Source organism: Doryrhamphus excisus, chromosome 6 (assembly GCF_030265055.1).
Source record: "Doryrhamphus excisus isolate RoL2022-K1 chromosome 6, RoL_Dexc_1.0, whole genome shotgun sequence".
Lineage (NCBI taxonomy): Eukaryota > Metazoa > Chordata > Actinopteri > Syngnathiformes > Syngnathidae > Doryrhamphus > Doryrhamphus excisus.
This window is the reverse complement of record NC_080471.1, coordinates 22,194,450-22,301,087: the sequence shown is the minus strand read 5'-3', so window position 1 is coordinate 22,301,087 and position 106,638 is coordinate 22,194,450. Positions and strand designations below refer to the sequence as shown.

At 39.5% G+C, this 106,638-nt stretch overlaps 2 protein-coding genes across 3 annotated transcripts; both read right to left on the bottom strand.

Moving 5' to 3' along the window:
• Positions 1-22,956: 22,956 nt before the first annotated feature.
• On the bottom strand, positions 22,957-69,657 carry trim44 (tripartite motif containing 44). 2 transcript variants are annotated; one of them, XM_058076014.1, is made up of 6 exons: positions 69,471-69,657; positions 67,885-68,509; positions 66,506-66,583; positions 56,719-57,015; positions 50,713-50,735; positions 22,957-23,089 (listed from the first exon to the last, which is right to left on the bottom strand). In XM_058076014.1, the coding sequence occupies exons 2-6, from the start codon at positions 68,485-68,487 to the stop codon at positions 23,005-23,007; spliced, it is 1,086 nt and encodes a 361-aa protein (XP_057931997.1). In that variant the 5' UTR covers positions 68,488-68,509; positions 69,471-69,657; the 3' UTR covers positions 22,957-23,004. The 2 variants fall into 2 exon arrangements, with proteins under 2 accessions (XP_057931997.1, XP_057931996.1); XM_058076013.1 differs by lacking the exon at positions 22,957-23,089 and adding an exon at positions 24,537-30,845.
• Positions 69,658-99,038: 29,381 nt separating this feature from the next.
• On the bottom strand, positions 99,039-102,837 carry fjx1 (four-jointed box kinase 1). Its single transcript, XM_058076015.1, has one exon. It carries the CDS (start codon positions 102,659-102,661, stop codon positions 101,426-101,428), a length of 1,236 nt encoding a protein of 411 aa, XP_057931998.1. The 5' UTR covers positions 102,662-102,837; the 3' UTR covers positions 99,039-101,425.
• Between the last annotated feature and the right edge of the window lie 3,801 nt (positions 102,838-106,638).

Sequence of the window (106,638 nt, the reverse complement as noted above, 5' to 3'; positions counted from 1 at the left end):
TTATGTTCATTTATTATTATTATTTATATATATATATTATTTTTAACTTATTTGCCCTCTTTGCATCACCATTTATTCTTTTATTTATTCGTTTTTATTCATTTATAAATTATAATAAAATTATATTAAAATGTATACATTTTATTTATTTATTTTCATTTATTATTTATATATATATTATTTTTATTTTTAACTTATTTGCCCTCTTTGCATCACCATATTTTTATCCAAAGGGGAAAGAAAATGAATAGTGGTAATTATTAATTCACATTGTGAAATAACTGATGCAAAAATACTAATTTGCTGTTTTGAAAATTTTGAAATCTTTGGGACTCCAGCAAACCACAGCGAGAGCCATTATCCACAAGTGGCAAATACATGGAATTTTTTCTTTAGGGTAGCTAAGGTCTGACCATGACTTTCATACATAAATGTCTAGATGACCAAGGGTGGCTAGAAAGCATCCTGATGATGCCCAAGACCTTTGGGAAAATACTCTGTGGTCTGAAGAGACAAAAGTTGAACTTTTTGGAAGGTGTATGTCCCATTACATCTGCAAAAGTAAAAAAAAATCATATTAACAGTAAAATATGGTGGTGGTAGTGTGATGTATGGGGCTGTTTTGCTGCTTTAAGACCTGTAAGACTTGGGAAGAGAAGAAGCAGGGTTTCGTAACCCCGTCCGTTAAATGTATATTAATGCACTTGCAGCTCAAATGAATCATGAAGCTACCTTTGAAGGACAATTGTTCTGAAAAAGAAGAAGAATTTTTAGCCCATGTTGAGCTCTAATATGCTGTCACAACAATTCCCAATTTCAGTGTAATGCAAATAAAACTCTGCTTTGTTTCTCAGGTGAAAACTGCAGAGTCAGCGCTGGCAGCTGACAGATTACTATGTATACATGGTATCCCTGTGTCCCCCTTGGTGCGACACCAATGATGCAGTGCAGTTCTACAACGCTGGTTAGATGTTGCCTCATGTTGTGGTTGGTGTGTGGCCCCGTGGCAGCTCAAGTTGCGGCGACCCACAGAGAAACTGGAGGTGCGCCGGGAAGACAGGGGTCTCGCGTTATTAAAGCTTTCCTCTTTATCACTGAGCCACAGCTGTGAGCGAGCCTGCAGCCTGGCTTCAAACAAACGGCTCCATTTGATAACATGCTCACCTGGAGGCATAGACCCAATATCAGACTCCTCCAGCTCACTTTATTCCTTTAGCACTGCTTTATCACGCCAGGTTCATGCGGTCTCAAAGTCCCTGGGACAGCCATGGCGGGTCACTCGGATCTTTTTCATCTATGTCAAAAAACAACCAAAACACTTGATTGCTTCTGTGTGTTAACCTTGCAATGCAGATGGACACACGAGGATACAGGTGATCTGTAAGGTTTTTAATACGTGAAACAATCCATCTGGCGTGAAAGGTTATCTGCGGGGCGTTCTATCCTTCTATCGCCGATATTGTTGCCCGAAGGGCCTCATGAATTTCAGTAGATTATGATGAGTACTGATAGCTGTGAAAGTGTGGTCTGTAACCACTCTTCAAAAGTCTGCAGTTGGCAGATATGAATATTTTAATGACTGCCGCAGCTAACGACGGGAGAGACGAGGCTCGTCAGCACAAATCCTCAAATAAAATCAACTCGGTACAACTGTCAAGTAAAAATAAGGAAGGGAAGGTTGTGGGAAAAAAAATGGACCGATTTCAAATGTGGAACAGGGGTCACAAATACAGTACAGCAAAACCTCGGTTTTCGTTATTAATCTGTTCCAAACGTTAAAAAATCAAATCCTGACACACCCAAATGTTAACACAAAACACATTTTTCAGAAAATAAATATAGTTTCACGTGAAAACAAAGTGAAATGGGTTTAGGTTTCACTTTACATTGAGGTACACAAAAATACAGTAGTTACTGAAGAACTAAGGCACATACATTTAGAGTAGTTACTAAGGAACTATTGGCAATTAATTATTGGAACTATTGGCAGTTAATTCTGTGTACCTTATGAAATGCATAAGTGAACATTAACATCACCTTTATTGTCGACAGTTTGGCGAAATATAGTGATCCACACGGACGGCGTTGCAAACTCAACTTTAAAGTGCTCACGGCACCAAAAAAAATAAAAATAATGATAACTGCGAGTGTTGTGCAAGTTCATAGTGGTTCAGTTTCATTGTAAACAAAAGCCACAACAAATGTTCTTCCATGCTATGAAATCAATTAGCAAATGCGAAGCTACGTATCCGGAAGTCCTCAGGAGCGCTTAGGGGTGTGACCAATCACAGCAGAGTGCACGTACCTCAAGGAGGGCTAGGGATGGAGTAAATTAAACAGACCGTTTGGGTCGGCAGAAAGTCCATGGCGATATTACAGAAAGAGGTGCAGAATCTAGAAGCTCTAGAAAGCCTTCTGTGTGGGTTATCGTTTGCAGCTGCTCCATGTTGAAGCGATAGCCAACAAATTGACTCATTAGATGTCCATTAAAGTCTAATATGAAGTTATTATAGAAATTATCACAGAAGAAACTCGACGAAAGACCACATTTAGGAAATGGCTCTGAGGTAGTAGCACGATCTCATCAACAAAGTAGGTAGACCACGACAACCTGACATGACTTTGCCTTGAGTCACGCATGGCATTGAGCGAGACGCTGAGCGAAGTATCAAGTCATACTATTAAAAGAGAAAGAGCACAAAGTGAACCTTTGTGGCGGTTGTGCTAAAATAAACACTCACCAAGCAGCTAGGCAGAAGAATATCTGACGATGCCAGAGGCCAAGCCACTGAATACGGAGGAAGATAATGAATAAGAAAGTGTTGGAAAGGAAGTAGAATCGTGCAGAAGACATCAACACATTTTCTTGTTTTTTTAACAATAGGCTGGTTCAAGAATCGGTTCTCGTCATAATGGTACCACTGTGTTAGAATAAAATGTAGATAGAATGAATATAATGTTAGTTATCACCCTTATATACATTTGCTTAGACAATAGGAAGTGTTTGAATGTGCTGAAGACCCTGATCAGAGACCCCCAGCGACCCCCAGGTCCTGGAGGTGCCTGGATGCGCCAACAGCGACCCTGCAGATCTTCATGTTAATACTGCAAGAATGTGTCAAGATAAGAACTCAAAAAACAATAAAAGTAATTACTCTCACATATACACACACACACACATAGACAAATACAGATTGTGCAACCGCCTCCCCCCCCTCTTAGAGTTGCACGACCATGTAGTAGGGACCCCCGAAAGAGAGGAGTGTGGGGCGACATGTCATTGGGTATGTTGTTTCACTCTCCTCGCTGCGAGTAACTTTGAATATTGTTATCTGTCTCTTTTGTATTTCTGTATTTAAGTGTTTTTTTAAAGTGTGACAGGAGTTTGAACCTGACACACTGGTGTATTCATTTTCCTCTACAAACCAGGAAACGTTATTTTATTTGACAACAAATAAGGTTACATGTACAAGCTATTGCTATTGCTAAAAGTAAATATTCTATAACCTTGCCAACAATTGAAAGCGCTTGAGCTGAGAGCGATGCTCGTATCAATTTATCTAATGAGAGGATGAAATGATGCGGGGGATGGCGGTAATGCAAGTCATGGAGGGCTGGGGGGTGTCATGTCCTTGTCACGTCAAGACTGCACGGAGGTAGCCGTGAAATGCCAAGGCCCCCGGAGGACTAGCAATGCCAGTTTCGCTCACTCGTGCAAGAGTCCTGACATTCATCTTACATTTAATAACCAGCATTGTGTGCTAAAGGACATCTTTGTTTAGGTGCAAGTCGGAGAGCAATGGGGAGTGAAAAACAGGAAGGATACAAGACGGCCTCTCACTTCCAATGCTTGGAATAACGACACAACGACATAACGACAAATGTGAGTGTTAATGACTACCTACCTTAAATATGAGCATTTTATACTTTTTTTTGCAAATACAAAATATAGATTTAGGCCACCGTGTTAGGTTCGATTCTCCACTTGAGAATCTCTATGTGGAGTTTGCATGTTCTCCCCGTGCATGCGTGGGTTTTCTCCACGTACTCCGGTTTCAAACTCCCACATCCCAAAAAAAAGCCTGTTAGTTTCACTTGCGACTCCATACTAGGTGAGTGTGTGAGTGATTGTTTGTTGTCTATATGAGGGCAGCGATAGCGATACCCTGACTCTCGCCCAAAGACAGCTGGGATAGGCTCCAGCATCTGCAATTAGTCCTTGTATTTTGGAAAACCTGAAATAATAGGCAAAGATACCACTGTGCATTGTTTTATGTATTGAGTATTTATGTACTGAGAAAGTGAATTACTGGAACTGGTATTAAAATAGCGGCACGGCGGTCCAGTGGTTAGCGCGCCGACCTCACAGCTAGGAGACCAGGGTTCAATTCCACCCTCGGCCATCTCTGTGTGGAGTTTGCATGTTCTCCCCGTGCATGCGTGGGTTTTCTCCGGGTACTCCGGTTTCCTCCCACATTCCAAAAACATGCTAGGTTAATTGGCGACTCCAAATTGTCCATAGGTATGAATGTGAGTGTGAATGGTTGTTTGTCTATATGTGCCCTGTGATTGGCTGGCGACCAGTCCAGGGTGTACCCCGCCTCTCGCCCAAAGACAGCTGGGATAGGCTCCAGCACCCACCGCGACCCTCGTGAGGAAAAAGCGGCAGAAAATGAATGAATGAATATTAAAATTAAAATAGTACCTACACCATCATGTTATCATAATACCTAATATCGATATGATATGAAGTAATGTTTTTTTATCTTATACCCAATGAAATGTTGATTTCAGTTGGAAATATCCTGAGCTGAACACACAAAAAATATGCGACGGAAACAAGATTGTCTGCAATTCAAATGCACACCCACATAGCGTTGGGCGATATGAACCTTAGCATGTATCACAATATGAATATATAATTAAATTCATATCAAGTCTTATATGAAACGCTACACACCCAAAACCCATATCATTACAAATAATTAAAGTCAAAGTAAACTTACCTATGGCACATATAGACAAACAACCATTCACACTCACATTCATACCTATGGACAATTTGGATGTTAGCATGTTTTTGGAATGTGGGAGGAAACCGGAGTACCCGGAAAAAAACCCACACATGCACGGGGAGAACATGCAAACTCCACACAGAGATGGCCGTGGGTGGAATTGCTGTGAACTGTGAAATTGTGTGAACTCCTAGCTGTGAGGCCTGCGCGCTAACCACTCATTCACCGTGCAGCCTGGTATATGTCATTTTCTTATTAAATATATATATAAAAAAGTATCGCCCAACCCGACATGCAAACATTGAACAATTATAACTTGAAGTTTTTCCGTAGTATGATCACCGTCTACTGTCTTTGGCGTTCATTAACAAAGCTGATGAAACTAGTAGCGTCGGAACAGCTACAGTAATACAATTCTCAGGAGATGGAAAAACATAGGCCAGTGTGTGTGTGTGTGTGTGTGTGTGTGTGTGTGTGCATCATACAAGTAAGGGACTGATATTGATTTGGGATTTCAGAGGCTCGGCCAAACACAATTTGACAGCGAGATGCTTAAAGCATCAACAATTATTATCTTCATGGGTCTGGACAAAATGATATACAGAACTGGGAAAGGTTGCATCATAAACTCTTCACAATTTTTTTTCTAACAAAGTGCTTTATAAAATAAGATAAATAGATACAACAGATTAGATTAATTCCACTGGACAGGCAGAGGTGAAAGTATATAGAGAGAACCTATTGAATGGTCTGGAGAACATGTCATACAAGACCATCCTTATGAGTTTGGCCCATTTTATAGCATCCAATGTGGCCTGGTCCACTGCTAGCACCTTCGGGCTGACTTGTTTAGTAGACCAGCATCTATAGTAAAGCAGGTATTTTATATGGGCCGAAATGGGACTCATTCCTGCCTGCCATGCCCTGGCCTCGTTCTGCATTTTTCATTTGAGTTCTCAGTGCTCCAGACAGTGAGATAAAAGACCGGCAGCGTAACATTGAGACTAACCTTGAAACTTTCACAGCAGTAGTATATATCTACAGGATGGTTGTCCGGGGTGGGAAAGTGAGTGACAGGTTGGAACTGTTGAGATGTGATTTGAATTAGAAGAAGAAACACTTGAGGATATAAAAACCTGGAATAAAGAAAAGACTCAAAATTGGAATTCAGTAGTGGACTGGCAGGGTGTACCCCACCTCTCACCCGAAGACAGCTGGGATAGGCTCCAGCACCCCCGCGACCCTAGTGAGGATATGCAGTAGAAAATGAATGAATGAATGAATAAACACTTGAGGATATAAATACCTGGAATAAAGAAAAGACTCAACATTAGAATTCAGTAGTGGACTCGCAACCAGTCCAGGGTGTACCCCACCTCTCACCTGAAGACAGCTGGGATAGGCTCCAGCACCCCCGCGACCCTAGTGAGGATATGCGGTAGAAAATGAATGAATGAATGAATGAAAACCTGGAATAAAGAAAAGACTCAACATTAGAATTCAGTAGTGGAGTCGCAACCAGTCCAGGGTGTACCCCGCCTCTCATCCGAAGACAGCTGGGATAGGCTCCAGCACCCACACGACCCTAGTGAAGATATGCGGTAGAAAATGAATGAATGAATGAATGAAGAAACATTTGAGGATACAAAAACCTGGAATAAATAAAATACTCAAAATTAGAATTCAGTAGTGGACTCACAACCAGTCCAGGGTGTACCCCACCTCTCACCCGAAGACAGCTGGGATAGGCTCCAGCATAGAAAATGAATGGAATTCAGCAGTCATATGTGTGTGTAGAGATAACAAGTAAGAAAAACTGACCAGAATTTGACGGATTTAGCAATTTCATCAGCGGCACGGTAGAAATGGATTATGGTTGAGGTTACAAAGAGTTCATGAGAGTAAAAAGCACAGGGGAGGACGACATGAAGGGAAATATTCTAAAACACCGCTAGGAGATAGAGATTGACTTCAGTGGGAGGAAATAAGGCTCTGAAGGGCGAAGAGTCAGCCCAGTAGGGTTCTACAGCTCAGTCGGAACCAGTATGATCTGCGAGACTCCGGGATAATCGGCAGCAATGCCACTACTGCTCTGGGCTGCGACTAAAGCAGCCAGGCGAGGGAACCGTGGGTGGTGGAAGGAGAGGGGCTTTGATCATGGGTTAGTGCCCATTGCTGCTGGGTCTCAGTCATGGTAGCACCACATGATAAGTTGACATTCAAACATCAAACATTTTCTTAAGATTTACTGTACTTGTGGTTTATTTCTTGCCCTGTTCAGCACTGTGCAAAGGGCCGCCATCACTCGAATGTCACTTCAGACCTCCATCAAAATAGCAAACAAAAAAGTGATTAGTGGAGTGTATTTGTGTTTGTTAACAGGCTACTTCCTGGTTCAATATGGACGACAAACAGATCCTTTTGATACTGTGCTTAAGTATTTTGTGTGGACAAATCAATCAACCGTATTTTCCGGACTATAAGTCGCATTTTTTTTCATAGGTTGGCTGTTCCTGTGACTTATAAATGAAAAAACTGTTTATGTTATATAAACACTGGACAACTTTTCTGTTCGTGTTTATTTTTTGTGTTAGCATATCTTACACGTATTCAGCCTGTTCTCCAGTATTTTATTGTTACAACTTGCTTTCCAAGAGGACATATTGTTGTTTTGGTCAAGTCGTTTGTACTAAAAAAATTAATAAAACATTTTTAAAAATTAAAAAATTTAATTGTTTTTTTAAATTATGAAAAATGCGACTGCAAAATACTCCAGCCTGTTCTCTAGTATTTTATTGTTACAACTTGCTTTCCAAAAGGACTTAATGTCTGTTTTGGTCAAGTAGTTTGTACTAAAAAAATTAATTGAAAATTTGTAAAAATTAAAAAATTAAATATTTTTTTTAAATTACTAAAAAATTTGATTGCAAAATACTTCAGTGCGACTTATGTATGTATGCATGTATGTATGTATGTACGTATGTTTCTTTCGACCTAACTATGCATTTATGGCCTTTTGTGACTTATACTCCAGAGCGATTTATAGTCCAGAAAATACAGTATTATCTCTGTCTTAATTTATTTCAGACATGCATACTATGTTACATTATTGTTTCTCACATATACACTTACAATATCTATTTATATATATATACATACATACACACACCTCATTACGACACATGTCTGAAAAGGAGCAGGAAGAAGCAAAGCTTATTAAATCCTACCCCTTCTCCACACCAGAGCAGTTACCAATTCAATAAGTGATTTTTTTTTTCCACACATATAATCAGAGAATTTTACATAAGACAAAACAACAAAAGAAGAGTGGGAACATCGGACACCCCAACAAAACCCCAGGACATTGCCGAAGCACACCACCAACCCCGCCAGCCAACCCACCTAGTGCCCGGCACCCCAGCAGTCCCCGCACACCCCGGTGCCCTCCAATAAGAAGCCATTTTGGTATTATTGTCCAAGACATCCAGTCTACAATTTGCCAAATGTGGTATAGAATGTGTTTGTATCATTTGAGTGCAGCTACACTATGTTAGCTGTAAGTGAACACAACGCCGAGGCATCAGAACAGCAGCTGCCAAAAGTGTAGCAGCAAAGAAATATGGGCCATCTTTGAATTTCCGAGGGTTCTCGTCTAAACCTGTCCCAGAATAACACAGTCAGATTGTGATATTCCAATTATGAATGTGGGATTCACCTGCAAAATTACCTCTCTGTTTGGATGTGGGCCACAATGTACGCGGTAATGAAAATGAAATAGCAAGTTTCAGCACAGTATTTTCTGTCTGCCACTGATGGGGGGTTTCCAGCCTGCTATGGAGAGGGGGGAAATATGAGAATGGAATGAGCATGGCTTTGTGGTTTCTAATCCTCATAGGAGCGGAGGGGGGGTGGTTCTTTGCACGCTGCCAGGGTCAAAGCCAGCATTCCGGGCAAATACACCAGCATTGCTTACTGCATAATAGTCCGTTCCTTTATTCTGATATGTTCACGTTTGTGTACTTTATGTTAAGAAAAACAGCTGAAATCAGCCCGTTCTTGACATTTGATGAACCGCTTTTCATTGCCGCGATGCCTTCAGGAAACACACCCAGCGTGTTCTTTAATGTCAGATGGGGAGTAACAAGAACTTAGCTTCCCTGTGGACAATTTAATCGAGGAAATCTCATTAAATGGTATTGCTGGAAGCGCATGAGCCCAAGCACATGCTGAACCCGACCTTTCATTATAGAGACAATCAACAGTAGTGAACACTCCTTTAATAAGACGGCCATTTTGTTGTTATTAATATTTCATGTATCGGGCTTTCATCCAATTTCCACTCCACTCACCATTTCACCTTGAGCTTGTATTGTAGTACTTACTAATCTTACTATGTCACTATTGTTCATTGAACTTGTGGACTTTTTCATAAAATCGAACATTTTTGTGAAAGTGGTTATAATGAAATATATATATATATATATATATATATATTACATGAAATAAATATTAAGATTATTTTATTGAACTGTATAATAAGTCGTTTCAAACATTTGTTTCAGTAAAAAATTACTGAAAAATAAAAAAAATTGCTCTGTTACAGTAGCAGTAGCTTAAATGAAATGCAGTGAAATATGAATACAATTTAATCAAATAAACGAATATCAGAAACAAAATTAGCATATGTACAAATAGTGTGTAAAAATGTAGGTAAATAAAAGTTAATGAATGAATGAATGACGTCTTGTAGCGTTCATTGTGGGAACAGAACTGGGGGAGTCTGTTGTACAATGAACTCGGTTGGAGCCTTTATGATGCGTTTAATGTAAGCGTGACATCATTATTTTTGCTAAAATACACATAAATCATACAAAGAGGAGCGTAGTTCCCCTTCCTCTGGCAAAAAGGGTGTGGGGGGGGGGGGGGGGGGGGGTACGTGAGCTGCGAGCTTTCTACAGTGAGGCATAGCTGCTTTGGCTCGGAAGTGCAAAACTGTGTCTGTATGTCTAAATTTGGGGTCTGCAGGTGGGGTGTCTTCCTGCTGGGGGGGATTCACACGCTCAGAGTCATCACATGTTTGTTACCTGCACAACTCTGAACAACCGTACCAACTCATGCTATTACACACTGTACCTCTCTGTGCTAACTGGGGGTCCAGCACTGGACAGCTCCACACCAAAAACCTAACAATAAATATTCATTCATTCATTTTTTACCGCTTTTTCTCACGAGGGTCGCGGGGGTGCTGGAGCCTATCCCAGCTGTCATCGGGCGAGAGGCGGGGTACACCCTGCCTGGACTGGTGGCCGGCCAATCACAGGGCACATATAGACAAACAACCATTCACACTCACATTCATACCTATGGACTATTTGGAGTCGCCAGTTAACCCACGCATGCACGGGGAGAACATGCAAACTCCACACAGAGATAGCCGAGGGTGGAATTGAACCCTGGTCTCCTAGCTGTGAGGTCTGCGCGCTAACCTAACAATAAATATATTAACTCTTATAAATACTATACAAGTATAGTTTTGGACCTAGACTAGACTTGCAATAAGGTACAGAAAACTACATTAGTTACTGAATAAGGCACATAAATCCTAAAACCCACGGCCCGCAGACCTTTTGTGGCCCACCACTTGACATGGAAGAATAGTGTAAATACAGGCCGCGATGTCCGAGATAGTTATAGCATAGTTATAATTACAAGTGTGGACTTCCTTTGACTTTTATAGCAAGGCTACGTCAGGTCTTTGCAGTACAGATGAAGTGTCTGACCTAAATACGACACACGGGTGCCACAACAGATATACTTAATTTTAATATCCGATTTTTATAGTATGTCCCGAAAAGTGTCTTGAAAGACTTAAAAAACATGCAACTGGTCAAGTACTGAATGAGAATCCAGAACTTTCACTCATTATTCCAGTCACTGCTAAACAAAGCTTTCATGAAGAAACGATTGTGTGCAGCCCGACCGTGAGATGCAGAATAGTCGAATAAAGAGATGCTCACTCACGAATAGAGGCAGATCGTTTGTTAGGAACGTACCCACGCACGCCCATTTATCTGCCATGCACGTCCACGGTAATGGAGATAGAATGGTCACCTTTGAGATGATTATACGGATTTTAAGAGCTTGACCTTTACGGGTGCGTATATGCATCATAGCGGAAGGACAAGGGAGGAGGAGAGAGCTGTCTATTGCAACTGTTTCTCTGAAATTGCACAAGCTCGTGAAGTGTTTGGTATTCCACCCACAGGTAAACATCACAAGGCCACTCTAAAACCGTCCACGCTACCTTGGTACGGCTCCAACTTGCACTTCACTTCACTGTCCTTCTGTATATCGAGAGACCCTGCAGGGCACTCAAGCGGCGGGCTAAAATTGGAACATATTCATCTCCATCCACTGGCTGCCAGGACTAATGGATGCTCCTCTGTTTGGAGAAGATATTCAAATCCACAAAATCCTCAGTTCTTTTGGTGGACCCGAGTGTAAACATATTTAATCCATTTTCTGACTGTTTGCAGATCAAATATTTTTATTTAATGAATGGAATCATCACAGTGCTTTCTATGTTAGTCCCAATTTGTTTGTTATTTTACTTCATTTATTCTATGCAGGATTAAACAAAAATACAAACGCAATTTCCTCAAAATATTTGCCAGAAATCTCATTTTGTCACTCACTATAGCAATAGTCGCTATATGTTTACATGGACGCTTCATAAACTAATTTGACATATTGCATGAATGAATTAATTAAATCATGTCCAACTGTCAATCAGATGAACATATTTGGTGATTGGAAAACTGGATCCCACCTGCATGTACAGTATACATGTAGATTGATCAATCATTGACCAAGCTTTCTACACATGCACCAATCTCTGTGGAGGATGACTCATCAATTAAATTAAATTCTTAAATTAAATTAAAAAAATTAAAAATAAAATTTTTAAGGCTTTGGGACTCTAGCAAACCACAGTGAGCGCCAGTATCCATTAACGGCGAAAACATGGAATAGTGATGAATCTTCCGAGAAGTGGCTGGCCAAACAAAATTACCGCAAGAACACGGTGATGACTCATCCAGGAGGTCACAAAAGACCCCACAACATTGGAACTGCAGGTCTCACTAAATGTCACTGGCCCTTAACTGGATGATCCCCCGCCCAAATGAAGGTTGTTATTGGTGCCGAGTGTAATCCAGTAACCATAATAATTATAATAGAATTTATTTTATATAGCACTTTTCAAGGCAGTCAAAGTGCTAAAAAATGAAGCCATTATGTTGTTATTATATTTTATTTATTATTATTAAATTATTTATTTATTATTTTATTTTATTTTTATACCTGACTGCTATGCCCCACTTATTATTATTATTATTATTATTATTATTATTATTATTATTATTATTCATTGACTCGTCAGTCACACACTGGTGGTGGGAAAGTGGGTGAAGTGTCTTCATCAATGCCAGAAAATTGCCCGTTTGCAATTTGCAGCACAGCACCAAATATGGGACATTGAGAGGTGGAAACATAACCTTGATAGCTTCCAACGTTATTATCATGACAAGAGGATCCCACCTGAGATGTTTTCCACACGGCACACGGGAAAGGGTGCCATCATGATCTGGGGTGCTTTTTCCTTCAATGGAACAGTGGAGCTTCAAGTTGTGCAGGGGCGTCAAATGGTAGATGTTGCAGGGGGCATCCCTTGTTTGTGCGGTATTGATACTGTACCGTAGTTCACAATGCCCACCTGACAAAGGAAAACTGAGAACATTTTGTGATGGACAGCAAAGGAAATTTACAAAAATGGACATCAGTTCCAGACAGTTGATGCCCTCAGTGGAGCCAATACATTTTTTCATCAAAAAATTTTTTTGAAGCACGACTTTGAACTTTGAATGTAGATTTTTGCAACTGGTCCTTACAGCATTGTGAAAACAACCTTTAGCAGCCTAAGACATTTGCATAGTACGGTAAAGCTGTTCATTAGATCCTATTTGTTTTAAGCAACACCTAGAAGTTACAGTACATCATTAATGCTGTTATATCTTTAATGCTGCTGGAGGATGGAAACCTTATACTTTTTCTCTCCTTATTAGAAACCATTATGCATCTGCCAGACGTTTAAGTGTTGATGCAAATAAGGTTGAAGCACCGAGGGGATGACAACAAGAAAGCAGAAGATGCAGCTCTGATATGCAGAGGAGGTAGAACACCTTCTAAGGTGGGATTGGTTCAATTCCTCATGACTTCATTGTTTGTCACTTTTTTCTGGTAGTGTTTTCCAATTTGAGCTTTTTTTAGATAGCATGGTTCTTATTTATATGATATTTTCCAAGCCAAGAGATGCAAGGATCCCTCATCCTGTGTCTAGACTGTTAATTGATTTGCAGTGAAACTTAACACCAGGATGGAACATACAGTGTGCAATGTGTCATCTTTCAAGCTTTAAAAACCAACCTTACCTTTTTGTCTAAGTTTCTGCTTTGTACAGAGATTGTCCTTATAACTCAAAAAGTGAATCTCTCATGGTGGGGCCACTAAAACCACCAGTTTCCTGCGATTTGACACCGCATTTATAAAGTCAGTGCCTTGAAATGTACCTGGGATTTAGTGTCTATTAAAAGGGCTTTAGCGGTGCCCGTTGGGGGGTGAACTTACAGAAATAAGTATGTATGCGCTCCTTTTACTGAAAATACCTTTTTCACGTGATTATAGGCAAATTAAAACAAAAAGTTTGTAACATTTGATGACCAAATTAACTTGACTTTGGCCCTTTAAGGGAAGTAAATGAGGGAATAACACTTGGAAAACATAAAATTTGACTAGAATATGTTGGTTGACTATCTGCACGGTGGAGTAGTGGTTAGCGCACAGGCCTCGCAGCTAGGAGAGCCAAGTTCAATTCCACCCTCAGACATCTCTGTGTGGATTTTGCACGTTCTCCCCGTGCATGCATGCATTTTACACTCATATTGGTGTATGTTTGTATATTTATTAGGCTTACATGTACCATTTGAGTGTTAAGTTGCTGTGTGATGAGTTTTGTGTAAGCCATAGTAATGACCTCTTGCAATTTCCAATGGATTGGCAAGCTCGTTGTGTTTTTTTTTTTCATAGCTCTTGATTGGCTCCTGTCAAATAAAGAGCCAGCAAGCTCCTATAACAACAATGGTGTTATAACTGAATATGCAGGTTTTTACAGGGGGAATAGTTGAATCGCATTCATCTATATGTCGCTTATCCTTAGTAGGGTCACACGTATGCTGGAGCCTATCCCAGCTGTACACCCTAGACTGGTCGCCAGCTAATCGCGGGACACAAGTAGACTAATAATCATTCACACTCACATTCATACCTATGGAAGGAAACCCACGCACCCCAGAGATTCAAACCCAGGTCTTCCCGAACTTCTGGCCTACATGCTAACCACTCGACCATCATGCGGTCCTCTGCATTGGCAGTGAAAACTATCTAGAAGGCACCAAAAAGGGAAAGACGTATGTTCTTGTCTCACATAGAGATTGTGATGGGCAAAATGTTAAATAATAGTAATATAGTATAGTATAGTAATAGTATGATAATAATAATTTCTAGCAGGTTTGCCAATTACTTCCATTAAATCCAACCTTTCTAATCTGCAAGTGTGGCTTCAATGATCGGTTGGATGCCCCCGAGAATGCGTGGTTTCTGTTCACAATTTGTAATACTTAATTTCTCGCTTGACTGTCACAGATATTGCCAAACATGACGGCAGTATGATGCAACTCCAGGACAATATGCATGATTTACAGTGACAAAGTATTATTTTAATAGTAGAGCGGCTGTGCTTTTCATTAAATACATGAACAATTGATTTACCCTCAAAATGGACTCTTTGATTTATTTAAGATAATTTCCTCGGTAGCAAGTGTCGACTTTTGTAAGACAACATGATGAATGGCCGCCGCACTTTGATAGAGCGCTCGCTATTTGTGACGCTGCAAGCATTTTATATTTCCACTCCGATGCACGTAGATCCACAAATTATGCAAAGTGAGGCCATTTTATTCCCTTGTCTGGGAATATAGGGAGCAAATAGAACAATTAAGAAAGTGGCCCTGCTGTCATGTAAAGGTCAATGCGGCGCTAGCAGCTCACTCTGCAGAGCATGCATCACAGAGCACCTCCATCATATTAATGGAGTTCAGTTCGACAACGCCAGCGATGCGAGCTTGATGCTAGACTCTTTCCCTGATAAAACCGGACCGATGAACCCTTTTATCACACACGGAATCCATGCTATGTCCGAGACTCGGATGCACCTTTTCTTCTCCTGAGGCCAGGTCAGAGAACACAAGCACTGCTTCACACAATTAGCAAGCTCAGGAGGAGACAGCGCTGTGTACACAGTGTGAATGATAACAGGAATCATGAGCAAAGGGGGGGAAACGCTGAGTGGATCTGGCAAGGTTGCCAGGTTTCAATAGACAGCTAATGCGGGTTGATGTAAAGATTGTCACTTATTTCCCCCGGACACATCGGAAAAAAAGATCCAACATTCCATTTTCATATCAGTATGCACACAAAGCTTGTGTTTGCTTCCATGTCGCTTTGGGCAAAAGATATTGGGAAGGGAGCCTGAGAATACTTTACTTTTCTTCCCACCTCTCTCTATATTGAACATTTCTCCTGGTTGTGAAGACAATTCATCACAGATGTGACAGAGAGAGAGTATTATGTGCAACAGCTCCCAGAAGCAACAGCAGAAGGTGTTATCTAGACGGCATGTTCATTAGGATTCAGAGGCACGTTCCACTATCAGCTAGAGGAAACAAACTATTGCGGCTTCTTCTTCACTGCAGCCACGCCATCATGATCCTCATCTCTATTACCTTGCATGGGACCAGCTTACCACGATCATTATACACTGTGAGCTCCGTTCGTTGTGACATTTGTTTGGTTACACAATACACACTTGTCCGTTTGGGATACTCAGACAAGGAAAATACCGAACAAAGGTCAGAGACCGCGGCACCGAAGAGTCTTACCTCACCTGGGATGAAGAAGTGATGAGGCTGTCGGGAGGATAAATGGATTCCCTGCCAGTACGGGCCCCACCCAGTCATTGTTCACGAGCCAGACTGCTGTCTGTACCTGCCACCTCTGACTGATGCCAGCTGTCACTCGGGTCCCGGATGCTCCACACGGGCTCCATCACGAACGCTCCATGCACAAGGACTGCATGATTGGGAGACAGATGACTGACAGTTTCCCGTCACCTTCCCGCTCACTGAATATAGACAAAAAGGAGGGGAAAGGTCCTTTTCCATAAAGTTGATGGCTTACAGTCACGGTATTATGTCTGCCGAGCAGGAAGGTGACGGAAATTGTTTTGATTGTTTGCAGGATTGGGCAGAAACTACTTGTGTCTTACCTCTGGATACTGCAGTATTATACTTGTTTTTCTTGCTGCGTTCAGGCTCTTCTGGAATCTTACACAGTCAAGAGATCTGCTAATGTATATACAAACAAAAAACAACAACCGAAAGCCTAAGCCTGGGCTGGGTTGCCCGGGTACTCCGCCCTCCGAGCGAGACGTATACATACACAAAATGATATACTACAAACCACACTGTAAACCCGAATGTTCAAAGTACTTTTTTTTTTCATGTTCAAAGTACTTAAATAAATTAAGTAAATAATTTAAATAAATAAAAATTAAAAATAAATAAATTAATTAAATTAAATAAATTCAACAAATTAAATAAATTAAATAAATTAAATAAATTAAGTTATGCATACTCAAAGTTACCGGCTGCATGGCGGACGAGTGGTTAGCACGCAGACCTCACAGCTAGGACACCAGGGTTCCCAATTCCACCCTCGGCCATCTCTGTGTGGAGTTTGCATGTTCTCCCCGTGCATGCGTGGGTTTTCTCCGGGTACTCCGGTTTCCTCCGACATTCCAAAAACATGCTAGGTTAATTAGCGACTCCAAATTGTCCATAAGTATGAATGTGAGTGTGAATGGTTGTTTGTCTATATGTGTCCTGTGATTGGCTGGCCACCAGTCCGGGGTGTACCCCGCCTCTCGTCCGAAGACAGCTGGGATAGGCTCCAGCACCCCCTGCGACCCTCGTGAGGAAAAGCGGTAGTGAATGAAAGAATGAATGAATACTCAAAGTTCTTAAAAAAAGTTCTAATAACTTAATTATGTCAAGTTCATTTAACATGTTGTTCCATTTTGAGTACTTTTAACTAATATATTTTGATTAAATTGAACTATGGCTATATTAAATAAGATTAATTTACTAACAACTTAAGACACTGTAAATCCCAATGCTCAAAATAATTAATTGGTATAAGTATAGTTAGCTTAACATTTTCTTAAAACTTCTAAATGTTGATTGCCAGTTGCATTATCTGTCTTTTCAGTTTATTTAACTTGTAATTTTTGATTAATATGAACTTTTTGCAGATTTGTGTAACCTACTTAAAATAATTAACTCGTAGTTAATTAAAAAGTTAAAAAAAAGTATCTATTAAACGTCAATAAATCAAACCAAGAATCAATTAAGAATAATCCATTGCATCAGATAGATTTGTACTGTGTAGGTTACACATGCACACCTATTATTACACACATTATTACTACATATTTAAGCACTGATGTACTCAAATGTTTGAGTTTATGAACTAAAAAAAAATGCGGAAACTGATTGCCTTATTTTTTTTGAGTTCTGCTAACTTATTCGGGTATACAGTGCAACCAATCACAGTATAACGGTCCACATTGCTCTGTTAGCTGCTCACATAATACTCAGTGACTTTTCCAGAAATTTTTGTTGTCCAACTTCAGAGGCCACTGAGGCAACGTCTCGCCACGAGTGATTTGCTTTTAAGGTACGCTTGTCCTCACAACATGACATCAGGGACTGTAACCGCCATGTTTGGTTCCAGTTGGTCGTTAAATCCAAAATAAACAGTAGGAAATGTGAAAATCCGTGCGAGGCTCCCTTGAGTGATGGCTATTTTTCCTTGTTTGTATGTGTCGGAGCCCAAGGGAGGGGGGTTGGATGAATAAGAAAGTGCATTTACTGTGAGACAAGCAATTCAATCTCTTGAATGGAACAAGAACATGCAATCTGAGCAAGGACGGAGGTGTGGGCCTCTGTAAATATATGTCATTTTTCACAGGCTAATGCACATCCACACAAATAGCAAAAAAAAAAAAAAAACGTACACATGCACAGACACACGAGCGCACATATTCGAGTCCTGCGGCGTTGTGTTAGTTGAGAAAAATCCCCCATTTCTGCCAGCCAGTAACAAACACCATCATTAATGCATGTCACATTGGGCCGGTGGGTGGCTGCTCCATCAATGCAAACTCATAAAGTCCAAATGTGTTTTTAAAAGACAGCCATCAACGCCGTGTCATTACTAGTAAGCTTGTCACGTAGCTAATTCAATCCCACAACCTATCAACCAATTAATTTGTGTCAATAGAAAAAAAATGCCCAACGGGAAGCGAGGGCTCTCCGATTGAATTTATTTGTGTGTGTGTGTTCCTGTGAGGACATGCTCGGTGAATTGAACCTGGAAGAGCAGGTGTAATTGGGTGTGGAAAAAAGGGAACCCTGTGGTCTCCCAGGTTAAACACCATCAGACATCTTCTCGCCCTCATTTCCTCCCGAGGCAGAATGTTGTCCCCTCTTTTCCCCGCCACACAGTTTTGTTATTATTTATTTGATTTTTCATGGAGTCAGGAATGCAATTTTTGGGGATGGCACACAGGAAATGGTTGCTTAGGAAATGGCAACACGTAACAGTAAATTAACATAAACAAACTCTGACTACTATATGAGTATTAAAAATACTATGAACTAACAAAACTTAAAAGTCTAACTGAATTTACAAGGCGCCTGCAGAGCATGCTGGGTAGTCCAGCAGCAACTCACATGATACTACAATATAGTCAGCCCACAATTACATGCAGCCGCGGAAAAAAACCCATAAAATAATCTGAAATTATGAAAAAAAAAAGGTAAATTCATGCAATTTTTTCACAATAGTATGACTTCTTTTCCTCGGAAATGTACAAATTTATTACTGGAATATTCCGATTTTTTTCTCATAGATTTACAACTTTGTTCAAGTGAACTTATTACTTTTTTTCATAAATGTACATCATTATTCTAGTAAATTTACGACTTTATTTTTAAAATCTTATATATAATATATATATATTATATCTTATATATTTAAAATCATATATGCATATATAGTGCACGTCAACACCCATACATCAATAACCTAACCTGTTGTACATTTCTTATTACACAAACCAAAATGCTCTATTTTACTCATCCACGCACAAATACTGAGCTGGAGTTTTCGTACTCTCCACTCTGGCAGGAGTTTTCCAAAAGCAGAACATATGCTTGCATGTGGAAGAGACACGAAACGCATAGAAAAATCTGCATTTTTAACATATTCATATTCACGCACCGGTGCAACAGACGTCAAGACCAATTATGCAAAATCGTCTCATTTAAAATGCAATGTACGTAACTACCGCTAGTCAAATGACAGTAACGCTTAATAAATACGCAACATTTTGGGAGCAACTGACCTAATAGTGAGTGGGACAGATGATTAGATCCCACTATTTGTGTAAAGAGAGCTAAAAAGAAAATTCAAACCCAGAGTCGGTTCAAGTGACCACTGGATTAATGAGTTTTTTCGGGTCAGTACCTCAATGCAGAGAGCGCCAGACATGCTGAGAAAGCACTTTTCTCAGTGGACCATTTCAGGTACAGAGAGGGTATGACAGAAAATGAGAGGTGGTTCAGGGGTCTTCTCTTTGTGAATTTGAGTTGATAAAAAGGGGGGTTTGGCCCGTTTGAGTGGAACCAGAAGACACCTCGGAATTGAGGCAGATAATCTTAGAAGCTCCCTGACTCCATTACCATCCTTTGTTTCCTATCCTCCAATTCCCATTTCTATCTGGAGGCTTTGCTGCTTTGAATCTTGATGAAGTCAAACAAGAACGAGCAGCAGCAACATACAGTATTTGCTTTTTCTGTCCCCGACGACTAAAACTTTATCGGCTTGCAGGGACGCGTAACGAACCTCATTATCCAACACTCAAGGTGAGTAAATGTGGTAACACATGCAGGTTGTTACTACAGTAAACCTCGGATATATCGGATTCAATTGTTCCCACTGGTTTTGTCCGATATAAGCGAAATCTGTTATATGCGTATACCGGAAAATGTCCGTTTTACGCATATATCGGATTTATATCCGGTATATGCGTAAATCGGATTTGATCCGTTATAAAAAGGCACTTCCTTGACTATGTTTCCAATGTACCTGGACGCGCAGGCAACGCTGCAAACGCTGCAAATGACGTCGTATAGCGGCCTGTCACGATTCGGCGAATCGGAGCGCCACGATGCGGCCATCCGATATATGCGAGGGAAATTTAATGGAAATGCATTGGAACGGGACTGGAGATTTTGTCCGAAATAGGCGAAATCCGTTATAAAAAATCCGATATATGCAATGAATTTTTATTGGAAATGCATTACAGAAAAATCGGTTCTTTTTTATCTGTCCGTTGTGAGCGAATTTCCGATATATCCGAGTCCGATATATCCGAGGTTTACTGTAGTAATGGGAAACTTGAGTCCTTTTACTGACTCGAGCTTTACCCGATTCATTGACTGTTGCATTAGCTGCATTAGCAAGGTCTCTCACAGCGTGTCGTAGCTGCTGAGGTACGATTTCGTAAAAATTTCAAACTTCTTTAAGATCCTGATGGTTACGAAACAAATAAGTTGTGCTAGAACTAAACCAATTTCACCGGATCTGAGCCAAAAATCCAACGGCATACCCCCACGGCATAGAAAATTGAGTTTCCGGTTGTGCAGGGGCGTCAAACGGCACATGGAGAAGATGCAGGGTTCATCCCTCATGATTGAATGCCCTCATCTGTGTGATAATGGTCGGCTTTTTCAACAAGACAACGCTGCAATTTGCAATGCCTGCCTGAAAGGACTCTTTGAGGGACTCTGAGAAACTGCTTCTTCCCAAGAGCCATCACCACCCTGAAAACATACAACGTACCCGGTCATTAGCATAATGCAAATGTGCAATATTTCCATCACTGCCTCTGTTACTAACTCAATCATATTTATTTATTTAACAATCCATTACAATACACTCATATGTGACTTTACTCATCTGTATACACCAGTCATTATTTGCACTATGACCCATTTATCATTGCACTAAAATTAATATATCTGCAATATGTCTGCTCCTGCATCGGATATATCGGAAATTCGCTCACAACGGACAGATAAAAAAGAACCGATTTTTCTGTAATGCATTTCCAATAAAAATTCATTGCATATATCGGATTTTTTATAACGGATTTCGCCTATTTCGGACAAAATCTCCAGTCCCGTTCCAATGCATTTCCATTAAATTTCCCTCGCATATATCGGATGGCCGCATCGTGGCGCTCCGATTCGCCGAATCGTGACGGGCCGCTATACGACGTCATTTGCAGCGTTGCCTGCGCGTCCAGGTACATTGGAAACATAGTCAAGGAAGTGCCTTTTTATAACGGATAAAATCCCATTTACGCATATACCGGATATAAATCCGATATATGCGTAAAACGGACATTTTCCGGTATACGCATATAACAGATTTCGCTTATATCGGACAAAACCAGTGGGAACAATTGAATCCGATATATGCGAGGTTTACTGTATGTGTATATTCTGGATATCTTGTATATATCTTGTATATATCTTGTTAAATTGTCTTTTTTACTCTACTTTTATACACTTTTTTTTTTAACTTGACTACTGCACTGAAAGGAGAAGCTCTCCAATTTCGTTGTACATCTTGTATAACGACAATAAAGGCCATTCCATTTCATTGTATGTAAACGTTACCCAACCCTATTGATAATAGTGACATTATGTTGCTTTTTCAGTAATAAAGACATTGTTCTTAAAGTGTAAATATAGACGTCATTTTTGACGTTAAATGGGTATTTATTCATAGGTTAAAAAGAAAAATAGACAAATATCAACACGGGAATCCGTCTTATTTTTTAAAATGATGTTACTGCACGGACTTAGTGTCACGTTGTCATGCACGGCTCACACAACACAGATTTTTTTTGCACTTTAGAATTTATGACGCAAGACAAACAATCACATTAAAAAGCATCTGCTGATACAGACAGAGTTGTCACGGCGCATCGTGAATGAAAGCCGCGCTTGAACGGGTCAAGGTGGAAAGTGTGTAAATTTGTCACGGCGAGAGTGATGAGTGGTTATATGAGCGGTACACACAGAGTCTGATAGTGCGGCTGAGGTCTTTTTACAAAACTTAAATTACGGTTTGATTTTCGCCCAACACAGACTCATAAACCTCTCTAAATCAATAGGTGTCAAAATGCTCTCATTGTAGGTCCCGGAAAGCATTTGCATACAAATGCAAGTGCAGTAAGAATCCGGGGAAGAAGACACAGATGGGGAGTATGGAAATAAACATTAAGGCAGCAGGATGACGGGAAGCAGAAGAGACAAGAGTATAAAAAGTTAGATCTGCTTTTTTCACAATAAAAAAAAAAAGCTTTGAACACTGCTGTCCTAAAAAAAAAAAAAAAAAAAAAAAAAACTCCTAATGCTGAACCTAATAGACTCGGCAACGTAACCCATCTTCCTTACTGAGTCCGCCAGGATCACCTGGATCCAGCTGGCAGCAGAATTTGGACCAGATTGCAATCGATGGCAGAGAACGTCAGTACTTCCCATTAAGCAAAATTAATAAGGCGAGAGAAATTTCGATGTTTGAGAGTGGAAAAGTTGTTTCGACCCCACTCTTGAGATCTCACAAGTTAAGGTAATTTAACTGCCACTGCAGAAAAGACACAAACCCGACAAGACCACTATCAGGGAGACTGGTCCGTGGAAGCTCCAGAATCACTGTCTTCAAAATCCTGTGGGTCCACCGGGCGAGCCCTCGGCTCTGGTAACCTGGAAAGCAACAAAAATTTATTTTTTTTTTCCTCCACACACCCTCCATCACATATGACACACATATTATGGAGTATAATAAAGCTTCGTGAGATGTAATCAACATCAATCAATCAACACTTGGAGCAGAAAATCAGTCATTGCTTTTCTATTAGCAGCACAGCAGTGATGGAGACAAAGTGAAAGCTAAATTGCTGAGACCTGTAGCAATCAGACGCTGACTGATAGATTCATGCACCCTGCACACCGTCCCCTCCCACAATCATATGCTCTAATTGCACTATATTGAAATAAGCATATTTATTTTCACCTAAAACGACACGGACACACAATACATTTGCATGGTGTAAGACAGTGGTGTCCAAAATGTGGCCCAGGGACCTTTCTTTTTTTTAATTTTTAATTGGCCCGCAAAGGATTCAACAATACATTTAAGCAAGAATACAGCTGTAAAAACAGCAATCATTTTATGAAATGAAAGTTGAAAGATTGGGAGAATAAGTCATAATATTAGGGGAAATGTGTCATTTTTATTCATTCATGTTTATCCTCACAAGGGTTGCAAGGGTGCTGGAGCCTATCCCAGCCGCCTTCAGGCGAGACCCGACCCTGGACGGGTCACCAGCCAATCACCCGACATGCAAACTCCACACAGAGATGGCCGAGGGTGGAATTGAACCTGGGTCTCCCGGCTGTGAGGCCAGCGTGCTAACCACTACCCCACCGTGCAGCCCCACCGTGCCATTTTTGGAAGCATAAAAAAATATTAAAAAATTTAAAAATTAAAGAAAAAGATGTTATTTTCTCACGAGGGTCGCGGGGGTGCTGGAGCCTATCCCAGCCGCCTTCAGGCAAGACCCGACCCTGGACGGGTCGCCAGCCAATCACAGGGCACGTATAGACAAACAACCATTCATACTCACATTCATACCTATGGACAATTTGGAGTCGCCAATTAACCTAGCATGAACCTAGCAAACTCCACACAGAGATGGCAGATGGTGGAATTGAACTCGGGTCTCCTAGCTGTGAGGCCTGCATGCTAACCACTCATTCACCGTGCAGCCTGGTATATGTCATTTTCCTCTTAAATATATATAAAACGTATCGCCCAACCCGACATGCAAACTCAGAGATGGTCGATGGTGGAATTGAACTCGGGTCTCCTAGCTGTGAGGCCTGCATGCTAACCACTCATTCACCGTGCAGCCTGGTATATGTCATTTTCCTCTTACGTTTTATATATATATATATAAACGTATCGCCCAACCCGACATGCAAACTCCACACAGAGATGGCCGATGGTGGAATTGAACTCGGGTCTCCTAGCTGTGAGGCCTGCATGCTAACCACTTGTCCACCGTGCAGCATTAAATTAAAAATTGAAGGAAAAGATGTTATTTTCTAAAGTACTAACAGACTCCAACCCCCTCCAACACACACTCACTGCACTAAGGAGGTCTCATTCCTAGTTATGCATATTACATGACTCAGGCAACTCGCCACCGCAAATAGATTACAGTCCTGTGGGAAACACTGCAGTGTATGCCCAGCTTTGTGTAGTTTCTCTCGTCATGATTTGATTCTAAAGTAAACTGTGATAAGTAGAAGACCAGGATGATGATGGCAAATAGGACGGATCCCATTGGCCTTCCTTCACCGCACTTAACACAATGCATACGATAATAGTCACTTGTAATATAAATGAAGCATACATGACATTATAAATGTAGAACATTGCAATCTGGGGTAAATCACTGTTTGTTATGCTGGAAGTTTGCCATTAGCTGTCTTGTTTACATATTCTGGAGGACCAGTGAATAGAATAGAACAAGAAAGAATACCATTTTAAATGCTTTAGTCATTCTACCAATAGTTATCACATCGTCGTAAATGCACTGCCCGGTAGAAATGAAGATTATTATCATGTAAAATACACCACTACAAAGCCAATACAAATTGTATTTATCACCAATATACCTGTGAAATATGCTGACTGAAATAAACTTCACTAAATAGTAATAATGAAACTTAGCAGAAACACTCTCAAGCCCGCATTCTTGCTTTGAGCTAAATTCTCCCTCCCCCTTGCGTGTTAACATGACATCATTTGAGAACTTATAAAAAATGGATGAAATTGTGGTCATAATTCATCAAATGTAAATGGAATGAAAAGAGCTTCTCCACCTTAACAGTGCTCAAGTTACATCATACATCTATTCATATTCACACACGCACACAACACAACAATAACACTGATGACACGAGAAAGCTCATCGGAAGCAATTAGGAGCTCATTGTCATACTTAAGGTCTTTCACAGCCACAGAGGGAAATAGGAATATTTACTGAGCTGCCACTCGACGGTGCCTTTTGAGCTGTGTGACCTAAAATGATACCATAAATATAATATACGCATTCACTCTTTATATAAGTAAGCGGCCTCAGTCAAATATGTGATATTGTTCTAAACCAGTGATTCTCAACTGTGGGATCGCAACCCAAAAGTGGGTCACGGTGTCTTTGACAACAAAAGTAGTGTACTGACCCAATGGCCATGAACGGATGTCACCATGAGGTCCGTGCCATGTTTACAGGCGACTTGGTCAAGCTTGGTTGAAGGACAATGAAGACAAGCAGGGGCAGTATGACGGTACTGTTTAATACCCGTTTTTTGTACTTTAATGTCTTCTCAAGAAAGGGACTGTTTGCAACTGGCTCAGAATGGCACCGCCAGCACTTAGCAAGCGCTCCTCCACATGTGTGTGTTACCTCGGGTGCAGCATGTATGCCCGGGGAAAAGGGTATCTTGGTCAACTGGTTCCAGACCCGACCACAATAAGTGATTTTCCACTAATTTCCATTAAGTAATGGTAATGGTAATGGTTCTATTTCATTTGAACATGCATCAGATTACAATTGAATGCATCACATAATCAGTTCACAGTTCCACATGTCCAAAAGGAGTAGGAAGAAGCAAAGCTTATTAAATCCTACCCCTCCATCTGGTACCTTTACAATCAGTAACTGTTACATTTGTTCACTTCCTGCTTTCCTAATATAGTTTACGTTTTTTTTTATTTATTTTTTTATTACATTTGTTCACTTCCTGCTTTCCTAATATAGTTTAAGGTTGTTTTTTATTTTTTTTTATTTTTTTTTTATTTTTTTGTGACGTACCGAAGTACGAGGTGATGTGACCATACAATGACATAATGGGTACCATAGTGACTGTCAAGTATTGATAAACTAAATATTTTCGTAGTTAGAGCATAGAAAACCTGTTTATGACGTTCTAGAGGTTTTTTTTTGTTTTTTTAACCATTGGTAGAGCCAAAAAAATAGTTAGCCTCCAATTAATTCTACAGGGTTTTAAACGGAGTGGGGAAGAAGGACAAGTCAGAATCCAAATATATACCACTTCCACACAAAGTGGGAGAACTTTTTTCACTCCATGTCTCATTAGTGTAACATTACTGACGCCATAGTGACCAGAATACTACATGATTACTGTTTCAATATTTTGGAATAATAATAGGCCCAACCCATTTTTTAATGGGTGATGGTGCGGCCCGCAGCCAAACCAGTTGAGAACCAGTAATAAAAATTAGCCTCAGTTCCCTGGAACCGATGAACCTCCCACATAGGTTGACTATGACCTACGTAATGACTCCTACTTGATATTTGGATGCACTTAAAATGAGGGCCCTCTGCTAACAAAATTGTGATTTATTTTTGCAGTGTGTGTGGCGGAAAATGTTTTCAACTGGCAGACAGGAATGCTATGAATGCCAACAATTTGTGCATGACCATGTCTTTAATTTTGTAAGCCACTGTGCAAAAAAATTAATGTTTTTGAGCAATGGTTTCCTTTCAAGCAACACAATGATTAATATCTATGCCAATCTGGTGGTTTTCTATTATGTGCTTCCATATGATTGCTATCTGGCCTTGTTCTTATCTCCTATCTCTCAACCAAGGACACATTTCCATCATTCACAGCTTCTGTCATCATGAAGCAGCTCTACACGGTTCCACCTCCACGGCATCATTTTTTCCAAGCCATGCTGTGAGCAGCAAGAGCTTTGAGGAAAGGGGAAAAACACCACTAATATAAGCCAACCATCATTTTGAGCACTGCTCCCTGGATAGTAGTGTCTATGGAAACAGAGAGTTGCTTCCTTTCAAATATCGCACCTCCTTGAAGAGCCGCTGCTCAAAACTCACGTCGGGGTATCCCATAACTGACCTAAATATATTTGCTGTCAATCTCTTAGATTTTAAAAGCACTGCGGCATGCAGTGACCATACAAAGATGCCTTTTTGGCACTGCCAATTAGCTGTCCAAAAGAAATGATGACATCGTGTGTACACCCACATACTGCGACAGTCGCTACAATGTTTCTCCCTGCTCTCTTTTCTGTACATTCAATGGATTAATTATTCAATAGCGCTGCTCCCATTCAAAATTCTTGGCAATGGTATCGTGCATACTTTCATCGACCGCACTAATTTTACTGAGTATTCAAATTGGCTCCAGCGCCACTGTTTGTTGTCAGCACCACACGAAAGCGTGCAACGCGGTTCCCTAATGGCATCTATGGTACATTTTTATTTGTTTGAGGCAATTTAACCAACAGGAAACCCAAGACTTTTACATGTAAATATACATACGGTGGTGAAAAAAGCATGGCCTCTACTATGGAAGCAAATTGAGTTTTTATATCAAGCCTGTCTTTGGTAAGACTGAGCGCACATAGATGCAATAACTTATTCATTCCACCCCCAGGAAAAAAGGCCTTGAGAAAAATGGCGTGGTGACAGAAAAAGGACAGAGAGGAGCCTTGACATGCAACAAAATGTCAGGAGGCGCTTGATACATTCTCTGCTGCAAAGTTAAAGCCCTTGCTTTGCTCTATTTCTCTCTACGTTCATTCATCTTCCATGCCCTATAATAAAAGATCATTTGGCTGTGCAGCTGTGTGTGCGTGCAAATGGGTGTGTCATTCCTGTCACCTGGGTTCTCTGCTTGCATGACTTATTCATAAGCATTAATGCAGTCGATGTATTATTGATCAGGACCGATCATTGCCTCTTCCCCTTGGCATGACCGCAGCCTGAGGACAGGGTGAGATTAGACCGGTAGATCTGACACACGGCTGTGCTTTTTGGTGATGGATGGACGGGATTATACCAGGCATGTGTGGGATATTAAGGTATGTTAGACCTAGTAAAAACTGGACACTTCCTTTGTGTGCAGAAAACGTCGTCAAAACAGTATCCATTCACATGGTTTGCTAAAACAGCTGAAATATGGATGCCAAGTCAGTAGCTTGCACCACATCTATGCACTGATTGACTTCCCCAGTCTTATCCAAATCCCATATTGGTAATTATTTCATTTGAACATGCATCAGATTACAATTGAATGCATCACATAATCAGTTCACAGTTCCACATGTCCAAAAAGGAGTAGGAAGAAGCAAAGCTTATTAAATCCTACCCCTCCATCTGGTACTTTTACAATCAGTAACTGTTACATTTGTTCACTTCCTGCTTTCTATAAAACAGTTAATTTCTTTTTTTTTAATAATGTACCTCGTACCGAAGTTCAAGGTGATATGAGCATCCAATGCCACAATGGGTACCATAGTAAGTGTCAATATAGTGATATATATAGCACATCATGACTGGTTCAAGACTCTTCATCCTTGTATTTAGCAAACATCAACTGCTTGTATTGTTTCTTGAATTGGCTCATCGTTGTGCATTGTTTGAGGTCCTTACTCAATCCATTCCATAGTTTGATTCCACATACTGAAATGCTATGGCTTTTTAACGTAGTCCTAACATATAACTGTTTCAAATGTACTTCTTCCCTGAGATCATATTTCTCCTCTCTTGTAGAGAAGTATTGGATGACATTTTTAGCTAATTGGTTATTTTTAGCCTTATGCATTATTTTAGCTGTTTGAAGATGAACTATATCAGCAAGTTGAAGTATTTGTGATTTTAGAAATAAGGAGTTAGTATGTTCTCTGTAGGCAGCATTATGAATTATCCTTACTGGCCTTTTTTGCAGTACATTTAGCGAGTGAAGATTTCAATGTCCTTTGTTGGTATGCATCTGAAAGCTAAAGTTGATTGAAAAAAATAAAAGTAGTGTTGTAAATGTACATTTTCTGAGACAAATCTTATCAAATTTTATTCATTCATTCATTCATTTTCTACCACTTATTCGCACGAGGGTCGTGTGTGCTGGAGCCTATCCCAGCTGTCTTCGAGCATAAGGCGGCATACACCCTGGACTGATCGCCAGCCAATCACAGGGCACATATAGACAAACAATTACACCACTTTGTAGGGGGATGTAAAATTACAATTGCACCACAATCAGACAGGAAGCTGTAAGATTTGGTGTTGTGGCGGGCGTTAATGGAAGTCATTGGCATCATGTTTGGCTTGTTTTGTGGCACACACTTGAGCTGCTTGATGAGATTTTGTTGCACATGTGGTCTGTCATTGGAGTTGTTAAATGGTACTTACCAGACGGAAAGAACAGATGTACGACAGGAGTCCATCAAATATTTAACAGGGGTACGATGCCCTTCCAGGTGGTCTAATTGTAATTTGTTGTGCTTTTTGTTTGCACTGCGTTTTGCACAAATTAGCCAACTCTCCAAAGCTGATTGGTCCAAATATTATCACTTCCTATTTGAAAATAAATATATGTCTGATGCCGATCAAGTCTGAAACCATGTGATCGAGCATGATTTCCGATCGGTACGTGTCTACTTCCTACCTGGGATTTGGTACATTCATCTATTATCAACTCCTATACCGACAAAATTGTAAAGTGGGATTTGGTAGTTGTCCGAAAGGGAGTGTGACCAATCACAATGGAGTGGGCGTACAAATTCTGGAAGATCTACAAAGCTTTCTGTGGGGGTTATCATGTGTAGCTGCTCTATAAAACTCAATACAAAAGGCTGAAATATGAGCATAATAGGTCCCATTTAAGAAAAGGTTTTCGAATGGAGTGGGAAAGAAAGACAAAGAAGCCAAATATGTACCACTTCCACACACAATGAGAGGATAACTTGGACATGCCATGGCTGACTCTCTGCAGTGTTCAGGTAATGTAATGTAACGACCAGAATACCACATATAACTTGTCTTTCAACATGTTTTGACTAATGAGAGGCCATAAACAACCACGAAACAGCGATCAATTATAAATATTTTTTTGGAAAACCATGAGAGAGAGAGGCTGCTATCCACCACAATGTAGCGAGGGACGACTGGGGTACAAAAGGCAGCTCAGTCTCATTTGTGACACTGAAAACATGACAAAAAGAATAAAAGTTAATTTCTAATAGTCAATAAATTACTTTTGTTTTTAATCTTTTTACTCACTTTTTTGCCTTGTCCACAATGTTATCCTCTTAATGCTCATACTACTCCACCCCAAATCATTCATATTATGGCTTTGTTGTAGTAGTTTTTACAGTTCTATGTGAAGGAAAAGTGTTTTCACGACGTAACATGAACTGGGCATGAACTGATGAAGCCTGCTCGAATGAGAGGCGAAACGTCTTTGCAGACAACCTGAACAGTCCCGTTGCGACCGATTTAATTCAATTCCCTGACAATACAATGACCTGGATGAATGACAATATTCACAGACATGGACAATCAAAGAGGAAGTATTCCAGTTTTTACTAGTTTGTTGTCCTGCTTTGTGCCCCAGGAAATCCCTGCGGAAAAGAAAAGAAAGGAGCATGGAAAATGTTGTTAGTGCTATGACTTCTGTGTCTGCTATTCTGTTCCTAATTTGGCCTCAATCCCCTTGGGGGGGGGTCTGAGAGATAGAAGAGGGAGGAGTCCTCCCTCTGATTAAGTTTAAATTTCCTGCTCCTGTCATGGACACTGCTAAGATCCTAAGTCATCATCTAGAAACACTCACATCTCTGTGGCAGTCTTGCAAGCTCGATCCAGCCTCTCTGCCAATGAATCATACGGCAATAGCTTAGATATGATTGATTGGGTGTGTACGTGTGTGGGTATTACAGGGAGGAGCTGAAGACCGAGACTGGGAACATGGTCCTTTGAGGATGATTAAACAAATGAGTTGAAAGAGGTTGTGTATATATATCGCAGCACTGGTGGAAATCACCCACAGGGAAAAATAAATAAATATTGCAATCTGCAATTCCAAACAGTAGTGATACTGTCTCTGCATATTCCATCACATAAGATGGAAGGGCATATTTCTAAAGTCCCTGGTGCCTATGAGGTTTGGTCTAATGAGAGACGATCCTTAATGGTTATTGACAGAGCCCATGAGGGCAGAGTAATATTTATTGGATGAAACAGCGCCACAATATAATGAAGTAAAATCCATTGCTTTACAGTAACAATTTTGTTCAAATTAAAGAAAATATACCTTCAATTTTGTTGTTGAACATATCAATAAAAAATAGTACTTTAGCCAATTAGGTATTTGCTGCTGTAGACTATTGGTTCTAGGCTGCACGGTGGACGAGTGGTTAGGAAACCCGAGTTCAATTCCACCCTCGGCCATCTCTGTGGGGAGTTTACATGTTCTCCCTGTGCATGCGTGGGTTTTCCCCCGGGTACTCCAATTTCCTTCCACATTCCAAAAACATGCTAGGTTATGAATGTGAGTGTGAATGGTTGTTTGACTATTTGCGCCCTGTGATTGGCTGGCGACCAGTCCAGTCCCGCCTCTTGCCGAAGACAGCTGGGATAGGCTCCAGCACCCACGCGACCCTTGTGAGGATAAGCGGTCGAAAATTAAAGAATAATACGGTGGTTGAGTGGCTAGCGCGCACACCTTAGAGCTAAAAGACCTGAGTTCAAATGTGGTTTCCAAAACCACATTCCAAAAACATGCTAGGTTAATTAGCGACTCCAAATTGTCCATAGGTATGAATTTGAGTGTGAATGGTTGTTTGTCTATATGTGCCCTGTGATTGGCTGGCGACCGGTCCAGGACCGTGTCCAGGGTCCCTCGCCCGAAGACAGCTAGGCTCCAGCACCCCCCTCCCAACCCTCGTGAGGATAAACGGTAGAAAATGAATGAATGAATGAATGACTATTGGTTCTAATTCTAAAAGCCTAGATTCCTCTGTTTTGCTCCATCTTGTTAGTCAACTTCCTCTGGTCTCTATGGATTTATGGTCTTTTCTTTCATCTGACAAGTGTGACTGAGGATGCATCATTTTGCGAGAGGCCCCGCACACACCTTTCATCCGAGCACCTCTCTGATCTTGCCAGCACCTCGCTGCAATGAACCTGCCAGCTAGATTTTGAGATATAGATCTATCCTAATGACAAGGAATGTGAAGGAGGGGAAACAAGAGAGCCAAAGTGATGCACAGAAATGGAGGGAGATTTAAAGCATGAGAGAACGTGGGATGGAAATGGGATACATTATCAGATTGGGGACAGCATCGCTTACTGTAAGAAAAAAAAACTCAGTTGATGCTGAATCGGAGATATGAGAGGATCCTATGTGCAATGTTTTTTTTAGGTCCATAGTTCTATTACACAAAAGTAACTGTTCACAAGCAGCCATCCATTTTATACCACTCATGCTGTTCAAGGTCACACAAGGAGCTGGAGCCTGTGTTCGAAACATTTAATGCAAAGATTTCAAGAATTGCAGTGCAGCAGATAGCATAAGGTTTATGCACCTGCCATCAAACACACTGCGGTCTGACATTACACAATGTATTGTTTAGAACTAATGCACATCCTCGAATGGCGGCCGAATGCCTTCCCAGTGAAATACATAAACAGACAAAATGTTCCCAAACAGGAAGCCTTAACAAGGGATTGTCTACCACAACACTGTATTTGTTTACAGAGTAGACACCCAATGATAAGGCGCAATTACTATCCCTCATTTTTAATGTGCACCGTGTAGAAAATCACTTCCATACCAAACTGAACATTTGGTACAGATCATTCATCTGCGTTAATTGCGTGTGAAAAATATTTAAATATAATATGATGCAAGGGAGCCAGACCTCAGATGAACTGTTTCCATGCTAATAATCCTTAATTGAGTGCAATCACAGGGGACTGTTCTTGGCCCCAATCATCCCTCTATTCCTTATACGGCATTACATCATTACGGTCATTATCTCTGACGCTTCTTCCCCAGTCTAATGTCATGGCTTGCGTCTTCATTTCAATTGTGTCTGAACATGAATAATGCATGTGATCTAAAGCATGTTGAAGTCAGCGGGTCATTGTGATTTGTATAAAAACGACACGCAAAAAGTCCTGGAAGCATATTAAAAATAAGCTCAAACATCAAATCGGGAGAGTTATGGACGATTTTGTCTCGCACAGAGTTAACATGATTAAAAGAATGAGGAAGCGTACATTGTGATCACTAATCCCTCAGATGCCATCATTCATTTATAGCTGATATAACCATATGGGAACTCTAATATCCTTTAATACCAGCTAAAACTATTCTTCTAAAAGGAAACTGGATTCTCTTGGCTTTTAACAAAGCCCGGCTCACTGTGACATCACAGGGAGTGTGTGTTGGAAGAAACTCACTGAAACCGAGTGTTCAGAGCCATAGTTCAACACCATAATACAACATTCTAACAACATTTATAGGTCAGAAAAGTGTTAAAAAAGGCCCCCTTTATGGTTAGAATATCACATGATCAATTATATTTGGTAATGGTAATGGTTTTATTTCATTTGAACAATTGAATGCATCACATAATCAGTTCCCAGTTCCACATGTCCAAAAGGAGTAGGAAGAAGCAAAGCTTATTAAATCCTACCCCTCCATGTGGTACTTTTACAATCAGTAACTGTTACATTTGTTCACTTCCTGCTTTCCATAATACAGATTAAGGTTTTTTTTTTTTTTCATTTTTTTCATTTTTTGTCCCGTACCGAAGTACAAGGTGACAAAGCCCTAGCGGCTGTTTAATATGACCGACCCTTTGTGTGCACTGCAGCTTTCTCATCACAGAAACATGCAACTAGGAAGAAAAAAATAAATCTCATCATCCTCCAAATGTATTGCCTCAAGTAGACCCCGTGCAGTCAACTTAATGCTCATACACCGACATTGTGTGGTATAGAAGAGCGGTGAACAACATTCCGACAAAGGATGTTTGCGTGCTGCTTCATGATGCATGTGTTATCCGATGATACCTGCAATCAGTCTGAGCAGCTTGGCGGAAAGGTCAGCGTTGCTGATGGTCTGCCAATATGAAGGATCAAACAGGTTTCCGTGATGCGGGCAGGTGGGAGGAATAATTATGTCCGTGCAAAAAAAAAAAAAAAAAAGCTAATTTCCAACCCATGTAAACAAATAACTAACAAATAACTACTGTTAACGATACAGGGGGAGGGATGTGACCTCAATCTTACACTGCCTCGTGAGTCGACATTTTTTGTGGCCGCAGGGGACACTAGGAAGATTAATAGAAAGAAACTGCAGCAACTTCTAAGATGTAGCCGACTATATAATATACTGTGGTCATAACATGTGTATTGCCCACTTTGAATTTTGTGAAATGTCTTTCAGCATATTTTACTTTGTGCTTCCGGCATAATGCAGCTGCATACTTCAACACTTCTTCTTAAGTTTCTGTTCAAATTGGTAGGCTTCTCTCTCTCTTAAGCAGTCCCTTCAGTGCTGCAAAGCGCAAAGTCAGTCCACATAGAAGTTAAACTTGGGAATTCTGATCAGTTAAACCATGAAATTCAAAAGTTATCCTCTGAAGATAAGTTGATGATGTACGATTCGTTCATTCGTTTTCTACCGCTTATCCTCACGAGTGTTGTGGGGGTGCTGGAGCCTATCCCAGCTGTCTTCGGGCCAGGTACACCCTGGACTGGTCGCCAGCCAATCACAGGGCACATATAGACAAACAACCATTCACACTCACATTCATACCTATGGACAATTTGGAGTCGCCAATTAACCTAGCATGTTTTTGGAATGTGGGAGGAAACCGGAGTACCCTGAAAAAACCCAGGCATGCACGGGGAGAACATGCAAACCCCACACAGAGATGTCCGAGGGTGGAATTGAACTCGGGTCTCCTAGCTGTGAGGTCTGCGCGCTAACCATTCGACCGCCGTGCAGCCCTCCTATAAAAATGTGTTTTGTGTTAACATTTTTATGAAACATATTCTACGGATTTACATTATTGCTCATGGCAAAAATTGATTTGGTTTCTGTCCTTGTTACTTAGAGTCAGCATGTTTTTTGGAATGTGGGAGGAAACCACATTTGAACTCAGGTCTTTTAGCTGTGAGGTGTGCGCGCTAACCACTCAACCACCGTATTATTCTTTAATTTTCTACCGCTTATCCTCACGAGGGTCGCGGGGGTGCCGGAGCCTATCCCAGCTGTCTTCGGCGAGAGGCGGGACTGGACTGGTCGCCAGCCAATCACAGGGCACATATAGTCAAACAACCATTCACACTCACATTCATAACCAATGTTTTTGGAATGTGGAAGGAAATTGGAGTACCCGGAGAAAACCCAGGCATGCACGGGGAGAACATGCAAACCCCACACAGAGATGGCCGAGGGTGGAATTGAACTCGGGTCTCCTAGCTGTGAAGTCTGCGCGCTAACCATTCGACCGCCGTGCTATAAAAATGTGTTTTGTGTTAACATTTTTATGAAACATATTCTATGGATTTACATTATTGCTCATGGGAAAAAATGATTTGTAAGGACAGATTTGTTTCTGTCCTTTTTACTTAGAGTCAGACTTTTCTGGAAGGAATTAATGATACTAACCAATGTTCCACTGTAATTACATTTTGCTGCGTAAAGACGATTCTTGCTTGAGTATTACACCAGTACAGCGTGTGACTGAGTATGGACAACATTGACTTTTTACACTTTAATATGTCTCCCAAGTGGCAGTGCGCCAAAGAAAAGGAAAGCCATCACCACGGAAGTGAAAATGACCATCATAAAAATCTACGAGAGAGGAGAAACGCCCAAAATTATTGGCAGCTCTTTTCCTTTTCTCTCGTTTCGACCCCTCGATTGTCACAACCATTATTGAGGATAAAGATTATTGATGGCGAATGAATGCTGGAGGAGTGTGCCGTTACAGCTTAATTCACAAGATCTATTAAGTGTCACTTACTTGCTGAACTGAGCTCTTGTAAGATAAGCGGTGATCTGGCATCATTTGCTAAGGTTTTGCGTGATGTCATTCAAGATGGCAGCGCTCAGGGAAAACATAACTCACACAGAGTTCATCTATTATTGCTTTCTCGAGCAAGATTTGCTAAATTCATGAATAAACAACATGCAACAATAACTAATGAGCTATTAGCATCAATTCATGCCAGGCTATGTCCACACAAATACAGATATTTTCAAAAATGCCTGTTCTACATCCACACGGCGGCAGTTTAAAACTTTCGCTGTCTACCAGGCATGCACAATCATGCTGTTAAGTGTAGTTAATTTTATTGATCAAGCCAGAACTCTAATGCTTTCCATCTGCTGTGACGCTGAAATAATCCTGTGTGTATCGCTAATTGCTCTTGTTGAATTGGCTCCATCAGAAGTAGTTATGTGGTACAAAACAGGCGTACTATATAACAGGGCTCAGTCAAACACAATTAAAATGTCCTTTCCAATGCAAACGCCAATCTTGCGAAAATAACAACTTGTTGTCCCACCAGCTTGAGGTGGCAGACCTCACAGCTAGGAGACCAGGGTTCAATTCCACCCTCGGCCATCTCTGTGTGGAGTTTGCATGTTCTCCCCGTGCATGCGTGGGTTTTCTCCGGGTACTCCGGTTTCCTCCCACATTCCAAAAACATGCTAGGTTAATTGGCCACTCCAAATTGTCCATAGGTATGAATGTGAGTGTGAATGGTTGTTTGTCTATATGTGCACTGTGATTGGCTGGCGACCAGTCCAGGGTGTACCCCGCCTCTCGCTCGAAGACAGCTGGGATAGGCTCCAGCACCCCTGCGACCTTTGTGAGGATAAGCGGTAGAAGATTAAAGAATAATACGGTGGTTGAGTGGTTAGCGCGCACACCTCACAGCTAAAAGACCTGAGTTCAAATGTGGTTTCCTCCGTACGGTGGACGAGTGGTTAACATATTGGCATCTTCTCGTGGGTTTTCCCTGGGTACTCCGGTTTCCTCCCACATTCCAAAAACATGCTAGGTTAATTGGTGATTCTAAATTGTCCATAGGTAAGAATCCATATATATCTATAGTATATATGCACTGCGATTGGATAGGCAAGTTTGAGACTCCTGGGATAGGGTAAAGGGTACCGGGTTGCTGGAGCCTATCCCAGCTGTCTAGCTGTACTCCGGTTTCCTCCCACATTCCAAAAACATGCTAGGTTAATTGGCGACTCCAAATTGTCCATAGGTATGAATGTGAGTGTGAATGGTTGTTTGTCTATATGTGCCCTGTGATTGGCTGGCGACCAGTCCAGGGTGTACCCCGCCTCTCGCCCGAAGACAGCTGGGATAGGCTCCAGCACCCCCCGCAACCCTTGTGAGGAAAAGCGGTAGAAAATGAATGAATGAATGAATAATGTGGAAATGATGGCACATACGGTAATTGTTCCCGTCAACAAGCCAATAACCGTCCACATACTATATACGCTGAAACCGAAGTTTTCAAAAATCTTTTGCCCAAAAAAGGGCAAAAACCTACATTTGTGTGTGGACGAAAAGCCAAAACACATGGGAAAATATGCATATCCATAGGGACAAATGGAAAAGACTATTGTGCATCGTCCCGTGAGTGGTTTAATGAGGCTTTTGTAATCTGAATTGACAGGCAATTGTATTACCGAAGTAGGTAGACAATTCAAAGTGAAGCTATATTTCTCACCAAATTAATTTTAATAGAAGCCTGTCCTTGTTAGCTTGAAATTTCTAGCCAGCGGCGGTAACCAAGATGGTTTCCAAGCACCTAGCAGCTATGTGGCACACAACCTTGAGGCACCCGTAGTGTTTATTATGCTTCATTATGCAGCTCTGAGGTCAAGAAATCAATGATACATGCAAATTGAGGAAAAACCTGCTTTTCCGAGGGGCTTCAAACATTTAAAGAAAGGAGCGTTTTTGAAAATATGTAGTATCTAATACGCTTTTTGAAGTTTGAATTTAATGCCCAACTCGGAGAAAAGTCGGAGAAAATACATTAGGGAGATAAAGTAGTATCTGTTCTTCTGAGAGTACATCGCTTCAGTTCAGAAGTCATGAATAGAGAGCATCTACATGGTCTCCATTCTTCACTTTACTTTTGACTTCTTATATTGCAACTTTTGCACCTTCCAAGTTATATTACGGATAGCACTGATGGCGGATTGCATCTCATGAATACTGACTCTTTCCAATCACGTACGTCTCTTCTAATAATTCACTTCTGTCTATCTCCTCAACCTTTTCATTATCCCACCAGAAAGGCAGTATTTTTTCAGGTTTCCTGCGGGGAGACCTTTTTAGGCCTGACGTGACCACTGAGCTGCTTTTGTCACACGGCCAAACAACCATTATGAGGACCGACTGGTCACAGCAGTGCCTACACACTTGGCAGGCTGGCAGCCTTGCCCCCCTGTTGCCTCTTTCTCACAGCCCTCTCTCAGACAGTAGACTGTCGGCGCCATCTTCATCAGCAAAATGACCAGGTGGCTGACACGTTACCACAGAAACTGCACTGCACCGGAAAGGCTTTGAAATGAAAATATTGTTTACACCGTGTTTTGAGAAATGATAGTGACTCCTCCTCTTTCTGAAACTCCTCTGTAGTGGAAAGACATTAGAGGCACATATGCCGAGGAGAAAGGGAAGAAAAAGTGCTGTGAAACGGAGCTTGAAAACAGACTGCCTATTAGGCAAAGCCTTCTGTCATACTGAAAATAGCCCTTTGCATCCAAATCCTGTCATCCAAGCCATCAGTGAGGAGGGCACTCAGACAGACGAGCTGAACAAAACACTAGCTTCAGATTTCAACAACTCTCAACTTGGTGATAAAGGACTCATTTGGCACATCTATGCCTGCCCCCTTATTTGCCTCTTTGAGTGTTAAACACACTGTGGGATAAAGAAATTGCCCTGTGCTACAGTATAATTATCTTTCTATTGCAACAATTATAAAAAAACTATTAAACTGTATTATGGAAAGCAGGAAGTGAACAAATGAAACAGTTACTGATTGTAAAAGTAAACTGTATTATGGAAAGCAGGAAGTGAACAAATGTAACAGTTACTGATTGTAAAAGTACCAGATGGAGGGGTAGGATTTAATAAGCTTTGCTTCTTCCTACTCCTTTTGGACATGTGGAACAGTGAACTGATTATGTGATGCATTCAATTGTAATCTGATGCATGTTCAAATGAAATAAAACCATTACCATTACAAGCTGAATTAACAGCTACTCAACAACAATATCAATGTAAAGAGCAAAGTTATAAATTGGAATTTGCACTCTAAAGTAGATTAGGGATATCAGGATTGGCTGCAGATCCGTTATATTTTGAAACTGGCCAAAGTTTTGTGCCAGATATGCAAATTAGATGATGATGTCATTTGCATGGGAGACTATACTGTATGTGCAGGGCATCCCTCGACAGTGCTGTTGGTCAAATTTCAGCAGAATCATTAAAACATTGGTTCAAGAGAAACAACAATGTATGAAATATGGTCACGGGGCACCTTCCAATTTCTGCTTGGCAGATGACATTTTATTTTAGCTATCAGAAAACCCAATCCGTAATGCTTTCTGCAGCAAACAACCACACTTATAAGCACTATGTATCAAAGACAATGTAAACAATTCATAGTGTTATCTGCTAATATCAAACGTGAAGCTAATTTTTGTTTAATGGTAATGGTAATGGTTTTATTTCATTTGAACATGCATCAGATTACAATTGAATGCATCACATAATCAGTTCACAGTTCCACATGTCCAAAAGGAGTAGGAAGAAGCAAAGCTTATTAAATCCTACCCCTCCATCTGGTACTTTTACAATCAGTAACTGTTACATTTGTTCACTTCCTGCTTTCATAATATAGTTTAAGGTTTTTTTTAATTTTTTATTACATTTGTTCACTTCCTGCTTTCCATAATAGAGTTAATGTTTTTTTTTTGTTTTTTTTTTAAATAATGTACCTCGTACCGAAGTACGAGGAATGGTATAGGAATGGTATATAGAGGAATGGAATACGACAGTGAGGAATGGTCACTTTTGAAAGAAAAAAACAACGTCCACAGGGATACTTGTGAGGAAACATAATTACATTTTTTATTCATGCATTTTGCCTTGCAGAATAATGTTGTGTTAAGGTGATTTTGCATAGGGTCCACTAAATTTCCCATTAGATTCCTTGGATAATTAAATCCCAACCATGTCTTTTTCTCTTTAGCTAATACTATATACCAACAGTACATGGTGTCAGGGCTGGTGGTAGGGCTGCTGAATTAAACATTGCGACCTTCGCATACGCTTTCCTCTCTTCACTTGAATGACAACCGAGCATGGGGACACATTGAGAGAGGGAGACGGCACGACCCACTGAGTCAACCAACATTTGCTGTGATGCTGCTGTGTCCGACTGTAGGAGCTGTGGGAAAGGAGATGTCTGCCAAGTGTGTGTGTGTGTGTGTGTGTGTGTGTGTATGCGTGCGTTACTCGCTATTTCTGTCTTGACAGTTCCTACCTGGGGCCAGGGACTTGATAAGGCACTGATTCATTGCCCCTTGGTTCAGTCTATCACTATCTTCCCGCATCTTAACAAAACTGAGATCAGACCTATAATTCTATCCCAATGCCGACACGATGCAATGTGCATGTGGAGCTTTTTTTATTTGTGTCATACGGAATGCGCAACGTTTTTAAGCCTTACTGGACAACAGAACATGAAGTTGCTGACTCATGATGGCTTGTCACACTTACTGGGCTCCATATGATTGAGCACTGCTTTTAAAAATGATTTACACATCATTGCATATATACATACTACCTCACTATATCAATGAACGGAGGCGTTATAATGCACAACCAATATTGTTGTGGTTGCTTTTCCGGGATTCCGATTTTATATAACTACCCCTTTAAGTTCACACACAATGTCCTTGCCTTCTTGTTTTGCCAAGTCGGCCATAAACATGGCACGCACCTTATGGTGGCGTAGCAAGAGACACAAGGGGCATTCAGGGACATCGGGTCATTACACTGTTTTTGTCAACCCCTATGAAAGCTTGTTTAGTTCCTTTTCCTCTGTTCCTCGTCCATGCCCTTATTTTGTCTTCACTTCCTCTGTTGTTCCGTTTTCCGTTCCTTTCAATTATCTCCCGCACCTGTTTCCTATTTTGTGTTGCCTATTTAGTTTGTCGGTTCATTGTCTTGTGTTGAGTTGGACTTGCTAGCGCGTCATTCTGCTGCATAGTCAAAATAAATATATTTTTATTTGCATTTGGGTCCTCATCTCTGCATCCTGGGGTTGAACCGAAAAACTCACAAGCCGCACCGTGACAGTTTTTTTTTTTTGGCAAGACCGGCGATCTGATGAAAAGCTCCCGATCCACCAGTTGAGAATCACTGCACTAGATTAATTGGGGTCTACTTCTTGTTTTTGAATAAAACATTTGAGAAGCATTGTGTATCAGTTTGAATGCATCCATCGATGCTGCTTATCTGCACTAGGGTCGCAGTTATGCTGGAGCCTATCCCAGCTGTCTTTGAGCGAGAGGCGTGCTACACTCTAGACTGGTCGTGTTTGAATTCCTATTAGTAAATTTTGGTATCAAAACAGTAATCCCGTAACAATAGTGTTATGATGTCATGGTAAAATGTGCAAAACAAGCCAAGTTTTTGCTTCACTCCACTCCAGTGACAAGTACGTTATACAACCCTGCGAGTGTGGCCATAGACCATTAATGTTGTTATTACTGATCAATATCTCAGCAGTGAAAAATGTTACTTCCATTAAAATGATATCATGTTGAAGAATTATGATGGTAATCAGAGCGTGACAGATACAGAATATAGTGTGTGGCCTATGACTGAACGATGGAAGATTTTCCTGTCCAATACACTGCGTATGCCATCTCTGATCCCTTTCCTACAAATTATACCAAATGTTCCCCAGATGCACTCTATAAATTACCACACTTACTACTTACTATACTTTATCTTTTCAAATAACTGCCTGAGTGAACAACTCTACATCCTTGTAAACACAAACACACAGAAAGCTTCCCTATAAAAATCCCCTTTTTTTGTGGCAGGGAAAAAGAACTGCAGTGAATACTTTATCAGACAATTTGTCAGACTTCACAGAAAGAATAATTTGCAAAGGCTTCTAGAAAAAAAATAATGATTGGAAGAGACAGTAAGAATCTGAATGGGTAATTCAATGATCAGGTTGAGTAAGAAGCAATTAACAAGATGAGCTTAGGAAAAAAAGCAGTATTGCTGCCCTGTATTCACATCCGCTGTTCGGTCCAGAAGTATTTGGACATTTTTTTATGATGATTATACTGTCATACATCCCAACAGTGTATTTAGAATAAAGCAACATTGTGACAGAAGTGTATGCAGATCCCTAGTTTTACAAAAAAAACATAATTTACTCTGCAGTTTCACAGACTGGGTCAAAGAAATTGAATATTCTCGACCAAGTCAGTGACCTGATAGAGCAGGGATGTCAAAGTCAATTCAAAGCCAAATCAAGGTTTTGGGCCGGAGTGGACACTCCCCCCACTGCCCAACCACCAACTTTGTATCTTTGATATTATTTATCTTGGAATTTTCTTTTTTGCGATCCGTAATGTCTTCAATCGTTTCAATAGTTGACTATCAAAGTCGTCATTTATCTCCAGAGAATAAACTAAGAATTTGGATTTTAAACTAAGATTTCAGTGCTTATGCAGCTTTATGATGCCTCAACCATTCTTGTAAGAATATAATTATTTTTCAGAAACCATAAAAAGGACCTTGAAAACGTAATCCGGTACCCTACAATCAAAGTGTGAGGACAAACTGAATATAAAATAAATACACACATGCAACACCAACAGCATGGAGAAAGGGCAGAGAAGGATATTCGGGAGAGGGATGTACTGTATCTTGCACACATGGATTAACAATCCATTATTCATTGGCGCCACAGACTTGAGTGCATCAACTCAAACACAGTAGTAACCCGATTCTGCCACGCTATATCCTTGGATGCATTGCAGACACTTAACGCCTTATCTTTGCTCTCTGGGATCACAGCTCACTATTCATCTAGAGTGCAGGTCAATACTAGAAGTACTTTCAAAGCAATACACAGTAAACTAACAGACCCCTTACAAAATACTTGAAAAAAAATATATGCATTAGATCAACTGGATGCAGTCGACTTATGTCTTTTATTGGCCAAATCAAAAGGCAGGCTTCGACATAATTCTACTACATTTGGCCTATAAAGTCTGTATTTCTTTATATAAATGTGAATAATAATATGGGAGTATATTTTTGGGAGAAATGTATAATCTACATGTAAAAATATATGATGTGTTTTTTTCTTACTGTAAGGGATCATCAACATTCTGTCTAATCATTCATTCATTCATTGGGGGTGCTGGAGCCTATCCCAGCTGTCTTCGGGCGAGGTACACCCTGGACTGGTCGCCAGCCAATCACAGGGCACATATAGACAAACAACCATTCACACTCACATTCATACCTATGGACAATTTGGAGTTGCCAAGTAACCTAGCGTGTTTTTGGAATGTGGGAGGAAACCGGAGTACCCGGAGAAAACCCATGCATGCACGGGGAAAACATGCAAACTCCACACGGAGGGTGGAATTGAACCCTGGTCTCCTAGCTGTGAGGTCTGCGCGCTAACCACTCGACCGCCGTGCCGACATTCTGTCTAGTGTTGTATGGAATTTATAGAACCCTATTTGCTTTATTAGAATGCGCAAAAAACAAGTATAAGTACCGGTAAATACAAGACCCTCCAATATGGATATTTTTGTTTACTAATAGGATTTATTAACTGATATATTTTTGAATAAAAGTGAAAGAATGAGGTCGCGAAATTCGAACCACGATGTGGGGAGGGATGACTGCACTGTATAAACAAAATTAATTTGGTCTCCACAATGCAGACAATATAGACATAAAATGTAGCATAAGAACATTTTCATAGCAAGCAATGAGTATTATTCCCGAGGAAACGCAGCCCCTCGTCTTGCCTTCATTTCTTCGCTCTCTCCTATGTCCTCTGACCATCTAACTATAGTCCCCTGACAAATCCCTGCTTCGCTTAGCTCATCTGTTTGACCATGTGAAGGGCAAACTACCCAGACAGATAGGCTGATAAGATATCCTTCAACGTCTCCAATTCCATGCTCTGTCAGAGGTGGTCTGTGTCTTCACGTTCATGTGAGCGATGAAAGAGGGAAGTCAAAACTCCTCACTTCGTGCACCATGGACTTGTGTCAGCAGGTCTGAGTGTGTCAAACATGTGAATGCAACCAAGAGATTATTAGAATAACTCGGTGTATGTATATATATACTGATATATGTATAGTTTATTAAGTAGTTCTTGGCTTGGGGGTAACATTACAAACATAAAAATCAGAGGATGTTAATGTTTCAGTAACTTTGAACACTCTAAACTTTCGCAAAAACTTCGGAAAAATGTCGTTTGTGACGTCTTGTGATGTGACACCGAATCTCTCACAAGACCTCAGAAAACCTGGAGAGACTTAAGTCTGCAGTATCTTTTTAAGACAGCTGTACCGCTCAATGAGCATCCAAATGATTGACAGCACAAGTGTGATTTCCTTTGTGTGCGTGTATGGGTGTGATGTCACAGTTACAGTTCAACATTATTATTATTATTATTTTTTATACCAACCGATGAGACTTAAACACAAAGCCCATTATGGTGTAAAATTATTGACTTTTATGGTGTTTTCTGTTCTTCACTGAGCACATCGAACATACAGGCCTTCCTGCCAAATACGTTTTCCCTCCAGCTCCATAATTTACCCGCTGTTCTTTCACTCATGTTTAAAAATTATAAAGTTCATGAATATCAACTGGAAGATTTCAAAAATAGTATCAAAGAGAATTTTGTGACTACGATTGCAATGCTTTTGCTGACTCACATTGCATGTGAGTCCCTCCCTTGTGTTAACTCAGTTAATCACGCAAAAAGGATGCGTAGTTCGTTTTGTCATGCTGCTGTCAGATCAAGAAGCAACTATGAAATAGGAGTGAAATGAAGCGGTGATTTTGACACGCCCCCTCAGCGTGTTATTTGAACTGACGGCATCTTGGCTGTGATGTCACGATCAGAAAAAATTCCTGGAACCAACATGAACTCGTAGCAAAGCCAAGTTAACCAAGCCAGTTTTGAATCAAGACTTCATTAGGACTTAAGCTGGTTACTATAAAGAACATTAGAAAAAAGTCTATATTGACTTACTGCCATCTTGGCGCGCTTTTTCATGGTTGGAACCTCTTGTGGGTTTTGACTTTTAATTTCCTTCTGACACGTCGAATGGTGTCTTTTGGAAATGTGAACAAGCTGACTCTGTCTTCGGCAGTGTTCCAGCAAAAGTTTCAACACAATGAGCGGGCGTAATATAAGAAGAAATTCATCCAGATCTGAACCATAACAATTGAGAAAGCATCGGATTGAACGGTCACTTCTGGGTGGGAACTTTCTCTACACCAGGGGTCTCAAACACGCGGCCCGCGGGCCAAATGTGGCCCGCAGGACACTAGTTTTAAGGCCCCCGCCTTGATATGAAAGTTTAATGTTAGTGCGGCCCGCGCAAGTTTGATATGGATGCTGTATGGTATCATGTACCCAGAAAAAAATATTAAGTTTGATTAATGTTCATGTTAAAGGTTAAATAACTGTTAATAGTTATCCTCCCTATCCGTGTGGAAGTGGTAAGTTTTTGGCTATTTAAGTTTAAAGGAAATAACTTGAAGGCTACCATTTAGGTCGCTAGCTCTCTAGTTTACGAGTTAGCATGTGTCTCAAGACCCTGCAGTTGCGCAATATGTTGTAAATAAAAAGAGTATAAATGTGACTATAGTCGTGTTTTGTCATGTCTACAGGGCTCTAATAATGCTTTGTTCATTTTAATCTGAAAAAAGTAATTTGTCTACCCACCAACTATATGTGGTTTCTTAATTTTTTATTATTTGCCGTTTTATTATTATTATTATATTTATTTATTACTGATTGATTTTCTTTATTCTTGATTTGTTTATTTATTTTTCATCTTATTTTGTGCAGAAAAATAAAAATTAAGATATTTGAGAACAGTGGAATGTTTTATCAGAGCTTTTATTGTAGAAAATCGGAACCAAAGCTGAAAAAGTTTGTATTCATTCATTCATTCATTTTCTACCACTTTTTCCTCACGAGGGTCGCGGGGGGTGCTGGAGCCTATCCCAGCTGTCTTCGGGCGTAAGGCGGGGTACACCCTGGACTGGTCGCCAGCCAATCACAGGGCACAAAAAGTTTGTATATTTTTCTGTTTTTAATAAATGTGGTTTTTTTTTTGTTTTTTTTGAAAACCTGATGCGGCCCAGCCTTGCCCAGACCCTAGCTCCAGTGGCCCCCAGGTAAATTGAGTTTGAGACCGCTGCTCTAGACTCAACCAGAAGCGACAAAAAATGTAAAAAATGTAAAGTATTTAAACATTCGAGAACAGAAAATATGCTGTTCAATGTTATTTTTAACTTAAAAATATCAAGATTAACATGTGATGGTGGGGCTGCACGACGAGCAAGTGGTTAGCACGCAGGCCTCACAACTAGGAGACCAGAGTTCAATTCCACGCTCGGCCACGTCTGTGTGGAGTTTGCATGTTCTCCCTGTGCATGCATGGGTTTGTTGGGTTTGAATGGTTGTTTGCCTATATGTGCCCTGTGATTGGCTGGCGACCAGTCAGACCAAATGCAATTAAGGCACATTTATATGCAACACACTATATGTAAACCACAAAGGGAAGGGCACAGGAGACACGGGGGTTAAATTAAAGGAATGGAAATGAAATTTAAATGAATCTCATTATCGTGACAGTCTGGTGTTTGAGCTTAGGTGAGTAAACCAAGATTTATACTCAGAGGATCTTGGCAGGCATTGTATAGATGAGAAACTCTTGGAAAAGATGTACGTGGGTAGCGGATTGTGGTCCGGGGGGAAGCTCTGTCTATAGCAGTGATATAGGGCTCAGACAGTGGATTTCTGTTTCTGCTCTATAATCTGCTGACGAGATTACACTGCACAAAATCCTGATCGTGTTATATTTTCTTGCTCGTTCTCCCTAAATGTACTCAAGGTGCCTCAATACATTAATCAATCTCCGCAGTACAGTTCTTCACTAACATCCCCCCGCATTATGTTTATCTCGTTGTTTGTTCCCAAAGTTATTGCCCATAACAGCTATATTGGATTCTGCACCAACAGCATTTTAGTGTAATATGAGGAACTTGAGAGTAATTATAATCACAAAGTGTGTAAGATGTAGTGGTTAACCTTGCCAAGGGCAGTTGCATCACGCCCTTCGGTCCAACCTTGTTGCCATCTGCTCCAGAGCCGGGAGCTCATAATACAGGCTGAACCATCAATAACATATTACATGTTGGCACACTGCGGCAGCTTGGGTTATGGGCTTTTCTTGCTCATTAAAAGTAAGGCCCATTACACACCAGAGACAAATTCCCGGATGCACGTTTGGATCATGATGTCAGAAAAAAGTAAAAGTAGAATTTTGTTTTCCACTAAATACACTCCTGATCAAAATTTTGAGACCAATTGAAAAATGGCAAGAAGTCAAATTTGGATCCTACGGTGGTTCTCAGTAGATCAAACACAACCATTTTAAAGCGAACCATTAAAGTGAAATAGTCTGTTCATCAGCTGATCAAAAGTTGAGGACCACAACCTTTAAAAGACAAAATATTGGGGAAAAAATATTAGGGGTTTGAGGTTTATTTGAGCTATGGTCTTGAAGGGGACCTATTATGCTAATTTTTCCGCACTTTGTATTGAGTTGCGGACTCCTATAGAGGAGCTGCACACAATAACCAGCACAGAAAGTGTTCTAGATCTTCCAGATCTTCTTTGCATTTCGTGCTTCCTGTGAAAACGGTCTGTTTTAAATTATTCCACTCACGGCCCACCTCCAAAATGTCCACTTGTATTGGATCCCGAAAATTGGACAGTAGAAATTGGACAGTCGGAAGTTTCTCAAGAAAAGAGGTTACTTCAAGATGTCTCTGAATGGTAAGTAGCGTTAGCATTTTAGTGTTTAGTGTTTTCTACAGCTTCGGTAATATCTAATGTGGTCGTTACCGTTTTTTTTTACGGGACGAGGAGTGTTTAAAAAACTTGTGTAGACCCACTGATTGTGGTGGGAAATGGCTAATAGCAACCCCACCCCTGTATGCACACTATATAATGCTACACATACAACCTCTTTTGTTCCATTATTTACACAAAATAAACAGTTAGGACACTGATTAATTATTTACTGCTTGCTTTTCTGACTCTTCGACACAACCTAGTACCGTTGGAAAGGCGTCAGGCTTCAGCAACCGTTTGTCGGCTAGTCCAGCTGCATACTGACCCATGTTGACAGATTAAAATCTTTTTGTTTTGTTTTGTTTTGGTAGCGAATCAGGAACTCCAACCACTTCTGCCTGATGTTTTGCATCGTTGGGAATTGTAAACAAACACTTCCTGGGAGCCATTTCTAACAATGAGGGCGGGCGAAGCAGAGCATATATGGCCTACAGTGCACGCCCATATAAGGAAGCCCGCCCATATGTGACATCACAAAAACCTCCAGTTTTCCACCGCCCTCTGAAACCAAGCGTTTTGATCCATCCCAATTATCTTACAAGGCTCACTTCCAAATGTGCAAACTTCATTATCTGAAACTTTGGCATCGTTTAAAACAAGAATACAACATTCTAACTCCATTTCTAGGTCAGAAAAGCTGAGAAAGTATAATAGGTCCCCTTTAAACTTTTGATCAGCGGATGAACAGCCTATTTGCCTGTTGGAAATAAATTGCTTTCTCAAAAAATGTTTTCTCTCACTCCCATTTCTTCCTTTTACATTTTGAAGCTCTACTTAGAACCTCTTTAAGATTCAACCGTGTAATATGTTAATTCTTGCAATTTTTCAACTGGTGTTAATCTTAAACTGGTTTTAAAATTTTGATCAGGAGCGTATATTTTGTAGTACGGAGCTTGACTTACTCTGAGTTCTATGTGCCAACATTGTTTTGCAGTAAGGAAGGTGTAATTTGAGAGGAGGCAGACAACCAGGAGGTGCTAAGAGCCCTCCTTCTTTGAGGTAAGAATGCTTCAGATCAATATGTCAGGCACAAATCTGGTCTCCAAATCCTTTAGAGACGGTCAGACACAGATCAAGGTGAAATATGTTCTTTAGTCGCAAATCGAGACAAGTCGACCGCAACAGCAGCAGAAATGATACAACTCTTTATAACATATCTGTCAGTGCCTACCTTATAATAAGTTTAGGGATTGTGCAAGAAGCAAAACCTGACTCCGTTTATGACAGAAAAACATGTACATACACTGTACGTGTGCACACCGAGACGCATTTACACAGTTCTGTAACATGTCGCTAATATTGATATGGAGACAAGAGAGATTGTCACTTCTTGTGATTCCAGCAGGCACACGTAGATGAGAGCAACTAATTACCTTGTTGGGAAATCAACGTGACTCACATGTGAGCAATGGCTTAGGAGCATAGGAAGTACAGTAAACCTCGGATATATCGGATTGAATTGTTCCCACTGGTTTTGTCCGATATAAGCGAAATGCATTATATGTGTATACCGGAAAATGTCCGTTTTACGCATATATTGGATTTATATCCGGTATATGCGTAAATCGGATTTTATCCGTTATAAAAAGGCACTTCCTTGACTATGTTTCCAATGTACCTGGACTGGGCAATGAAAAGACACGTAAGGTAATGAGAATTTAACTTAATTGGACTCTGAGCATAACAAATTGTTAATTAAGCTAGGCCCTGTTACGCCCGTCAGGCCTACGTTATTTCCAATAGTGAGGTTAAGGTCTCATTCACTGCTGTGCTAGTATTATTGACATCACTCACTTTTATATTTGTCCTAAATCTGGCCACGATGCGGCCATCCGATATATGCGAGGGAAATTTAATGGAAATGCATTGGAACGGGACTGGAGATTTTGTCCGAAATAGGCGAAATCAGTTGTAAAAAATCCAATATATGCAATGAATTTTTATTGGAAATGCATTACAGAAAAATCGGTTCTTTTTTATCTGTCCGTTGTGAGCAAATTTCCGATATATCCGAGTCCGATACGTATATCCGAGGTTTACTGTACTTGATGTGCAGAGGTGAGCTTGGTTGTGTCCTGAAAATAAGGTGAAACTGTGTACTTTGTGTATGTTAAGATGCAGGTTAGAACTACACGGAGTAGTTCTGAAGTGCCCTCAATTTACGGTTAAGTATCACATTGTAAAGAAGGTAAACATCAAACTTGGTCTTACCTTGGTCTGGCGTCAAAGTCATGCTGCAAAAAAGGAGAGAGAGGGGGGCAGAAAGGGACGGGGGGGGGGGAGACGATAAAACATTTTGAATCATTGTGCAGGTGTCGCAGGTAATAAGGAAAAATGTAAACAACATTATTCACGTTAACTAGGGCCACAGCTGGCGTGGCTCTAAATCTGACCAATTAATTCCCGCTCTCATTTTGGGATCAGAGGGGATGTTCCTCTCTTTTATTCATTTATTCAATTCCAAGTCTTATTTCAAAAATTTAGCCCAGATTATTCTGATATACAGTGGGTGAAAAAAGTGTGTGTTAATCCACTCATTATGTAAACAAAATAGTTACCCCCTTAAAAACAGGATATGAATAGTCCATATTTTTTTATTCCAGATGAGATAAATAGTACTGTATGTACATTCCAACAATTTTTTTAGGAGGATATTTGTTTTATTTTCTTGCCATCCGATGATAACTGATGCCAGCAAGCAAAATTTCTATCCACTGCAAAGTAGCAACCTTCAGAATGAACTTAAGAGTACAAGATGGTGTCTTTCACTACCGTGCCCTGCACTGACTGTAATGAAGAGCTGGACCTTGGAAGTTGAAACTCCGAATGAAAAGAGTGTCACAGCCTCTGGCAGGCACTGCCTTCTTGGCAGCACAGCACTTGAGAGGGAAGAGAGCTGATGAGTAGAGGGCAGCAAACAGCAACTTGCTGTCTGCCTCATCGAGCTTAAAATTTAATGAGCTTCAGAACTTGACAAATAGTTTGCAATATCTGAATAGAGAGAAGTTGTGCTTGCGTGAGCTTGTCAAATCGTTAATTACACTCAACAGTCCACTGGTGATATGCTAAAAGGAACCCTCTCTTGGCTAAAATAGGCAACACATTTGCAAGAAACTTCTGTTTTTTATTGTTGTTTAATGTATGCCACTTTTTTTTAAGTGTGTGAGTAAGAATTTTAATTGGAGCACAACTTAGGGAGTGTGTTTATTCAGCTTGATTCTCCAGTTTCTTTCAGTTCTCGAAGCCATTAATTGAGCCCCAACTGATTTTCTTGAGTATCTAGCAGGATATACAGCAAAAGTCCACTACTTCTAATACATATAGAGAGATATGACACATATGCAACACCTATGAGTATTGTTAACGCTTACAATGTGGGCTTTTCATGAATTATAGTGTGTTACTTTGTGTCAATTAGCAAATTGATTTCTAGTGCCAGTGGCATAAATCTAGGCTCAATAAAATAGGTTGTAGAATTATAAGACTCCTTCCAATATACATTTTCCCCGCACTGCGTGAAAATGTAATTTTGTTAAATATATACAATAACACAATAATATCACTAGGGAATTTGTCTTTACAATAGGCTGGTTAGTTGCATGCATTATTCACACACAGCAGCTCTCACATGAAGGTATGCAAGGATGGATGGATACTGATTACTAAAGAACAGAAAAAGGTAAAAACAAACTTTTTTTTTCTGATGATCGATTTTTTTTCATTTGGTATATACCATGTCTATATAGCCCAAGAACACAAAAGCAGTCGAAACAGATTGAAGATTATGTGCTTGTTTGAAATAAATAAAGAAAATAATAAAAATTAAATTAAATTAAATTAAATTAAATTAAATTAAATTAAATTAAATTAAATTAAATTAAATTAAATTAAATTTAATTTAATTTAATTTAATTTAATTTAATTTAATTTAATTTAATTTAATTTAATTTAATTTAATTTAATTTAATTTAATTTAATTTAGTCAAGTGTAGTACTTCACAATAATGACAGCAACGACATACCACAGGGCTGTTGGTGTGTTTGCATTTGTCAAGATAATAATAATTTCATAAGGCAAGATGCATTATTCATCTATAAGCCGGATAATAGTTGTTGAAAAGATCCAAGGGAACAAGCAGGTGTCACCATTTACTGGCTACATGTATGTTTCTCATTACAAAACAAGATCTTTCACTTCTGGTGTTTCAGTTTAACTCACTACTAATAGAAATATATGTTTAAAAAAATCTATTTTAAAATCTGTTTATGTACAATAAAAATCAGGCAAGTAAAGAACATAGAACATAAGTGTCTCCTTGGGATGTTGACTTAAAATGAGGTCATTCACATTTCATAGTCGATCCACTTTTCAGCGTGCCACTGTCACAGTGACGTTTTTTGTTCTGTGATTCTGCTGTAAAAATTGAATAATGGGATACTGGCAATGCAATTTAATTCAGTATTGTCACATAATGTTCAACAATGCTTGTTTCTTGAAGATAAGTGGCAACTAAGAGTGTGTGATGTCAAAGAAAAGACCAGAAAATGTACATACTGCAGGGGCCGTTTAACTGGAACGCCATGAAACAGTGTTTTCTGTTGGAGCGCTGTGTTGTGACCAGGGTCCAATTCACGACAACATACAGTACTAGACAAGGCTAGCTCTTTACAGCACATCAAATAGATGAACCAGTTGCGTTTTTGCAAGAGTTGTACGTCATTTGCGTCAATCATTAGAGCAATGGTTAGTTGTTAAATTTTTCAATTCACTGTAGAGAGTTAAATTAATCTAATTAATATTGTGTATTTATAAGATCAACCCTGCTAAAAAGAAAATTGTCACCTTACACAACAAGAACAGATCAAGGCACTACTGTCATAAACAGACTACTGTACATTATACACAGCTTGTCGAATGCGCACTTATGACACAAGCAAATGATGCAATTATATAATCACATTTAGAACACTCACTGACAGCCTTGCCATGCACTCCACAACCCTCTCTCATGGTCATATGTGTAAAAATAAAAATGCCTTATGCTGCCACAGTTTCCATTAATTCTATGAACTTGGCTGACATCTATTCAGATACAACCATTACTGCAGCCAACCCGAAGCATTCTGCGGCATCAAGAGCACGCTACAGACACCCAAGCTGATAGTAGCCTTTGGTACACCCATGTTTTAATTTGTAGCCACTGAGCTGTAAATGTCTCTTCGTCAGTTTCCAAATGAGAGATGAGGGAGTGTGTTAAGCGTTACAGAGTGGCAGCGTACAGATGTGCTATGGACCTTTGAGACAATTAACTTAAGTGCAAAAGTATTGATCTTTAACTGCAAACACACGTGATTTAAGGCAGAAGTCGTTTATCCTGAGAATTTAGTAAGTACAAAGGAACATTCCAGTAGTACAATATACTTTTAGCAAAGCTGAATTACAATTAGTATTACTAGTAATTTTCTGGACTATACAGTCGCAAGTGTCCACGTCATAAAATGGGATGTTTTGTACTCAGAAAGATCTTACTCAGTTTTTTGGGGGGCTTCTTGCCATTTTTTAACCACTAAAGTCGTCTTCTTCAGCATCACAATTAAACAACCTTATAATTCCTTCATCACACACCTTGTCAGTCTCCGTGTCTCTTTTTTTATCACTTTTGTCTCGAGGCAAATTGCATCACGCAGTAGTCCAGCCTTTGTTGGAAATACTGGACAGTCGGCAGTCCCAGCAGTCCAAACAGAAGCTTTAGTAATTCAACATTCTTCATCAAAATTACTGAAGATATGTCAGCTGCATAAGACTTCAAAATGTGGTATTAGCTTCCACTCCACTCATCCACGTCACTACTTCCTGACGTTTCACCCATAAATTAACCGCCATCAAAGCTTGAGAGAAAAGTAGCATCTTATGACGAAATTATTATGTATTTGTTTTGTTTTTTTTTACATTAATTTGGTTATAACCATATGAGGCTTTTTCTTAGTGATCGTGTCTTTACTTTGATTCGGCTTGAGAGCTGGTAATTGCTTATTGACATGCTTGTCTTTATAGAGCAAATCTATGTTTAAACATTAAACGCAGTCTGTAATTACAATGAAGTCACTGGTAACGATTGCTTCTTCTCAGCACAATCAGAAAGATGTCAATTGTGTTATTGTTCACTTTGCAAAAAAAAACAAAACAACAACATTACTGATCAGTTTTATACAAAAGTCAGCCTCTGAATCCAGCCATTGTCAGGAATATGATGAATGGCACAAAGGAGGACAACGATTAAGACTTCCATTTACGTGTTATTTGCAGAAGTCCCTTTAAATACAGAGCACCATATTTGTGCAAGAATAACTAAACCAAGCCAAGGTCCTGTCTATACAGGTAAGACTTAACTTAAAGCAAACACTCTTGACAGAGAGGCCGATGTTTGAAGATCATTCCTAAAACTAGAATTATCTTGCGGTTGATTTTATGACTTGTCCAAAGATAGCCAAGAAAATACAGAATTGTGGTTTACCTTTTAGTTATAAGAAAGTAATCATTATGTGTTAAAATGACATGTTAATTGTAATATGTTCATTGATTTTGGGTCAACAACTATGGTGGTGATTAATTGAACTGTCATCAAACTCAAACACATAAAATTGGTGATTTGTGAGAGTGACGCCGCTGGCACCGTCCAGGAAAGTTATCCCGTGTTCTTATGCAGATAAACAACCCGTGATTACCAAGATCCCATCTTCCGTGAGTCAGCATGTGTGCAAGAAAGCAGAGAGTAGTTGTTTTTTAAAAGTCACTGTGTGTTCAGCCTGCAGTACTTAGACAAGTTCTTAATGAGTTTCTCGACTGTCTGTATAGTGTTTGACTTTATTTATGTAAGGAACAACACTAAAAAATAATCAAGAGTACCAAGCCGAAAAGCAAGACAATGTCCCGGGCTAAGTTGTGAACTGCACATAAACTACTATAAATCATCACGAGAACGTCAGACCCACACTACAAAAAACACCAGTTATCATGGCTTCATCGGGAGGCAGACGACTTTTCAATTTTGGGGCACGCTGCCTCCACTAAAAGGTCAAGGTAATTATATTTTCTATATAGCGCCAGAGCGCAACGGAATGTATTTAAGGATCGATTTTGAGTACAACAGGTCTATAAGATGCACCAGAAAAGTCCTGGATACATTGTTTAGTGGCCTTTTATTGTGGCCAGTCGAAGGCACACCTGTGCAATAGTGAGTATCTTTTTTTATTTATTCATTTGCTGGAGCCTATCCCAGCTGTCTTCGAGCGAGAGGCGGGGTACACCCTGGACTGGTCGCCAGCCAATCACAGGGCACATACAGACAAACAACCATTCACACTCACATTCATACCTATGGACAATTTGGAGTCGGCAATTAACCTAGCATGTTTTTGGAATATGGGAGGAAACCGGAGTACACGCATGCACGGGGGAGAACATGCAAACTCCACACAGAGATTGCCGAGGGTGGATCTTTTTTTTTCATGATTTTTTATTTTTAGGCATACTGGCTGTTTTATCTGTTGGGCTCGCCTTACTCTTCTTTGCAATGCTAGCAGCCCCACCTCTCCTCACAGACACAAGGAGACTACATGACTGACATCATGGAGCAAAGACGTACGGGGGCTGAAAACAAGTACAGAGTAAACGTTCTTCCTGCCTGTTTGGAGGTGAGGAAAAGGAAAACAGAAACGCATGCACCTGGCAATATACCGAGATCATGTGATTAATTAATTAATTTATTATGGCAAGATTTTTTTTTTTTCTGAACGAGAAATCTTTTCACGTTTTAATCTGACACCTGTAATTACCATGTATAACTGGACAGGGAACTTTCACATACCAACACTAAGTCATTCCATGTCTCGGCTATCATGTATCATCTTTGTGCTGGTGCTGAATTCTGGCATTTAGTCGCTACAACCTTTTCAGAGCAACATTTATCCACGTAGAATTCATGTGGACATTTGACACATTCCTTTAGGTAGTTTATAAGAAATCACATTACCCACAACAGGCGTAATGTTCCCAGCCATGGCCACACAAGCCGAGTAATGATAATTATTATGGGTACGCTCAATGAGGCACACAGTGAGCATCTGTGTCTGACTGCTAACCTTTTCCACAGTGGCAGAACCAATACTGATGTGTGAGCAGGATAAGAATCATAATGTGAACGGAGGAAAGATTACCATTAATCTACGGACAGGTCCTGGTGCTTCTGCGAAGTCCTCTGTTGCCAGGACAGGGTCTACTGTGGACACCGGAGCCTGTTCCAGCATGCAAAGCTGCTCTGTAATGCTGGCCATCTCCTCTTGGAGGCGCTTGGTTTGGACAGTGATCTCGGCAATCTTTTCTGCAGCAGATGCAGTCAGAAACGCCTCTTTGAGATCTACAAGGTGCAAGGTCCTCTTTTCTTCCAGATGTACCAATCTGCGAAGTTCATCGAACTGGGTGTTCACATACACCTCCATCTGCTCTGCAGACATCTGTAGGAAGCACATTCAGGTTTGGTGAATGAATAATCAAAGCGGCAAACTTTCTCCTTCAAAATGTAGTAATTCAATAATTTGTTGAAATATTTCAACATAGGGAGGAAATAACGGTATATTCCACTAATTTATGGCCGTAAGTGCACATTCATGATTTAGTGGAGAAAGGGATATCGCATTTTGAAGTCCTATAATCAGATCATCTTCAGAGCTTTGTGGAGGTTTTGAGTAAAAATAATACACATAAACTCCTCACCAAATGCTATTCTTAGCACTTGACGAAGATGATACATCATCTCTAGTGGCAGAAAGAATGTGCACATCACCTGCATATTTCAATCTAGTTAAAAGGGACTAAATAGAACTTTGGTTCCCCCCTGTGCAATTAGTCTGTGCCGACATATTACACAAACACAGTAATAGCACTCAGACAAGCATCTCCCTCATGTAGACCGGTTCATAGACTTCAGTGAGTAAAGTAAAAAGCAAATGTGATAAGATAATATAATCACATCTTGCCATAAGTCAAACAAGTGCAATGAAGCAAGGTAATCACTTCCCAGGGCAAGGAAAGGGTGATAATTGTCTAATTTGGCTTTACCTTTTTTTACATATCAATTAATCCATAAGCATCTCAAGAGACAAAATCAAAACACAGGGTCTAAATCATTCGATGTCGAGTTCTTGATCTGTGAGTACTGGTAACTGTAAAAATAAATAATGTCTACTTCTCCATGACCTCTTACAACCAAATCCATACAGCCATATTCAGTAATTTAATTACAAATGTCTGGCAAATCTAGATTTGTATATATGATGCAAATATTTATGGATGTGATTGTAATACTGTAGTTAAAAACAATACATATTTTACAGCACAACAACATTCCGTTAAACACAGTGGAAATGTGAATGTACTAATATAAGCTTCTGACCAGTACGGGAAAAAGGGAGTATTGTTTTACAACACCAAAAGGTCTTTATGATGCAGGAGCTAATTGATAGCATGAAGCAGCTTCCCTTGAGGTAAACTTCATGCATCCCATCTGTAGATGGAGACCTCAGAGGCTCTTTCTACCACAACAGGCCATCTGTTTGGCTTCCAAAGCAATTGAAGTGCTCAGTACGATACCTGTTTAATCTATCTCTGTTTCCCATTTTGGATCTCTTTAGCTTTGACTCACGGCTTTAAAAAAAAAAAAAAAACACCCTCAATAAACAGACGCCTCCGAGGAAAATGCCATGACATGAAACACCTTAAAGTTCCACAGGAGGATTCCTACTTATATCATTGTTGCAGTTGATGTGCAGTAAAGCGGATTATTTTCCATAATAACCATATCTGTCATCCTTTCTATTCTACTTGATCTTGTTCGCCTTCGGTAGCCTTGTCCCTTGTGCAAGAGGAATTTGTTTATATTATTATAGATACCATTAGTATTAAGGATAAGCTGCATAGAAAATGTATGGATGGACCATTACTATTATATTAATAAGTATTATCAAATCAATCTCCTCCATCCAACTCTGTCTTCTCACACATCAACTACCCTCATGTCCTCCTTCACTACATCCATAAACCTTCTCTTCGGTCTTCCTCTACTATTCCTCTCCTACCTGGCAGCTCTAAACGCAGCATCCTTCTACCAATATATTCACTCTCTCTCCTCAGGACATGTCCGAACCATCTCAATCTGGCCTCAATCTGACTTTATCTCCAAGGCCTCTAACTTGTAATGTCCCTCTGATGTACTCGTTCCTGATCCTATCTATCCTGGTCACTCCCAATGAGAACAGAACAGAAAGACAAAGAAAAACAATACATTTAAGATATCTCAGCACAATTTGTTCAAGTAAGTATGCTCGACATCACTCCTACTCCTGACCTAGAGTCTTGAAAGGACTGCTTGTATTGGAGTGTCTATAGCAGAGGTAGGGAACCTATGGCTCGGGAGCCAGGTAGGGCTCTTTTGATGACTGTATCTGGCTCTCAAGCATTTCCCACAATACAAATGTATGTTTGCTAACATTTTAAAGTAAACATCACAGAAATCACTGTTAAAAATATTAAAAATCAACAACTTTCTTATGCATTTTAATCCGTCCATCTATTTTCTACTGCAATACGGCCGACCATATCTATCTTTCCTGATGATATTTTCCAGGTCAAGCACCAAAACTCGATTATTACTGGGTAATGCGGTAGTGTACCTCGGTCATTAAGATGTAAATGTAAACTTTCCTCCTTTAGTCAAATAGTCACCTAGCTAAAGCTGCAGAACCAAGCCTTCTGGCAAAGATGGCCAAAAGAATGAAATATACTGAGTACGGTGCAAAACCATGCAGCAGCAGAAGTTGCATTAATGGCAGCAAGTATTTGATTTATTATTGGACACTGCGCTGCTCACAAAAGTGTGCTGGCCACACCCCCTTGGCGTGGGGTAGTGTGCCTGGTCTACGTAATTAGAGCCCATTATATCTAAAACTGTTGGTCTTACATAAAAATGCACACATTTTATTGCATTCAATGTTTAAAAAAATGTATATGGCTCTCACAGATACACATTTTAAAATATCTGGTCTTCATGGCTCTCTTAGCCAAAAAGGTTCCCGACCCCTGGTCTATAGTAAGGATTTTAGATGCAGACAGATATAATCCGATCGTTTTTTTTGCTGATATCTGCCCAATATCAATATCAATATCAGATCCGGCCATCCTAACGATGTTTAGCAAGTATTTTGACACCTTCAGATTCTTGTTTTTTTTTTATAAAAGGAGCAACAAATATAGCAACTTTTTCCAGTTTTATTGGAGACTAACATGAAAGTCACTCTTCCCAACGAGCGCCGCCCATCAAAAAAACACACACACAAAAAGAAGCGACAGAAGAAAGTTCATTTGAATTTCCAAACATGTTTGTGTAACTTTGAAGTACAACGTTGATTCCAGCATATTCCTAATTGTAAATGTGTATCTGGTAAACTGCCAAATTTATAAAATACCTGAAAAATGCTGTCTGTCAAGTATTGTATTTACTAAAAGTATCAGCAATTACAACCGCTTGCGTTCTCCTTTGCCACTTGCTTTGAAGTGAACGTAAGTGGAGAGAGGCAGTGAGCATAAATCTTAGAACAATGCTCTGCCCATTAGCTAAGCCACAAAAGGAATTCTAACATAAATCTGATAGCCTTTATTATCTTATCCGTCATGATCTGACACCTTCTTTCACGACCGCTACCAATCTCCAAGACCTCCTGCGCACACATTGACCTCGCTGACCCCCCATCGAGTCCGTTAGGCCTCAAGCTCTGATAGGCGCCTCAATGCCAGATCAGTTTCTTTTTGTTTTTTTGTTTTATTTAGGACCGGTTTCCCTGATAATGTGTAAAACTCGCAAGAAATATGCAGTCAAGCTTGCAAATCTTCATTTGCATGGCTGTGAGTTGAGGCCATAAAATGAGGCCTCAGGAGAGTCTGCTCATGAAACAAGAGTTAGACGGGAAATAAGGAATGTGGGATGAGAGAGAAATTAACCGCAGAGGTAGAACATAGCAACACAGTCAAGTTACTGTACTTGTGTGTGTGTGTGTGTGTGTCCGTGTGCAGGGGGACTATTATTGTAACGTGACAAACACTGGAGAGCTGGTAATGAATGAAAATCAAAGACAAATATCGGCCTTTGCTCAGTTAAGATGCTGATTAGCAGAATCTGTTGAACATGTGAAAGAAAGTTCCTTCAGAAAAAGGAAGCTGGACTCTGTAGCTACCTGCAAAACAAAAAGGGGCTCAGATGTCCTGTTGACAATTCACATGATAGACATGATAGCCATAAAGCAATAGACTCAAACAGAATTATGGCGTGCTCTGTGAATGACTGCATAAAAGCTTGTGCCACTCATTAGTGCAAATGAAAAATGCAATACCATGGGAATGGGGGAAGGGGGACTGCAAAAGCAAAACGGCTCTCTTTGCCATCACACAAATGAATACATTTAATTAAAATAATTAAATGTAACAATTATTAGGAGCTCTTTCAGGATGAATGAATGAATTAAATTGTTCTTTTCATTGGCAAAAGAGGTCGTGCTCTACATGTCTCAAGATGATTGAGAAAAACTAAAAAACTAAAATTGCTCTACAAAAGCAATCTTCACTCGCTAAATGTACTGCAAAAAAGGTCAGTAAGGATAATTCATAATGCCGCCTACAGAGAACATACTAACTCCTTATTTCTAAAATCATAAATACTTCAACTTGCTAATATAGTTCATCTTCAAACAGCTAAAATAATGCATAAGGCTAAAAATAACCAATTAGCTAAAAATGTCATCCAATACTTCTCTACAAGAGAGGAGAAATATGATCTCAGGGAAGAAGTACATTTGAAACACTTCTATGCTAGGACTACGTTAAAAAGCCATAGCATTTCAGTATGTGGAATCAAACTATGGAATGGATTGTGTGAGACCCTCAAACAATGCACAACGATGAGCCAATTCAAGAAACAATACAAGCAGTTGATGTTTGCTAAATACAAGGATGAAGAGTCTTGAACCAGTCATGATGTGCTATATATATCACTATATTGACACGCACTATGGTACCCATTATGTCATTGTAGGATCACCTCGTACTTCGGTACGAGGTACATTATTTAAAAAAAAAAAAACCTTAAACTGTATTATGGAAAGCAGGAAGTGAACAAATGAAACAGTTACTGATTGTAAAAGTAGCAGATGGGGGGGTAGGATTTAATAAGCTTTGATTCTTCCTACTCCTTTTGGACATGTGGAACTGTGAACTGATTATGGGATGCACTCAATTGTAATCTGATGCATGTTCAAATGAAATAAAACCATTACCATTACCAAAAAAGTCAGTGTAAACATCATAAATGCCAATTTTTTTTGCTCTTCTTTATACTGTATGTCTATATAGATTCTCTGTCATCCAGGCCAAGATACTGTAAGACTAAATTTAGTTACAGTAAATGAAAATACAGCAGGAACATCAGTTCTTTATAAGTCTTAGTGTGATACAAAGGGGATACTTTCAAACAGGGAGACGAAACAGATCAAAATCGTTCTTGTTGTATAACACCTTTTCACTGGTTTAGAGAGAAACCAAGTAACAAGCCAAGCCACCTTTTGTGGGAATGATACTCAATTAAAATTCTGTGAGCAGAGGCAAGGCTACAGGCCTACATCGCAAAGGGAGAAAGGGGTTAGCGAGAGGAAAAGTAGGGGGAGTATCAGGGACAGGACGAAGCAGAGGAGGAGAAGAAAAAGTATCAACGGATGTGCGCATATTAAAAAAAAAAAAAAAAAACACCACCAGTCAAATTTATTTTACCTTTCCTGTTTGTTTCTCAGCTTCGCTTCTCAAAGACAGTTTTTATGTATCTGCAGATCTTGACGGTTTTATGAGGCAGAGAAAATGAATGCAGCGCATGCACACATGCAAGTTTGTGGCTGCAGACACGCACCGAATTATTTAATCAGACAATGTAAATAAAGTAAGCTTCATGTTTAATAGAGTCACCTTTATCCTTGTCATCAATACAACACATTTCTTTCAAACTTCTGCAACTTCTGTCTTGCTCTTTCACTATCTCTCGTGCACACAGACCTTTCCTCACCGAGAGCCATCACTCTGATGCTCGCCTGCCATGCATAATAATTCAAGAGCTGACATTTGGGAGTGCAGAGAGGACACACTGACAAATCCACATAATATCTCTACCAGGGCTCCGTGAGAAAGCAGGTAAGTGGGTTTTAGCCAGCGCCCTGGAACCCTGCAGTGGAATGGCAGATGACTGATTATGTCCAAAGCAGTCCTTGGGGGTAGCAATGATATTTCAGTATGATAAGACACAAAGTCAAATGCATTGCCAGCTGCTAGTTACTCAAATTAACCTTCTACAACATGCCACCTCTCATAGGTCTCATCCCTGCGGGCGCTTAGCAATTCTACTGTGTTTTTGTCCTCTCCCCACTGGGTACAGACCCAGTTACTATATAGGTGGGTGAGAGAGCAGACAGCCGTTTTCGGTGTTGCACGTTGACCTGAATCTACAGTAGCTGTACATCCTTGTCCTTGACGCTCACTTTGACTTTGAGAAGCCGATCAGTGACATAACATGTCAAGCTACTTGATGGATTGCAATGTTGACTTGAAAATTCAGCTATAGAATGGTTTGCATGTTACACTGACCCTTGTCACCACATTATGGCTGACTGCCGCTGTGGTTGCTTAGGAATACATTTGAATAGCTGCAAATTGCAGCCAACTCCTTTGTACCATCCAATTAACCTAATCTTAATTCACCTACATTTATAGCATAAATAGCATACAACAAAAATTATCGCTATCAAGTATGGCATGATTAATGGCAAAGGAATACAAACCGATAACCCGAACCACATTATGCATTATCAAACTACAGTAAACCTCAGATATATCGGATTCAATTGTTCCCACTGGTTTTGTCCGATATAAGCGAAATCCGTTATATGCGTATACCGGAAAATGTCCGTTTTACGCATATATCGGATTTATATCCGGTATATGCGTAAATCGGATTTTATCCGTTATAAAAAGGCACTTCCTTGACTATGTTTCCAATGTACCTGGACTGGGCAATGAAAAGAGACGTAAGGTAATGAGAATTTAACTTTATTGGACTCTGAGCATAACAAATTGTTAATTAAGCTAGGCCCTGTTACGCCCGTCAGGCCTACGTTATTTCCAATAGTGAAGTTAAGATCTCATTCAATAAATCCCAGGGTGTTTTCTGGCAGCATTTGCCAGAATAACCCAGTTTCGTCTGAATTAAAAATGTCCTCTGCTTTAAAACGTCTCAGAATGTCAGCTAGCTTCGAAGCGCCACGATGCGGCCATCCGATATATGCGAGGGAAATTTAATGGAAATGCATTGGAACGGGACTGGAGATTTTGTCCGAAAGAGGCAAAATCCGTTCTAAAAAATCCGATATATGCAATGAATTTTTATTGGAAATGCATTACAGAAAAATCGGTTCTTTTTTATCTGTCCGTTGTGAGCGAATTTCCGATATATCCGAGTCCGATATATCCGAGGTTTACTGTACAATGTTCTCAGTGTCTCTGTCAATTTGTACTCTTATACTTTATCAGTTCTCGCAGTATTATATTGTTTTCATCACTACGTTTACAAACCCAGAACGCACAGATGATCATTTTAAAATGTGTTGCAGTCCTGCTGCCATCTCTTTACTTGAAATTGCCATTATATTTACATTTGGAAAAATAGGAACACTTACAGTTTAAGCATCATCAATATGAAGTGTCCGGGAGTCTGATAAGACTAACACAAAAAACACAAAACACAAAAAAAAAGAAAGATAACGTACACCTGCCTTCTGACAAGTAAGAGGCGATATCGTCGCTCTCGCAATTACTCAGAATGTTACTTGTGTTGCATGGAACTACATTCTATCAAAAAGTTTGGTTCCATGAATTATTCATTAGAATGTGTTATACATATTAAACACCATTTAAAATACATTTAACATAGCCTCTAAATCCTTGATTCAATTAACTGATTTTGGTCCACAAGGGATTAAGCCACAGCTAGAGAAAATCTGGTCGGAGTATTCCCTCCCTCCTTTTTTTTTCTTTTATATAAGAACAATGTCAAAATGACTGTTATCATAGACATACTGGAAAGTCAAAAGCGGAAGCTGACTATGACCAAAATCAGCATTCACACAATAATATCATCACCCCTGAGTTTCAAATACAATAACTGTTATTACATCTGCAGGAGCCCGGTTCAGGCATAGCATGATAAATATATGAATCGGGGGTAAAAGATGGCACTCAGCAGCTTCATGACATAATCGCTTCCTGATTACTTCCTCCTACTGTTGTCTCCGCTGTTGTAGGGTCTAATCTCCACCGCTGCAGTGCCCAAATTTGTGGCCGATATATCACCAATGAAAAATGGCTCTTTAATGCGTCTACATTTAGCCCACATCCCCCTCTCCCCCAAAAACAAATACGATAAACGCATAGCGTTGATTTAAAGAAAAGAAAAAAAACAGCAAATACAAGTTTTTTGTAATAGTTGAACAAAAAGCAACCAGCACACCTAATAGCTGGGAACGCCGACCTATTTGTTTACCTTTAGTTTAAAGCAATATATATTATCATTCATAATAAGTAGGGGCTGCACGGAGGTCGAGTGGTTAGCGCGCAGACCTCACAGCTAGGAGACCCGGGTTCAATTCCACCCTCGGCTATCTCTGTGTGGAGTTTGCATATTCTCCCTGTGCCCGGGTTTTCCCAGGTACTCCGGTTTCCTCCCACATTCCAAAAACATGCTAGGTTAATTAGCGACTCCAAATTGTCCATAGGTATGAATGTGAGTGTGAATGGTTGTTTGTCTATATGTGCCCTGTGATGCCCGAAGACAGCTGGGATAGGCTCCAGCACCCCCCCCCCCCCCCGTGACCCTCGTGAGGATAAGCGGTAGAAAATGAATGAATGAATGAATGAAGGAATGATAATAGGTACTACAAAACTGTATACATTCTTCATATTGTAATAGCATAGCCATTCAATGTCACGTATGTGTGTGTATGTACTGTATGTGTGTATACAGTATGTATGTACACCTCAACCATTCTTTTTGTACACAAGGCAGGGTATGATGCCAAATTTTGTTTAGTTTTTTAATAAAATATTTTTATATTTTTTTTTTTATTTAAAATTGTTATAAAATATTTTTATAAAATATTTTTTATGTGGGGCGGCACGGTGGTCTAGGGGTTAGCGCGCAGACCTCACAGCTAGGAGACCAGGGTTCAATCCCACCCTCGGGCATCTCTGTGTGGAGTTTGCATGTTCTCCCCGTGCATGCGTGGGTTTTCTCCGGGTACTCCGGTTTCCTCCCACATTCCAAAAACATGCTAGGTTAATTGGCGACTCCAAATTGTCCATAGGTATGAATGTGAGTGTGAATGGTTGTTTGTCTATATGTGCCCTGTGATTGGCTGGCGACCAGTCCAGGGTGTACCCCGCCTTACGCCCGAAGACAGCTGGGATAGGCTCCAGCACCCCCCGCGACCCTCGTGAGGAAAAGCGGTAGAAAATGAATGAATGAATGAATGAATTTTTTATGTGGTCGTCCGCATGAACAGAAAAATGTGACATGTGACAAGCACAACATCACACGCATTTCAGTGTGTGTTTATGGAAGTAAAGCTTTCTCCTTAATACATTTGTGGCAATTTCACGGATTTAGTGCAATGGGAACAATGGGAGATTTTCTTAACCAAATAATTCCGTATAGGAGATTATATTAAAGACGGCAAGAATTGTGGCGAACTTGCTGCGACATCTGTTCTGAGCAGCGTGTGGGTGGCAGGAATGGTGAGACATTGCCGTGAGCGGCTTCACCGAGCTTGTTGAACTCACTCTGTTTATGTAGAATTTTCAACTCACCTTAGGGTTTGTCCACTTGGTTGTGATCTTCTCTCCCATTTCTCTTGTACAGCCCAACAGGTCGAAACCCTGTCTATTCTATAACATATACACAAACAGCAGATACAACATATTAATACAAACAGACAAGGATTACGCCTCAATTACAGCGAAACTGTAAAGACCCTCTCTATCACAACTGACAATACTAGGTGATTCTTTGACAGGAACATAAAGAAACATGAAGCGGGACAAAAGTTTGAGCAGTTTCAACATAAATAACACAGCCTTGGGCTAAGAGTGACCCCCTTTGTCTCACGCCAATCCATATGTGGCCCTGATGGAAGAGAAAGCACTGCAGCCAATGTGCTCTACTTCTGTTTTTCAGAGGCTTAGCCGCAGGGCAGAGGATGGACGGCAGTGTGTTTCGACAGCCAACACACCATTATGGCCACTGCTTCTATGTTGTATATTTTATAAGTGAATCTGTTTTTCTGTACTTTTCTGCTAATAAGTGCAGTTTCTGGCTTTTGCACATTGTTTTAATTAATTCATATTCTTCCATTCTAGTCTTTTTAATATCTTCGTTTTATGTTATTTTTCCTGTTTTTTTAAACATTCTGTCTCCCTCTGGTACAACAACCATACATGCTTATGTTTTTTTTTATAAAAAGCAAAAATAAAACTGTTAAGATTTGCACAAGTTTGGATATTGAAGTATCCTGCCTGTAATTTGAAGATGCTTCATCCATGAAATCCACAATCACTGTTCTGCAGCATACATTATTGATTCATAATATCCTTTTATTCAAATCACAACGAACACCGTTAAAATGCAATGTTTTTTTTCCTCACCAGTGCTCGTTTCCGTGAGTGAAAGATGAATAAAAACAATTAGTGTGTGCACGCTCCTTGAGCTTTAAATAATGCAGTTGATACCAAAATATGGCACAACATTGGCTGGCTGTACAATACCAGCAGCAATGCCTTGCTGTAAGCCATCTGGAGACAGGACAAAGGGTGAAGTGGTAATTGGGACCAAGCCAAATGGAAGCAGGACTATACTGATGATATTAAAATTCACATTTTACAGCTTTCATTAAAAAAAAAAAGCTATTTTGTCGCTGTATAGTCCAAGTCAATCTATTAATGCAATGGTGTGAGCAGAAGTTATTTTTATAATATTCATATAAATCTAATTATACCATTCAAAATAAGCCAACATTTAAGGAAAATATGCCTTTAAAGCAGGGGTGGGCAAATTGCGGCTCGAGGGCCACATCAGGCCCGCCAAGAGTCTTGATATGGCCCACCAGGCATTTCTTTTCTTTAAACCTTTTACATGGAAAGTGTAGCCGGCAACATGACTTTCAGTGCTATTGTGGCCAAATAAGACTCACCTTCTGCCAGAGGTAAGCCTCATGCAAAGTGATAATTTCATGGTCCTGGTGCTCACCCTGCACAGCACACAGAACACAGATAATCTTTTCATCTGATTTACAGTAGAGGGAACCTTCCTGTCCATGCTCCGTGCAGCGTAGCCTTTCCACTGTCACAGTGTCCCTCTTCACTGCTTCTCCGGCAGCTATGTCCTCCTGCCCTTCTTCTGAACCCTCAGCTCTAAACTCTGCGTCCATCAGCAGGCCATTCTTGGATCCATGACTATTCTCAGCATCACCGCTCTCATCTGCGAGTGTTGCTTGACCCTGTGCATCCGGTAACCCGATCAAAACCTCTTCCTTGTCTCCATGTACAATTCCAGAGTCTCTGTTGTGGCCAAGTCCAATGGCTTGCGTCCCTTCATGGTTATACGGCGTTAGCAGGTGATGTCTGCTGGAGGCGTGTCTGTCAGCATGCACACAGCAGAAGGCGAAGCTGCAGGTGTTGCATACTTGCGTGGCCAGTTGAGCCTCATCAGGCTCGCATGCATCGCATGTTCCATCCATCTGCGGCAGCTCCTCCAATCTCATCGCTCCTTCCCGAGGTTTTCCTTTGTGGTCCATGAAGGCTTATAATACTCTATATCTGGGTGGCAAAAGAGAATGTCTTATATTTGCACAACGGAAAGTTCAACACACCCAGAACGAATTCCCTCCAATATAATATCCCCAAAACAGAACGTGAACTGTTTGGAGGGAGTCCACAGACACAGAAACAAGCTTTACAAGAGCACATCACTTTACAAGGGCAGGGGAAACAGGAAGACCTAATCTGCAGTCACGGAACTATTTGTGTGCAAACACACTCGCTTTGTTTACTGACTTAAAATAAGTGCTGGCTTTGTAGGCTGATGCCTGTACCCGCACTCACCTCCTTTAACATCCTGCATGTCTTATACTCAGCAACAGGAGTAACGCATGTAATGATTATAGATTAGAATGGCAATGCTGATTAAGGTTTGGAATCTGCAACAGCTTCTACTACATTCTCATATGTTGCCTTTTAATTTTGTTATACAAAGGGAAGCCAAATGTTCAAAACACCACCCAGATTTGTTGTGCAGTGTAGCTTTCTTATGTAATAATGTAGTTCTCCGCATACTAACACCACATTAATAAACTGCCATGTCACAGCTACATTATGGTATATTTTCCCATGGTCTCACATTTTGTTATGCAAGTGTTTGTGGATTATACCTCACCTGTCAGAACAAAACCCCACAATAGCATTTATTGTTGTCAAATAATAATTCGGATGATTAACTGTAATTATGAGTGCAAAAGTACATGTTCCCACGAAGGCAACGCACGCGCGATCGCGCAGACTCACACACACACACACACACACACACGCCTGTGTGGAAGTGTTGCATAGCTAAAACAATGTATACACACACACACACACACATATATATATATATAAACCATACAGTTTCTTTGTATATGTTATATTGCGCGGGGATTCGTAACGCATACGCAGACATACATTTTCTTCCACAACCACAAAGTTAGTTACTGAATTCCCAACAGTGTGTGACTTAACTTACTAGTCGGTGTCTTCGCGCCCCAAACTCGTTTTTTTTCTGACAAGAGCTTGTGTAAGGTAGTCGCTTCGCATCTAATTTCGTCCTGCTTAATATTACATTACTGAGTTGTGCAATGATCAATTTTCATTTTAGATTTGAAGACACCGAGCGCAAGCGATGTTTACTTCCTTGTTTTTGTAACTTCCGGTATGACGTCACATGTGTGGCTGCATGGCTCCACTTCTATTCTGTTCGTGATTACTTTACTGCTTAACAACATCGTTTATTTTTCATAAATCGTTGATAAATATTATAGCCGTAACGGGAGAGTCAAGATGAGTAAATGTGGCTATGAATTTGTACTTTTGACAATAATCACACTTTTCTAAGAAGTTATATTAAAAATAACCAAAAAATTTGGGACGTTTTTGGGAATCATCAAGATGTTTTCTGGCAAAATTGAGATAAGCTTTAATGTTATTTTTGTTCACTCGCGGTTTTCGTCTTTGAACTCTGCCAGGTAGGCCATTTTTGCCCACTTTCTTTTGTAGTCATGAACACTGACCTTAACAGAGGCAAGTGAGGCCTGCAGTTCTTTTGGATGTTGTCGTGGGGTCTTTTGTGACCTCTGGGATGAGTCGCCGCCGCTGGCTCTCACTGTGGTTAGCTGGAGTCCCAATGCATTTGCAATGGCATTGTAACCTTTTTCAGACAAAATAGATCTCAATTAATATCAGTTATGTTATGTTTTAACAGCACGGGCCAATCACTTTTTCACACAAGGCTATGTAGGTTTAGATTTTTTTCTCCCTTAATAATAAAACATTTCATTTAAAATCTGCATTTTGTGTTCTGCTGTGTTGTTGTGATTAATATTTAAATTTGTTTAATGATGTGACAAACATGCAATATATATACATGCATTGCATACATATATAAATAATGACAATGCAATGACAAGGGAGGCAGGGAATATTTTGGTTGGATGTGTAAACACAATGCGAATAAATAAAGATGGTATTCTGGGAAGTTTCTCATTATGATATCTGCTTCAGCCTTCTGTTCCATTCCGTTCATAAACCAGCCCTGAGACAGACAATGGGAAAGGATTAGAGCTTTGGACAGACATGGAGAAGAGACAATCTAGCTGTCCTAAGTGTAGGGCTCCAAAGAGGCCGCAGAGTTGGTGTTGATGTTATTATTGTTTGTTGTGCTCATTTAAAAAAGCCTGCCATATCCCTCGATAATGTTCCAAGGAAGCTCAGAACCACTACTTGAAAATGAGAATATTGTTGTTATTGTCAAGGATTGGTGCTGTTTTCAGAGGATTGCTCCCCAGAATAAGTTGATGTCATGTTATTATGGTGATTCAACGAAAACACCGTATATTGTGCTGCAAAAACAGGTCTTCAGAGCCATGAGCCACAGACTAACGTCAAATAAATGTGTAAAGCGAAATGCTCCAGAGGACATTTAATCAGTGCGGAGATAAGACACGTGTCTGAGTGGCAGTTTATCTTGAGAGTACATATTTTTTCTGCAACTCAATCAGAGCAAGATCTTATCTTAATATAAGCACACGGTTGATGTCGACTTGAGCTTGAATTAATTGTAAAAATTCCTCAATACATTGAATGCAAAGTCATTGGCAGTCACCGTTGTAAATACACTATAAAATAATTGGAACTGCAATTTGTGGGGTCGTTAACTAAGTTTAACTTAGGTTAGTGGTTGTCAATTATTATTTATTTTATTTTGTCAGCTATTAAATATTATTTATTTATTTATTTATTTATTTATTTATTTATTTATTTATTTATTTATTTATTTATTTATTTATTTATTTATTTATTTATTTATTTATTTATTTATTTATTTATTTATTCATTCATTCATTTTCTACCGCTTTTTTTTCCTCACAAGGGTCGCGGGGGATGCTGGTGCCTATCACAGTTGTCTATGGGCGAGAGGTGGGGTACACCCTGGACTAGTCGCCAGCCAGTCACATTTATACCTATGGACAATTTGGAGTTGTCAATTAACCTACCCAGAGAAAACCCACGCATGCATGAACATGCAAATGCTAACCATTAGACTGCCGTGCAGCCCTTTTTTATTTTATTTTATTTTATTTTATTTTATTTTATTTATTTTATTTATTTTATTTATTTTATTTATTTTATTTATTTTATTTATTTTATTTATTATATTATATTATAATTATATTATAATTATATTCATTCATTCATTCATTATATTATTATATTATTATATTATTATATTATTATATTATTATATTATTATATTATTATATTATTATATTATTATATTATTATATTGTTATATTATTATATTATTATATTATTCTAATATTATTATTAATATTATTTTTCATTCTCAACTCCCCATTGGCTCCAAATTAAACCAAAATAGTCCCAGGCATTTCTGCTTTGTTTATGCCGGATTGTGACCTTAATAATGTTGTTTGTGATGCCATACTTTTTGGCTTGTAAAATATTTTCTCTTTCGTGAATAATCTTATAATTAAAGCTAACTTTGGACCAATGAGTACCCTCCCTGCAAATTCCAAAGTCTTTGATCAAGTGCAGCAGAACAACTGACTGAAGATCTAGGCACAAATTAATAACTAAAAACCTTTTCAATTTGGATTCAGGAGGAGATAATATTCAGCTGAAACAGTTTACTGCTACTTCCTTGAAGAAATTCAATCAAGCCTCGATGGAGACGGAGTACTTGGAAATGTTTTCCTTGACTTTTACAAGGCTTTTGATATTGTTAGTCATGATGTGCTATTTAACAAATTGGCAAATTACACATTTTCCGGAGAGGGAGATAGCAGCATTTAAGAGTGGGAAAACACACAAGTTCTTCTGAAAGCATACTCCACAGGAGGGCTACAGGGCTCTATTTCTGGGTCTGCTCTTCTGCCGTTGGTGTTTGATGTTAATAACGTCATGTACGCTGCTGATGCTGTGCTATTTACACATGGGCAAAAAAAAAAAAAAAACAGCATGGGTGTGCAATGATATTAACTATTGCAATGCAAAAGGTCGCTGACTGGCTGTGGAATACCAATTTTACAATAAATTTGATCAGACAGGTTTAAACTCGGAGATATTTGTGGAAGACAAATATGAATTTGAATGAATTTGCTTGTCCTTCCTGGCACCTTGGAGTCAGATCATTTTAGTACCCGGGCTTAATCATCTATCATATCATCATTTTCCCTTTTCATTACATTTTAGCTGCATATTTTTGCGGCTGACATAAAAAATTTCTTCTTAACTCCTTCAATCCCGGTATTTTTCAAAAGACATCCCTCTCGGTACCAGAACCAATACTAGTTTGTTTTAACATTTTTCAGTTTTTTAGTAATCATCAGTTTTAGTAATTTTTGTGAAAAGATGCTAAGAATAACTTTCAATTTGAAACAAATGAATCAATATATTCATTAATTTCCCACGTTTATGTCTTCAGGCGAGAGGCGGGGTACACCCTGGACTGGTGGCCAGCCAATCACAGGGCACATATAGACAAACAACCATTCACACTCACATTCATACCTATGGACAATTTGGAGTCGTCAATTAACCTAGCAAGTTTTTTTGAATGTGGGAGCAAACCGGAATACGGAGGTATGGAAACTCCACATAAAGATGCCCAAGGGGGGAATCGAACCCAAGTCTCCTAGCTGAGTGGTAGTGATAACCACTCGTCCACCATCCAGGTGCCGCACAGACCATTCATTAATTTTCTACCAGGGTCGCGGGGGTTACTGGAGCTCATCCCATCTGTCTTCAGACGAGAGGCGGGGTACACCCTGGACTGGTGGCCAGCCAATCACAGGGCACATATAGACAAACAACCATTCACACTCACATTCATGAGACAATTTGGAGTCGTCGCTTAATTTAAAAAATTGTATGTTTTTGGAACGTGGGAGGAAACCGGAGTACCCGGAGAAAACCCATGCATGCACGGGGAGAACATGCAAACTCCACACAGAGATGGGAGACGGTGGAATTGAACCCGGGTCTCCTAGCTGTGAGGCTAACTTGCCGTGCAACCCTGTATCCATATATATTTAGTCAAAATATTTAAACAGCTGTGAGTGTGAATGGTTGTTTGTCTATATGTGCCCTGTGATTGGCTGGCCACCAGTCCAGGGTGTACCCCGCCTCTCGCCTGAAGACAGCTGGGATAGGCTCCAGCACCCCCGGTGACCTTCGTGAGGATAAGCGGCAGAAAATGAATGAATGAATGAATGAATTAAACAGCTATGCCACATTATAGAAAACATAAAAATTGTTGTTTTACAGCAGGGGTGGGCAAACTACGGCGCGGGGGCCACATCCGGCCCACTAAGTGTTTAGTTACGGCCCGCCCAGTCTTTCCAAAGTATTTCATTGAAACTTAATATAGAACTTGGCATCATGGCTTGAGCCAACCTTTTGATGGTTTAATTAGTTTTTGTTTTTGTTTTTTTTTATCAATTTGGTTATTTGATGTGGTCTGCTGTTTATAAAATGCTCCTGAAAAAAGGCACACAAGCACATATAGCAGGTTGCATGACTTGGTATTGATTTGGTATGAGTCTGGGTTTGCCCAACAGTTTATTTCCAACCATAACACCATGAACTGTGTTGTATTTGTAATATGCACAGCAGTATGAAATGCACTTTCAGTTCAGTTGAAAAAAATACATAACTACAATGTTTTACAAGGATGCCAAATCGGATTAGGAAGATCCATTCATCTGTTAGGGTCTCCAAAAAAAATAATAAAACATGTTTTCTGTCAGTTCATGAAACATTTTGCTTGCGGCGTTCTCAGACATTGTACATTATTCACAGCAGATTAAAAGAGGTAAAAAGTTCAATTTATTTTCAAACTAATATCCGTCTGGAAAAACTACACATTTCAAATTTGTTATCCTACATGGTCTGTTTCGCAATCCGTCACAGTGAGTCAACACAACCAAGGGTGTTTTTGTATGTATCATGCAAAGCACCGTCTCATTACTGTCTGCTGCCAAAAGGATCTCTAGACTAATCTCTCAAGCCCTCCCACCTCTCTTCACTGATAGATATAACATTCTGGAGGTTGCCTCATTAAATACACATTCCTACCTTTGTGAGTATTGAGTCCGAGTACACAAATATCTCCAGTAATGTTGGATGCAAAGATTCAAATGAAGTGAAATGTTTTGTATTAATTTGTTGAAATTGTTGAAACGTACCATGTTTCCATCACTGCCTCTGTTACTACAGTAAACCTCGGATATATCGGACTCGGATATATCGGAAATTCGCTCACAACGGACAGATAAAAAAGAACCGATTTTTCTGTAATGCATTTCCAATAAAAATTCATTGCATATATCGGATTTTTATAACGGATTTCGCCTATTTCGGACAAAATCTCCAGTCCCGTTCCAATGCATTTCCATTAAATTTCCCTCGCATATATCGGATGGCCGCATCGTGGCGCTCCGATTCGCCGAATCGTGACAGGCCGCTATACGACGTCATTTGCAGCGTTTGCAGCGTTGCCTGCGCGTCCAGGTACATTGGAAACATAGTCAAGGAAGTGCCTTTTTATAACGGATAAAATCCGATTTACGCATATACCGGATATAAATCCGATATATGCGTAAAACGGACATTTTCTGGTATACGCATATAACGGATTTCGCTTATATCGGACAAAACCAGTGGGAACAATTGAATCCGATATATCCGAGGTTTACTGTACATTAATCATATTTATTTATTTAACAACCCATTACAATACACTCATATGTGACTTTACTCACCTGCATACACAAGTCATTATTTGCACTATGACCCATTTATCATTGCACTAAAATTAATATATCTGCAATATGTCTGCTCCTGCATATGCTCCTGTGCAATACTATGTGTATATTTTGGATATCTTGTATATATCTTGTATATATCTTGTTAAATTGTCTTTTTTTACTCTACTTTTATATACTGTTTTTAAAAAAATTGACTACTGCACTGAAAGGAGAAGCTCTCCAATCTCGTTGTACATCTTGTATAATACAATAAAAACCATTCCATTCTAAATTATAACGTGATATCTTTATGTTTTATATGTGTCTTGGTGTTGATTACAGCATCCCCGTCTATCTTGTTTGATCCTAACTTGCTATCAGCCTCTTACACACACTCTGTGATCAGCGTAGCTCTCTTACGCCACTAATTATAGGGCGGCCGTGTACAACCAGCAGTTTGCCTGCACCGTCCATGGTTGAGAAAAAGGGAGAGGCAGAAATGGAGTATCAAGGGATGACTGTACATGATTAGTGCAAGTGATTAAAGATAGGAGTGGGAGGTTGTCTGTGTTGTATTGGGTTTTCAATTAAAATGAAGTCGAATTCTTGCAAGAAACACAACACAATGTGTTCGTATCAGACACAACATCATACAAACCTGTTTATTTGTGTGGGTCAACCTTCTGGCACCAAAGTAGTTCTATAGGCCTATTGGGGCATTGCCTCCAGATGGGGTGTTGTGGTATTTGGCACCGAGACAAGTAAGTAAATTGATGTGGTTGACATGCAGCAGACTTGACTGCACAGTTTGCAGAAATCTGGGTAATTTGAAGACCAACAGTTTCCACAGACCATTGCTAAACGATTTATTTAATTTATTTAATCACTCTATGCAGGTGTAATTTAACTCACTCAATATCAGAGATGTGGGTATACATTTTTATAAATCCGAATGCTCTAACCCAACAACATATTTACACATATTTTAGCACAAGGGAATGATGCAACTCTCCACTAATGGATGACACTTCAGAGCAATATTAATAAAACGTCCATATGGTAGCAGAGATCATGAGGGCTGAATCCCAGATGACAGGAAGCAGCAGCGTGGAGGAGTGTAGCATGCAGAAGGTTGCACATTGTCGGGAAATTTTAACATATGTACACACACATTTACTGTATATATACTGTAGTAGAGCCTTCAAAATAACTTAATTTGGTAACTTTTTTGTGTACTTTTCTCATTTACAATATGCACTTATCTCTAACCCTTTTCAAGATACCACTTTTTGACATATTAATGTCAAAACTGAATACTTTCTTTTAAAAAAAAGCTAAAATATTCTATAATACTGGTTATAAAGAATATACACTATTTCCTAAAATCACAGTGCATAAAGTAAACAATAACTTGCTACCCAAAAAAGCAATACAATCCTTCTCGACAAGTGAGGAGAAATATGACTTAAAACTTAAAACACTTATACACAAGAAAATCGTTAAAAACCTTTAACATATGTATCAGTATGTGGAATCAAATTGTGGAACAGATTAAGTAAAGAACTCTAAAACGAGCAATTTATACCATTGTGTGCATACAATGTTAAGTATGTCTAAGCACTCCTCCACTTACTACTAACTCCTCATTTCTTAGGACTTCTTAAAGTATTACATTGTTTGTAATCACTCAACATCAAACTATGTATATTTTGTAATTTATCGACACTCCGATCGTACCACATTGTTATGGAATGGCATGGCCTTTATTGTCATTATACAAGATGTACAACGAGATTGGAGAGTCTCTCCTTTCAGTGCAATACTCAAGTATACAAAAAGTAATGTTAAAAAAAAGACAGTTTAACAAGATATATACAAGATATCCAAGATATACATATAATATTGCACAGGAGCAGATATGTATTGCAGACACCAGAATATATATTAATTTTAGTGTAAATAATGAATGGTGTATACAGATGAGTAAAAGTCACATCTGAGTGTATTGTATTGAGTGTATTGAGTTGTTAAATAAATATATATAAATATGTTTTCCAGGTAGTGACAGAGGCAGTGATGGAAATATTGCATGTTTGCATTACGCTAATGACCGGGCTCGTTGTATGTCTGAGTTCAGGTAATGAACTTATTATTATCTTATATTTCATTCATTCATTTTTCTACCCCTTTTTCCTCATGAGGGTCGCGGGGGGTGCTGGAGCCTATCCCAGCTGTCTTTTTGGGCGAGAGGCGGGGTACACCCTGGACTGGTCGCCAGCCAATCACAGGGCACATATAGACAAACAACCATTCACACTCACATTCATACCTATAGACAATTTGGCATGTTTTTGGAATGTGGGAGGAAACCGGAGTACCCGGAGAAAACCCACGCATGCACGGGGAGAACATGCAAACTCCACACAGAGATGGCCGAGAGTGGAATTGAACCCTGGTCTCCTAGCAGCTAACCACTCTAACCGCCGTGCCGCCCATTATCTTATATATCTTATTATTTCTTTATGTATTCCACAATTGTCAAATAGTAGATTTGGAATACAGGAAGTGAACAAATGCATTAGCAATTGTTGTAAAACATTTTAGTAAGCTTTTCTTTCTTCCTACTCCTTTTTAAATGCACGTTCAGGGGTCGTATTCAGCGTTTCTGCCTCCAAACACGTTGAGTCAATCTGATGTCAAACAGCTAAATTTTAGATGGATCAATACTGGGACTTTAATTGTCGCTAATGCTAAATAAAAGAACACTATTTAAACACCGGTATGAAATAGGCAATGCATGAAAGAGCGATAAATAATTTATGTGTGTATTTGCTTGTTCCGACTTCCCCAACCAGCAAAGCTTTAAAGATGATTTCCTTGAGGGCTTTCACACAGTGCTTGCTTGGAAAAGAAATAGGAAACACATTCCCCAAAGAAAGCACACCTGTCTTAATGCCAAAAGCTTTGAAATCACAAGCCGCTTTATTTTAGCATTCAGGATAAAGTAACTGCTTCCGTGGCCTTAAGTCTAGCATTGATCTAAAAGGTAGCGCTCTACCTGCCAGTCAAAAGTTGGCTCGGCATGCCTTATTTCTCTTCTTGCCGCAGAGGGAAATAAGAGCTGGAGGAAGATGAGTGACTGCAAATGCATTTGGCACAATCACTGAGGTAATTACAGATTTAAAGGTGAGAGACATTTATTCAATCTCCGCTCGAACAACCTTTCCCAAGGCTAAAAAAAAAAATGGATCTTTGGTGAATGTGCTGCAGTAGTCACTTGCAGAGGTGGGAACAGAAAAGAAGGGGGAAAAAATGGAAGAGCGTAAGGAGAGAATAGATTTATCAAAAGGGTTGGGTGGAGGAGATAGGAAAACACTGACTGAAAGGATGGAGATTGAATTTTGTCTTCACAGATGGGAACGTTGCTGTGAGCAAACAAAGGATGAAACGATGACCTGCAGCTTTTCTCCGATTGACAGTTGGACAGGATGCCATCTTCCTGATGTGCCCCCCCCCCCACCCCCACTTCCCCCGAGATCGCCATCCAACTGCGACTCTCCACTGTCAACTCTTAAAGCAATGACTGGTCCGCCAGAGGGCAAACACAGTGCTGTGTCAGCAAACAGTAATGGAAGAATACCTGTCAAAGACGGGAGTGGGAGCTATGAAAGGCATATCGGATGAAAATGAAAGAGGGATGAAGAAGAAAGAAAGGATGAATCATTAAAAAAAATGAAATCTAATGACTGTTAAGCCGCTTATTAGTTTGGCTGGCAACGTGACTCAGTCTCTGCGTGCAGATGCCTTTGCAGTCGGCCGCTCTTTGTCCCTGCCTCTGAATGAATTCAACACTAGTCACAGTGAAAGCAGATTATGAGATTAAGTGGTGTGCTTCTGGGGAAAAAAAAACAAAAGCTGTTACTGTAGTTGAATGAATGCGGCAAGTTGAAGGAAGCCAATTCCATTGCAAATGCATGCATTGTACGCAATGTATAAATGTTATACATATGTCCAACACATTACAAGACAAAGTACTGTAGAACAGGGGTCTCAAACATGCGGCCCGCGGGGTGCCCGCGCAAGTTTGATATGGATGCTGTATGGTATCATTTACCCAGAAAAAAAAATATTACATTTGATTAATGTTCATAATAAAGGTTAAATAACTGTTAATAGTTATCCTCCCTATCCGTGTGGAAGTGGTAAGTTTTTGGCTATTTAAGTTTAAAGGAAATAACTTGAAGGCTACCGTTTAGGTTGCTAGCTCTCTAGTTTGCAAGTTAGCATGTGTCTCAAGACCCTGCAGTTGCGCAATATGTTGTAAATAAAAAAGAGTATTTGTTGTGTTTTGTCATGTCTACAGGACTCTAATAATGCTTTGTTAATTTTAATCTGAAAAAAATAATTTGTCTACCCATCAACTATATGTGGTTTCTTAAGTTTTTATTATTTGCCGTTTTATTATTATTATTATTATTATATTTATTTATTACTGATTGATTGATTTTCTTTATTCTTGATTTGTTTATTTATTTTTCAAAAATCGGAACCAAAGCACTGAAAAAGTTTGTATATTTTTCTGTTTTTAATAAATGCGTTTTTTTTTTTTTTTTTTGGAAAACCTGATGCGGCCCAGCCTTGCTCCAGTGGCCCCCCAGGTAAATTGAGTTTGAGACCCCTGCTGTAGAACCACAGAGGTTAAACGGCCTTTGTACAGGTTGATACAGCAAAGAATAGGATCGCTAAATAATTACCATTGGCTTCGGTTTCGGTAGTAACCTGCCGAGAATCACAATGACTTTGCTTTTATCTCTTATGGACTTGTAATCCTTTACAAAATTGCCTTGCAAATACATCACATAATCCCATAGGGATTAACTTGTATTTGCATGCATGTGTTGCTCCCTGAGGAGACATTTGTTCACTAATGTAAATATGAAATCAGGATTTCAATCACTGGAAGACACGGTATCATCGTTTTAGTCCACATCTCCCCTCCCTATTTATCTTGCTTCCCACTGTATGTTTAGAAATAGGATCCTTTGCCTGCACAGATATTGGGTTCCTATCACTCAACACTCAACACATGGCAACAGATGTGTGAGAGTAAGTGCAAAGGTGGAGGTCAAAGGGGAAATTAGTCTGATGCAAAGGGGTAAGATGGTAAAAAAAAAAAAGGAAATATAAAAGGAAAACAACTGCAACAAATGAAGAAAATGGGATGGAGGAGTGGGATCACAGAATAGAAGGAGTGATCAGAAGGAGGGAAATGAGAAGAGAAAGAAATGGCGAGTAGTTTAAAGGTTCTCATATACTTTGCACAACAGATGCCAGCATTCTGTCTGGTACAGTGATATGTGGGCCGGCTCTATTTATACCCTCACTGTGTCACTTCAGGGAAAGCACACGCTTTTGCAGCCCTTCAACAATGTCTCTCTCGATATAAAAATCTGAAAAATTGACAGGAAAATCAAGAATAATATTTCTATGAAAGCTTCAAACCAAAACATTCATTCATTCATTTTCTATCGCTTTTCCTCACGAGGTTGCTGGAGCCTATCCCAGCTGCCTTCGGGTGAGAGGGCCAGGGTACACCCTGGACTGGTCGCCAGCCAATCACAGGGCACATATAGTCAAACAACCATTCACACTCACATTCATACCTATGGACAATTTGGAGTCACTAATTAACCTAGCATGTTTTTTTGAATGTGGGACCAAACCGGAGTACGGAAGTATGGAAACTCCCCATAAAGATGCCCAAGGGGGGAATCAAACCCGGGGCTCCTAGCTGAGTGGTAGTGGTAACCACTCGTCCACCATCCAGGTGCCGCACAGACCATTCATTCATTTTCTACCGCTTATCCTTACAAAGGTCGCTGGGGTTGATGGAGCCTATCCCAGCTGTCTTCGGGCGAGAAGGCCAGGGTACACCCTGGACTGGTCGCCAGCCAATCACAGGGCACATATAGTCAAACAACCATTCACACTCACATTCATACCTATAGACAATTTGGAGTCGCCAATTAACCTAGCATGTTTTTTTGAATGTGGGAGCAAACCTGACTACGGAAATATGGAAACTCCACATAGAGATGCCCGAGGGGGGAATCGAACCCGAGTCTCCTAGCTGAGTGGTAGTGGTAACCACTCGTCCACCATCCAGGCGCCACACAGACCATTCATTCATTTTCTACCAGGTTCGCGGGGTTGCTGGAGCCTATCCCAGCTGTCTTGGTGGCCAGCCAATCACAGGGCACATATAGTCAAACAACCATTCACACTCACATTCATACCTATGGACAATTTGGAGTTAGCCAATTAACCTAGCATGTTTTTGGAATGTGGAAGGAAACCGGAGAAAACCCACGCATGCACGGGGAGAACATGCAAACTCCACACAGGGTGGAATTGAACCCTGGTCTCCAACCAAAAAATGTCAAGTTATATTTATAAATAAAGAATAGAATAAGGCGGCATTGTTAATGTTGCTGGTTCTGTCCTCATTCCCTCACCCTTGACCATCTCGAAGTATTCTTAATACAAGTGAAAGCCCATTTATTGTGTAATATTACATATATTGCAATATAAATGTAGTTTTTGCTTCCATGAGGCAAAGTTGGCAGGCCACATTGCCTCAGGAGAAGTAAAAATGATATCAAACAGTGCCTTTTGAATCACCCTAGTTCCTGGAAACTGCATCTAAAACTGGTATAAACACTTCCCTTCGGTAATTACCATTGGGAAAGTAAAGCCTAGTTTAGATTAATTTGTTCCACAAGGTCAGACGTGATAAGATAACATGTGATAAGATCTGGATGTGATTCTTCCCAAAGACACAGTATGGCAGCAAACCCTGATGAGGGTAAGTGACATAGTATGGATGGATATTGTGATTACTTTATGATTGTCACGTACGAAAATAAATACTTTTGACAACAGGCAAGGTGTTCACATCCATGGGAATTTGTGTTATCTTTTATCTGCACAGTCAGCACAATTGCATGACAAAGTGTCAAACCAATCAGCCGAGACTGATGATTTCGCAGACTTTTTCCCAGCTCGGATTCAATTAAAAATTCGGTTGCACCCCCCCCCCCCCCCCCCCCCCCCGAGACACAATCATACTTAAAAACATCACACAATAATTTAAAACTGTCACTAGCCACGTTTACATGAGGAGTTTTTCTTCTTTCCGAATGGAATCTTTCCAAATGACCTTTCCGGAAAACAATGGTATACATGGAAAGGAATATTCCAATCGATTCCACCCCTGTGAATCCGATTATATATATTTATTCGGATTGGCACTTTTCTTTCGGAATGAGGTGTATACAAAGGTTAGATTCTTTCTGTTTAAGCAAATAAACTGAATGCAATTGGAATATTTGGGTCCATGTATACGTGGCTACTCTTATAGACTATACTACTGCAGGATAGTAGCAGATATGCAAATGAGAAATCGATTAACATATGCACAAATAGAGCTTGATAGGCATTTGTCTGTAACCTTGGATTTTATATCCAAAGTCACAGGACAGCGTAAGAATGTGATATTTTATGCAAGGTGCAATAAAAAAAAAAAAAAAAAGAATAGAACGCAATCCACAAAGGGTCACCTTTGAAATCATGAAAAATGAAAGGCTAAACCTTGTCTTAAATAATTATGTGCATTAGAGTAAGACAGACGTGGCACCCAGCGGATCTTGTCACGGTGGATAAAAATGAAACTAAAGCTGTATCGAATGTGTGCAAAGCAGTGATTGAACACTGCGTCTGTCAAAAGCACAGCCAGGGAGAGAATTGTGGATCTTTTTATGCGAGCACTGGAGAGAACAACAAATGCTTCCTGGTCTTTGAAGTGGCCCCTACCTCTTTCTCACCCATATAACACCCCCCGTCCCTCCCTCCATACGCCGTTCGCCATAAATCCATGCTCTCATCTGCTGGTGCGCCTCTGAAGTTCAGGAATGCTCTGGTGGTATTTGAGGCCAAGTGAATTATGGGAACACCTGGAACGCATGAAAGGGGGGCAGGGTTGCAGAAAAAGGGAGGGGCATCATTAAACCTATGAAAAGCAACATGCTGACGTGTTACTATCTTGATGGATTAGTGAGTGGTTAACTATCTTAGGACTCCTAATTAAAATTCTAATTATGGAAAAACCATAGATTACAAGCTTGATCCTGAGATATATGTTGTCTGCCAAGTAGGAGCATCATATGGAGGGGGGGAAAAAAAAGAGCAGAGGCCGGTGGAGAGGGGAGTTTGTTTTGAAAGCCTGCGGGTTATAAAAACACAACATGACTGGGGTCAGTGACTGACCTGACTTTTCAGTGCTGCACAGGAAGATCAAGTCTGCATGCCTAAAGTCACCCGAGCACCCGTCCCTGTAGAACTGTTGCGTTACATTGCACTGAGGGCAAATGTCTGCACACCACATGCCCTTGGTTATTGTTCTAGTGTGTTGCACGCTTCTTTTTGAGCTTTACAGTGACAGGTAAGGGTGTTGAAGATGTATCTATTGCATTTGGAGTAACCAATTAGTGTGCATGTAGATATACTACCGGTAAACTGGCAAAAAGAAGCCCTGATGTTGTTTGTGTATTCTCTGATGCAATGTTGAATTGATCGAAGAAACACTGGCTACAAATTAAAACAAGTCATTAACATCTTCTGTAGTTTCTCACTGCAAATACACTGTCTTACTAAAAAAAAATAAAAAAAATAAAAAAATAAAAAAGGGTCACCACATGGATTTAACTAAGCAAATAGGTAATGTCCTCCCATTGGATAACAACTGTATGGGTGATTAGGTTTCAGCTGGCAACAAGTTATTTAACCCCAACTGATGCAATGAGGCGCTTCTCATTTGTTAAACAACCCCGTTGAAAGACACATCCTGTGACTCTGGAAACGAGGTTAATCTGTTTCAGGCTGGTCAAATTATTGGCATGCATCAAGCACGAGAAAGCATCCGAGGGGATTGTTGAAACTACTAAAATCAGGTTATAAGAAAGTGGAAGGAGAGTGAAAGGAAACTTTGAATCTACCAACAGTTTGCGGTACTTTTTCCTCCCAACATTTTGCTGTGTTTTTTGCATTTTTGCTTAATTGAAAAATATGTTGAAGAGGTCGTCAGACAAGTAAACAAGTTTACAACATACATTGTTGTTGCAGTTGTACTACCCAGCATGCCTTGTGGGCATTTGGAGTTATGTCAGCATTAAGTTGCTATGGATGTGTGGTTTTTGTTTCGCTGCACCGTGATTGAGCACGTCGTTCTACTTGATACCACCTATATTTGTATATACAGGGTCAGGCAAAATTTTATGACACATTTGTAGCTTAAATAAAAGGCAAATAAAGTAAAGTAGCAAAAAAGTGTTTTTCTTTTCGAAAAGAAGTCCAATTCATGGCAGCAACTAAAAAAGAAACGTAACCAATGGCATTATAAAGAAACGTTAATGCAAAATTGCATTATATGTACTTTTCAAAATAAAAACACTTTACTATACTACACTATACTGTATGTACAGGGTCAGGCAACATGATCTGACACATTTGTAGGTTAAATAAAAGGCAAATAAAGTAAAGAAACAAAAAAGTGTTTTTTCCCGTACCAGCTGGAAACACCATCTTGTTTTGGGTTACCAACTTCAGAGCTACTGGATGTGCATTGAAACCAAAATCAAACACTTTTTTTTGTTTCTTTACTTTATTTGCCTTTTATTTAACCTACAAATGTGTAAGATAATTTTGCCTGACTATGTATATATTGATTGACCCCACGTGGTACATTCTAATTTATATGCAGTCATCATAGCATTGCAATATATATATATATATATATATATATATATATATATATATGTGTGTGTGGGTGTCTATGTATAATAGTGCCACACACTTTTGCACTGTACTATCCGTGACGCCAACTCCCAACATGTATGTTTTCATATGGTGCATATTATGAACCACACCCTTTTACATTAAAAGGGATACAACCATTTCTCATGGGAAAGCACTGTGGCAAGTGTGGAAAGGAAAAAGTTCCCGCTAACAGGAAAAACCCTTGCAAAGAAGCTCAACTCAGTTTGGGGAGGTCAAGTCAGATCTTTTGTCCCCTTCCTTAGTTTAATTAAAAAAGGGACACCTTTTTTTTATTGAAAATGTCCTTATATTAGAATGCTATACAGGATACTTATTTGTTTTTTTTCTATGGTTCTTTATTACCCTTTTTCTTCTTCTTCTCCTTGTTCTTCTCTATATTTTAACCAAATATTGCAAAGCACCATGCATTATATTCACCATCCATGCTCAATTACAATCATGTTTTGCTTGTAACAACGTTTAAGCAACTGGTGCTTGTCTGCAGATTTAAAGTCTAAGCTTTAGGAAGAAAAATGAAAATAACCCCAGGACAAGTTGCACAACTGAGCCATAATTTATGGCAAAAAGCATCATATAAATTATTTGGCATATATTTTTGCTGGCTTGTCCTAGTGTGCTGCATGGTGGACAAGTGGTTAGCATGTTGGACACTTTCAAGAGATTGTGAAGATCTGAATTAGAATCTTCAATTCATCTCAATTGAAGAGCTAACAATCTAAATGTAAACGTAGAAGCACAAACCAGGTTTAAATCACAAAAACAAAAACCACAAATACTTTTTAGGTATGAAGAATTAATACTCAAGGTTATCCATTTTCTACAACACTTGTCCTCACTAAGGGTATGCTGGAGCCTATCCCAGCTGTTCACGCTGAAGTGGTCAGCTCTATGCCAGCTACTGATGTTTTAATTAATACACTGGCTGAGAGCTGCATCCAACCATTCATATGGTAAAAGGCATTCAATGCTAACAACATTTATTCAAAATGTCTGGAATGAAGCCATGCAGATGACAAGCTCCTTGTTATTCAATGAAAAGTGAAGTGTTCATCAGAGTCCTTCAAGTCAACACTGCACTTTGTAAGCATTGTTTTTTAGTTTTTTTTTGCCTTCAAAAATTGCAGTGTGTATGTTTTTTTTTTTTTTTATGTCCCACAAGGTAGCTGTGAATTTTGCGATTAGGCATAACATATATTTCAAACCCCGGGTGTTCAATAAGATAAATGGTACTCTATGAGGTGTTTCAAACTGAAAGAATGAAACGAATGACAGCAGACAAAACGAGCGCCTCTGTGGAAGAAAGTGCTGAATTATAAAAGCACATTGGAGTATTGTAAAATAACAACGGCCACAAGGTAGCAGAAATGTGTTTGATAAGAACTTGTCTTGAATTTGAATGGGAAAAACATCCATGATAGCAAGGAGGAAGTGGAAGAAGGTGGAGGAGTGTAGCGTGCATAAGGTTACGCATTGTAGGGAAATTTTAATGCATGCACACACACACATGTGCACGCAGATAGTTCAGTTTCAAAGGTGAAAACTGGCAATTGTTCATTATATAAAATTTGTAAATAAATTCTCATTTTGAATTTTTCTGTTTATGCTGTGGTATAGTTTAGATCAGGGGTGGGCAAACTTTTTGACTCACGGTTTTGACTCACATAATTGTATCTGTAAAAGTGTCATGCAATCTGCAATATGTGCTTGTGTCCCTTTTTTCAGGAATACTTTATAACCAGCAGACCACATCAAATAACCAAATTGATAAACAAAATAAAGCTACCTAAACCATCAAAAGGTTGGCTCAAGTTATGATGCCAAGTTGTATGTTAAGTTTCAATGAAATATTTTGGAAAGAATGGACGGGCCGTATTTAAACACTTGGCGGGCCGGATGTGGCCCCCGGGCTATAGTTTACCCACCACTGGTTTCAATATTTGAGCTGTCACAATAGCTAAATATTTGTGTCAAAGTAAAAGTTATGCTTGAAATGTGTAGTTTCACAAAAAAAAAATTCTCACTTTTTTAGTTGGCAACCAATATTTTCCTGAAATGCACCTATGTTCCACAACAGATAAATAAAGTACAGAAAAAATTAGAAACATTTTCTTCTGATGAAAAATGGAAGCCTAATCTTTCTTTTGATAGTTTCCTTGTTTATATAGCCAAAGAACGTAATATTCCGTGTGTCTTGACATATCAGTCAAAATCTTCTAAAATGGGGTTGTCTTTTGACAAATGACTTCAATGAGTTAACAACAGGACAAGATGCTTGACATAATACATGCTAACTGGAGAATGTATGCAAACCAAGGCAAAATTTAGCATAAATTTTTGTTGATAACCAAAAAACATGCTAACCAAGGTTACTCTGTAAAATAAAATAAATAATTCAATAAAAAAATAAAACATTTCTGTTCACAAGGGGAGCATCTCATCTAAAATTGGGTTGTCTTTTGACAAATGACTTCAATGAGTTAATATCAGGACAAGAAGCTTGACATAATACATGCTAACTGAAGAATGTATGCAAACCAAGGCAAAATTTAGCATATTTTTTTGTTGATAACCAAAAAACATGCTAACGTCTTTTGACAAATGACTTCAATGAGTTAATAACAGGACAAGATGCTTGACATAATACATGCTAACTGGAGAATGTATGCAAACCAAGGCAAAATTTAGCATTTTTTTTGTTGATAACCAAAAAACATGCTAACCAAGGTTACACTGTAAAATAAAATGAATAATTCAATTAATAATAAATCATTTCGGTCCACAAGGGGAACATATCTTCTAAAATTGGGTTGTATTTTGACAAATGACTTCAATGAGTTAATAACAGGACAAGATACCTTGACATAATACATGCTAACTGGAGAATGTATGCAAACCAAGGCAAAATTTAGCATATTTTTTTGTTGATAACCAAAAAACATGCTAACGTCTTTTGACAAATGACTTCAATGAGTTAATAACAGGACAAGATACCTTGACATAATACATGCTAACTGGAGAATGTATGCAAACCAAGGCAAAATTTAGCATATTTTTTGTTGATAACCAAAAAACATGCTAACGTCTTTTGACAAATGACTTCAATGAGTTAATAACAGGACAAGATATCTTGACATAATACATGCAAACTGGAGAATGTATGCAAACCAAGGCAACATTTTGCATTCTTTTTGTTGTTAACCAAAAAACACGCTAACCAAGGTTGCACTGTAAAATAAAATGAATAATTCAATGAAAAAAAAAATTCTGTCACAAGGGGAGCAAAATAATTGAAGCACTGCTTTCAGGTAATTCAAGGTTATGCTTAAGTGTTCGACTCAAAGCCTAAATCTATACAATATGTTATTAATATAATTTACTATTTCAAGATGATTCTTAGTCTCCATGTCATTACTGAAGAGTGAAAGAAATAGCACTACTGCCGCTACAGTAAAATGAAAGCGTTTTTATGCTATGAAAAAAAATGATCCAGTTGTAAACTATGTGCATTTTTATTCATCTCCTTCCCGAATTAGATAAGGTTTCTTTGTCCTTGCTGCGAAGTTCAGTGAATATTGGCTTTGTGCTCTTTGTGTAATTCTTTTAAGTGCACATCTTGTGTTATTTATTGTTGTTATGACCTTTTTCACTTCATTGTCATCATCCTGTATTCACTAAAATGACCTGTTTAGAGCAATTCCAGACATTCCGTCAAAAATAATATTGAAAGTGATGTTTTGAAATATGTCGCTTTATAGAAGAATTGGATTCAACAAATGTGATGTTATTTATTGTTCTGTGGATTCGCTTTGAAGTCTCGTTTTTGGTATTTTGACCGTCACCACTTTGTTTTATTTTGTGCCAGAAGTGTTGGCGAGGAGTAACGGTTGAATCTGGTGGAGAAACCAAAGAACACCATACAAAAGTAGCTGTTGTTCAAAGTTCCAGTGTAGCGTCAGACAACACCCAGTGTTTTATTTTGTCTCTGACTCAGAATGAGACCATCATTTTAAAAGGGACATTTTAACCTTGTTATTTACTAAGGTAATGAATCACATGAGAACTGGGGGTGATTTTTCTCGCCAGTGCGCTGACCTTTAGAAACAAAGCGCGTCTGTTGTTTTCCCCCTTCCGTACTCAAAGGCGACATCCACTTTGGTTTATGGTCTGTTTTTACACCCATGCCCAAGCAGTCTATTCATCCGCTCACATCAGTTTCATTCAGCATCATGCGACAATTAGGACAGACTGTCCCCCAGTCGTCTGGACCTTATACTCTGTGGTGTCATCTCACCATGAGCAAGGCATGTCAAATCTTGTTGGAATGACAATGAAACTACAGAGTCAGCCATAAGCCCCCCCGCCCAATGTTTGCCTCTGGCGAGCCGTTGCCTCATCCGACTGACACTGCGGGAGAGAGAGAGAGAGAGAGAGGATAGCACCTGGATGTAACCCCAAAATAACTACCTTTTATGTCGCTTCTCAGCCCTGCACTCACGAGGTTCCGTCTGCTTCTCTTGCTACTCTTTGTCACCTATCTACTTCACTGATTGACTCTTCTGACATCTCCGCAGTGCTGCAATAATTCCTGTGTGAAAGCACAGCATTATGGAGCAAGGTAGGAATAGTATTTGTGTGGTACAACACACTGCAATAGTTCTACAAAGCACAATTTACATACAAATGACCAAATTACAGAGCTCCGGGACTGTCGATGGGTGCTATAATTCACAAAGACGACTATGAGTGACCACCTTGTACAGGGTAGACTCCGAAGGCAAGCAGTGCAAAGGAGAGAGCAAAGGATCAAGCTCGCCTGGAGGAATATGCTTTTTCAGCAGGGTGGAAGAATTTTGTCATCACACGTCCTCTTGCCCTTCTGTGTATTGATTCTCTCTGCACTTCAGGCATGTCTGGCACAAAGCCGGTACGACTTTGTCACGGCAAACAAAGCAAATCACAAAACTTCATCCTCCTTTGTCAAACAAGCACCATCAGCAGCTGATAAGTGAGTTTTTTTGTGAGTTTTTTTGTTTTTTTTGTGTGTGTTTATAGTGTAGTCAAGTCATTATTTTTTATATTTATTATCTACTCTCACTTTGATGCTTATTTTTTCCAATAATTTCAGTATATACAACCATTTGAGCTGTGATGCCACTATTCATATCTGCATAAATAAATACTGTAATTGAGATTGTAATTAGCTGTCACAATAGCTAAATATATGTGTCAAAGTAAAATGTGTATTTTCACACAAAAAGTTTTTTTCACTTTTTTTTAGTTGGCAACTAATATTTCCCTGCAATGTACTTATGTTCCACAACGGAAAATTTAAGTACAGAAAAAGTTTGAAACATTTTCTTCTGATGAAAAATGGAAATCTAATCTTTCTTTTGATAGGTTCCATGTTTATATAGCAGCTGATAAGTGAGTTTTGTTTGTGAGTTTTTTGTTTTTTTGTGTGTGTATAGTGTAGTCAAGTCACTAATTTTTATATTTATTATCTACTCTCACTTTGATGCTTATTTTTTCCAATAATTTCAGTATATACAACCATTTGAGCTGTGATGCCACTATTAATATTTGCATAAATAAATACTGTAATTGAGATTGTAATTAGCTGTCACAATAGCTAAATATATGTGTCAAAGTAAAATGTGTATTTTCACACACAAAATTTTTTTTTTTTCACTTTTTTTAGTTGGCAACTAATATTTCCCTGAAATGTACTTATGTTCCACAACGGATAATTTAAGTAGAGAAAAAGTTAGAAACATTTTCTTCTGATGAAAAATGGAAATCTAATCGTTCTTTAGATAGGTTCCATGTTTATATAGCAGCTGATAAGTGAGTTTTGTTTGTGAGTTTTTTGTTTTTTGTGTGTGTGTTTATAGTGTAGTCAAGTCACTAATTTTTATATTTATTATCTACTCTCACTTTGATGCTTATTTTTTTCCAATAATTTCAGTATATACAACCATTTGAGCTGTGATGCCACTATTAAAATTTGCATAAATAAATACTGTATCTGAATCATTGTCTTTAGACACATTCTGCAGTAAAATGTGTATGTGACCATTCTTTTAAACTTGAGTTAAAAAAAGAAAACTCAAGAGTCATTTCCATAAGCACACTAATTCTCATTTACATAGAGATGAGCCTGATGCAAATGAGCGTGCTCTAGAAAGTAGCACCCAAGCTGCAGCAAAGCATCAAAAGAGAAATATCAATCAAATGCCAATCAAGTGCCATGTGAAATATGAGTTCATTTAACAAAATAGAAAACTTTGCAAGTCATAGCAAATACTTGTCTGTAACTCTCGAACATTGTGTAAACAAAACATATACCTGAAATCTATTTATTCATTCATTTTCTACCGCTTATCCTCACGAGGGTCACAGGGGTGCTGGAGCCTATCCCAGCTGTCTTCGAGCGAGATTCGGGGTCGCCAGTCAATCACAGGGCACATATAGACAAACAACCATTCACACTCACATTCATACCTATGGACAATTTGGAGTCGCTAATTAACCTAGCATGTTTTTGGAATGTGGGAAAAAACGTAGTCCCCAGAGAAAACCCACACATGCACGGGGAGAACATGCAAACTCCACACAGAGATGGCCGAGGGTGGAATTGAACTAGGGTCTCCTAGCTGTGAGGCCTGCGTGCTAACCACTTGGTGTGCAGACCCCCCAAAATATATATAGAAGAGATTTATATGCAAAAATTAATTAATTGTAATGAATGTTTAAAATGAACTCATTCATTTACTATATTGCTTATCCACACAAGGTTCATGGAGGTATGCTGGAGCCTATCCCAGCTGACTTTGGCCGAGAGACAGGGTGGCACATATAGACAAACAACCATTCACACTCATATTCATACCTATGGACAATTTGGAGTCGCTAATTAACCTAGCATGTTTTTGGAATGTGGGAGGAAACCGGAGTACCCGGAGAACATGCAAACTCCACACAGAGATGGCCGAGGGTGGAATTGAACTCGGGTCTCCTAGCTGTGAGGCCTGTGTGCTAACCACTTGCTGTGCAGACCCCCCAAAATATATATATATAGAAAAGATTGATATGCAAAAGTTAATTTAATGTAATGAATGTTTAAAATGAACCCATTCAGTTATCCTCACAAGGGTTGCGGGGGTATGCTGGAGCCTACCCCAGCTGACTTTGGGCGAGAATATGGTGAAAATTGCACCTAACAAATTAGCCCAAACAAGGCATCCACTCTATTGAAGAATGGATAGTGGTTCTTTTAGAGTTGGGACACTATAGACAGATTCCACCCATTGAATCAATTTATCATCTTTATTTTGTGCGTCCATGTCTGTCTCCTTTCTACCTGTGGAAGCAGGATATATCAAGTATTGCGCTCCCAACGCTCCCAATGTGGTTGTTTACATGATGAGGCATGATGAGCACACTGCAAAACTCTGAGTGTTATAATACGTTTTGAAATTATTTGTGTTTAATAACCCACCAGAAAGTGTCAAATTGTTGCATACTGCTGTGGGGTTGGCGGAGTCACAATAGCGTGACGTGTTGTCTCGGGCATGTACGTGATTGCATCAGTTGACGTAAACAAAGTTGTGTGAGCTGTCTTGGTTCTAACACGAGTGGCAGCACTTTATTAAATAAGGTGGGAAACACCATTGAATTCGGGCAGCACGGCGGTCGAGTGGTTAGCGCGCAGACCTCACAGCTAGGAGACCAGGGTTCAAATCCACCCTCGGCCATCTCTGTGTGGAGTTTGCATGTTCTCCCCGTGCATGCGTGTGTTTTCTCCGGGTACTCCGGTTTCCTCCCACATTCCAAAAACATGCTAGGTTAATTGGTGACTCCAAATTGTCCATAGGTATGAATGTGAGTGTGAATGGTTGTTTGTCTATATGTGCCCTGTGATTGGCTGGCCACCAGTTCAGGGTGTACCCCCGCCTTTCGCCCGAAGACAGCTGGGATAGGCTCCAGCACCCCCGCGACCCTCGTGAGGAAAAGCAGTAGAAAATGAATGAATGAACTCCAAATGCCCGCAAGGCATGCTGGGTAGTACAACTGCAACAACGATGTATGTTGTAAACTTGTTTACTTGTCCTCTCGCTCGAAGACAGCTGGGATAGGCTCCAGCTCCCCCCGTGACCCTCATGAGGAAAAGCGGTAGAAAATGGATGAATGAACTCCAAATGCCCGCAAGGCATGCTGGGTAGTACAACTGCAACAACAATGTATGTTGTAAACGTGTTTACCTTTCTGACGACCTCTTCAACATATTTTTCAATCAAGCAAAAATGCGACCAACACAGCAAAATGTTGGGAGAAAGACCTCACAGCAAGGAGACCAGGGTTCAATTCCACCCTCTGCCATCTCTGTGTGGAGTTTGCATGTTCTCCGGGTACTCCGGTTTCCTCCCACATTCCAAAAACATGCTAGGTTAATTGGTGACTCCAAATTGTCCATAGGTATGAATGTGAGTGTGAATGGTTGTTTGTCTATATTTGCCCTGTTATTGGCTGGCCACCAGTCCAGGGTGTACCCCGCCTCTCGCCCAAAGACAGCTGGGATAGGCTCCAGCCTCCCCCGTGACCCTCGTGAGGAAAAGCGGTAGAAAATGAATGAATGGACTCCAAATGCCCGCAAGGCATGCTGGGTAGTACAACTGCAACAACGATGTATGTTGTAGACTTGTTTACTTGTCCTCTCGCTCGAAGACAGCTGGGATAGGCTCCAGCTCCGCCCTGTGACCCTCGTGAGGAAAAGCAGTAGAAAATGAATGAATGAACTCCAAATGCCCGCAAGGCATGCTGGGTAGTACAACTGCAACAACGATGTATGTTGTAAACTTCTTTACTTGTCCTCTCGTTCGAAGACAGCCGGGATAGGCTCCAGCACCCCCCGCGACCCTCGTGAGGAAAAGCGGTAGAAAATGAATGAATGAACTCCAAATGCCCGCAAGGCATGCTGGGTAGTACAACCCCAAACTGTAAACTTGTTTACTTGTCTGACGACCTCTTCAACATATTTTTCAATCAAGCAAAAATGCGACCAACACAGCAAAATTTTGTTGTATTAATGGCGGTAGCTTCAAAGTTCACCCGAAGACAGCTGGGATAGGCTCCAGCACCCCCTGCGACCCTCGTGAGGAAAATGTGATAGAAAATGAATGAATGAATGAAAGTTATATAGAGTATGTTACAATGTTTTTTGTTTTTTTGCAAACTCAGAGCTATGTGTGCTCATGAAAATCAAATCAAGTTGGACATAAAGTACGCGGAGCTTAACATCAGAGCACATAATTTACACAAAAGTCGTTTACATAAAAAATAACAAATATCATACCCTTATTCTCCTTATGTAATGAAATGTAAATGTTTAGACTCGATAATAATAAACTGACACATTTTTGCAGGACATGACACTTTGAGACAGACTTTGAAGGGCGCAGCATAACAAATAGGATGGAATTAAGTGTTGAAATTAATCTGGATTTATTTTATGTGTGCATAGACGACCATGAAGCTAATCGTATTAAGGGAAAATAGAGAAAAGCTCAAATGAGGTTATAACACGTCTTATTTTGATTACGCTGACATGGATTATTGTATAATGCAAGCTACATGGCATTTGTGAATATACAATCAGAAAAATCCATTACTTTTGCTGATATCTGGGAATTCTGCCATCATAATGAAATATAATAATTCAGTCAAATCAAAATAGAATTCTGTCAATCACAAAGAAAGTATTCATCCTTGCATTTCAGCAAAGCAATGTGTTGTTCCCTTTCCTGATGACAACTTTTTCTTTCTTGAGGAACAAAACCCAAAGGCCCTGACCTTACGCCCGCGCCCCCTGGTTTGAACACAGTCAGGCTTTGTGCCAGCTCTCCCAGCACACCAGCGCCTGGATGTCCAAGCCCACAACGTGAAAGCCCCTCTAGTTGTTGCCCCGGCCTCCCCCACCCCGATTGACCCTTTATGGTCGGCATTCACTCAGCTGTGACTAAGTGACTCTCCCCCTATGTGCTGTGTTTTATAATGAAATCATTCAGCCATGCACAGGAAGTCCCCTGCACTATGTAGCCTTGAAAGAATGCCGGTTATGTCTCTCCACTCATATATGTTGAGTCTACCGATGGGGAGACACACACTTGTTGTAGGACAAAACAACCCGGTATAATATTACATATCACTTTTTAATGGAATTGTGCCTACAATCTGTTTATTAAACAGCTAATTTAACATTTATTTAGCTAAACAGCTAAAATAATGCATAAGGCTAAAAATAACCAATTACCTAAAAATGTCATCCAATACTTCTCTACAAGAGAGGAATTGTTGATGTTTGCTAAATACAAGGATGAAGAGCCTTGAACCAGTCATGATGTGCTATATATATCACTATATTGACACTTACTATGCTACCCATTATGTCAGTGTATGGTCATATCACCCCGTACTTCGGTACGTGACTAAAGTCAACTAAAGTAAACTAAAGTAAACTAAAGTAAACTAAAGTAAACTAAAGTAAACTAAAGTAAACTAATTTAATTTAATTTAATTTAATTTAATTTAATTTAATTTAATTTAATTTAATTTAATTTAATTTAATTTAATTTAATTTAATTTAATTTAATTTAATTTAATTTAATTTAATTTAATTTAATTTAATTTAATTTAATTTAATTTAATTTAATTTAATTTAACATTAAATTTCAAATTAAATTTAATTAAATTCAGATTTTAATTTAATTAAATTCAGATTTTAATTTAATTTAATTCAGATTTAAAATAAAATTTAATTTAAAATTTAAGATTAAAATTAAATTTTAAATTAAATTAAATTAAATTAAATTAAATTAAATTAAATTAAATTAAATTAAATTAAATTAAATTAAATTAAATTAAATTAAATTAAATTAAATTAAATTAAATTAAATTAAATTAAATTAAATTAAATTAAATTAAATTAAGATAGCAGGAAGTGAACAAATGTAACAGTTACTGATTGTAAAAGTACCAGATGGAGGGGTAGGATTTAATAAGCTGTGCTTCTTCCTACTCCTTTCGGACATGTGGAACTGTGAACTGATTATGTGATGCATTCAATTGTAATCTGATGCATGTTCAAATGGAATAAAACCATTACCATTATCAATTTCTATATGCCAGTATTAACAATAATTGTATAGTCGAAGCTGATAGGAGTCGCATCTGTAAAACGCAAGAGGAGAAAAAAAAGGGCTCACGGGTTAAATTTTCAACATTAAAGACAGCCTGTGTACACAGCTGGTTCCTGTTTCATTTTCCTGTTCCGTGCATGTGTGTGTGTCCATGGTGATGATCCTCCCTCTGCCCCTCTGGAATGTTTGCAATGTGCACAAATAAGAGGAAGATCCGTTCAAGTACCTGCAGATCTGGGCTCGGACCTGCTGCGGGCCCCAGGGCTGCATCACCATCTGAGCTGGCGGTTCTATGTACCGACACACAAAAGTACCACATGTGAAGACAACCACAGCTTGTTGGCATTTGGAAGGGTGCAATTAAGTACCGCATACTACTCCAGTGCCATGAGCTATAGGAAAAGATTCATTCGTTTGACTGCGTTACACCAGATTCTGTTGGTTCTGAGTTTGAGAATAAATTGAGTGCAGACTTGAAAAGCTTTGAATAAACCAAGAAGGAAGTGTGAGTAATCCGGTAAAAAGTTAATGGTGATTTATAAAGTGTCCATTAACTCTCAAATGCATAAGTGGGTCAAAAATGACCCGGTCACGTTGTTTTCTTGAAACATCTTTGTAATTAAAATTTTTTGTCATTTCATATTCCAGGTATTCCTCAAAAAACATGTTTTTGATATCATGCCATTCACATTTTTAACTTACCTTTAATACTTTTAAGAATTTTTTGTTTTTGTGTTACTACCCCAACCTTCCATAAGTGGGTCAAAAATGACCCGGACAGGTTGTTTTCTTGAAATATCTTTGTAATGAAAATTTTTTATCAATTCATATTCCAGGTATTCCTCAAAAAACATGTTTTTGATATCATTCCATTCACATTTTTAACTTACCTTTTATACATTTTAAGAATTTTTTGTTTTTGTGTTACTACCCCAACCTTCCATAAGTGGGTCAAAAAATGACCTGCATGCATTTTCTATGGAATCCAATAGGAACCTTTTGATTCTTATCAACTTATCAACTTCTAAATATAATACTAAATATCATACAAGTGATTATTCCTAACCAAAATGGCAAAATTTGCATAAAAAGGCATTGATTCTAGTATGGGTCATTTTTGACCCACTTATGGAAGAGTGTAGGGTCCAGTCACTCATGCATCTAAGGGTTAACTTGACTGCAGCTGCTGTGGTCATGGATTAAAAAAAAACAACATCTCAATACATTTAGGAGGTTCATTTAAGTATAACTAGATGAAGCACAAAGGGTAAGATTTGAGGGAATTCTTAAAAGGCAGGACAGGAAGCTTGTGAGTCTGGTTTACACATGCAGACCTCAGTTAAACATTGTGTTTAATCCCTGGTGTCTGCAGCCTGTCGTAAATCTCCTGCAGGGTTCAGCATGAACAGGCATGCTTAGACGGTGCCCAGCTGCACTCAGAATCCACATAAACCCCCCCACCCTCACTGAAATTCAAGTCAGCGTACTCACTGTAGAACCAGCAGCGCCCAAGCCATTACCATGACCTCCTTTTTCCCCACAGCCAGTGCACATATTGATCTCCCAGCAGCTGAAGCAGGTGGTTGGACTGGGGATGTGGGGGTCGGGGAGGGGGTCTAGTTATACCTGCTTAACCCTGTACACTGCATCTCTGTTGTGGAAAACCGCAAATCACTGCCACATGCCCCAAATAGCGAAGTAAAAGATAAGGCACTATTGGAACAGGAAGCTGTAATCCTTTCATCCGAATACAGAGCCGTACACGCAGTGATGTTCCCTGAAGTTGGCTGAACATTAAAAGTAGTAAAAGAAACCATTTGCAAGATACAGACTTTCACAATATGTTTCTTCCTGTGAAGCTCAGAGAAGTCCAATATGTGTTGGAACTAATAGGAAAGGGGCCTTTCTGAAAGGGCTAAATTAAAAACTCATGTGGTGATGTAAGAAAGCCTGAGATAATAATACTGACCTTCAGGCCGATTAGGGGTGTAAGAAAATATAGTTTTGGCGATATATCACAATATTTCGTTCCACGATACTGTATCGATATTAATATTAAGTATGATATGGATATTTTTAGGCATTTATCATAGACTGTATATCAGGGGTCTCAAACTCAATTTACTGCGTGAGACTGGGTCGCATTAGATTTTCCAAAAAAAAAAAAAAAAATTATTTATTAAAAACAAAATTTTTTTAAAAACTTCGCTTTGGTTCCAATTTTCTACAAGAAAAGCTCTGATAAAACATTCCACTGTTCTCAAATATCTTACTTTTTATTTTTCTACACAAAATAAGATGAAAAATAAATAAACAAATCAAGAATAAATAATAAATAAATAAATGTAATAATAATAATAAAACTGCAAATAATAAAAACTTAAAAAACACATATAGTTGGTCGGTAGACAAATTAATTTTTTTCGGATTAAAATGAACAAAGCATTATTAGAGCCCTGTAGACATGACAAAACACGACTATAGTCACATTTATACTCTTTTTATTTACAACATATTGCGCAACTGCAGGGTCTTGTGACACATGCTAACTCGCAAACTAGAGAGCTAGCGACCTAAACGGTAGCCTTCAAGTTATTTCCTTTAAACTTAAATAGCCAAAAACTTACCACTTCCACACGGGTAGGGAGGATAACTATTAACAGTTATTTAACCTTTAACATGAACATTAATCAAACGTAATAATTTTTTCTGGGTACATGATACCATACAGCATCCATATCAAACTTGCGCGGGCCGCATGTTTGAGACCCCTACTGTATATGGTATTTATTCAAGTGCAAAAGGTTCATTTCTGATGTTAATTGAAACCTCCGATCGTTAAGTGGCAGCACGTTTACGTAGTCAATTAGGCAAGGAACGTTAAACGAGATTGACGAGTGAAACGTCCTCACACATAAACACAGTTCAACATGGCAGAATGCCAGCACATAACAGTGGCCCCTGCGGCGTACAAAGGCTGAAGTTATGGACAAATTTTGGATTTTTAAAAAAAAGTAGCACTACACAAAGTGCAGAAATGTAAAAAACCCACGCCATTTGTAAAATGTGTCATGTCCGAATAAAGTATTTGGGAAACACGACAAATCTACGAGACACAATGAGGACCTGCCGCTAGCAAGAAATGCAAAAGTCCTTTTGTATACTACAAAAGTAGTACTGTGATATTGCGGGTATTTAGTTTTTCAAATTGATATCACTATTTTGTTAAATAATGGTTATTTTAAGCATCCTAAAAGGACTTTTTACTGATATTAGTTACTTTGTTCCACAAAAATACTCTTTTGATGGTGGATAAGTCAGGGACTGTATACTCTGCAGATGGCACGGTGGACGAGTGGTTAGCGCGCAGACCTCACAGCTAGGAAACCAGGGTTCAATTCCACCCTCGGCTAAAAAATACATTAACTTTTGCATATAAATCTTTTCTATATATATTTTTGGGGGTCTGCAAAACAAGTGGTTAGCACGCAGGCCTCACAGCTAAGAGACCCGCGTTCAATTCCACCCTCGGCCATCTCTGTGTGGAGTTTGCATGTTCTCCCCGTGCATGCGTGGGTTTCCTCCCACATTCCAAAAACATGCTAGGTTAATTGGCGACTCCAAATTGTCCATAGGTATGAATGTGAGTGTGAATGGTTGTTTGCCTATATGTGTCCTGTGATTGGCTGGCGACCAGTCCAGGGTAGAGCCCGCCTCTCGCCCAAAGACAGCCGCGACCCTCATGAGGAAAAGCGGTAGAAAATGAATGAATGAATGTATACGCTACATCTTTTCACAGCTAATAGAATGTGAACATTTGAGCAGGATCTTGAGACATAATTTAATTTATTTGTTTTTTATGTTTTTTTTTTTGTAAATTTAATTTATTTATCCAAATACTACACTTTAAGTTTGTGATACAGCATAACATACTGTTCTAATGGAATAAAAATGTGTTTAGTAAATGTATATTGCTGGTGTAATTCAGTTTTTCCAGGAAATAATCTTTAACTACAAGAAAAACAAAAAAATATCACCTTGTTAACAGTATCGTGATATATTGTGATATATCGTAATGTGAGCCTAGTATCGTGATACGTATCGTATTGCCAGATTCTTGCCAATACACACCCCTAATGAATCTTAATTTCCCATATATTTAGTTCATTCTTCAGCTGAAACTATTAAAAAATACCTTAATTCAGGTAGAGGACAAAAATTACAACTTATTTTAATGCAGCAAATCCTTCTGAAAATGTATCAAACGGTGTCACTTGTCTCCTCCTTTATAATTCCTGGTAAGATTAGAAAGGATTAGCGTTTTTTGCCATTGTAGCGTGCCTTTGGCTGACAGAACGGCTCAGAGGGAACATTCATGCCAGTTCCATGCGTTTATACAACACAATGAGCGCACTGTCATCATCAAGCACAGCAAAAGAAATGTTTGATGCACTGTAGGACAGTAAAACAGAACACAGCATTAACATAAATTAGTGTGTATTTCAGAAAAAAAAGGGGGGATCTTATATGGAATGTTACAATTAAACACAAGTTGCTGTACATTAATTACAACATGACAGTGTTCACCGTGAATGAATATGCTACACTTTTAAGGCAGAATTAAAAAAAATTCAAATTACAATAGTGCACGTGATGCCTATGACAAATTACTGTGCAAGATATATTTTTTATATTTTCTATAAAAGCGACTGGATTCTAACATAAACTGCATTGTTTAATAATGGACTGTAAATATTAAGGCTTGGGAGTCCATTTTTGAAGATAATATACCACAAGGCAACAATTTCAACGCATATACAGCAATAGAGGCTACATGATGTACACCCCCCCCGGTCACTAGTGTAGTCTATTCCAGTCACTATAGTGTTCCTGTACAACGCTGTACAAAGTGGACTTCATAGTGAAATGTGCTGGGAATTAGACATATACAGTACAAATAGTTATAGAAATTAGGCATTGCATTTCATCCCTAAGAGGTAGTTCAGTTGGATCATGAAAACAAAACGTCCCAGTGGGAGATGGTACAACCCACGCCGTGCTTAGAGTCAGCCATACTTCTTTTTGCAGTGTAAAATATGAGCGTGAACTATTTCTATCCTGTCCTGGAGCAAGGCAGCGTGCTCGTCGGAGAGGAACCCCAACTTGGCGGACAAAGGTTCGCTGTCTCTGTAGAGCTCCAGCAGCCTTCTTCTGGTGTCCCTGCGCCCGTGGAGCTCAGCCACACGCTGCGCCGTTCTGTTCCTGAACACGCACACGGAACTCAGGACCTTCTGGTGGTATTTCTCCCACATGTTCAACACCCGGAAACCGTGCACTAGTCCGGCTTCGTTATCGATGAAGACTAGGTCTCCACGGGGTGTTTTAAGGAGATTGTTAGTGTCTCTTTCCATAATGCGTGGGTCCCACTGAAGGCTGAAGAGATTGCTCACCAGCCGGTCAAAGTTGGCTGTCAGGTAGTCAAATATGATGAGATCGCTCCACTGCATGAGATCCAAGAGCTCCGATTTGGTTTTGTTACGGAGCTCAGGGTGCAACCCGCTGCTCTCCTGCCTGAGAGGAGCAGGTGTGACAACCCCGCTGAGGTCCGAAACCCACTCGGTGAGCGAAACCACTGCGCGCTCGCTCCATTGTAATCCCTCCACACGCGTCCTCACAGCCGCCCATTGTTCGCTGTAAGTGTTGAGTTGGGACAACACTAAAGGGGGCAGGTTCGTTATCCCCAGCAAACACGCCAGGTAATACGTCAAAGTTTCACCTTGCACCTGATCCGCGTTGATGCCGTAACGGACGCACGCTTTGGAACCATCCGCGAATGTGGCGAGCTGATTGGATACTCTACCGCATCCTGGTTCCAGCTTCACTACCCGTGCTGTCCTCGCCCTGTCGCGCCATGTCCGGGCGTATTCCTCCGTGAAGCCAACCGGGAGTAAACCCTCCAGCCAGTCGCTCCAAAATATCCCATTCTCTAAAGGGGAGTCCAAGTTAACAGACACCCGCTGCCGAGTCGACATATCCCCGATCATATTGCCATTTCGACTCCCTCCAGACGCAGCGCTCAGGTTGTGAACCTTGAGTTCGGATCCGGTTCTTTGCGCCACTGGAACCGTAAGCAGAGCCCGGGAAGTTTTAGCCGTGAAGTCCACAAGCAATTTAGGGTAAAAAGCACCCAAGCCCCGTTTGTGTCGCTGCAAGCGGTCCTCCAGTGCGCTCCATACATAGAAAACCCCCGCGAAGGCGCCCAGGAAGAGCAGAGCGAACAAGTTGGACGTCAGAACCCTCATGGCTCCTGTTCAGATGCTTATCACCAAGCCTCCTCTTTGGGGAGACATTTTGGATTCGTCCTCTACTGAACCCTCTTCATCGTCACTCTGTGGGTGATGGAGTGGCTCTCTGTCCCTGAACGCATCTCTGCGTCTCATCGTCCTCGCTCTCTCTCTCTCTCTTTCCACACAACTGCTTGGTGGTGTTGGGTGAGTTTGATTTGTGAAGCTAGGCGGTGGGACACGTGACTCCTGTCCCGGGTTGGTGGGCGGGTCGTCGGGAGGAGCGGAGCAAGTGCACCATCCTTGTGTGTGTTCTGAAGAAGGGCTGTGTGCATTTGACAGAAGTAGTTCTTATAAGTCAAAAAGAAAACAGTTGTTTTAAAAATATAAACTTATGAAAATATAGACTTGATGTATATGCCCTTCCATTGATCTTCAGTAGTTTTGAAGATGTATTTATTATATACACCAGGCGTAGATTTGGCCTTGCCCAAATTTCTACAACAATAATGATGTCACTCTTGCATTAAAGACAATACACAGACTGAAAAAAGTTATGGTGTATAATAAATGTTTCTGCAACATGATATTATGAAATGTCAGATTGTAGGCGGGTCTTGCGGACCAAGTTGAGAAGAGATGCTCACATCAACTTCAATTTTAAGTTTCTGCCCTGTATTGGCTCAGGAAATGTGCAAATTCAGCAACTTTTACTTAAATTTTTTTTCTTTTGTTGTCTGTCTCTGTGTCTTTTATTTCCTCCCGACTTCCTGTTCTGTGTTTAGACTTGCTCAAGCGACATTCACCTGAAACAGTTATTTTCCCTACCATTTTAATTTATACACAATTTTTTATATTATATTTTATATAATTATACAATTAATTATATGATTTTATATACAATTATATATATAATTATATTATATTTTATATATATTTATATTATATGTATATAATATACAAAATATTATATATATTATATAATATATTTATTTATTTATATATATTTTATATATTATATTTTATATTATATTACATATATATTTTACATATAAAATTATATATTTTTATATTTTTATTATATCTAATTTATATATTTTTTTATTTATATTTATTTTATATTATATATATAATATACAAAATATTATATACATTATATAATATATTTATTTATATATATATGTATATTTATTTATATTTATATATATTATATTTAATATTATATATATATATATTATATTATATATATTTTATATATAAAAATTATATATATTTTATATATATAAAATTATATATTTTTTATATTTTTATTATACATAATTTATATATATTTTTTTATTTATATTTGTACATTAATTGTACAAATACATCACGTATTGTTGCTCTATTTAGTTTGATGTGCCACAGAGCAGCAATAGTGGCACTAAAGAGGGTAAATAAATACTTTGGAGGTGCTAAATGCTCTGGCAGGAAATCCACCAGGAAATATTTTGTATTTTGCCTGATTGCGCTTTTCTAACACAGCTCACAAAAAAGTAATTCCTCAAGTGGATGTGTTGTTTTTTACAATATAAAGTAAAGAGCTGTTAAAATCAAATTAGCCTCTGTAAGAGTGTGAATGTCCCAGATAAGTATCGGTAGCAAGGCTCTTAAATAGACATTCAGAGTAAGCCACAAGGACAAGGTGACTGTAGTACTTGAATTCATGCGTATTGTATATGAGAATGGCACATTTTCTTTTGTATCTGCTTATTAAATCTGTTGCTTTCACTTCCACTGTGGGACTAAATAACAGCAACGGTCTCCAGGGGTCTCGACACGGGAAACAAATAAGGCTTAAGTGCATTGCTGGAATTCTGTCGGCTGGGCGTTGAGTATAAATGGACGGACTGGCTGCAGTGTGCAGCGGCAACAACACTTTCTAGTGACTCGTTCCCTCAGCACAAGTGCGGGCATGTTCACATATCAAAGCTATCTGTTTCTCGCCATGTGTTATCTTCCAGGTCAACACAACCACATTCCTCCTCCCTTCCTTCCTCGTAAAACCCCACAGCGCTCCCCAGAGGGTCATGACGACGGGCTGGCTTTTCTTCACCCGTCATGGCTGCCTGTGGTCATATGCAGCAGTGACACGAGAGAACCCACACCCGTCTGTCATTCCGTCCGTAAAGACGCAATGCGCCCATCAGCTGCCCTTTGAGCTCGCCACAGCTGCGATACAATGTCTGGATCTCTGCATGGTGCCGCTCTGCCTGTGCAGATGGTCACACGAGGGAACGAGGAGACATATTAGGGATCAGGACACAGGAAGAGAAAGTGCACTGGGCCTCTGTTGCCTCCTTCATAGTCTAAGGTTAGTTCACACTGAGCAATAACTCATAGTTCCCCTGACACTTTGCAGCACTCTGTCTTCTGGACTGAATAATGAATGTGCACATTTTCCATTAGCGTTGAAAGCTACAATTATTTCACAGGGACTGACAATTACTCATGCGATGGGATTCAGGACAGGGTGGGGGGCATCTTTTGGGAGGAAGTCATTGTCTTGAGGTTATGAAATGTGTTGAAAACTGTTTAAACCGGGACTCTTTTAGGCTTGACTGAATGCCGATGCAGATTCTAAAATCTAAAAACCAGGGCATTAGATCAGTCTACTAGTCTGTAGTGGTCATAGTTAGTGTCTATTATAAATATAGAGACCAATAGGTGTTCCTCAGTTTGTGTTTTATGGTTTTATTTCATTTGAACATGCATCAGATTACAATTGAATGCATCACATAATCAGTTCACAGTTCCACATGTCCAAAAGGAGTAGGAAGAAGCAAAGCGTATTAAATCCTACCCCTTCATATGGTACTTTTACAATCAGTAACTGTTATATTTGTTCACTTCCTGCTTTCCATAATACAGTTTAGTTTTTTTTTTTTAAATAATGCACCTCGTACCGAAGTACAAGGTGATATGACCATACAATGACTTAATAGGTACTTGCTTTTATAGTTTTTACCCCATATTTCCACACAATAAGTAAGATATATACATATATCTTGTATTTGTATACTTTTTGTATGCTATATGCTTGTTCCACTTTTCTGACCTACAAAGTTATAATGTTCAAAGTTTCAAATAATGACATTTGCGTCTTTGTAAGTGAGCCCTGGAAGACGTTGGGGATAGCTCAAAACGCTCAGTTTCAAAAGGCGTGGTAAAACCGTTCCTTTGTGACATCACAGAGGGGTGGACTTCTTGATATGGTTCATAGCTAGGAAGCACTTTGGGCGTGTAACCAATCACAGTGGAGCGGGCATGCTCGGAGGCGGGCTGTGGGTGGAAGAAGGAAGCACAGATCCAAGGAAATATAGATGGAATAGGTGTAGATTTTGCAAAATCTAAAAAGTTTTTTGTGCGGGTTATTGTGTGTAGCTGCTCTATAGGAGACCACAACTCAATACAAAAGGTCAAAAAATGAGCATACTAGGTTCTGTTTAAAGCTGTAAAAACCCCTAACCAGACATTTTATTCACTTTTCCCAGACAGGTATTAAAATTAGTAAGTGACCCATGATATTTCACCTTTCCTCTACATCCTGGTGCTTCTCAGCTGAAGCGTTTTTGTATCCTTGTTAAAGCATATTGTTGTTATATGCATGTTTTTCCCTTTCCTCCTACAAATGAAGACTGATTTAGAGTATTCCGTAATAGCGCCCTATATTTGTGTAATGTCAAACCTTCTTGTGATGTCTACCTTCCTTCAGCATGTCCACAAGTAGCATCTTCCTCTGTCGTTTGGGTGCAGAATGTTTCGTCGACATTGTTGGGTTTTGTCGGAGAGAAATCTGGACAAACCTGGAAAACACCAGGAAACACATCAGTTCGGCACAGAGATTGATTGACCGCCAATAAGGACGCAAAGGACAATGGGTGGGTTCCACCTCAGCCAATCACAATGCACGTTCATGTGCTTTAAAAACAGCACTAAAATTGCTATTAAAAAAT

Excerpts from the sequence above, each read along its gene's own strand:
- trim44 (XM_058076013.1), bottom strand. The coding sequence starts at position 68,487 with ATGGACCACAAAGGAAAACCTCGGGAAGGAGCGATGAGATTGGAGGAG. Across the intron at positions 50,736-56,718 it reads GACCTGTCCGTAGATTAATG|CATGACTTTGACGCCAGACC; the intron begins GTAATCTTTCCT and ends CCTTTTTTGCAG. Across the intron at positions 30,846-50,712 it reads GACTTTGACGCCAGACCAAG|GGATTTCCTGGGGCACAAAG; the intron begins GTAAGACCAAGT and ends TCTTTTCCGCAG.
- fjx1 (XM_058076015.1), bottom strand. The coding sequence starts at position 102,661 with ATGAGGGTTCTGACGTCCAACTTGTTCGCTCTGCTCTTCCTGGGCGCC.